Below are 144179 nucleotides of genomic sequence, written 5' to 3'. Positions count from 1 at the left end.
AGAGAGCCTGTCTGGTTGTAAGAGTGGACAAGTTTAGGCTGCCCTTTTTCTTGGCCTGTGTTCTATTTTGCATGCCACACACCTCAATGTGAGGATCGTGCCGTGCTTAATATAGTTTAGCTGAACTGTGTTTGTGCAAAGGCCTGTGTGTGTTCGTTGTCCTCATATAAACCCTGGATGGATCCCAGGAAAGGGTTATGTTAGGACCCTTTTGCCTTCCTGTCCCACCTAAAACAATGTGCATTCCAGGTCCTTGTGTGCAAAGAAAACAAATATTCAGCACGTTCTGTGAATTCTGTGAATGAACGAAAATGAACAAATCAATCTGCAATGATTGAATAATTCATTTGTGAATCTTTCTGATCTGTTCTCAACTCATTGACTCTCGCAGCAGTTCTCACACTGATTCACTATGAGCAAAATGATTCAACTTATTGAAAGATTTCAGAGATTTGTAGTATTGTTTACTGTAAATCTGGCCTGTAACCACCATAGACATTGACAAGTCTCCCACAAAAATTAGAAATGGCCAAACTGTCCCACCCAATATTTGAAATTCTTGCACTGCACTTTATTACGCAGCGCTCTATATGTTAGGATGACAAAAAAGGTTTAAAAGTTACATTTTTATTCTGGTCTGCCTTAGGTCTAAATGTGCTCATCAATGTCAAAATAATTGAGATGGCCAATCAAATCAAAGTAGGCGGGGTTTACCTTCTCTTTTGACTCGTGCAGAGTCTTCACACAGACAAGCGTGCAGATGCCGTTGCAGGGACTCTGGTAAAATTCTCTGGTTCTTTCTGGTAAAATCACGAAACAAAATGCATACATGACAAAATGCAGAAAAAAAACTATATGAGGGTAGCCTAGAAATCTAGACGCACCCTAGTGGCAGCAAATTTAATTTGCCCGCAAGTGTCGTCTAGGAACTCTCAATACCCTTCTGAGCTGTATTCCTCACAATCTGGACGGCCCAATCACATCGTGTATAGAGTCGGCGGGCGGGGCCATAATGACAATGGCCGAGTTGCGTTTGCGTGGTTCTAGTAAACACAGAAACTGGCGAACGGTGGCGGTCTTTCGAATCAGCTCTGACCGCGACTCTGGAAGACTTGGAGTTAAGCTTTTCTCTGAGAAAAGAACAAAGAACGGCACTGAAGTTCTTAAAAAAGGAAGATGTGTTCGGAGTTTAGCCGACCGGATACAGCGAATGTTTAATCAGTCAGCGAGCTCTGCTTCACCTTCATGTTGCTCTGGTTGGTGTAGCGCTGTCCTATCGCGTGCAGAGGGAGTTTGAAAGACAACCGTTTATCGCGCCCCTCGGATTGAGCCCTGTCTATGGTGAGTTTCCAGACCAAACATCTTGATGTGGGTCTGGCTTGTCAGGCTAATATGAGGGCAGATTAGAACCTGAAACCTTTGAGACTGTTTACAAAACTGTAGGACTACCAGACAAGCCCGATCTCACGAAAATGCGTATAAAAACTAAGAGTGTGCAATCTCGTGGAATGTATATGAGTTTTTGCGTGCATATGGTACGCACTTTTTTGTGTGCATATGATACGAACTTTATGGTGTATTATACGCTCAAACCACCCACCCCTCCACCCCATCTTATCCAAGAGCATGTCATATATATAAATGCGTATCATATGCTCGCATAAAACTGCGTAGCATATGCATGCCACGAGATTGCACTCTCGTACTATTGATACATATTCACATGTGATCGTATTAACCAGACCACAAAGGACTTCAATTATTAATAGTGGATCTATGTATTTATTCACTTACGGGAAGAATCTCGAGACTAACTATATATTTGATGCAAATGAATGCAAATCTAGAATATTATCTGCAAATAGTCCCTAAATGATTATTTCCCAATTAGAATTAGACCGAGAATTTTGTTTACTGTTCTTAGCAGCTTTACAGTTTTAGGGTTAAATCCTAGCTGATAAACAAAGGCAAGAGGAAAAATCTCATCGTTTACTCTTCCTCATGTCATTCCAAACCTGTCTGATTTCTTTTCTCTTCTGTGACTTTCATTGAATGAACAGAACAGGTGAAATAAATCGATATCTTTTTTTTGTGTCTCGCAGAGTCATACAGGTTTGGAACGACGTCAGGGTGAGAAAATAAAATCTATTAAAATGATTACAGAATTTGTATTTTTGGGTAAACTATCCCTTTAAGAGTGTTTTTCTGCTTCATTCATCATTCACCCAGTGCAATGTGACGCCAGCCACGACGCAAGTGATTTTTGCTCGTTTCAGACTGACGCAGTAATCATTTTCACGTCCACGTTCTTTAAATAGCAAATGCACTTGCACCCATCTGTTCACCCATCTGTTCGCTGGTCTGAAAACGAGGTGTGTTTATGTGCATTGTTGGTGTGCTGCTGTTCTGAGGCAACTGAAAACAACTGCGCCATTGACCAAAACCTGGTCTAAAGTGAATAGCGCAGTATTTTTTTTATTTTATATAAAGGGCGCGTCAGTAATATGCTCCTATAAGCGGGTACACAACACACATACAATCTGCTTATTACACACAGGGATGTGCAGCAGCACACAAAGATTTCGTCTCTGGAGACCGGCTCAGTCTTCGTCATGTAAATATCGAATCCGCCATGGTGCAAGCGCAGCTGGCTTTTAAAGGGAATTGGTTTATTGCACGTTACATCCAGAACACACCCATGACTCATTAAGAGACTAGGTACCACCCTCTTGGACAATGCGCCTGGCATGCTGACCCTTTTTTTCCGTTGTTAAACTAGCAAAAGTGGATTCGGACACACCCTAAGTGCACCTGCGCCATGCACTTCAGATCATGCGCTCAGATCGTTAAAATGGGGCCCTAGATCATATATTTCCACACTTGTCTGTCCCTGTCTGTACAGGTTAATTGATAGTAGTGGAAAAACTGCAATCTAAGCAACATGACAGAAACATAATCATGTCTTGATATAGTTGTATTTTCAGCATGCAGGAAAAAAACCCGGTTGCGACAATCTATGGCATGAACATTAATCTCAATTGTAACGTCTGTGTAAAAACTGAACTGGATCACATAAAATACAATAAATAAAATGATTAATCCTACTTAATCATGATAAATAGTTAGATTTGCTGACACAGACATTTATTAAAACAAGTTTAAAGCATGTAAATGTAATGTGATACTGCTTTTTGAAGCAGTTTCTTGAAATTAACTCCTTAGAAAGATGTGGTTTGTGGAACAAACATTTCAAATATAAAGCTATACAGCTAGTAGCCTAAAAAAATATTGAATTACTGCTGATCGGTTTATACCAACTGGTTTGACCGTTTGAAAACTAGCAGCTCAAAAGAAAAAAATTCACTTTGCTTCACTATGGCATGTGAGCAAGTTAATCTCTAGTATATCTTGTTAATTGTAATAATTGTGAGAAATTTCAGGTCTTACAATTATTTGGTAATTCTTTGTTTTACCTCTGTTAAACAAGCCGTTTATCAATGTCCAGTTCAGCCAGAGTGAACTTTTTTCAGGTAGGCACCGCTCCCACAGGGGTAGAAAAAAACAACAAAGAAAGACAGAGTTCAAGGGGAGAAATCTTGAAGTGAACAGTCACAGGTCAGTGGACATGTGGAGTATCAGACTGAAAATGGCCCGAGTGCATTTCACAGCACAGACAGCCTTGCACACACACACACTTCACGCATGAGTGAACACACTCCTTTTGCCGAATGTAGATGTTTATTTATGAAGGGGTTCTTTTGAAAGGTCTGCTTTTGTCTCACGTCCTCTCCATCATAAGATCAGAGCGCTGTACTCAAGCGCTGTGTGTGTGTGTGTGTGTGTGTGTGTGTGTGTGTGTGTGTGTGTGTGTGTGTGTGTTACAGTCCCCAGTGAAATGTGAGATGGAGATGCCGTTTTCTATTTCAAGGTTGTAATCTCAGCCAGCACACTTAATTGTGTGCAAGAGAGAGATTTGGCCATGAAGTCTTAGTTACTTGGTGTACATTCCTGTTTTTTGTTCAACTGAGCCATGTGGTAAATTAGCATTTGACCTGACCTCCATCACTACTCCCGTTCTTTCTTTCTCCCTCTCTGTTTCTCCTTCACCACTCACCGGTTGACCTCTACACAACACTAAAAGCTTAACCTGCGACTGTCAGCGGTTGAACATTGTACAGGTCTGGCAAGTCGTAAGTGCAATGTACTGTCCATGTCTTTACCTTTTGAAAGTTAATGGGTCAGTGGACAGGCATTTTTACATTTAGATATTTTTTCTAAAATAGACAATTCAACGAGATGGTATAAAGTTCATGCTATGGTAAAAAAAACTGTGTATTGGTTAATGGTAAGTTCCCTTTACTATACAGTATGGTTAAAAACTACAATCGATCAAAAAGGACATTTCATGTATATTAGCTTTTATGTTACATCTTACGTTGATAAAGTAATGTTTATTGTGTTTAGTGAGATATGTGTGTCACCATCATGGTGTTTTGCATTTGTGTGAAAGAAACTGTGCACCTTCTATATATTTATATTTACCTCAGCTTGTGGAAAAGCTACTTGTGAGGACCTTTGCTTCATTGTGTGGCTTTCTCTTTTTTAACATGGTTATTAGTATATTATAAATGTACAGAAGAGAGTTTAGTTCTTTAATATATTAACATTATATTACCATTAATGAAATGTTTTAATTCATTACATTACATTCAATTCTTAAAAAGTTTTGTGTGCCATTTTTTTATTTACTGTACAGATTTGTGCGTGTGCGTGCGTGTGTGTGTGTGTGTGTGTGTGTGTGTGTGTGTGTGTGTGTGTGTGTGTGTGTGTGTGTGTGTGTGTGTGTGTGTGTGTGTGTGTGTGTGTGTGTGTGTGTGTGTGTGTGTAACCACCCAAATAATTGAATTCAGAGTTCCAATCATTTCCATGGCCAAAAGTATATAAAATCAAGCACTTATGCTTGCAGCCACTTCTACAATCATTTGTGAAAGAATAGGTCGCTCTCAGGAGCCCAGTGAATTCAAGCCTGGTACCGTGATAGTCCATTTGTGAAATTTCCTTGCTACTAAATATTCTTCGGTCAACTGTTAGTGATAATATAACAAAATAGAAGCAATTGGACACAACAGCAACTCAGCCACAAAGTGGTAGGCCACGTAAAATCACAGAGTAGCCAGGAGAATGGACTGCAAGTATAAAGTTTCACGAGTTTGTGTGCCCATATAATCTTAGTGAAAGTGGTAAACAGATTTGGCTTGCTGTCTGCTATAGAGGGGCTCGGAGAGGATATTCTACCCGAGCTCCGATTGCCCCCCTATAACAGGCAAATTGAATGAATAAAATAATGAATGAATGAGTCATTTATATATCGCTTTCATAAGTACTACTGTACACCTAAAGCGCTTTACACTCATGTCAGGGATCTCTCCTCAACCACCACCAATGTGGTGTACAAAAGGAGGAGCAGGGGAGGAGGAGGGATGCTTCAGAAACCAAAAAGGGGAAGAGGTAAGCTGCTGGTTTTATACCTTGGTATTAATTGAAAGATTAGATGGGCGTACTCCTCCCGAAATTACGTTTATTAACTTCACTTCACGAGTTTGTGTGCCCATATAATCTTAGTGAAAGTGGTAAACAGATTTGGCTTGCTGTCTGCTATAGAGGGGCTCGGAGAGGATATTCTACCCGAGCTCCGATTGCCCCCCAAAAACATAATGCAGAAATAGACAGCAAGAAAGAATCATGGAAATTTGAACAGCTCATGATTACGGGAGGAGTCTGCATAATTATTCCAGAAGACCCCCCAAAATTGTTAAATAGACTGAATGGAAGATGGCACTGTAGCAGTACTGAGGTAGGTAACTGCTGTGGCAGTTTATGAAGTAGGTGAGGGGTTGCAGCAGCATCAAGCAGAGCACTGCAGCAACATTCTCGAATTGACGGGGCATTGCAGCAGCATCAAGCAAAGCGGTGCAGCAACATTCTCTAATTGACGGGGCACTGCAGCAGCATCAAGCAAAGCGCTGCAGCAACAGTCTCAAATTGGCGGGGCACTGCAGCAGCAGTCTCAAAAATGGTGGGGCACTGCAGCAGCTTTCCCAAATTGGCAGGGCACTGCAGCGGCAGTCTCAAAATGGCGGGGCACTGCAGCAGCATCCAACATTCTCGAATTGGTGGGGCACTGCAGCAGCTTTAAGCAGAGCACTGCAGCGGCAGTCTCAAACTGGCGGGGCACTGCAGCTGCCTCCAACATTCTCGAATTGGTGGGGCACTGCAGCAGCTTCAAGCAAAGCACTGCAGCAGCATTCTCAAAATGGCGGGGCACTGCAGCAGCATCGAGCAAAGCACTGCAGCAGCATTCTTAAACTGGCGGGGAACTGCAGCAGCCTCCAGCATTCTCAAATTGGTGGGGCACTGCAGCAGCTTCAAGCAAAGCACTGCAGCAGCATTCTCAAACTGGCGGGGAACTGCAGGAGCCTCCAGCATTCTTAAATTGGCGGGGCACTGGGGCGGCAGTCTCAAAATGGTGTGGCACTGCAGCGAGAGTCTCAAAATGTCGGGCCAATGCAGCAGCATTGAGCAAAACAGTCTCAAGATGGCAGGGCACTGCAGCGGCAGTCTCAAGATGGCGGGGCACTGCAGCGGCAGTCTCAAGATGGCGGGGCACTGCAGCGGCAGTCTCAAAATGGCGGGGCAATGCAGCAGCATTGAGCAAAACACTGCAGCGGCAGTCTCAAGATGGCGGGGCACTGCAGCGGCAGTCTCAAGATGGCGGGGCACTGCAGCGGCAGTCTCAAGATGGCAGGGCACTGCAGCGGCAGTCTCAAGATGGCAGGGCACTGCAGCGGCAGTCTCAAGATGGCAGGGCACTGCAGCGGCAGTCTCGAATTGGCGGGGCACTGCAGCGGCAGTCTCGAATTGGCGGGGCACTGCAGCGGCAGTCTCGAATTGGCGGGGCACTGCAGCGGCAGTCTCGAATTGGCGGGGCACTGCAGCGGCAGTCTCGAATTGGCAGGGCACTGTAGCATCGGTCTCAAATTAGTGGGGCACTGCAGCGGCAGTATCAAGCAAGCATGGCAATGGCAGTCACAAATAACGAAGCACTGCAGTGGCAGTATCAAATTGAGAAGCACTACAGCAGCTGCATCAAATTGGAGGAGCACTACAGTGGTAATATTAAATTGTGGAGCACTGGGCACTGCAGCGGCAGTATCAAGCAAAGGATTGCAGCGGAAGTCACGAATTAGCGAAGTACTGCAGTAGCAGCATCAAATAGGAGAAGCACTGCAGCATAAAATTGGCACAGCACTGCAGTGGCAGAATCAAATTGCGGAGCACTGCGGCATCGAACTGCGAAGCACTGCAGCGGCTGCATCAAATGGTGGAGCACTGCAGTGGCAGTATCAAATTGTGGAGCACTGGAGGGGCAGCATCAAAAACGGAGGAGCAGTGCAGCGGCAGCATAAAATTGGAGGAGCATTGCAGCGGCGGTATCGAATTGCGGCTCACTGCAGCATCGAAAAAGGAGGAGCACTGCAGTGGCAGCATCAAATAGGAGTAGCACAGCAGAGGCAGCATTAAATAGGAGGAACACTGCAGCGGCAGTATTAAATAGGAGGTGCACTGCAGTGGCAGTATTAAATAGGAGGTGCACTGCAGTGGCAGCATTAAACTGGAGGAGAACTGCAGCATCAAATTGGTGGAGCACTGCAGCAGCGTCAAATTGCGGAACATTGCAGCAGCAGCAGCATTAAAAAGGAGGAGCCCTGGAGTGGCAGCATGAAACTGGAGGAGCACTGTAGCGGCAGCATCAAATAGAAGGAGCACTGCAGCGACAGTGTCAAAAGGAGGAGCACTGTAGCATCAAAATAGGAGGAACACTGCAGCGGCAGCATCAAATAGGAGGAGAACTGCAGTGGCAGAAACAAATAGCAGGAAAACTGCAGCATCAATATAAGAGGAGAACTGCATTGGCAGTGTAAAAATGGCGGAGCACTGCAGCGGCAGTATCACAATGGCAGAGCACTTTAGCATCAAAATAGGAGGAACACTGCAGCGGCAGCATAAAATAGGAGGAGAACTGAAGTGGCAGAAACAAATAGGAGGAAAACTGCAGCATCAAATAGGAGGAGAACTGCAGTGGCAGTATTAAACTGGAGGAGCACTGCAGCAGCAGCATTAAAAGGGAGGAGCCCTGCAAGTGGCAGCATTAAACTGGAAGAGCACTATAGCGGCAGCATCAAATAAGAGGAGCACTGCAGCGGCAGTGTCAAAGTGGCGGAGCACTGTAGCATCAAAATAGGAGGAGCACTGCAGCGGCAGCATCAAACTGGAGGAGCAACGCAGCGGCAGCATCAAATAGGAGGAGCACTGCAGCAGCGGCAAAATGACAGATCACTGCAGTGGCAGCATTAAATAGTAGGGGCACTGCAGTGGCAGCATCAAAGTGGAGGAGCACTGCAGTGGCAGCATCAAAATTACGGAGCACTGCAGTGGCAGCATTAAATAGTAGGAGCACTGCAGTGGCAGCATTAAATAGTAAGGGCACTGCAGTGGCAGCATTAAACTGGAGGAGCACTGTAGCATCAAAATAGGAGGAGCACTGCAGAGGCAGCATCAAATAGGAGGAGCACTGCAGCAGCAGCATTAAACTGGAGGAGCAATGCAGTGGCAGCATCAAATAGGAGGAGCACTGCAGCGGCAGCGGCAAAAATGACGGATCACTGCAGTGGCAGCATTAAACTGGAGGAGCACTGTAGTGGCAAGCGAAGCCCTGGAGCATCAAGCGAGGGACTGTGGCATTAAGTGAAGGACTACAATGGTGATATCTAGTAAATCCAAATACTGCAGCAGCAGTATCAAATTGGCAGAGCACTGCAGCGTCAAGCGAAGATGGCTTGTTTGATGAGGCTGAGGTCCGAACAAAGTAAAATCGAAAGGCTTCTGAGGACCACCAACCCAATAGTTTAATTGATGGTGTGGCAGTCTTTTTTGGCCTGCGGTGGTGTCTGCTCCATTGCGGAAGAAGTGAGGTGAATATAAGTAAGCCTAATTACCAGAGTGGGTGGGGATCTGCTGAAGCTTTTTTTTTTTTTTTTTTTAATGAACTTCACTGCCTGGTGACAGGAAGGTTGTTCTCATCAGAAAACAGCGGGTCGAGAAGTGAGGAGATCAGCACCTCCCTGTGGCAAGGGAGAAGGAAAGATATTGATATTGCTGGATGGGTGTCGGGAGATTGAAGATAGGAATGAAAAGGCAGTTTTTTAAATTGATCCGTTTATTGCTTTTGATGAGGAAACGGATAGTGTTCTTGTTTAAAACTTAGAGATCATAGATGGTCGGATGGATGGTTGTAGATTAGAAATTTAAAGCAGCAGAGATAGACTTTGATGGTACTAGATTGGGTGGACATCTCGTATGACATCAAAAATTGAAAAAGAGGGAGAATTTGGGAAAACAAGTTGGTTGTAGGAATTGTTTGAAAAAGCTCTCCAAGTTGTCCAGTAGGATTGCAATGCTGGGGTTGGGACGGTGTCCACCTTCGGGCTAATGCTCTTAATATTTATGCCAAAATCTGGGAAATATAGAAATTAAGATAAAAACTCCACTCTTCTCCTGAAAAAGTCTGCTGGTTCCTCAGCGTCAAACAATTAACTAAGCTAAACTTATTTAAAACAAATACTTGAAATAAAATCATAGTGATAAAACTGCCTTAAAAGACAGAAAACATCTTGGAAAATATATAGTGTAATTTGATTGTTTAGTTCAACTCGTATCCATTAGAAACCACGGAGGGGCGGGGCTTATGAGCTATACTGGGAACAACCTCCTTGGGTGATTAAGGCACGGAGGCTTGGTGGAGACAGGTGATGGATCCATAGCAATGATGTAGTAGGAACTGTAAGAGCAATGCAGCTGAGAAGGAGGCAATAAACTGTAGAGGAAGCAGAAGCTGGATGGAATAAGGTTGGAGAATAGAAAGCTTGGGGAGCAACCCCATGCTTGGATCGGCTCCAATGGCGACGGAGAAAAGAAAAGAGAGGGAGGGGCATGACCATCTGCGGAGGCAGCCTCACGCTTTGGGTCTGCACATATAGCAGAGGAGAAATTAAGGGGGGGGGGGGGGGCAGGACCGTTTGCGGAGGCAGCCTCACGCTTTGGGTCTGCACCTATAGCAGAGAAGAAATTAAAGGGGGGGGAGGGGAAGGGCAGGACCGTTTGCGGAGGCAGCCTCACGCTTTGGGTCTGCACCTATAGCAGAGGAGAAATTAAGGGGGGGGGAGGGCAGGACCGTTTGCGGAGGCAGCCTCACGCTTTGGGTCTGCACCTATAGCAGAGAAGAAATTAAAGGGGGGGGGGGCAGGACCGTTTGCGGAGGCAGCCTCACGCTTTGGGTCTGCACCTATAGCAGAGAAGAAATTAAAGGGGGGGGGGGAGGGGAAGGGCAGGACCGTTTGCGGAGGCAGCCTCACGCTTTGGGTCTGCACCTATAGCAGAGGAGAAATTAAGGGGGGGGGGGGGGCAGGACCGTTTGCGGAGGCAGCCTCACGCTTTGGGTCTGCACCTATAGCAGAGAAGAAATTAAAGGGGGGGGGGGGGCAGGACCGTTTGCGGAGGCAGCCTCACGCTTTGGGTCTGCACCTATAGCAGAGAAGAAATTAAGGGAGGGGGGGCAGGACCGTTTGCGGAGGCAGCCTCACGCTTTGGGCCTGCTCCAATAGCAGAGGAGAAATGTATTATATAGCTTTTCTTGATTTAACAGAGAATAAAAGCCAGAAAGCACAGAAATATAGGAAGCGTGGAAAGAAGAACAGAAGAAGCTATACTTACCTGTGGGAGGGTGAAAGGTAACAGTCGAAGAGGCCGTGGAACTATTGCGAGCAGACGCGGAACTAATGTCTGCGGCCGCGATAGTGCCGGCCGAATTAAGGGGCGGACATGAAAGCGTCGGCAGCTGTGGCTGCCGGCTGAAACTGAAACGGACCGTATAGATCGTGCAGTTGTTTGTGTTGATGTTTGCGTGTTGCTGCGAGAACGCTGAATGCGGCGTGAGAGAGAGTTTTTGGTGAAAACACACGAGCAGATCGTGAAGTTGCGCTTTTGAATTCCTCTGGGTGAAATGGAAAACCCGCGCTGGATAACGCTTGAGCGCGTTGACGGACTCCTCAGCAGGAGGTACGAGGCTTAACGTTACTGCTGAAGAGGATGATGTTGATGATAATGAAGGCCTCGATGCATCGCGATGAGGATCGACCGAGCCCCGTTATGATTCTAGATGGAAGAAGAGAGAGGTTTTCTTGAGCGAGGTGTTATGTGGAGCGGAGAGACCGGTGGTCTGGAGATCAACAGGTGAAATGAGCAGCGCAGCCAGTCAAGCAGAGTTGGGCAGGCCAAATGCTTCAGAAACCAAAAAGGGGAAGAGGTAAGCTGCTGGTTTTATACCTTGGTATTAATTGAAAGATTAGATGGGCGTACTCCTCCCGAAATTACGTTTATTAACTTCACTTGTTGGAGAGACGATTATGGTGTGGAATTGTTTTTCAGGGGTTGGGCTTGGCCCCTTAGTTCCAGTGAAAGAATCTCTTAATCCTTCAGCATACTAAAAGCCCCTTTCCCACTGCGATTCCGGCAAATACACGGATAATGCGACCCGGCGTTTGTTCCCGGGCCGCTAGATTTGGTCCATTCACACTGCCAGCGAAATACCGCAATATGTGCGCTTTCACACACAAACCGTAACGGCCCCGGATTGAGTTGACACGTGACATCCTGATGTGACATATAATGTATGAGTCGAAAAAGATTGGCGCCAAAGAATAAGGAAAGGCAAAACGGAAGTGTTCTCATTGCTTTGTAAACATGGCTGTTGACCAGCAACTAGCGGCATTGTTGTTTATGCTAAATACTCAAATTACTTCATGTTTTTCCATATTGACTTCTTTCCGGAGAGTTAATGAGATAACGCGTACGCTGGAAGCAAAGCTGGCTGAGAGTAGGAAACAATGTGAAGCAGCGAGACTTAGAGCACAGAGGCCCAATCGGATGCTAAAAGCTACCACTCTGTGTACTCGGCTCATGCAACTGGGTGTTTCTGATAAAAGAATGTGGATGCTACGAAGACCTCAAGGTGCTGTATTTTGCATCACGTATCGTTCCACTGAGCTGGCGAACGATCTCAGCTTCAGCGCGGATAGTAAGGAGCTCCGTGGTCTCGACTTGTGTCCAGTTTGCGCACATTTCTGCTTGTTTAATTTTTGTTTCTTTTGTATACGAACACTCTCTGCGTTTAAAACACAGACTAGCTCTTCTGGCACTGCAGGGTTGTATTATTGAAAAAACAAGCTCAAGGAGTCGCACGATAACTACGTACACGTTGCGGCATTAGTTTTAGCTTTTGTTCACACAGCGCTCGTCCCGGGTCGAATCCCGCAATGTTACTAGATCCCCGACCCGGGTTCAATTCGGTAATCAATCCCGGGACGTGGTTGCTTTCACACAGAAGGCGACCCGGCAATGTTCCGGGAATATTGCGGGGCCGACGTGCAGTGTGAAAGGGGCTTAATAGTTTCATGCTCTCAAATTTGTGGAAAGAGTTTGAGGACAGCCACTTCATTTTCCAACATGACTACACTCCAGTGCACAAAGCAAGGTCCATAAAGACATGGATGAGCAAGTTTGGGGTGGAGGAACATGACTGGCCTGCATAAAGTCCTGACCTCAACCCAATAAAACACCTTTGGGATAAATTAGAGCAGAGACTGGGAGTCAGGCCTTCTCATCCAATATCAGTGTCTGACCTAACAAACGCTCTTCATACACTGTAAAAAATTATTTAGAAAAAAAGTTACCTGGTTGCCTTAAAATTTTGAGTTCATTGAAATTGAAATTTTGAGTTAAAACAATGAACATTTTTTGAGATTCGACAACCTTTATTAAAATATTATTAAAAGTTTTTTTAAGCATATTGGGTAATTGTGTGTGTTTTATTTCTGATGATGCAGTGAAACATGCCAAATAGTGCTATTTTCATGATTTATCAAGTTTTTTATGTGGTTCAGATACAATAATATTTTGAGTTTCTATTTATTAAAGAAATTTCCTTCATTGTATCAACTCCAATTTTTAATTTCAATAAACTCAAAATTTTAAGGCAACCAGGTTACTTACTTTTTTAAGTTAAACCAACAAAAAACAACCAAATTTTTTTACAGTGTAGAAGAATGGTCAAAAATTCCCATGAACACTCACAAAGCTTGTGAAAAGCCTTCCCAGAAGAGTTGAAGCTGTTATAGCTGCAAAGGGTGGGTAAACTCCATATTAAACCCTACGGATTAAGAATGGGATGTCATTAAAGTTCATGTGCATGTAAAGGCAGGAGTCCCAAAACCTTTTGGCAATAAAGTATATATCCAAATTAGTAGTATGCCTATTTATAATTTACCAGACCTTGTTTGATTTTATCAGCATCAGAGAAATGCATATGCTTGGTTCATTCTGTGCTCTTTATAGACCTGAGTTAATGAGTGTTTGAGTAGTTACAGGTGAATAAATAATATTAACAAATAAAGTGCTCTCTCTATCTCTCTTCTGTTTTCTGTCATCTATTTATCCAGGCCATATCCAGACCACAGTCACCATAAAGAGATTTCAGCCTCTCATCAGCCCATACTTCTAATAGATTGTGTGTGTGTGTGTGTGTGTGTGTGTGTGTGTGTGTGTGTGTGTGTGTGTGTGTGTGTGTGTGTGTGTGTGTGTGTGTGTGTGTGAGCCTGTTTATGTGGTTTATGAGGACACAAATTTGTATAACTACATGGGTATTACACTGGTATTACACTATAAATGTGGTTTATGAGGACATATCAAATGTCCTCATAATTCAAATGGCCTTAAAAACATACTAAATGATGTTTTTTTGAGAAAGTAAAAATGCAGAATGTTTCCTGTGATGGGTAGGTTTAGGGGCAGGGGCAGTGTAAGGGGATAGAAAATACGGTTTGTACAGTATAAAAACCATTACGCCTATGGAGAGTCCCTGTAAACCACATAGACCAACATGTGTGTGTGTGTGTGTGTGTGTGTGTGTGTGTGTGTGTGTGTGTGTGTGTGTGTGTGTGTGTGTGTGTGTGTGTGTGTGTGTGTGTGTGTGTGTGTGTGTGTGTGTGAGATTAATCCCAGTATGACTGCATCCAGACCACAGGTGTAGTGTAGCAAAGCTCATATCAGTTTGCAGAGGTTACAGATCCGTTTCAGATAACACTCTCCACCCTGCCCATGACACGTGCACACATGTTGGGTTTTCATGTTTTATGGGGACATTCCATAATGATTGTATACTGTGCAAAGTACAAACTGTATATTTTATCCCCTAACCCTAAATCTACCATTACATTTTCAAAGAAAAACATTATTCTGTATAGTTTGGAAGCTGTTTTCCTCATGGGGACCAAAAATGGACATCAAGGACAAGGATTTAAGGTATTGCCATCTTTGTGGGAACATTTTGTGCAATCACAAACATATCTGTTGATTTCTTGAATGAAATGACCAATCAGAGGTGTTTAAATCCACTCTCTGATCAAAACCCTGAGTTTTCGTTCAGTGCTGAGTTCTGCAAAATCCTCACATTACATACAAAGTGTAGATGAGATGTAAATAAGTGACTCATTGTGCAGTGTAAGCAGCTTCATTGATTATAACGGTACTTTGTGAGATTGTGATGAACTAAAATGAGTGACAGCTTTTTTGTGATTATGAATTATATTATGCCATGCCAAATCATACATGCATGCCTCGTTTTTTTAATGACATACTCAGCACTCGTGAAACATCTCGTAGGAAGAAAAGCTGTTGCCACACGATGTAAATTCAAAGTTTAAGTAAAGCAGAACTGGCATATTTCCATTTTGTATCTTAAAATTATCATGTAATCTATAACTAGCTAATTCAGCAAATGCTAATTGGTAACCAGAGGCAGACAGTATAAGTATTTTTACTTTCCAAGTCATTTTGTTTTTCAAGTATATGTACTTTATCAGTGTTCTTTTTTGGAAAACTTTTACTTCACAACATTTCAAAACAAAATATTGTACATTTTACAGCAATACATTTCATATTGCATATCATTTAATACTTAATTACATTAAAAATGTTGTACTGTGTAAAGTAAAGTGTACTTTTACTCAAGTAAAAGTATTCAAAGTTTTACCTGAGTACAAGTAAGAAAGTACAACACATTTTATGTAATCAAGTATTAAAGGTAAGAAAACAACAACTTTTATTTATGAAAAGTAGTCCAGTAAAAAGTAAGAAAGTATATATTATGCTTTGGAATGCAGTGCTTTTTTAAAGAAAAACACTGATAAAGGATATACTTAAAAATTAGTATATGAGTACTTGAGTAGAAAGTAAAAATAGTCCACTACTGTCCGCCTCTGTTGGCAACACAATGCTTTTATAACATTAGCATAGCATAGCAATTGTTGAAAGTGCACAAAAATATAGAAATGTTAACACATATCTGTTCTCAAACCAAGCTTATACTCTACTTGTCACCCCCCCCCCCCCTCCAAAATAAAACTAAGAAAAAACATAACAGAAACGTTAGCATAGCAAAGAATTAAACACTTCTAAATCTCTCACTTAACATTAATCACGCAAAAAAAAAAAAAAAAAAAAAAAACGTATGTGACACTTCATTTTAGCTTTAATTTTCTAGTGCCATTCAAGCATGCTGAGAAATATCCCAGTTTAAGCCAAGTATTACCCCATTTTTTAAGATGTTGTGTGTCTTGAAACTGTCAGTTGCTAACAAGCGGCTAAGTGGGATTACAGAGGCTGTCCGGAACATTAAACGCCATCACGTCGAAGTGGTCAACTCAGTCAGCTTTTAGAGCCTTAAGGCTTGTTAGGGCCCAAGCACCATCTTCTCCGAAAACGATTGCATTGTTGAGGGCCTAAACATGCTCAAACTTGAACTCACGAAACTTTGCACACGTGTCAGAACTGCTGAAAATTTACATCTGATGGGTTTCACAATTGGGTGGGGTAAAATGGCTCGATAGCGCCACCTATAAAACTGGCAGAGTGGAATAACAAACTTGTAGCCAATCAGCAGGTAAGGGGTGTGTCTACTAATGATGGTGAGAAGAGTGTTCGCTCTCGCTCTGTGCACGTCATTATTCAAAACACACGAGTCACACATGACGGACATTAGCCGAGAGCTAGCCTAATATATGCTGGCTTTTGCTTGACTATGCTCGTGTGTCATGTTCGCTTGTTTGTCCATCTGGGATCATTTTGTCACTCACTTCCGCGATGATAAAGACCCGTTCATTTCCACACCTTATGGAGCATCTAAATCTCCTCACTGTGTGCTTCAAGCATCAGCTCACAAAATGTGTGCGACAAGTAAGATGCTATACTCTCAATATATGTTTGTTTACTCTTTTTATGATCTATATAACCCTTATCCGGTCATAATTGTAATATGTCGTTAGTTGGACTGTCCTGCTCGTGTACTATTGAGTTGTTCATGAAAATGGTTTGTGTTTTTGTGATAGAATTGATGACTTTTTCATTGAATATTCGACCTGGATTAGTTGCACACAGATTTTGCCATAGTCGTTGCCTGGGTTACCTATGTGTGGGGCGGAGCTATCAAAATAGGGGCGAGAGGGGCCTTTCTGGGGGTAGGGCCGTGTTTGTTTTGGTGATTTGAAATATCAACAACGGTTACCAGATATCATTTTTTCCCACCTTTAAAGTGCCAATACCTACAAAAAAGGAGCTTGGACCAAAGTCCTAAACGCAACAGAAAGTCAGCCATTTTGAATTTCCTCTTCGAATTTTGCACAGTTTTTGCGCAGTTTTTGCCAGTTTCAGACGTCGTACGTTAACAAAGTTTTTATCGGATCATCTTCAAATTTGGTGAGTGTAATCATAAGGCCTTTGCGACGCTAAATTGCGAAGATCTAGAGTTTTCATTATAGGGCGTGTCCCTATAGCCTGACAAATTTTGATGTTTCACCACAGAACAGGAAGTATCGTCTAGCAACTCTCAATACACATGTCTGAGCTGTAAAAACCAAACTCTGGTCAGGCCAATCACATCGTGTATAGAGTCGGTGGGCGGGGCTTCACATAATGACGGCCGAGTTGCGCTTGCGTGCTACTAGTAAACACAGAAGCTGGAGAACGGCGGTCTCTTGAATCAGCTTTGACCGCGACTCTGGAAGAACTTGGAGTTAAGCTTTTCTCTGAGAAAAGAACAAAGAACGGCACTGAAGTCATTCTTAAAAAGGGAAGATGTGTTCAATTGTGTGCAGAGGGAGTTTGAAAGACAACCGTTTATCCCGCCCCTCAGATTGAGCTGTCAATGGTGAGTTTCCAGACCAAACATCTCGATGTTGGTCTGGCTAGTCAGGCTAGGAAGTTCCTGTAACTCAGGTATGCAATGTTCAATTTGCTCCAAACATCAGATGTTTTATAAGATACTGTCTTGAACACGTACATGCCCATATTCAGTTACTGTCATAGCGCCACCTACTGTCAACAGGAACTGACAGGTTCAACACTTTTATGAATTTCTAACCATACATTAAGTGTGACAAAAAGTTTTAAACGGCTTTAAAGCAGCAGGAAATAACATGTTTAACACTTCAATACACTCATAGCAGCATACTGAAATATTACAGTGAGTGCTAAATATGCTAGAAATATGTTACAACAAGCTAGCAACACTTAGCTAAGTATTAATGCTTGCTATTAATGCCATGAGGAATTTGATTGAACTCAAACATGCAATGTCCAATCTGACCCAAACAACACATGCTTGATAAAAGTCCTGGCATGAAGATATCTAATACATGCCACAATTTAGAAACAGGCATAGCGCCACCAGCGGGCGGCAGCAAGCGTGGACAGTACACATGACAAATTTTCCTACTTAAATGCACATTATCCACCATGCTCTTTTTTCCAAGGTGCAGTTTGAGGGCCCTTCCATCGCTGCTTGCAGCTTTAATTACGTTTATAATTGTGCTCTTAGAAACTGTTCACATTTTTATTTTATTTGTTTAAAAAATGTAAAGAGTTGTCAGAACATTAGTGGTGGTGACGTTTAACTCGTAGGTCCATGGTGTAGTTAGTTTTTTACTTCTGGCGGCTGCATTTAGGCTTCATGAAAGTACAGTTCATCTGTGATCTTGATGGACAAAACTTGCCCTAGGGAAAAATCCACTTGGGATTTTGTCAAAAGTAATTTCATTTTAAGGACCAAATCAATTAAAGGGAAAAATTTGGGTATAGCAGTTTAGTTACTTTTAAATGTAATTTCTTAAAATACATAAATTAAATTAAATATATATTTTATAAAAGCATGTCAAGTTCCCCTGCTGTTTCTCTGTTTCCTTGTCCTGTTTATACAATCATTGTGGGGAAACCCATGAAGAGGGTTCCTGATCAGAACAAAGCTTTCACAGTGCTGGAATGATGCGCTGATGATATCAGTGAAGTTCAGTCAGGTGTCTTCCCTTTGCAGGAAAGTACAGCCTAAAACGTGGACTTTTTGAGGAACCACAATAACCAATAGTGGAGGAGGGTAGTGTTAGCTTTTCTTTACTTCTCTTTTCTTAAAGCTTACTGGATGTACACATTGCGCTGTCATTTAGGGTTGACCTCTAAACTTAACACGCTAAGTTCCAGACCGAGCGCTTCTGCTCAGGTTTGCCTCTCACTCTTGTGGCTAGCAGTTGTTCTGTAGGAGGTTGTGAGGGATTCCCAGCGAGATGTCGCTGCTCTCACCCGTCATGCTCTGTTGTCCCCTTACCACTGGGTGGTCGATTTCTTCTCTATTGTGGCTTTTTCCTCCTTCGTTCGACGGAGCTGTTTCTTCTCTTTCTGTAAGTTCATCTTCAGCGGTTTTCCCCCCAGTACTTCACTTTGTCTTTCTCTCTATTTCGCATATTATTTCCTTCTGTCTCTTGAGAAATGGCCTGTTGTTCTTCATTCCCACATGTGGCTTTGTGGCTACTAACCCAGACAAGGTTTAGAGATGGAGTCCTCGAGGGTTTGGTTTTTCAATGACCTTTTCTTTCTGCCCAACGGGAACTTGCATTATTGATTGAAAAAACAACACTTGCCTAGTTCAGATTTCTGAGCCATGTCTAAGCATTCACTGCTAAAATCATTCGCTATAAATGTTTTGTTTAGTTACTTCGGCACAGACGTACAGTATAAAAGCCACTGTGACAACTGGATCTAAGATTGGATTGCTGAATGCTATCCATTTTTACCAAAAAAATAAATAAATACATTTTTACATTTATGAAAATGTAGACATGATATAGCAAAAAATAGGCCAAAAATTATATGGTGTGTCTATTTACACTGTGCAAATAGCCCGCCTTGATGGCAGAGGTTATTTACACTAACTCCGCAAATTGACCCGAGTTTGAATCTGTCTTTTGTTGAACTCATTCTACTCCTTTTCCAATCACATATCAGATCAGAAAGGCATTTATTTTCATTTTATAAAAAATAAGAACATATTCGTAAAGTGGAAATAAAGTGTCTAAAGTGTATTAACAGTGTTTATCGGTTAGGGTAGGGAGGGCTTTATTGTCCCAATAAGGTGACATCCATTTAATAATTGTAATAAATATAATAATTTACACTCTTAATATTGTTGCATATTGTTTAATGTACAACAATACTGAGGTAGTAGTATCTGCCATTATTTATGTATGAATAGCATAACTATTTATTGCAAAGAAACTCTACTGTATTTTTAGATTGTGTAATATAATCGCTATTTTTAAACAACTCTATTGCTATTTAAACTTAGTGGAAATAGCAGCTATCACTATTTGAACATAGCATGTATCGCTAAGAAAATATGCTTTTTCTCACAGAGATTTTAGCGTTTTAAGGTTAGTGAATATATTTTACATGTTTTAAAACATACATATACATATTAACCTATAAGATCTATATGTTCATTAAAAAGTCTATGGTGTCAACTACCTCTAAATCATGTGTGACCTTGAGTACATCAATCCAGACTAAAATGATAAAGGTCTTTTTTTTTAATGACAAGAAACTAAAGTTAGACTTAATGGATTGACGGAGTAACATGGTAGTATTATACATAACCTAATTTTATACTGTAGAAAGGATGTGTGTAAAAGATAAAAAAAAATAGCATGTGGCTTAAACACTCTGGCACCTTCCGAATAGAAAAGAAAGAAAAGAGAAAAAAAGGTGATGCATGCGAGACCACAAAGCAGAATGCAGATGGATGTGTTTTTGTGCATTGGGAAAGACAAACTCCTCCATAGCACTAACCCACACTGTGCTCTTTCATGACATTTACACATTCAATGGCTTTTCTCTTTCGTTTCTTGTCTTTCTGTTGCACTCATTCTTCTGCGGTTGATGCACAAAAGGGGTCTACTCGTTCACACGAAGGGGAAGGTGATACACACAAGGTGCAAACAGTTTCACACATACAAGAGAACCTGAAGATCATTTCAAGAAATGCATCATTACTGGACACTGAAGTATGTGTTCATATAGTGGTGGTGCGTGCATGTTCTCCCAGACTGTACCGGGACAGAGAGGACGACAGTGTCAAATCTCACTTAAGCTCACAATACACTTTCCACATGTGCAGAGGGGTCCAAATCTGCTCCATACATGTGTGAGAGGAAATGTGTGCATGCGTTTGTATGTATGTGAAATCCCATTAGCAGAAGGATGTAACCTTTACCCATAACAACACTCTATACTGCACAACTCCCAGCTTTTCACATTTGTTTCGAATGTTGGAAGGACTATCAGCGGCCCTCTCTCTCACTTCCTCTGGTTCTGAGGAGTTAATCCCACTCTCCTCTCAGAACAACCCCTCCTTTCTTAACAAAACAAACCCATCAGGCACCTTGGAAATCCACCCATTTTCCCATTAAGGCCATGTGATGGAAAAGCTGTTGATTTTCCTGATTGGATTTAGCCCCATGAAACCGATCCTGGACCATGTGGCTCAGCGAGGAGAAAGTCTGAATGAAAGAGGAAATAGATGAATGAAAGGGAGGGGGGCAAGTGGAAACAGAAAGTGAAATCCACTTTATTCTCTATAGTCCAGTCTGAATGTGATTTGACAGTAATGGCGGCAGAACTGGACCTGTGCTGTGCAGTTGAAAGCAGGCAGGGTTTCTCAGCTGGATCTAATTGGGTTCAATACTGTATTTCTAAATCAAGGCATTTATTTTAAATCCTCTCCTTTCAGTTCCAAAAGGATGCCAGCAACATTATTCTGCATTCTTTGATACTAAGGTTAAAGTGCACGTGTCCTTCATAATTTTGGTTATGTCCCAGAATGCTTTGCGACAAGCTCACAACATAAACAGACAAATTAAACAGACCAAGAAAAAAACTTTAAAAAAAGTCAAACAAAGATAAATAGGTTAAGAGGAATGGTGACTAAAATTATACTACCAATCAAGAAAAGTTTCGACATTTTGTACAATGCAATAAAATCAAGAATCTGTGATTTGTTAGTTCTCTTTCAACTTTATTTAACTGACAGTACAAAGAAAATATTTCCAATGTTTTCAGAGTGATTGTTGCAGCTGACCTAATTATGCATTTCACAAGTTCACTAGCCTGACGTGGTCATACTCAATTCTAGTCAGAATATGAGTCTGAAACTGCTCCATTGGGCTGTGATTATGGGGCGTGTTTTAACCGAACCAGGAAAGACATCAATTGGATAGACCTACAACCAATCAGAGCAACGGAGCGACGCATTGTCAAATGTCAACATAGTTCAACTGCACTGTGTTGCCAAGTCCGCGTTTTTTTCCGCGGGTTGTTTTCTATGTCCGCGGGTTTAAGCGACTATTATGTGATATATAGACCCATGAGTGAGAATTTTAGCAGGCAACCGTGCCAAAATAACACACATTTTAACCAACACCAAACACCTTTTTTTTTTTTCTGAGAACCCCCCGAACCCCCCGACCTAAAAATGTTGTGGGCGGGGCTAAGTTCGGCTAGCATCCAGGCTACAAGTTCACACTTACATCAAATTAAATAGAGTAAAGATTATGCATTTTTTATGTGCTGTTCGGGAAGACTCCGGGCTCGGAATTTCAGAAGAGTTTAACTTGGATATTCCAGGCGAATATCACGAAAATGCGGATAAATAGTAAGAGTGTGCAATGTCCTGGAATGTATATGCCAAAATATACTGATATACAAAATTGAAAAAATATATTATGCTTTTTTTCGCCTGCAAATTATACGCACTTTATGGCATGCATATGAGACGCTCTTGGGCAGGATTAGGGTGGGGGGTGGGGGTAGGGGATTTGTCCATATAATACACCATAAAGTGCGTATAATATGCACATGAAAAACAGCATAGCATATGCACGGCAAAATGAGTTTTGGCATATACATTCCACGAGTCGTACTATTTATCCGCATTTTCGTGAGATCCGCCTGGAATATCCAAGTTAAACTCTTCTGAAATAATCCACAATAAGTAGGTGAATTGGTAATAAGGGAGGGTTTTGTGATTGAGTATAAAGGAGCATCTCATTCTTTGCCAGCAAAGATTTACGCTCATCACTTTGTGCCAAACATCGTTGAGAAAATTGTGAAACTGTTTAAAAAAATCACATTTCTCAAAGCAAGATTGCAAAGAATTTAGGTCTTTCACTATCTGTCATACATAATTTAGTAGCAATGTTAAAGGTTCAGTGAAGAAGGATGCAGGAACCGGCGAACATTCAGCATAACTTTAATCATAAAATAAATAACAAAATGAAAGTAAAGCATAAACAAAACGCAACGTAAAGTCCAGACCTGGTCCTCTCTGGTCTTGCATTGTCGTCACTCCTGTTTTTTATTATTACGAAGGGGACACTTACTAGCACTAGCAAAGTCGACCTGGCTCCGCTCCCGCTGCTCTCAGCCTCGCCCTGCTTGCCACAACAATATATCAGAATGTGTAGCATTATTTTGCCAAAATTTCGCTAATGTAACTGTACCTTTAGAGGCAAATTTACTAAACAGGGCAAATTAGTATGAGAGCGCAATTCCAAAAAAAAAAAAACATAGATGGGAGTGGAAAGTTCTGTGCATGATCTACGACAACACCCAAATTAAAGAACACAGATGCACCCGGATGATTTCCATAGTGAACAACGCAATCTACCAAGAGCAGCGCAAATTAGTGTCTGTTTAAAGACATGCTTTTTTGGGTGGTAAATAATGGCACAAATACCAATAAATGTATGCGTGCAAACCTTAGTAATTCACCTTGAATTATTTATTTAAATACTCTCCCCCCATAAATTTTGTGTCTCAGAAGGAAACTCCTATAAATGCATATGCAATAAAGTCAGCTGCAATCACTCTGTCCATCCTTTCAGTGCAAAGTTTTCATTGCATGTCTTTAGTAAATAATGAGATTTTTTTTTTAACATTAAAAGAGGGTTTGCGTTGACGCAAGCTGTTAGTAAATCTAGCCCTTTATTACGTTATTAGCTTAGCAAACATGCTAACATAGGAGCTGAATTTGCATTCCAGATTGAATTAATTTATGATGTTCCACGACTGTTATGTTGCTGTCTAAGAAGTCATTCACACTTGGTACTTTCTTTTAAACTACTTTTAAATTTGACACTTGATGTAAGATACTGAAAAACAGAGACCTGACGCAATCGTATGTTGCATGTGTACATAGACTAAACTCTATTTGCCATTGGATTTACCATTTTTAATTGTCCATATTTTACCCAAACATGGGTTGAAACAACCCAGCATTTTTGTGTAGAATTAAAAATGGAATGTCTGAAGGCGTTCTTTGTGAAGGAGGCTGCCTATATAAACAGCAAGGCAGGTTTTTAGACCAGAGCTATTGTCTACACCACACATTTTTGTTGAGTAATTTTTGTCCTCTTAGATCAAAGCTCACATTCACTTCGGTACTCATGCATTTGAACTAGTGCACTCTAAATCTTGCATCTGTCAGCATACCATTCAGATTAAAAAGCTGACACTTGTGATTTTATACCCACAGAGCTGTAATGCCACAAACGCACCCCATCTGGATATTAGATCTCAGAGAAACACATTACAGATGTGATTTTACGTTTTCTCCTCGCGCTCATGTGGGGGGAAGGGTCTGGGTGTTTTGATGGACAGCTGTAATCTCCAGTGAAAATATTTGATCAATGACGGCCAGTCAAAACATAAAGAGACACGGTCTGGTGTTTTGATCTGACACAGTTTCAAACCGCTCACCACAATATCCACTGGTACCTACAATCACCAGTGCTTGATAATATAGAAAACAAGTTAGATCAGCAGTTTTGAACTCTAGTTTGGCAGTTATGCCATGGTACGGTTTGGTTTTTTTGACCTGTATACAGCTATAAAATTGAACAATGTGTCCACTCAGCAAGCATAAACCACATGCGTCTGATGCACAAAACGAACCCTCTATTTATCATTTATTACTGACTTATATAACAGTGCACTTTGCTGACTTTCTCAGGCCATATTTGCTAAAGCGCTGTCTCGCTCCGTCTCTGGTAAGGCAGTATTCCTGATAAATCACAGGTTCAAGTGCCATGTTTAATCTATAAAATGCAACCACATGTGCATCTGTGCTTATGGGTGGGGATACGGGGAGGATTAGTTCATTATTCTCAAAGACGTCTCAGAATGGTGATAAGGAAGGGAAATGGAGACACAGGTATCTGGGTCAGATCTACCATAAAACCTCTCCAATAATAACAGCTTGGCCAAATTATACCCTTAGCTAATGTCACACACCTGCGCTAAAACCATGCTGAACACACAACCTGCTTCAGATTTTTTTTTTTTTTTTTAAGGGGTGATGAATTGAGAAATCAACTTTCCCTTGAGCTTTTGATATATAAAAGGTCATGGCAATATAAGAATATCCTCTAAGTTTCAGAGCTGAAAACTTCCTTGTTAGTCAAAGAAAAGCTTTTATAGACACCAGGCTCAGCAAATGGTCCCGTGCTTTATACTGACGTCAGTGCGCGACGAAACACGGCCTCTACAGCGCCTCTAATCCAGTAGCCCCGCTCATGGAGGGCTCGTGCTAGCTGGTCAACAACAATAAATATGCAGAGGAAGATTAAGATATTGCGCTATTCCTGGTTGTGGAAGAACACAGTCATAAGCTTCCTTCTGATCCTGATATTAGGAATGTGTGGTTGAACTTTATTTTTAAAGTTCCAGCTCACATGGGGAAGACATATTCACTTCAGTTCGACCAGTCTCTGGTCGATGCTGGATTTGGATCGGACAGGAATGGTGCAACACACTTATGTGAGTAAAACAAGTTTTTATATGTAATAGCATACTGCATTGTTATAGATCGTTTTGCTTATGTGTACGTGTCTAACAGAGCATACCTTTAGTACTCGGGACGTATGGGCCAGGGCTCGCAAAGCCCGGCAGGTCGATGAATCTTATAATATTCCGTTCTTGTTCTGCTAGTCTCTCTCTCTCTCAAGTTGACATCTGAAGGCGCCGCGCTGAACGTGTATGTATTCGCGCTTATATCGTCCGATCGTGCAATATAAAATTTTATTTTACTATGTGTAATATAAAAACAATAGTTCAATCAATCGCGGGTCGATGAGAAATAAAACATTGTGTAAATAATATTAAAAAATAATTGTATATTACTATGTGTAATATAAAAATAATAGTCCAATCAATCGCGGGTCGATGAGAAATAAAACATTGTGTTTGTTTGATAAAGACGTTTACGAGCCCTGTGATCGAGATAATCATTCTGGTTGCTGCTTCTCCGTCAATCTTTCTCCTCTCTCATGTCACTGAACTGACAGGGGAGCTGAAGCTCATTAAATAGGCAAATCTTATCCAATCCTAGCCATGGGTGTTTACTTCCAAGTCTCCAGTGCGTCTCGCCCATCAAAACCCAGCGTTTTGGAGAGAGCCTCAAAACCAGTGTAGAAAATAGCCTATTACTTATTAGTTATGATGTTTTTGAATGTAAAAACAACACGAATATCATTAGTTGACCTCAGACAACAGTATAAAAAAATAAAAAAGCCAGTTCATGGAACCTTTAAATCTTTGTGAAACTAGCGTAACAGGACTTATGTTTTAAAGGAATTTTTTCACTGAATTTTTTTCCTACATGGGTTCATGCCAGGAAATTTTTGGGAGAAAATTCTACACATCCTCCTTTTTTATGCTTAATAATAAAACAGTTAATGTAAAAAACAAATGTTAGCTAACAATGTACATACAATACTTTACATATAAAGTATTTACACCAGGTAAGTACACACTCTTTTAAATATAATCAAAAGATTTTCTCCCAAAATTGGTGCAGAGAAGCAATCCATTGAAAACACTGCAATTCGATCCCTCCATTACTGTCAAAAAATAAATATGCCACTACAACCCTGACTAAGTTCAATAGCTGTGTCCCAATTCAGAGGCTGAATGCATCACAGCCGCGTAACAAAGCCTGTACCAAGGCACCTTCATGTGGCATACAAATGTGTCCTTCGTTTCCCTACCCACAAAGAATAGAACAAGTGATTCCTTCGCAGAATTATATACAAGATTCATTGCGTGTCTGTGACAACTGGATTGTTTTGCCTTTAAATGTAAATACTGGGTTTCCACTTACTCAAATATCTAATGGCACAAAAGTAAAAATCAAAACTTCCAAGCGGTTCAATTGCTTACATACACTATGTTGCCAAAAGTAATGGGACACCCCTCCAAATAATTGAATTCAGGGTTCCAATCACTTCCATGGCCAAATGTGTATAAAATCAAGCACCTAGGCATGCAGACTGCTTCTACAAACATTTGGGAAAGAATGGGTCGCTCTCAGAAACTCAGTGAATTCAAGTCCAGTCATGAAAATGTCCTTACTACTAAATATTCTACAGTCAACTGTTAGTGGTATTATAACAGACTGGAAGCAATTGGGAACAACAGCAACTCAGCTACTCAACTAAGTGGTAGGCCACGTACAAAATCGTAGCGGGGTCAGGACATGCTGAGGCGCACAATGCGCAGAGTAAACAGACCTCCAAACTTTGTGTGGCCTTCACATTAGCTCAAAACATAGTTGTGTAGAGAGCTTCATGGAATGGGTTTCCCCATTCCTGGTTTCCTCAGTGGACGTAACCGCTGTCACTCCGGCCGATGGTGACGTCATGTGCATACCCTCTATTATGTGTTCAGTCTATAGGCGCATAGTTTCTTTACAAAGTGACAGCGCCACCTACTGGCCTGGCATGAATAATACAGTATTTTAGTGGGGGGTTTTTTTTGTTTTTTTTTGCGGCTCATGTGTGAACGGGGATTACTTTGATAACATAGTAGTCTGTATGCGAATAGCACAAAGAAAAAACTTTTCAGATTTTTTTGTATATTATTGTCATGGAAACATACTCTAAAACACGACGAGAACAGACGAATGATGAACAGAAAGAAAACCAGACATACCAATCAACGAAATGAATAACAGGTACGCAAATTAATCAAACCATGAAAAATCATAGGAACAAACTGAAAAACCCAGGTTTACATATAAGATATGTATTGATAATACCATACCTATTTCATTTACACATTTATATTCACTATTACATTAGTAATACATAATAATAATAATAATAATAATAATAATAATACATTTATGTAAAACACTATGAATATTGTTTTTTTTTTCTTCAGTACAATATAAAGTCAGTGCTCCAACATTGTTTTAAAAAGAGCTAATATGTATGTGTTTGCATTTAAGTGAGAGTACTTCAGGTATGTCCACACCATATTGGTTTGATCATCAACACTGAAACACCTCATTAACAACAGACATATCATTGTCTAAGGTCAGCTTCTCACCTCCTTAGCCCCTAGACACACTCTCTGAGGGAGATATAGATATGACATATTCCTACACACGCACCGAGTGGCAGAGATACGTGACCCCGCCAGTGTCTTTGATTAAGATATGCCGTCCCTCCAGTCAGAAAGTCTTGTGTTTGTCTCTGTTTGTATGCAGTGCTATGATGGGGATTCTTAAAGAAACAATATGCTACATTCATACACACTCACAAAGGCTGGTTATATTCTTCCTAGCAAACACCAGTGCTGTTCTACCACCCTCCTCCCAAGCAACCTAATGCATCTCATAGCATCTCAAGGGTTTGAAAATAAAAACCTTTTACAGTTCTTAAAGAAATAGTTCACTCAGAAATAAAAAATAGTTCCAACATTTACTCAACTCTCATGTTGTTCCAAACGTGTGTGACTTTCTGTCCTCTGTAGAATACATTGAAAGGGTTTGTTTTTTTGTCAATAAAATGAAAGCCTAATTTTGTTTTGGTCCCCATTGACTTTCATTGTAAAATCCTTCTTAAAAATATATTAGTTTGTGTTAAAACGGAAAAAGAAAGTCATAGGTTTGGAACAACTTGAGGGTGAGTAAATGATGACTATTTGTATTTATTTTTTTATTTTTTTATTGCTGAGTGAACTATCTCTTTAAACACGTTCTTTATCCATACAATGAAAGGGGTGAACTAGTATACAAGGCCAAACTTGTAAACATACACCTGTCAATAGAGGTCTTCAAAAAGGCTAATAAACGTTGGAATGTGCTGGCAATCAGTTTTTAGCCCATCTGAATCTAAACATGCCAAAATACTTATAAACAAACAGAAGGTTCATATTTCCGTTCCAACGAGGCAAAACCAGCTTGAACTTGGATGATATACAGTACTGTAGTGCTAAAACACGCTCGGCTCTCATAAAGCAATAGCAGTACTTGTGGGAGGATCTGTATTACCCTTTAACAAATAGACTTTAATGATCTGCAACGGTGCCAAGTAACTGATAACTGCCTCGTGAGAGAACACGCCTCTCTGAGACTGGCGGATCTGGTTTTGTTCTTTTGAGAGCATATTATTTTATGCAGCTGTACATCTTGTGCTTAACATCAATTTAGTTGTTCTTTACATCTCCACCCCCCTATTTATAAATATTTGAAATATGTCTGTAACTTTCTCTGTCTTCACACACTCTGAGGGAGTGAACGCCCTGCCACGAGAGAGTAAAAGCTGCACTGGGTATTGTTTGACCTTGAGTCTGGGTGGGGACGCTAAGCGTGCAAGAGCAAGAGATAGCTAGCACGAGAGATAAGTTTGTTGCGTTTCCCTCCTCTTTCTGCTTATGCATCTTTCTTTGTTTTTAAAGTGGGCCTGAAGTTCCTGGAAAACGAAACATCCCACCTCACCCCAAACTTCTGGAGTTCTGAGTTTGATAAGGTGGTATGAGTCATGAGCATGGGGGCTGTATAGATGTGGGAGAAAATATGCACAGCTCTGACATTTCACTATTCCACAATAAAACATTAATCTGCCTACAACTTTTCTTCTTTTTTTTAAACACCAAGTTATGGTCACCTTTGAACACTTCCTACTCCTTGACATTTTAAATAATTGGTGATAAATTTCAACAAAGCTTGGGTTAGGACATTTTGGCAATCATAATTAGCCTTTGCATTTAAACGTAATGAATTAGCACTAAGAGATAACAAGCTGCAAGTAAATCACTGTGCCGTGCGGGGGTAAAGAGCTTACAGAAGATGGAATGATATTTGTTACGGTCGTGACTTTTTCCCACTGTGGAGACATTTCTCTGGGGGGCGTTTAGCGAGTGCGAATCAACCTCATTGTATCTGGGATATTTTGGAAGTGCTCAAGGGCAAAAACTGTCACAGACATTCCATTCAAACTATCGGAGCTGTAAACCCTTCATTTTCTCCTTAAACCGGTCTGACTGACCTCGAAGCAACAGTAATTACTACAACAAAAGAGACAGGAAGACACTACAGTTGCTGTTGGAGTAGCAACATTGCTAGGTAGCATGACTGTAGTTCAGCTGTTTTAAGCAGTGCAGCATGATATATATATATATCAGGGCTCGACATTAACGCTTTTCCGCTTGTCTGGGACAAGTGGATTTTTTGAAGGGACAAGTGAAAAAGAATTTTACTTGCCCAACGGACAAGAGCCTGAAAACAAAAAACAACTAGCAAATCACCAAAATGCACGAATGATTGTGCATTAATTTAGTGTAAGTGGCGATCGATATTGGTGGATAACAAGGTCACGCTGTTGACACTCGTGCAGCCTGTTGAGGAGAAATTACAACACTAGAGCGTTTAAGCTGTTTCCTGAATACCATCACGACTGAAAATGACTGCTTTCATATGACAGTTTCATAAACAATTAATTAACATTCACTTACATTTACATTTACTTAAAGTCACTTACATTTTAGATGCAATATTGAGTGCTTTTGTTCGATTTCAGCAGCGAAAATCGTTCACACACAGCAGAACCGTAACGCATCTCACAGCAAGTGTGTTACTGACCGATTCTCCTGCTGCCACCTACTGGAGGTTTGGTTTCATGTTTAAACATACTTTCCAACATTTCTTATGTGTCTATTCAAAACTACAAATCTCAAAACATTATTTAATGCAGTTGAAATTTTTCAGTGTAAATTGTTGAATTTTATTGTTAACAGCTCTTATAGTGTCTTAATTTAATTTAATGTATTGATCAAATTTAACAATATAAAATTAAACCTGAAGCATAGCCTATATTTAATAAGATTAGCGGGAAAATCCTTTATAAAAAGTAAAAATATCACAAATTTGAAATGATTCAATAAACAAATTAATTATAAAAATTCACAAATATGCAGATTTCAATATGTCAAAGCTGATTGAACACTGGTGAGAATATTGCTTCAGAATAAATTATAGTAACAACATACACACACACACAAACTTTTTTTCCAGACAAGCACATTTTTTACTCGGACAAGTGAATGAACGATTTACATGCTTAATGTCAAGCCCTGTGTGTATATATATATATATATATATATATATATATATATATATATATATATATATATATATATATATATATATATATATATATATAGGACAAGTATTATTATATAAGACAAGTATTATGTTTCAGTTTGTTTAAATAAATGTTTTCTATCAGTTTATTACTAAAGGAAATCTTATTTAAAAAGAGCCCAACCTTATGATGCATAAAGGTCAAAAGTTTTGAGTTTCAAAAAAACTGAAAAAAGTTACATTTAAATATTGTATACAGGTGAAAGTTGGCAGTTAAAGGGGTACTTCAGCGCTGGAAAGATGAATCTGTATTTAAACTGGGTCATTAATGTAGTAGAAATGTGAAATTATTTTTGAATTTGGTGCCTTCTAGACTGAGAAAAGACAGAAAATGTATTTTTGTCTCATGGGGATGAAAGACTACAATTCCCAGAATGCTTCACTGCCCTGTGAGGCCATTCCCAAAGCCACCTACTGGATTACTGTGATTGAGTTGGAGAAGACACTACAATTAAAAACTGAACGTGTCTGTTCAATATAATGACTGAGTCACTGCACGAGTATCACAGCACTGAGCACTAACTGCAGGAGTTAGATAAATGAGCTGATGAGCTCTCGTGATGAGAGCTGAGGTAATCGCGACTACACTCGCGGCATACATTCACAACGCGAGTTCAGTCTGGCGCGTTTCAGTTCATGCCTTTGCAAGCTAAACTTTCATAGAAATTAATTTGAGAAGTTAAAAGACTTACATTGCTCACCATAGCTCCGTTTAAATGAGTGCCTGCAGCTGCGAGCTGTGCTGTGAGTGTGATCTCCATCCCCCATGCGCGGGTTCAAAACATGCGGAAATGGCTCCCTCTGCTGGCTGTAGTCTTTAGCCTTTGGCCAAACATTCCTCCTATGATGCAAATATCGTCAATTTGTGTCATTGGAGGAATTTTTCCAGAAATAAAATGCATAAATCTCTTGTCTCAGGGGGATATGAGGGGGGAAAGCACAATCATTTGAATATACTCCACGGTTTCTACTGATAAAAACCCATATGCTAATTGCTGAAGTAACCCTTTAACGCACTGGTAAAATCAATGCTTCTGCATAGACAGCATTTCATGGTGGGGCCAGGGCTTGAGGTTTGGGCCCTTAAAGGTGTCATGGTATGATACATTTTCCCTGGTCTTTTGACATATAAGTGGTCTTTAAACTGTGAAAACATCCTGTCCTCCTCATCATAAACAAAACATTTATTTAATCAAGCCCCAAAAAACAAGTTGTTTGGATATTGCGGGGTCTGTGATATCGCATGGGCAAATACATTGCATATGATTTGACTAATAGTTATACATCATTGCACCATAACCCCCTCCCACTGACATTCAGTCACTTAACGTCTGACATTTGCCTACATTGGATGTGAGCATTGTGTCAAAAAATAATCAGCGGAATCACACGCTGCTACACTAAATACAAGATACTGTCAAGATAACAAATGTAAGAGTAAAGTAAAGGAACGTTCATTGTCTATGTACATTGACCTGTTTAAACAGATTGTTTTCTCATTTCTGTAGAGACTTCTGAAGGATTCCAGCTTTGGAAACAAGTGGATGGTTTATTTTAATGGTTCCTGGATCACACTGGAGGATTAAAAATTGCCTCTGCCATGAAATGTTGGTTGGGTGTTGGAAAAAAAACTGTTGCTGGATTTGCCAATGTTTGCAAAGTTCAAGCCATTTTCTTGTAAAAGAGTTTTGCAAGATATGCAAAAATGGCTTATGCATTAAAGTCCACAAGAGTAACTGTTCATTGTATTGTTATCAGACTTGAAAGACTTGACTGTTATACTGAAATATTTCATCTGAATTAATCTGAACAAAAGTTTATTTTAGGGTTGTACGCATAAAGGCTCTTCAATAGTAAAATCGTATGCACTTTCACTTTGTTGCAAAATAAATGATACAAATCTTCTTCTTTTTTTCCCCTTAAATTTATGAAAGTTACCACATAAGAAAACATGTAAAAAGCAGGGCTTTAGTAAAAGCATTCAGGGGTCAAAGTCCACCAATAAGTCGGGAACTGTAATTGAACTAATTTAGCTACAGGTCAAAGTAGTTTCATCAACACTGGACAAAACATGAGGACAACTAAGAGCTGAAGGGAAAGAAACAAGAAAGTTAAGAGGTAGATGCATTTACAGAGGTGAAGTGAGTGAGAGCGGGTGAGGCTTTTGTGTCAAATTAATCCTAAAAGAGAGACAGAAATCCAGTGGATGGATCAGAAGTTGGCAGAAGATCTGCAGAGTAATATATGAAGGGATTTGTAACAAACAATACGCTTTTACTTTTTTTTGAAGCACTATAATAAAGTAAAGTGATGGGCTATTAAGAGAAACCAAGGTACAAATATTTCATGGGGGAGAATAGAAGGCATGTCCTCTGGTTGCTGTGGGTAAGATGCGTTGATAATTGCTGACTGAAGCTTTTAGGTTCTCAGGCCTCCCGCCCAACTAACGCTAAGATGATATTTCATAATCACTGTAAATATTGTCTATGTACACCAAAACATATTAAAGAAGACAAATATTGCTTTGAGGTCTGTACTTCAGCACAAATTTAAGGGGGGTTGGGATTAGGAAGATTATTTCAGTCTTCCTAATGTTGAAGTAGGAAGACTGAAATAATATTTTCTTGTAAAATCTATACCAATAAACTTTGAGAGAAAAAAATTGGTCAGGGAAAGTAGGTAAAATGAAGTATTGTGTTAATATGGAGGAATTTTTCATATTGATTTTTCACAGGCGTTTTACCCATATTTTGAATTATGCACTGCATTCTGTTGTGTTTTATTGTTAAATGAAATGTCTGCAAATTAAATAAAGTCCTGGGTGGTGATGAAGGTGATTATTTAAGATTAAATTAAGAATTAAGATTATTTTGCTTGGAAATGATTTTGCTTATTTTAAGCAAAATCTTTCTTCATTTTGAGATATTTTCTCCCAAAACAAGACAATAATGTTTACTTGTCCAGTAAATGTTTTTTGTTTTAAGAATTTTTAGATGTTTGTACTAGAAACAAGACAAAAATAATAAGTAAGAAAAGCATTTTTTTTGCAGTGTAAGAACGGGAAATAAAATGCGTATGTGCTCCAGTCTGAGCTGAACGCTTGCAGTAGGCAAATGGGTCTCATACCTGTATTTTTTTTTTTAACCATGTGAACTGGAGGAAGTGTGTTTGGTTTAGTTCTGCTCTGATGACAGTCATCCACTGCCTGTAATGAATCTGTTCGTGCTGCTTATTTGATCAGCTCATGGCTGTTTGTTTTCTTGCGCTTTTCTTTTCTACTTACAGACTCACTGACTGGCTCAGTGAAATCAAACAATAATTAACTCTAATTAAGAGTGCATAAGCACAGCAGTGTTCAGGGTTTGTGTTCCCTTGTGAAGTGGTGGATGAGTTTATTTGGGAATAACATTATAATCAGGTAGCAGCTCTTAGCAGTGCAAATGTTTTAGGGGTGAACATGGTATAAAAGACTGCAGATTTCCATCATGTTCCAGAGCTGTGGGAAACATACAGGAGGAGTGTTAAGCTGTTAAGAACAGATCCTTACAAAATAATACTGGCCATTGTAATGGTAATACCATGGTACTTAATAGATACTTAAATTTTTTAATGCCTTTAACCATGTCCAAAAAAAAAACAAAAAAACAAAAAAAAAACCATATATCACAGTACCTTCTTGTTAGTGAACTAAAGGTGAGGACATTTTTTTAAAGCCATCTTTTTTCAAACTTTCAATGTAATTAAATTCTAAAATGTACAAAATGTGAAAATAAAGTTAATTATTTAAAGGCACAATATGTAAGTTTTTTGGATTGAAATGTCCCAAAACCACTAGAACAATGTTCTATATTTTGTTGACCTACTTACATTATCCCAAATGTCTCCAAGAATGTTAAATTCCTAAGAAATAAGCAATTTAGCAGTGTAGCATTACAGCCTAACTTTTAACACATTCAAATAATGTATCTGATAAAACAGCACCCCGTTGCCCCACATCTAACGCCCGTTTCACACATACTCCGTCTGCAGTGCGTGTGTGGTGCATGCTGCGTTGCGTGTGCGTTGCAGGAGCCCCACACCCTGTAGTCCTTTCACATATGCTGCGTTTGCAGGCCGCAACTGATTCGCTTTTACATACCACAAACACAGCATTTATTAATGATTTTTTATTTAAAATCCAGAAGTTGTTACTGATCATGGCTCATCAGAATTGCAATTCTCTTTGTTTAATCTTTCTGAGTAGACAGGTTAACGTAGGCTACAAGCCTACATTTAAACAACATTTTTTCAATTCATTAATTTATATTTATATATAAATATACTTTAGATTTAGCTCACACAAAAGGCAAAACATTTAAACATAGGTTATAGCCTAAAATCATAAACATTTTAAATTAGAAACTTAGAATAGTCTATTCAAAAACAGCCGACCCTCGTCTTTTCTTTCGTTTTTAAACCCTTTGAAAAGAAATCCTGCAGGTCAAAAATAACTTTGCATTTCACCTCCAAGAAAGTACGAGTGCTCTCCATTATGGCACATTTTTTTACCTAAATGCCAGGTAAGGTGTCGTTTTGTTGCTTTACTTGAGAAAAAAAGCCATGTGTTGACTTTGAAACAAGAGTATATTTTAAATGATATGCATCCGTGTTGAAATTACTAGATTGTCACGTCAGTACATGTTTATTTTAATGCGAACAATGTTCTATCACTTTAATGCAGCAACGCAACGCAGCGCAGCGCAGCAAAAAATAGACTCGGTACGAAAATGATCCGTGCACTGCTGCAGACGCAACGCTCCTGGAACGGACTGACGGACCGCATCCGTGTGCAGTTTGAAAGCTGTCATCCGTTAACATGGGTACGGAAAAAAATACGCAACGCACACGCACTGCAGACGGAGTATGTGTGAAACGGGCGTAATGGTGTTCAAGTCATGTTATAAAGATCGTATTTTCTTTAAATACGGAATTCGATTTTTTTAAGCTCTGATCTGTACGAGTTGGGGGCTCGTCAGTGAGAAACATGGTGGAATAATGGATGCAACGTCTGTAGTTTAATGGGTAGTGACCCTGTCAGGCTTTGTCATTTACTAGCATTGTAATATAACAATTAGCCTAATATATAACGATAACGTTTACAGTGGCTTTGTGGAGTGCAGTAAGTGATGAGACAAGAGACGGAGATGCGTTGAGTCAGCTTTACTAACACTAAAACATAATTTTCCAAACGGTACAGCGAGCAATGTAAACAACTCTCACACAACGTGAAACCGGAACTTCTCTGCCGGAAAAACCCGCTCCCTTAAAGGGGCCGCGTCTGGGTGAATGTCTCACACCGTTTAACTTGTAGGTCACCACAGCTTCATAGATTAATTAAAAAAGTAAAAGATTAAATCTCACCTGATACGCATTCTTTGTTCTTCATTTTCGATAAGCAGAGTTAACAAACCTTGCTGTATTTTCGTGAAATTCATTAAAATATGGTACATCGCCATCTTGCTCTGACCAAAGTGACTTGAACACACATGATGTCATAAACACAACTTCTAACCTCATAAAAAGGAACATCCCAGGATGACTTCAACGCACCAATAGACCCACATACGTATGAGCAGAGGAAGCGGAAGCAATCTCGTGTTTGGCATTATAAAAACACTGCAAAATCTATATCATCATACTAAGCCTTCATTTTGAACAAGTGACCACTAGCGGCAAAAAATTACATATTGTGGCTTTAAATATAACAAGTTACAACATATGATGGTTTTTTTATTTTTAGTTGATGTATAAATGATTCATAATAATAGATAAAGATAACCTGTTTCTGTGTCTGGTGCTTGGTTGTACTTGTATGTTGTTGTTCCCTGTGCATTGTTTCTGTGTTCTTTTCTGTGTCCTGTTCCTGTCGAGTTTTTGTAGTTCTTTGTAGTTTTTCATGTTGATTAGTTTTCCCAGGTGTTTTACATTTACCACACAAACCTTTTTATCTTGTTGAGCTAGTCTTCCCTGTGTATTTATAGCCCTTGTTTTTTCTGGTTCTCTGTCGGTCGTTGTTTGGTGTTGCAGGTGTATGATGTTCCCTGTTTTTGATAGTTTGTTTTGTTCCTGAGTCATGTTTTGATTGTGTTTTTGTTATTAAATTCTCCTTGCATTTGGATCCTGCATCTCTGTCTGCTGCCTGTTATTTTCCGGTTTCCTGACAATTTTATGAAAAGTGTTTAAATGAAAAATATGTAGGCCTATTTATTTTTAAATATACACTTGCCTAAAGGATTATTAGGAACACCATACTAATACTGTGTTTGACCCCCTTTCGCCATCAGAACTGCCTTAATTCTACGTGGCATTGATTCAACAAGGTGCTGAAAGCTTTTTTTAGAAATGTTGGCCCATATTGATAGGATAGCATCTTGCAGTTGATGGAGATTTGTGGGATGCACATCCAGGGGACGAAGCTCCCATTGCACCACATCCCGAAGATGCTCTATTGGGTTGAGATCTGGTGACTGTGGGGGCCATTTTAGTACAGTGAACTCATTGTCATGTTCAAGAAACCAATATGAAATGATTTGAGCTTTGTGACATGGTGCATTATCCTGCTGGAAGTAGCCATCAGAGGATGGGTACATGGTGGTCATAAAGGGAAGGACATGGTCAGAAGCAATGCTCAGGTAGGCTGTGGCTTTTAAATGATGCCCATTTGGCACTAAGGGGCCTAAAGTGTGCCAAGAAAACACCCCCCTCACCATTACACCACCACCACCAGCCTGCACAGTGGTAACATGTATGGTATGATGGATCCATGCTCTCATTCTGTTTACGCAAAATTCTTACACTACCATCTGCATTTCTCAACAGAAATTGAGACTCATCAGACCAGGAAACATTTTTCCTGTCTTCAACTGTCCAATTTTGGTGAGCTTGTGCAAAATGTAGCCTCTTTTCCTATTGGGGGGGGGGGGGTCTTCTGCTGTTGTAGCCCATCCGCCTCAAGGTTTTGCGTGTTGTGGCTTCACAAATGCTTTGCTGCATACCTCGGTTGTAACGAGTGGTTATTTCAGTCAAAGTTGCTCTTCTATCAGCTTGAATCAGTCGGCCCATTCTCCTCTGACCTCTAGCATCAAAAAGGCATTTTCGCCCACAGGACTGCCGCATACTGGATGTTTTTCCTTTTTCACACCATTCTTTGTAAACCCCAGAAATGGTTGTGCGTGAAAATTCCAGTAACTGAGCAGATTGTGAAATACTCAGACCGGTCCGTCTGGCACCAACAACCATGCCACGCTCAAAATTGTTTAAATCACCTTTCTTTCCCATTCTGACATTCAGTTTGGAGTTCAGGAGATTGTCTTGACCAGGAACACACCCCTAAATGCATTGAAGCAACTGCCATGTGATTGGTTGATTAGATAATTGCATTAATGAGAAATTGAACAGGTGTTCCTAATAATCCTTTAGGTGAGTGTATATAAATGACTACATAAAATAGAAATTGTATATACTTAGCTGTTTATATTTAAAATGATACATTTTAACTTTAACATTAATTAAATACTTCAAATTATATTTTCAAGGAATATTTCAACCAAAAACCATAAGTTCCCTCATGTTGTTCCGAACCTGTATGACTTTTTGTCCTCTGTGGGACATTAAATAAAATGTTTGTTTCATTTTTATTCATACAATGAAATTTAATAAGGTCCAACATTGTATTTAAATTTTATGAAATAATATTATAAATAAACTGAATTATTCTGAAAGGTAATTATTTTTTTATTTTAATTTTTTGCCAGAACTATTTTCTAACTTGTTTCCTGAACACTCCCCCAGTCTGCCATTGATCAAAAAAGAGAGTCCTACCCCCAGAGACGGATTATGATCAAATTGTGGGTGGGTTCTGGGATGGCATCCTCCTCGGTTGAAATTGCGTTCCGAAATCGGTTGTTAATCTGTGGCTGCTTGCCCCGAACGCACATCATTGTTTGAGTAAATGCTGCTGTGTTTTGAAATTGAACAGATTCTCAGTGTTTCCCTCAAGGAAATCAATCAATACGTGTCTTACTTAAAGTTGTCTCTGCATATTATGATGCAATATGAGAACATTTACATATACTTTTTTTTAAATGTTTGTTCTTTCTTGGTCCATGGAAAGCCCTTTATTGTCTTCTGGGTTGAGTTTTAGATTTGTTTATTTTATAGACGCATCATCAACATCCTCAACCCACACAGCTGCAATAGTGCGGCCCACACCCACACAGTACCGTCCAAACTGCTCATCTGGCATTAGTCTTCAGGCTCAACAGAATCCAGGGGGTCTATTAGTAAGGACTTCTAGAACAGTGACTCGCTATCTGTGGGTGAGAGTGATTCATGACGCTGGCGCCGTAGAGAGGGTCACACTGAGAGGGACACAAGATTAGTACACTCCACATCACAGAGTAAACCAATATAAATGGAAACATAGGCTATTACAGACAGATGTGGTTGATTAATACATGGAAAGATGACCGACGGTTGGCAAAACTGTTTCCGCCTGTTCTTCCAGGGACCCAGGTTTGAATCTAGCCTACGTCATTTTCTCATCACATTCCTCTCTATCTCTCTGGACATTCCTGTCACTCCACACCACAGTTTTTAATAGAACCATCATACTGATTTACAAACCCGATTCCAAAAAAGTTGGGACACAGCATGCAATGATGTGGAAGTTTCACATTTCAATATTTTATTCAGAATACAACATAGATGACATATCAAATGTTTAAAATGAAAAAAATATATAATTTTAAGGGAAAAATAAGTTGATTTTAAATTTCATGGCATCAACACGTCTCAAAAAATTTGGGACAAGGCCATGTTTAGCACTCTGTGGCATCCCCTGCAAACGTCTGGGGAGTTGCTCAAGTTTAGGAATAGGAATGTTGTCCCAATCTTGTCTAATATAGGCTTCTAGTTGCTCAACTGTCTTTTGTTTTCTTTGTCGCATCTTCCTCTTTATGATTCGGCAAATGTTTTCTATAGGTAAAAGATCTGGACTATAGGCTGACCATTTCAGTACCCAGATCCTTCTTCTACACAGCCATGATGTTGTAATTGATGCAGTATGTGGTCTGACATTGCCATGTTGGAAAATGCAAGTTCTTCCCTGAAAGAGATAATGTCTGGTTGGGAGCATATGTTGTTCTAGAACTTGGATATACCTTTCAGCATTTATGGTGCCTTTCCAGATGTGTAAGCTGCCCATGCCACACACACTCATGCAACCCCATACCAGCAGAGATGCATCCAGTATTGTTTTCTGGCCTTGAACCTTACGCACAGAGATTTTTCCAGATGCTTGAATCTTTGGATTATATTATGCTTTGTAGATGATGATAACTTCAAACTCTTTGCAATTTTTCTCTGAGAAACTCCTTTCTGATATTGCTCCACTATTTTTCGCCGCAGCATTGGGGGAATTGGTGATCCTCTGCCCATCTTGACTTCTGAGAGACACTGCCACTCTGAGTCTCTTTTTATACCCAATCATTTTGTCAATTGGCCTAATAAGTTGCAAATTTGTCGTCTAGCTGTTCCTTATATGTATATTTAACTTTTCCAGCCTCTTATTGCTACCTGCCACAACTTTATTTGGAATGTGTAGCTCTTATGAAATCCAAAATGAGCCAATATTTGGCATGACATTTCAAAATGTCTCACTTTCAGTGTTGAATTGTTATTTATATTCTATTGTAAATAAAATATAAGTTTATGAGATTTGTAAATTATTGCATTGCTTTTTTATTCACAATTTGTACATTGTCCAAATGTTTTTGGAATCGGGTTTGAAATGTGTTCAGTCCATTGCACCGGTAAAGTGACAACATGAAACACCAATAAATCTACATATATGCAAAATCCTGACTGTTTCCCTGCATGCTAATGAGCATACTATCATCCTTATATGCCCTAAAAAGTATTGAATATTACTGATGTCACATACTATTTTAGATGGATAGTATGCACATTGAGATGCAGGCTTTGTTTCTATAGTTGAGATGCTGAGATTTTATTTCCTTCACCAATGATTATTTCTCAGAAGTGTACTTTAAAAACAGCGAAATATTCATTATGCTCATCAAATGAGAAGGTTAAAGAAAATATATGTATTTATTTTTGTTTGTTTTTTAAAAAGAAAATTATATTCAAATTAATATTACATAAAATAATATGTTAAGCTTAAGTGTTTGTATCGTAAAGTACAGTATATGAACTTTAATATTAATAATAATGAAATACTGAAGTTCTCTCAAAAATGTTGTCTTGTTTCGTATCGTTTTGTTTTGTTTGTCGGGTCCAAAATGCAAAGAACTGTAATTTTTCCATAAACTGCCCCTTTAAGAAACACAGTACATCAGTTTAGTTTCATCTTTGATTTTAATGTTAGACTTGCTCATGAAAGTGATTTTCACCTGCGCTTCAAAAGAAAGCTCTACTCTGCACTATCCAATCTCATAAAGAAGTCCATAAAAATAAATAAATAAATATGCTATTTCTGTATTATCGCTGAAGTTGACATTCTCTGACAGTTTTGAATAAGTAGGTTTGATTCTGTCAGCAAAACCATCAGGACCCCAAACCAATCTGGTGAAATGAGCCAGTGAGAGAAATAGAGCAACGAAAGAAATGGTAGATATTTTTTGATGGTCTGTGACGCGCTGTGGTTTTCACACTTAGCTGAGTCATCTGGCTGAAACACAATAAAGTCACGCCTCCTTCCCCCTCACCGGTCCCCTATATCCACACATCTGCATGTTCATACAAACCTCCAGCTGAGCACCGTAGCTCTTCTCACTGTTTTTATAATTACAGGCCAAAGGTCACGGGTCGAAGGCTAAATGAAAGCTCCCCTGAAATGCCCGCACATGACTCTCAGAGAAGGAGATGGAAGGAGAAAAAGAAACAAAAAGAAGATTGAGGAAAATAGAGACAGAAAGAGATGGCGGTTGAATGTTTGGAATTCCAGAAAAACAAGAAGGTCAAGATTGTCGCTCTTCGGATTGTCGCGTTGCGGTTGCCAAGCCGTCCAATGAATAGCGACCCCTCACTTCAGATCCAGATGAGGCCGAGTTCACATTGGTGGGGATTTTTAAGGTCTTTTTCTCAATTTTTGCTCTATTTAAAGGCACAATGAGAGTGTCTGTTGAGGCCACAGAGATCAAATGCTGCTCTGTTTCTTGTGAAAGGAATTCCCAACCACTTGAATGTGAAGCGGGTCGGGACAGAGACAGAATGAGAAGGGGGTGGGGGGAGAAGGGGGTGTAATTGGTTGTGATGAAAAATGTGCGTCCTTGACCCTGTCTACCTTAAGAGATAGCAGATACTTGGAGCATTAGCCAGAGTTGTCTCAGGCTCCATTAGCGGCTGATAGCAGCAGCTTTAAGGCTCTGTCAGGATCTCAACTCATTGGAAAAACGTGCCTGTGGTGACATTTCTGCTAAATGATATTACACTGCTTCTTATACGGTTTGTGACACTTTCAAAGCAGAATGTCCAGAAATTGGTACTAAAAGTGAGTTTAGTATTAACCAAAAAACAAATAAACAATTATGCTGGTTGTTGTACGTATAAGGCAATGCAGAAATTACATGTCGGTGAGTGCCGCTAAAAGGTTAATGCCTAAAAATAATGTACCACCTAAACTAAACTCTAACCTAACCAATAATGTTAAAAGCAAACTTTGAGCTCTTTTGTCATGACTCATGTTTCACAGGACTCGTACCGGAGCTCAAGATTCGTAGCCAAATGATCTCAAGTACAATGCTGTACCAGGTGAGCTACCGAGCAGGTTTATATGTTTGAAAAGCTCTACACATAGAGCTTCTTATGTGAAATGTCAATGTGCTATACAAAAAGCAGCAGCGTCTGATTCTGAGAGTGAGCACATTAGTTAGCAGTTGGAAACCAAGAGTCCCTCTTCATCTTCAAATGTGGTGTAATTACGTTTCTCTGTGCTAGAATTTTGTCCCAATGAAGCCTTGATTCCTGCTCTAGGTGCATTATAAAATTTGTATAGTATTTGCATGCGTCTTGACACAGTTTACCTTAAACAGCACTGGGAGATCGAGAGAGCGTGTTTGAATTTGCTGCAGTATTAATACGAATGTAGTATATCGTTATATAACAGCGTGGGAGTGACGGCAATTGTATAGTGGTTGCGTGTGTCTCGACAGTTGCAAATAAAGCTACAATAAGCTCATGAATAAAAGTTGTCAATCATCTTGATGGATGACGCAGAGGAAACACTGACCAATTAGAGCAAAGTTGTACTTGCATATGACTTGAGTAAATGCATTTTTGGTACACTTGGAAAGCGAAACAACCCAAGAAGAAAATGTAACAATGTAACAAATTAAATGCCTTTTTAACAAAGTTTGGGAGGAACACATTTAAATTATATATTCAATGGCCATGAGAGGAGGCATATATATATATATATACTCTGTGTATAAGACTACACTGTAAAAAAAGAAAAAAGTTTCCAGACGGAATGCGTAACATTACAGTAAAAAAACATTTCACAAAATTACGTGCAATAAACCGTAAAAATACAGAGAATATTTTACAGTCAAAATTTTACATTACAGTATATTGTTGTTAATAAACATTTATTACACTGTAGAAAAGCGGATAAATTATGTCAAATTACACATAAAACAACACATTTTCAAGTGAATCTCTGCAAATTTAAGGTTTTTATGATTTATTTTATAAATCTGCTCTGCCTATCTACAGTCATTTACTTTTAAAATACAGGTTTTCCATGTACAATAACTAAGATATGATTTATACAAATGCAGTTAGCACAAATACAAAAAAAAAATTTGTTTGCATGTTATTACATGTGTTTGCAGTATTAATCCTTATTTTTACAGAACCACTCACAACTTAAACCTCTAAATTAAGTAGACCTACTTGTACATAAATAGCAACCATTACAGCCAATTTGCTTGATTTGCAAAATATAGTACAGAATCTGCACAATTACAGTATTAGTCACTGTACATAACACATTATATGTCAAGTTACTTCAGTTATAGGAAATACAAGCTTAGTATATAATTTAGAATATGCAAAAACGCTAGTGTAGCAATTTTTATTTGTTAAACAGAAAAGAGCTAGATTTAATGGGTCAAGTGTTCACAAAGAGATGCATCTTTAGCAGTCTCCTGAAATGGCTGGAGTTAGTCAGGTTATTCCACCAGCATGGAACAGTCCAGGTAAAGGTCTGTGAAAGTGATTTTGTGCCTCTTAGCACCACAATGCGCCATTCGCCTTCAGAGCGCAAGTTTCTGGAGGACGTATAAATCTGAAGCAGTGAGAAGGTGCAGGGGTGCAGAACCAGTTGTTGTTCTGCAAACATCTATGCCAGTGGCTGGAACATGAGCTTGGATGAGTTGTGTAGCATGTTCCAATGCGAATGGCCTGATCATCTCAATGCTGTACAACAAGGCAAATCTGCAAGATCGGGCAGTTCTAGCAATGTGGTCTGTGAAGTTTAACTGATCAATTATTACACAATGGCAGGGCTGGCTGAAACCACGAGCACTTCTGTCTCGGCGAGGTTGAGTTGAAGGTAAAGGTCATCCAGGTGAAGGTCGGAAATTTCCATCAAGCAGGCTGAGATGCGAGCAGCTACCGGATGATCATCTGGCTGGAATGAAGGGTAGAGAGATGTGTCAGGATAGCAGTGATAAGAACAGCCATGTTTCTTAATGAGTCTAGTTACAATTACAACAAAAATACTTTAAAAAACAGCTGCATGATAAGATGCAAATTTGTTGAATAATAAGAACAGAGCACTTATTCCTCACCTGCATTGCAATGCTCATCTGCTGTAATCTCCAGTCTTTCCACATGACCTGAAATCACACAAAAAATACTAAAATAAAAAAATAATACAAATTAAAAATAGGATTATTACATTAATTCAAACAGCATATGTTTTACTGAGACACTGCAAAACCTCAACCTACTGTGCTCTGGAAGCAGAACTAAATGTACAGTATTTATAATTAAAGTAAAATTACTTTTTTTCTTTTTACTTTGACTTATCGGCATCATATTGATATCAAGGGGTGTAATGTTAACTCTCCAATCATCTGGATCGATGCAATTTTCATAACCAACTAACGTTATCCAATGCTTCTTATGAGTCAATAACTTATTCAATGATAGTTTCCTCAGGGCATCCCAAAAAAATATTTATTAATTAATTGAAAGATGAATATATGCAACCGTGCGGTTTTATAAGCAGATGCACTCAAAATATGATTTTATTAGGTTCGTATTTTAGTCTCATCTGCTTTCCTGTAAAGTTAGGCCCAATAGGTCATAGTTTCAAGACTGAGATAATGGCGGTAACGTTTACTAACGTTACTACATATAAATAACCTTTCAAACTTCATGAATAACGTCAGTTAATCTTTATGGTTTAAAACAGATGGAAAATTGAAAGAGGCCTGCTGCGATGTTCAGTGTTTCACTCTTAACGCCAGTTATGTGGCTGAACACCGATTTGAAATGCTATAGCTTTCAAACAATTTACAACACAAATGTGGAGCCACACGATGTAAATATCATAGAATGAGACTTATCTCAGCCAGTAATCAGTGATCGGTTGATATGATTGACGTTGACTCCTTGTCAAAAAGGTCTCTGTAGTTGACGACACATTCTCGCTGAAATGGTGCGTTATTTTTCCTCACACAGTTCCGAGTGTGTGTCCAATGCTGCTACTCATGGCTGCTCTTTATGATGATCCTTAGTTACAGTATCTCACGAGCATAGCCTAAAATAAATTAAACCGTACATATCGCTCCACAAACTGCTGTGGTATGACTAACGGTAAATTAACCGCCGCCAAATTTGAATCTTAGTCGCCAACTTGATTTGGAAAACCATACAATGTAGGCTACATGAATAATAGATATGGTTAGGAAATTTCGGTGAAAATGAATGAGAAAATATCAAAATGAGCATTTTTTTTTTTTTTGCAAGACAAGGTTAAAAGATTAGTACACGTTGATAGTCTAATAATACATAATACTGAATGTACATTTACTATTATTTAGCCTAGAAACTCACTTTGACCAGCACATTATCTTATAGTTAGAAAAAAAAAAAATTTGAATGACAGCTGATTTCTAGCTGAAAACGTTAGGCTCTCTACTGAAAACACTAGCTGTGGGCGCTTGATTGCTTTTGGCAGTGAACCATTTTCAGTTGAGACACGAATCTTTGCGGGTGTTATGAAATGAGGATCATACCATTTTGGCGATATGGGGGTGCTCAATATTTTAAAAGACGTGTCGCTGAGCTGAGCATCCGGTGTGCGACCCCTTTAAGGGCGCTGAGCTTCGCACCGCGCCTTTAAAATTCAAACACATTCAATTAGGGGTGTTCGATTCCAGGTTTTTTGGAGTCCACTCCGATTCCCGACTCCTACTGGGAGTCTATGGAATCGACTCCTCGACTCCATTTACTTCCCATCAATACAGGGTCAGAAATCAAACAAAATTGCTGTTGTTACACACTTAAATTATTTCCTCCCAACACAAAATCCTAAAATCCTCTTATTAAAACCGCACACTTTTAGCGTGGCCGTCCAAATTAGTCCAATTTAGTGATGACTTTCGTGGCTATCAACATTTCTGTATCTATAACATAGGAAAAGTGTCACATTACACACAAAGGAAAATGGTGCGAGGACTCAAGTGCAGAAAAATTATAATTTATTATAAAATAAAACATAAACTCAAAACAAAGCCCACAGAATAAAAAAATACAAACTAAAACAAACCAACAGCAATCACGGGGAACCAGGAGACATAGACAAGACAAGACAAGACAAGACAACACAACGATCCGACCAAGACTGACAAACACAAGGAGCTTATAAAGGGAAGAAATCAAAAGGGAATCAGGGAACACAGGTGGGGCCAATAAACACTAATCAGATAACAAGGGGGAGGGATCTGACAATCACAGGAGCACATGCTCGACATCACAAAACTCACATGTGCACACAAGACAGGACAGGCATGTGACAAGAAGTCACGAACAAAGATGTTGTCGAGTGATGGTGCTAAACGCACATGATCATTGTCTGAAAAGGTGAGTTAAAGATACTATAAAATAATGCACTCTATTGATGCGTTTTTTCTTGATATTTTTATGATTTATGGTTAGTTTAATAAACACATGGTTACCATGGGAAACCAAATCTATATTTATTGCGACACACTGCCTTAGTTTACAAACCATGCAAAGGTGTTTTAAGGCCATATCATGGTGTAGTGCAAATAACTCTGTAAAAATACTTTTTTATTCATTGATATTCTGCCCCTATATTCTGCCCTTGTAATCATAATTTGGGAACAGGAGCACACAGTTTGATGGTGTCTTAACACTGTAAAAAATATTTAGAAAAAGTAAAATTTTGAGTTAGTACAATGAAATTTTTTTTGAGATTCAACAACCTTTATTCAAATATTATTAAAAGATTTTGTAAGCATATTAGGTAATTGTGTGTTTTATTTGTGATGAAAATTTGTGAAAAAAAATTATGCGGTTCAGATACAATAATATTTTGAGTTTCTATTTATTAAACAAATGTCCTTCATTGTATTAACTCAAATTTTTAATTTCAATAAACTCAAAATTTTAAGGCAACCAGATTACTTACTTTTTTAAGTTAAACCAACAAAAACCAACACATTTTTTTTTTTTTTACAGTGTACCACTAGTGGTCATGTCAGCTGGAAACTGGAGTGCGTTTTTGAAGTTTTCCAAAAATGTAGGTAGCCTACGTTTTACTAATGAGCCCACATTGAACGATCTGTTCCCTGCAGGAACAGTCTGCTGAAGTCACACCCTAAAACACACCTCCTGCTACTGTACATCTCCACACCCTGAGAGCCTGTACTCTCACACCCCCACAAAACAACGCAGACGCCAGACAGATTAGTTTAGCTCATGGACAATAACAGCTTTGCATTATGGGATACACTGTACGTGGGTGATTAAGCTCTGAATGAAAACGAACAAGCGAAAGACAAATAAGGAAGAATCTATTAGGTGAAGGAGTTTAAACCTCACAGGATTTGAGATCAAAGAGAAGTGATGAGCACAAAGTCAGTCTGAGTGCTGTGGACAAAACAACGACACCAGTCATTGATGGGCCGCTCTTGGGTGGAGGTGTGGGAGGTTGAAATGGTGGGACAGAGAGAGCGATTTTGGCTCTTTTCCAGAGCATGTTAAGGCATTATAGGCATATGCAATGGCTGTTCCAAAAAGTATCCACACTGTAAAAAATTATTTAGAAAAAAACTTACCTGGTTGCCTTAAAATTTTGAGTTCATTGAAATTAAATTTTTGAGTTAATACAATGAACATTTGTTGAGATTCGACAACCTTTATTAAAATATTATTAAAAGATTTATGTGGTTCAGATACAATAATATTTGAGTTTATTAAACAAATGTCCTTCATTGTATCAACTCAAATTTTTAATTTCAATAAACTTAAAATTTTAAGGCAACCAAGTTACTTACTTTTTTAAGTTTAACCAACAAAAACCAACAATATTTTTTACAGTAAAGCAACATTTACACAAATTAATGTATTATTCACAGACCAGGTAATCACAGAATGTGGTAAGCATGGCGGACGAGTCAACTCTGATACATACAATAGATGCATCTCGAATATATCTAAAAACACATTTTCACCAAAGGAACTTTCCTTCTGGGGACTTTGGGGTGTGTTTCGACCACAGGAACCGGGGTCTAAATGAATATCCGGGTAAATATTCCCCCCTCAAAACAGTCCTGCTCGCGAGGTAGTACTTTTTCAAAGTTCAGGAAATTTCAGGCGTGGGACTTGGGCGCTGATTGGTTGAGTTCACGCAGCATTTTGATCAGCTGGCTCCATACTAAATTTTATTTCAACCACCATTTTTAAAAGTTTTAAGAGTTGTTTGCTATTTGAATCAACAATGACGTGTAAAAAAATATGACCGCTGGACGACAACGAGGTTCAGGCTTTATTAAGGTTATATGCGGAGGACGAAATCCAACGGGAACTGGAAAGTTGTGAGCATTCCTACATCACGGGACTAATCTTCACGGTACTTTAGACCGCGGTGGAAATGCAGACATCAACAGGCCAGGGGGAAAAAAGTTCCTGGGACAAATTGTTTTCATTCCATGTGTTCCTGGGAAATTAGCACAAAATATCTGTTTTAAGGTGCTTCAATTGGGGAAGCCACTGTGGCTCTTTATTCGTGACTCAGACCGCGTAGATGCATTTCTCTGTCATGTTATCTTGTGTTCAAATGCCTGGTGTTTGGGAACACAATCATGTGAACTTCAGGGAGGTAATTATATCCATATAACCATTCTGATGACAGACTTTTAGACACCTACTATAAAATAGGTACATTGAGGTACCTGAGGTCATAGGTAAATAGGTACATTACTTAGTTGTTGTTAGTTTAGCATTATGCTAATGTCAAACTCCTGTGCTCGTCATGTCAGGAGTGCTATTTGAGTTGAAAAACATTTTGAATGAGTCGTCCACAGGCTGTAAATCAGTTATGGTGTTTCCTTTTCAGGCAGGGTTAGCAGTAAACCTGTTGAATAAAGAAAAGAAAAGAAAAAATGTGTTTGTTTTGAAGCATGGCAGCTGGTTTGAGCTGGGGCCTGTTCTTCTTACGTGGCTAACTCAGTTAGCTGGATTTGATTGTTGACGATTTGGCATGATCTCGGATTGTTAGGTTCTTTGACACTCATCTTGGACTTGATGTCATAGCAACAGGTCTGTTAGCTTAAACCTGCTCTTGAGTATGTATGTCCATGTAAACAGGATTAGATTGCATCTTGAGGTGATACCAAGCTGCAATCCCGCAATCTCTCTTGAAGCCAATACAGAAGTAATGTAAACTGCAATTCCTAAACTGGCCACTAGAGACAGGCTCCAGAAGGTAGCAGAATCTCATTGAGCCCCATATTAAAATTCCCAACTTTACAGCAGAAAAAAAAACATGTTTACAGCCTGGTACAAATTGTGGTTTTGGTCTATATGGCTAATTTTGCCCTACATCACAAGTCTGAGGGGGGTAAATTCTTTTAGAACTCATTCGTTTACATTATATAAAACCTTAAAAGGTTACTTCAGCGATTAGCATATGGCTTTGTATCAGTAGAAACCCTGGAGTATATTCAAATGATTGTGCTTCCCCCCTCATATCCCCCTGAGACAAGAGATGTATGCATTTTATTTCTGACAACATTTGCGTCATGAGAGGAATTTTTCCAATTTGCGCCATCAGAGGAATTGTCGGCCAGAGGCTAAAGACTACAGCAAGTAAAGGCTTTTTTTTTTTTTTTTGAATTTGAATTTCCGCATGTTTTCAACTCGCGCATGGGGGATGGGAGATCACACTCACAGAACTCAGCTCGCAGCTGCAGCCTCAGGCATTCATGTTTAAACAGTGCGGCCAGCAAAAGTAAGTCATTTCAACTTCTCAAACTAATTCCTATGAAAGTTAAGCTTTCAAAGGCATGAACTGAAAATGCACCAGACTGAACATGCGCTAATCTATGCTGCGAACGCTTTTACCTCAGCTCTCATCACGAGCTCATCCATGACTGTCAATGTGACTCCTGCAGCGTTTTGGGCTGTGACACTCCCTCAGTGGCTGAATCACATTATATTGAACAGACACGTTCAGTTTTTAATTGTAGTGGTCTGTTCTTTAACTGAACTGATTTTATGAAAATGAACGTGGTCGCGGTGGGAAAGTGATCAGTGATTCATTGATATTCGGGCCAAACTCAGAGCTCGAAGCCCTCCCCCTGGACAGCACGCCACATACGCATTAAAACTCACTCTCCATAAATTATATGTAAGTACGAACTTGTGAAGTGTAAAAGGTGTATTATACTATAGACACAGTCACTTGATGGAGAGATTTATTTGTGATGGAATAATTACTTTATAGTTGTATTGGAGGTTTACACACGTTGTACAGTTAATCTGCATCGTAGACACTGATCTATGTTCAGTGGGCATGCATTAATTTGAGTGATGACGGATATTATGGGATGGCTAGATGCTGCGCAAGAGATGCAGTTAATTTGATCGTGACTGTTAAGAAATTTGAATTAATACTGTCACGTAACAAATCTGCTTCAAATTGAATAAAAATGTGATTACAATAAAAATGTAAGGGTATTCAAATCATATTCATGAATCATGTTCATCAAAACAGTGCAGATTTAATTTAACTTAACTTTTATGTTGGTTTGGTTGTTTCCTTACAAAGTTCCAGAAATTATTTTTATTTTTTATTTTTCAAGTTTTATTTTTCAAGTTTTTTGCCAGGTGGCTTTTTTTTATTTATATGATGTCATTACGTTGTCTTGACGCCAGCCAATCGTTGCATTGCTGATTGTGGTTTCGAGTATTGATGCATCTACCCTTTTCACTTAACACTAGAATATGCAGCAATCTTAGATAAATTAATCCAGATATTTTAATCCAATCCGCAAAATCGTTTGAAGAACCATATTAGCCAGAGATTCATTTTCAGGATTAGAAGATCTGGGATCTGTCAAATCATCTCAGATGTATTAAGCGAGGTACGAAGAATGGACCCCTGGTCCTTGAGCTGGTTTGAGCTGGTCAAGTGTTGGTCCTAAGAAACAAACTCCAGCTCATGACCTACTGAGGACCAGCATAAACCAGCTCAAACCAACTGCCATGCTTCAAAACATACCTAACCAGCATATGCTGGGGGGGTTTTCAACAGGGAACAACAAGGCAGCTTACTAGGTTAACAGAGCTTGGGGATGTGGGATGTGGTTTTCTGAGGGTGTTTTTTTTCTCAGTGTCTGTTAAGGTTAACACACCCATACCATACACTTCTGCAGATTTCTCTGAAACTGGCATCCCCTCCACTGACGAGCATGTGTTGTACACAAATACTAACCACACCTGAAAGTCACTCATGTGAAGCCTGTCTCTAATATAAAGTGGTCTGCTTGAGAGCCTGAAATGGGTTTCATGATCTGGATGAGATGTAATGATGAGTTGAATCAAGGGACACACAAATGATCATATGCAATCATAAATAACAACCAATAACAGCAACTTAAACAAGACTTAATTACAACCGTTATAGTAAAACATTTTACAGTTATAGTAACATTTAAAGATGTTGTTAAGGACGGGACACACTAAGCTGATGGTCGGCTGTTGGGCAGTGTCGGGGAGTTTTTGTGCATCGTTCTGCTTAGTGTGTTCCCCATTATTGGCTCTAGATGGACGCTTTTTTATTTTTTTTATGGTGGGGGTCTTTTCCATCATGTTCAATCTGCGTCAGGCCATCAGTGAAATAGGGAACTCTTATTGGCTGTTCAGCTTACCGAACGAGTCGTTTTCATTGACTTAAAACGCTGTCTGTGTGGACGGAAGGCCAAAACGAAGAGAAAAATATACGTTTTCAAATGAAAACGTATTAGTGTGAACATGGCCTAGAATAGAGTAAAAAAAAAATGTTTTACTTTTGTTTCTGGAAGTCAATTACTAGTTCAGCCTTCTCTACATAACGCATATCATTAAAGATAGCAAGCGATGATTGGTCAGGAAGCAATATACAGTCAGACATGTTTCTTGTTCACAACACAACAAGGATTTAGGAGTCAAAATCACATAATCTGAAACAGTGACTTTTGTAACAGAAAAAAAAATATTGTGTAGTCTAAACATAGCATTAATGCTTTTTTCAAGAAACAGAGATCATTGTCCTCAGGTTGAACTTTTAGTATATTATAACTTTAATATTAAACATAATAATTAATATTAAATAAAGAATATGTCATTAAAATGAATGGGAAGTATTTAATTAAAATGTATGGGTAGTATGAACTTTTAAAAATTTGTAAACAGGATTCTAATTTCAATCAAAAAATTACCAAAACCAATAACCAAAAATTGAAACCACTTAAATTGTGACATGGCCATATTTCATATTTTTGAGACTGTAGTCTAAACTAAAATGTATTTACCCAATTTATTATTAGTGAATGTATGTGCACACATTTTAGTGAATGACACCCACTATATTTACTGAGTTATTGGATACGAGTTGTGCGTTGACTGTTGGCTGATCCCAAAAGTCTGATCCAAGAACCGACAATGGCCTGTTATCTCTTATTACAGGCATGTTTTATACATTATAATGTCTACATATGAGTTGTGATCAAAGGCGTTCATAAGGATGAGACACCATGATCCAGGTGGTCTGTGCTGATGCTTTGGAGTAAAGACGACAGATAGCTGATAGCTTGTGTTTTTGTAACACTATGAAACACCAAAGCATCCAAAAATGAGGATTGTAGAGACACACTGGATGAAGATCAAGATAGAAAATAAATGATCCGAGCCATGACACTTTTCAGTATGACAAATTAATCAAGAGGTGTCATTTCATACACACAAAAGAAAACGGCTGCTTCCAATACGTCCGAACCTGGGATACCTGGCATTGACTTTATGGGCACAGAAGACCAGTCTGTCCTGACCCAGGTGGCAGTAATGAGAGGACAGGAACGGAGCGGCAGCGCCTTTGATCTCACGGCTGGTGTTATACCATACCAGTTAAAACAGAGTACACACACATCAAACGCAGTGTTATATCAGCACCGAGTCAATTTCAGGGTCACTCCTCTGTTGTGGTTTGGCAGAGACTGAAAGGAAAAAAGAGAGAGGTATGATAATGACGATACAACAATGAATAGGGTTGTGAAGAAAACATTCCAGCCTTACCCTTAAAACTTTTGACCTTTGAACTTAAACCTAGAGCTCTTACTCTCGTTTAGATAATGCAGTGCATGTTGTTTTCCTCATCGCATGCTTAGATGTCACAGTAAACCCCAACACTCAAATGCTTAACTGGTTTGAGTAGGGGGGGAATTAAACAAATTAGTTGTGTTAAATTAACTGTTATGAGTACTCAGAACTTTATTTTTCTTTTGAGTTCACAGCACTGACATATTTCAAGTAAATTGAACTGTTTCTTTGTTTTGAGTTGTATGAACTCGTTTCCTTCACCTTAGACTTAAGTTTAACTGAAACTGGGCTGGGATTTTACATTTCTCATCATGCCTTGCCCATGGCACTCGAAAGGGAGAGTAAATGCTAAAATTAAGTGTTATATAATGTTTTTTGTGCAAGATTAATGTTTTATGAGATTTAGTAGTTATTCATGTTTTGTTATGCTAATTTAGAAAGGTTGCTGTTAATGTGGGTTTTTGGAGAGTTATCATGGTGACAAGTGGCGCATACACTCTAAAAAATTCCGGGTAAAAAGCAACCCAATGTTGGGTCAAAAATGGACTCAATTGGGTTGTTTTAACCCAGCGATTGGGTTGTCTTAAGCAAATATTTAACCCAACCGCAGGATTAAAACAACCCAATTGCTGGGTTAGTCCATATTTGGCCCAACATTGGGTTAAAACAACCCAGCATGTTTTAAAGTGTACTTGGTTTGAGAGCAGGGAAGTTGTTTTTAGTTGTTTAAGTTGCTGTACTCATTCAGTTAGTGTTTTACCCTAACTATATAGTGTTATAGTTAGCTAACTCAGTACTTCAAATTAGGAGCAATTAACATGCATGAGTACTCCAAACTCCAAACTTGATAGTTCTGCTTGAAATTGAGAAAATCAAAACTTATTCTGGTTTACAGTTCACTCTGTCTCTGCTCTTTAGTCTTATTCTTGTAACATTTTCATTCTGGCACTAAATTATTGCTCTGCATGTTTGAAAAATGTTGTACAAAAATGTGTACTTGCATTTTTTTTTTTACTACTTGTATACAATGAAAGTTATTGGATATGAGTCGGAGGGGGGGGGGGGGGGGTCAGGAAACCTTTTTGAAAACAATAAGCAAATGCAGTTCTGTTCATTAGTGTTCAAAAAGTGTCCAAAACTTTATTTGGCTATTACATCCAACAATTCAGTCCAACATGCTCCGAGAAATACAGATTTTATGAATATATTTCATTCAATACTGAAAAATACTGAAAAAATAAGTTGGAACGTGCATTTAATGTGCACCTGTAGTGCACTTAATTTATTTCATTTTAAATCCTTTTGTTTTATTAATTTGATTTGTTGACTAAATCGCATGTAAAGAACAATTTTAATTTTACTATTATTTCATATTATTTACTGTATTTCAAATGTACTAAATTGCAACTTACTATATTTAGGCCTATACGTTTCAAAACAAATTAATATTTTAGTTTACCATAAATGTTTGACAGTATAGGCAGCACACTTTAACCATATTTCAAAGACAATAGAAGTACTTATGAAATTACATATAAAATTGTACTATTTAAGTGGGTCAAAACGCATTTAAAAGTTCTGCTAATTGCATTAAGTATACAGTATATTTAAAGGTCCCGTTCTTTGCGATTCCATCTTTCAAACTTTAGTTAGTGTGTAATGTTGCTGTTAGAGCATAAATTCAAAGCAGCGAATGGCCGGTTCGGACTACAGCAGGAAGTGCAGGGATGTAATGACGTCACTAGAACCGTTTGTTGAACCCTCCGCCCACAAGAACAAGCAAAAAAGGGGGCGTGGTCTTGTTGCTCTCCCACGTGGAAAAGAGCGCACATTCAGCGCTTGCATCTCCCCGTTATGGTAAGAGGCGGGACCTTTCCGGGCAATGTCAGCTAAGCTGCCATCCAATCACAACACGGGAAGCGCTGGCCCAATCAGAACTCGTTACGTGTTTCTGAAGGAGGGACTTCATAGAACAAGGAAATCATCAGGCCGTTTTTAGGACAGAGGAAACAGCGCTGTACAGATAAGTAAATTGTGTGAAAAATACTGTGTTTTTTTACATGCGAAACATGAACTCATGTTATATTGCACACTGTAAACATAATCAAAGCTTCAAAAACACACAAAGAATGGGACCTTTAAACTATAATACATTTAATTTAGTAAATAACATGTATTTAAATGTCTGAAAACATTACATTCATTTCAGACTTAAGTATGTTCAAGAATATTATTTCTGTAATAAATAGCCTAATGCTAATGTGTACTTCTGGTTGGATTATCTTTTTCCACCTTTAGACCTATTCTCGGCCATCACATACATTTTTTAAACAACACAGTCTCACCCCTACTCGTCAAATGTTGCCGAACGGTCAAGGGACCCTGACGTCAGCTGTTGACGCACAGGGTACCCCTAAATCGCCATTTTTCGACGTACTGGGTAATCCACTGATTTCAATGAGAAACCTAGGACGTCATAAACAGACGTGTTGGGCATGTGAATGTTATCGTTATGATGGAATATATTGGGTTATAATTTTTACATTATGACATGTTGGAGTGTGATTCTCAATTTAATCAGCCAGCACAATTGTATTTACATTTATTTATGCTATGATAGGCCTACACGTTTGAAACAGCAGTCAAATCCCACCCCGCCCTAAACCTACCCATTTGCGTATTATATGATATAAAACACAGACTGTAACAGACAACAGGCACACTTTATTGAAAAAGTCCAACTATTCCGAGGCCAAACGATTGAATTGTGTGAAGAAAAGACCCAAAAGCAATCACCGTCTCTATCCGCGCCGCGCGCCGCGCACCGCGCGCGCCCCGGCGTCACACTGAAGACGCCACAGGTAGACCCCTCGGCGTCACGCGATGGACGAACTGGGAACCCAATTGCTTTCAGTGGGAAACCTTTGGCGTCAACATTAGACGGCAATTCTATCGGTATGAAATCGCGCTGAAGAAGTCTCATTCAGAACACATCGCGATGTTTGGCATCAGCTCACGTGTGCCACATGTTGGTGAGTAGTCATACATATTATGTCCTAATATTTGATATAAAGTATTTTCTGCTTGTCGTTATCGATCATGTTCAGTCACTGCATTGTATCTGTCATCATCTCCACTGAGGCTTTGCATTTCTTTGCTTTCTAAATAAACACACCTTGCTAATAGGGTGATTAAACACTGTCACGTGACGTGCTAGACCTTTAAACATTTGTTAATATTTAATAATAATTACTAGTGTAGTTCCAACGTGGCATTTGTAGTAGAAGCACAATAAATAAAAAAAAAAAAAAAAAAACACTTGCCATGCGTTTACCACAGTATTGGTAGTTTTAATGTGATATTTGTTGTAAATAAACAGTAACCACAACAATTGGTAGTTTTAATGTGATATTTGTTGTAAATAAACAGTAGCCACAACAATTACCATGCTTTAAATGCATTTTAATGTAAAATCCAAATATTGTTATTTAAATAGTATACTTTATAATGCTATATATTATATATTATGACTTTTTTCTCTCTTTCTTTTTTTTTTTTTTTACCTGAAAAGACCAAAAGGGCCTCTCGGACTCAGTCAACCCATTCTTGTTTGTGGAAAAGTAACGGAGAAAACCAAAAGCTGCAACAGCAAATATTTGTAATGGTATGTATGTGTTGGTTTGAACCCTTTATCAAACATTTTATTTAGCATTTGTTGTTACTTATTCTTACAAATCCCATATCTCAATCAGTAAGAACATATTCCCGAAGTCTTAATAATTCACAAGATTTAACAAGTTGTCAAATTCGTATGATTCTCGTACATATAGCTCTGAAAAAAATGAAGAGACCACTTAACATGGATTTCTAAATGTTAAGTGGTCTCTTAATTTTTTTTCCAGAGCTGTATTTGTATATGAAGAGTTCAGATGCAAAAGCCTCAAAAAGCCACTTCGGTCACATGACATCAGATATTCAATTATTTTTTCTTAATCAGATCACTTGCACTGTTTATAACGTCCCGTTTGCATGTAAATAATTTATGTGATCACAAAATCAAGTGAGTTATCTACATTTTCAAACAAATTCTTATGATATAGCTTGCTATTACATACTTTTAACTGTCTTAATTTATATGTTTTAAAAACAATAGTATTTGCACAGAGTAAATGATACTTTCTTGTTTTACAGAAGAGAAGAAAGACCAGACCTTATATCGAAGCAAGCTAAGAAAATAAGTCCTTTGTTTAGGGTGAGGAGGGAAGATGGACATCTTGTGCCCGAAGAAGACAGAAAAGTGCGCAAGTCCATTGGTATGTCTTGTATTGAAGCAATGCTGTAATATGTAGTACAAAATTTGATGTTGATCTCTCAAAGGACTATTCATTTCAACAGTGATCATTCTTTCTACTCTGATAAAATACGTACCATTATTCATGTCTAAATATTTTAATAACTCCTAAAATAAGCAAATGAGGTTCTGTATCTTGGATTTATTTAAAATGGTAAATATTTGTTTTCCCTTTTTGATACAATTATTATTACACTTTTGGCCTTCAGTTCTTAAAAACTGCACCGTCTTTTTGTCTTAGATAAAAGTAGACAAGTGTGGGAAAAAGCATTTAGTTGTTATAAACTCCATGTATTTCTCCATTGTTTTGTAGACCATGGATGGTTCTGGGTAGCTTTAGAAGATAATGAGTTGGGACATATTAGGAATCAAATAGTAAATGTTCTTTGAAATATCTGGTTAGTTCTTTCTAAAAGATCTACTGTTTAAAAGGTTGCTGTTGATATGGGTAAATTAGTTTTTGTTCAGTACTTGGCTAATATTATGGGCTGAAATATTATACATAATGCTTCAATGTGTATATTATTTTATGTACTGACTGCTGCTTTGTAAATTTAAATCAGGAATTGGCATTTCTGCCCATTTTGAGGTGGAGAGTTTACTGAAGAACATAGGCTAACCTGACTGTACATTAAACTTAATCTGAATTGTGTTTGTTGTTTTACTTTTAGACCAGGACTGGAGAACGCCGGATTATACGACTTCTTCCTCTGGTTGAGAAAAGGCTACACAACATCAGTGATCACATCATCTGTACATTGATTATACTGTAGGGTACAAGTGGGCGAACTGTTTAGAAGAAGAAGAACATGAACATGATAGAGGGAAGAGACAGAAACCAGTCTAGTTGTAATAATGAATCATTATTTTCCAACACTATATCAAATCTGTTTTCTGTATCATAGTTGACTGGATGGGATTATGTGGCACTCATTTGTGTGGCTTCAGCAGCTGTGAATGGATTAATATGATGTTAATGTGTTTTTTAAAACCCATTTTTATTTATCTTAAATCTAATTTGACTTTATTCTACTTTATCAACTGTATACTGTATCCTCCAATAAAGTGTTGAGTGATAAAGTATGGTGAGTATTGTGTATGGTGTTTGGTACAGTAAGTACACATTCAACAAGTTTATTTAGGTTATCTAATTAATTACCAAGAATATTTTTACTTGAGAAGTAAACATTTTTTATCTGGTTATATTATATTTGGTACAATGCTCCAAAAAGTTGTATATACTTGCATGCTGTGACAAGTATGTCAGTTTTCAGTGAAATAAAGGGAAGGATTACAAACACTTCAAGCTTAACTGAAGATGATCCATGTTGATCATTCTGGTACATCTACTACTGCAATAAAAATTAAAGCATGCACATTTTCGATGCCAGGTACGTGAAGAGGGTGTAGATGAAATTGTGACAATGTCTCTTGTTATTTTACTTAATGGTGCATGGTCCTATATTTAATAGTAATAATGAAGTGTAAATAATATAAATAGTTTTTGTTTACTCTGGAAAGTGGATAATGGCAAGTTGTTGCAGGTTCATCCTTTATATTTATTAGTGTTTATCCATAAAATAAAAGAAAACTTAATAATTATTATTTTACAACATTTCTTTCAAATATTTCTGTATTTCATCAGATGGTCTTACAATATCAAAACCTATACACAAGCATGACGTTAGAATAGAAAAGACAAAATACTCTGATATTTAAATGTGACTCAAAGTTTGTTGTCCGTGATGAGGAGAATAGATCTGTGTATGTTGTACTGCCCTTACACCTCCAGGGACCCAGTAGTGGCCCCTGGAAGAGCAAAAAAAAAAGCATGTTTCAACTGCATATGCAATGTTTACTAAATAATGTTGGCCACAGTTTTCAGACATATATGGAAAGCTGCCATAAAGGTTTTTTTAAAAGTGCTCACAGTAAAATATACAATTTCAGCTTGGCCCTCATATATGTCATATAGGTTTACACAATGAACATATTTTAATATCCAGTTGTCCATTAAATATGTTATTTACTTAACATTTATTGTTTCATTATGAAACCTTTTAAACTACATTACCCATATATCTGTCATTGTATCAATGCAATGGGAAACATGGCGCTGTAGTTCATAGAAGTGTGCAGAAATGCTTAGGGTTAGGGTTGGGTTCTCAGTAAAGGAGTCATTTCTCAGAACATAGCGACACTTTATAGTTAGCTTAACGTATTACTGACGTAATAACACCAAAACATACTTTGTAACATGAAACGCCGTTTTATATGGGTTAAAACAGATAGTCCAATCACAGCGCGTTCTGCGATAAAGTCACAGTCAATGACAACCCAGCTGAACAGAGGCGTCACACTTACTTGTCCATTTATGGTAAATTATATCACATCTCATCCGGTTCAACTGAAGGGGTAGATTCCTTAAAGAATTAATATTTAGGCTAAATATTATATTTATTATAATAAATATTAAATATTATTTATTCTAAATATAGGCTAAATATTTATTTATTCTAATTAAATAATAAAACTCACATTTTAAAATGAAAGTCTTCTTTGTGTGGTTAAACTGATGCATAATAAATATATTTGAAAGAGAATCCTTTTTCTATGCAATGGTCTACAAGCATAAACTTCTTTAAGCCATCCTTTACAATCTGAACTCTTGGAATTAAAACAAATATAACAAAAGCACAATGAATGCACACAATTTTGTAAGCATATTCCAATATTTAATGTCAAACAGTTTAAATACAAATGTAGTGCCCATATATATATATATATATATATATATATATATATATATATATATATATATATATATATATATATATATATATATATATATATATATATATATATATATATATGCAAAAAAATAACATTTTACATTCTAAACTTTAATACTATATATTTGCGATTATTGTTCACTTTTATTGTAACTAAATTAAATGCCAATTAAAATAGTTGATGATTATTGTAAATGTTAACCATTTTCAGTAAGAAAATACTTCTATAAAGTACATTCATGTTACGGTTACATTAACAAGGTAGTGATATAATGATAGTGAAATAATGATAGAGGTAGTTATGGTAGACATGTACTTTAGTGACCATTGTAATAAAAGTTTTAATGAATAATTATTGATTTCAAAAGGTATTAACTCTCACTATCTTCATTTGTTCAAACAAACAACAAATGCAGAAATATACATTGGACTATAGCATCATGAAGTCAATGCATGACTAGAACTAGTGGATGGCAATAGATATGTCCTTCACTAAATCTCCTGATGATAAAGGCATAGGCAGACATCAAGAACAGTTTATGAATATTGGTTCTGCATATATCAAAGAGATCATAAGACTCCACAGACTCCACGTGAAGACTTTGAGACACTGTGACAGAGCAAAGGGTGCACTTCACTGGACATGTCCTATGCATGCCCAAACAACAACACCCAAAAACACTTATGAAGTGGACACCACCAGGAGGACGCACGAGACAGGGAAAACCAAGGAAGATATGAGACAGATGTTTCACGAAGACCTCAATGCCGGTGTTCCATGAGAAGATGTGAAAACGTGGCCACAGATCGAATATGTTGGAGGACACATGTTGCCCAATGTGCCCAGGACAGGACATGATGATGATGTTGTCAGTTTATACATAACTGTAGGATTTATTTCTGTAAAAAACGATGCATAATTAAATGTTAAATACATTTATGTAATAAGTTCACAGATATGTGTGCATTCCCATTATTAAAAGTATATAATAGCAAGCTATATCATATGAATTTGTTTGAAAATGTAGATAACGCACTTGATTTTGTGATCACATACATTATTTACATGCAAACGGGACGTTAATAATAATAAAAAATAATTGAATATCTGATGTCATGTGACCGAAGTGGCTTTTTGAGGCTTTTGCATCTGAACTCTTCATATACAAATACAGCTCTGGATATACTATACTATTTAAATAACAATATTTGGTTTTTACATTAAAATGCATTTAAAGCATGGTAATTGTTGTGGTTACTGTTTATTTACAACAAATATCACATTAAAACTACCAATACTGTGGTAAACGCATGGCAAGTGTTTTTTTATTTTATTTTTTTATTGTGCTTCTACTACAAATGCCACGTTGGAACTACACTAGTAATTATTATTAAATATTAACAAATGTTTAAAGGTCTAGCACGTCACGTGACAGTGTTTAATCACCCTATTAGCAAGGTGTGTTTATTTAGAAAGCAAAGAAATGCAAAGCCTCAGTGGAGATGATGACAGATACAATGCAGTGACTGAACATGATCGATAACGACAAGCAGAAAATACTTTATATCAAATATTAGGACATAATATGTATGACTACTCACCAACATGTGGCACACGTGAGCTGATGCCAAACATCGCGATGTGTTCTGAATGAGACTTCTTCAGCGCGATTTCATACCGATAGAATTGCCGTCTAATGCATGGTCTAATGTTGACGCCAAAGGTTTCCCACTGAAAGCAATTGGGTTCCCAGTTCGTCCATCGCGTGACGCCGAGGGGTCTACCTGTGGCGTCTTCAGTGTGACGCCGGGGCGCGCGCGGTGCGCGGCGCGCGGCGCGGATAGAGACGGTGATTGCTTTTGGGTCTTTTCTTCACACAATTCAATCGTTTGGCCTCGGAATAGTTGGACTTTTTCAATAAAGTGTGCCTGTTGTCTGTTACAGTCTGTGTTTTATATCATATAATACGCAAATGGGTAGGTTTAGGGCGGGGTGGGGTTTGACTGCTGTTTCAAACGTGTATCATAGCGTAAATAAATGTAAATACAATTGTGTTGGCTGATTAAATTGAGAATCACACTCCAACATGTCATAATGTAAAAATTATAACCCAATATATTCCATCATAACGATAACATTCACATGCCCAACACGTCTGTTTATGACGTCCTAGGTTTCTCATTGAAATCAGTGGATTACCCAGTACGTCGAAAAATGGCGATTTAGGGGTACCCTGTGCGTCAACAGCTGACGTCAGGGTCCCTTGACCGTTCGGCAACATTTGACGAGTAGGGGTGAGACTGTGTTGTTTTAAAATACAAATACAGCAGAATAGTGACTCAGCCACTGCAAAGTCAAGATGCTGCTCAGCCTTTCTAATAAAAACTGGCAGCGGTGCAAATGGCACACAATCTCTCTGAGCTCCTGACTACCTGTTTTGGACAAAAAAAAGCCTCCATCTGACTCATGCTGAGTGCTATTCATCATAGTGTGGACACCAGCCTATCATTAACGTACACTTACAGTTTTAAGTGAGGCAAAAAGCATGTGTGTCCTCCTCTACCTGCACCATTTTAGCACAGGACGGTGACTCTGAAATATCCCTTTTCTAGAAGCAAATGAGAGACAAGGCCTGGACGTGTGTCATTAAAGGAAGTCTCCTGCCCCAAGCCCATAAAGATAAATCAACATTGTAAAATCTCCACATCTTTTTGTCCTTTCTATCCTTCTCTCTCTCTCTCTCTCTCTCTCTCTCTCTCTCTCTCTCTCTCTCTCTCTCTCTCTCTCTTTCTCTTTCTCTTTCTCTCTCTCTCTCTCTTTCTCTCTTTCTCTCTTTCTCTTTTTCTCTTTCTCTTTCTCTTTCTCTTTCTCTTTCTCTTTCTCTCTCTCTCTCTCTCTCTCTCTCTCTCTTTCTCTTTCTCTTTCTCTTTCTCTTTCTCTTTCTCTTTCTCTCTCTCTCTCTCTCTCTCTCTCTCTCTCTCTCTCTCTCTCTCTCTCTCTCTCTCTCTCTCTCTCTCTCTCTCTCTCTAACACACACACACACACACACACACACACACACACACACACACACACACACACACACACACACACACACACATGCATTTATAGAAAACTCCTGTTGTCTTCACTTATCTCACCATCTGGAGCCTGAAGATTGGGAGGGAGGGAATAGTGAGGACGAATAAAGATAGAGATAGGAAGGTCTTGCTTTAGACAGCTGATTAACAGTTGCATATAACCTGCAATTTACCTAAACAGTTTTCTACATGTCCATCCAAAGAGAAAACGAGTAGAAAAAGCTGTTTCAGCAGGCAGAAAAGTCTTAGAAACAAGCACTTCCAATCAAAAGTTTGGAGTCGATACAATTGATTTTTTTTTATCCTTCTTGTGCATACACTGTAAAAAAAATTGTGGTGTTTTTTGTTGGTTTAACTTAAAAAAGTACGTAACCTGGTTGCCTTAAAATTTTGAGTTTATTGAAATTTAAAATTTGAGGTGATACAAAGAAGGAAATTTGTTTAATAAATAGAAACTCAAAATATTTTTGTATCTGAACCACATAAAAAATGTGATAAATCATGAAAATAGCACTAATTGGCATGTTTCACTGCATCATCAGAAATAAAACACACACATAATTACCCAATATGCTTACAAAATCTTTTAATAATCTTTTAATAAAGGTTGTCGAATCTCAAAAAATGTTCATTGTATTAACTCAAAATTTAAATTTCAATGAACTCAAAATTTTAAGGCAACCAGGTAACTTTTTTTCTAAATACTTTTTTACAGTGTACCAAGGCTGCAATTATTTGACCAAAAATGCACATTTTGAAATGTTATTAAATTTTTAAATAACAGCTTTCTATTTAGATATATATTGGAATGTAATTTATTCCTTCAGTGTCACATGATCCTTTAGAAATCATTCTAATATGCTGATTTGCTGCTCATACTAATATCAGTGTTGAATATTAGTCGATTTTTTTTTTTTTTTTTTTTCACAAAATTTATTTGAAATGTAAATCTTTTGTTACATTATAAAGTCACGTTGATCAATTCAATGCATCCTTGCTAAATAAAAGTTTTTTTTCTTTCTTTTACTTTTGAATGTTAGTGTAAAAAAACAAACTATGCATAAACATATTGCATTTTTTACATTTGCTAGAACATATCCTTTGTGTTATTTTATTTTAAATGTGTTTAAAATAATTTTAAAAACCTGTTGCGTCGCTAAAATGATGTATTTTGTACATTATGCAGAAATAAGAATAGTATGTTATGCTAGTATGAATATACCCAGAGAGAGTGATATCCGGCTATCATACTTACAAACTTGCAAACACAATCTCTCAAACACACATGCACTCACAATCCCTGAACATGCACATGTACTTCTGTTTTGTTGTTGTTTTGTCCAAACCCAAATGAACACACTTCCCTCACTGTTCCCATTCACTGATTCACTGATTCATAAAGCTTCACTGCAGATCAAATCTATCTGTTATCTGATCGCCCAGGGCTCCAACATGAGGGGAAGATGTTATCTAACATCATTTTAGCACAAAGGTATCACTGTGTTTCACGTACACGCCTTGGACATTTGCTGATTGACTTGTTATCTAAGGCTTGGTTTCCTGTTTAGCAAACTGCATTCATAAACTCATACGGCAACATAATGCTTGTAAAGCTACCAAAGACCATTCACTTTTCCAAAAAATGTTGAAGTTAAGTAATATTTTACATGGCCATCCCTTGTTAAAGAGAATTAAAGCTCGTTGTTAATTAATGTTGGTTAAAGCAATAACTAATGGAATCTTTTTGTTAAGTGTTTCCTCGTGTCTACATTTCTTGGTTTCGCCAGAAACAGTTAAAAGTTTGTTCTTCATGAACATTTTCAGTCAAGACGTGACTCTTTAAAGACCTATAATTAAATGGTTTAAATTATTGTCTCTATGTGTTTTTTCTTCATCACAGAATGCACTGCCATTGCAGGTCTCAGGTGAGGAGTTATTATACACACATTCTTTCAGCAGCACCTTTACCTTCACCACAAAGGCCGCTCTGTAGGGTGAGCGCAGGGATTCTAATGAGTGTGTCTGGATAATGAGAGGGACCTGCTGTTACTGGCAGGTCTAAACATGCTGGTATTAATGGCAACGGTCGCTCTAATCTCAGTAGGCCACATTAATAGAGCACTGTGAAACTAGAGAGTCCCAAAGGCCTTTTAAACATAAGCAACGCTGAAGGACCAGCATACACCTTGTGCCAGGTGTGTGTGTGCGTGTGTGTGTGTGTGCGTGTGTGTGTGCGTGTGTGTGTGCGTGTGTACGTGCGTGTGTGTGTGTGTGTTTTTGTGTGTGGCGGGGGGCATGTTTTTGTGAAATATCAGGACACAAATGTGTATAATGACATGGGTATGACACAGGTATTACAAGAAGAGTTTTTTTAGAAAGTAAAAATGCTGAATGTTTCCGGTGTAGGTTTAGTATAAGATAACAGTATAAAATTTCAGTATAAAAACCATTACGCATATGTCCCCACATTTCACAAAAACAAAGTGTGTGTGTGTGTGTGCGTGCGCGTGTGCGTGTGCGTGCGTGTGTGTACAGGTATAAGGACACATGCATATAATAGCCTGGTGATTACAACGTAAAGGTTGGTTATAAATACAACTCCTGTGTCCTCATAAACCAAATGGCCTAAAAACATATACTAAACTGTGTGTTTTTTTTGTTTTGTTTGTTTTAATTCAGAAAGTTTTGTGTGATGATTAGGTTTATGGGTAGGGTTAGTGTAGGGGTATAGCAGCTAGTGTAGGACTAAAGAGAAAAATATTTACAAAAAATTTAACATGGCAGATAAAAGCATGTCCTTGCAGTGCTTTACTGAAAATAAAATGTACAGTTCTTAAACGTATCTTAAACGTACTGTATTTTTTTTATTAAAAAAATTATGGAGAATGTTTGGGTACATTGGCTAACATGGGTTTGATTTTTTTGAAACCATGCAAGTTTGTGTGGTTGACTTGGACATGAAATGTGTGAAGCGCTCTATCATTGTAAAACAATAAATCTCCTGATTCTGTCCCCAAAAAAAAGGAAAAAGAAAAAGTGTTTGGAATCTTTAGAGGTCCTTTTCTCACATGACAGCCACCACTTAAAATTATAATTTCTTGAAAACCATTAGGTGAATATAATTACACCAGTCCAAAGTTTGTTTTTTAAGAAATCTCCATATGCTCACCAAATATTAAGCATAATATATATATATATATATATATATATATATATATATATATATATATATATATATATATATATATATATATATATATATATATATATATATATATATATATATAAAATGATGATGAAAATTCAGCTTTGCATTATTTCTTTCAAAAGATTTCTTTCAAGAATGTGCAAAAAAATGTTAATGATTCCAAACTTTTGATCGCTAGTATCATTAGAAAGTTGTAACCTTTCTAGAAAGTGCACTTGTTAATTTAGCGTGTTTCTGGGTCAAAATGATGGCAAAAGTCACATATGCATTTTCTTGGGATAATCCGTGCTCTAACAGAAAGTTCTCTTTTATATTTTATGAAATATGAAGCCAAGTTTTATTATTTTTATTGGATGAAAATCCAGGCTACACAAATTTGCCCTAATTCTAATGTAGATGTTGTAAATGTGAAGGTTTGTTGATGGGATTATGGCATGTGCCACATGTGCTACCGGCTTTGAAAAACACAGCAATCTAAAATACCTCCAAAACCCCCTCACCGGCTTAGCGGGGGTAACACATGGCGATGATGTCATTGAGGCATGACGGCAATAGCTGCAAGCAAGGTGGAATTGCATCCCAAACCCAGCTCTGAACATATACGACAGTAGGTCAGACTGAAATTCAGTAAGGGAGGGCGTCGGATGATTTACACGTAAGGTGCATGTGATAGGAATTAGGTCGCTCTCTGGTATGCTGGGAATCACCCTCGCAGGTTCAAACTCCTAAATTTAGACTGGGATCCACACTTACAGACACAGGGGAAATCCCACCTGTTCCTCCACCTTTCCACCAAATCCAAGATTGGTGTCAGTGGCATACACACTCAAAACCCATGAGATTTTGCCCGAGTGCTTAGGTGACAGTTCCAAAGTGTGTCAGATCCAAATAGCATTGGTATGTGGTCTAAAAATGTCCCCGCATTGCCAATAAAAAAAATTAAAAAAATACCAACATCATTATTGTGCTGTGAAAATGTGACGTTGATTTATGTACTTGCACGCTTTACAATAGACTCCAGATTCACTCTAAGGAGAGTGTGTGTGTGTGTGTGTGTGTGTGTGTTGTAAATCTGGTATGGAATGGCACGTTAAGAGGATTTTCATGTCTATTATTGAGCATGATTAATGTAATGAACCCCCGCACAGTAAAATGAGGCAGTGTTTATGTTTGTTGGGCTTTACTCCTCAGACAAAACCTGCCTTTGGGGAAATATGAGGATGTTCTCAAAAGTAAACATGATTCATAAAGTAAATACTGTTTTATTTTATTCTTAAAAATGCAGTTTCTTTAAAAAGTTAGGGTTATTCTGAATTAAATGTCATTTAATACAGTTTATAAACAATAAAAGTCTTTGATATGTTGTCATTTATGCCATTTTAACACTGTGAAGACAGCACCAAAAGCAGAATATATACTATATAAAAAATGCATTTACACAGTTGTATTTTTTTTTACAGAAAAATATTACAGTATGCATCTGTAAAAAAAAAATAATAATCTGTTGATTAACTGTAAGTTACCTTACCATTTATCATGTAATTTGTAATTTTACTGTGAAAACTATTACCTAATACTTACAATAGATTAAACATATGATTACTATACATTTTGTTAATAGCTTTGTTTCTTCTGATTTCAGTGGCAGCTCATGGATTTTAATATAGAGGAATATAAATATAATTTCACTCATTTCACTAGCCCATCTTGATTCAAATCTCCACCCTACTCTTCTTTTAAAAGTCTGCATTAAAAAAGCATAATGTAAAGAAGCATGCCCGTCATTCATTAATGATAAGCATTTCAATTAAAAAATAAATAAATAAATAGCATTTATATTTCTGTATTGTGTTATATTTTTGTTATTAAGTGGTGTTGCTGGTGGGTTTATGGTGAGGTGTGTTGAGGGTTGGGTGTGGTGGAGATCTGTGTCAGAAAGTCCAGGGCCACTTTTAGCACCAGTCCACCCCTGGGGTGAATTTCCCGTACAACGACATCGTTGAAGAAATCAACTAGCTATATTACTGTTTCCCGAAACCGTATTGTCGCAAATCCATGTCGTTCAACCACGTTGGTTAATGATGTAAAGCAGGTGGTGGAGCAATAACTGCTTTTAATTAATTATTTTGAGATCGAATGTATGCTAGATTTTTTGCTATAAATGATGGACATGGCACACTCCTTCTTATTTTTATCAGTTATTTTGCATTATTTCCAGATTGTTCTTACTACAGCATATAGCCTACGCGGATGCACACTCTTCAAAAAAGGTGCTTTAAATTTCTTGACAAACTAGAAGACATAAATGACATGTATTCGAAATAAAAGATATAGATTATACTAAATGTCAGCTTGCTTACTGTAAACCCCAATGTTGTCTTTACTTAAACAAATCAAGTAATCTTGACTTAATATTACTAGTTTAGACCTGAAACTCAAAAATACAAGTTAACTTATTAACCTACAAAATACATAAACTTAAGATTTCAAGTTGTATGAACTCTAAATCATAACTAATTAAAATAGCTCACTCTGGTCTTGCTTTGATGTGATTGGCCATGCAAGGAGTTCTGTCTTGAAGTAATTCACTGATTGGAGGACATTTACAAAAGGCGGTCCTTTTTGCCTCGTCTGTTGCTTGTTGCAAATTCAAGCAATTCAGCAAATTCAAGCAGATTCAAATTAAGATGGAGACGTTTTCATTGTGTGCTATCTTAAATTCGGTAAGTAAAAATTCGTAAGTTACTAAACCATATGTGAACTAACTTATAACTAACCAGATTGCCTTTATTTTTGTTTTAATGAAAATAATAGTTTTGTTGGAAGTCATCATGATGGAGATAAGTGTTTGCTTTAGTTGGGCTCTTGCAATATTAGTGGTTTTCTGGCTGCTTTGTGGTTGTGAGACGCATTTGTTATGGATCAAAAAGTCAAGAGAAGAAATCATCATGTAATGTTGTTAAATTTTTTGATGATGATAATAACATCATCATGTATTGATCTTATGCTGAGTCGAATGCTCTGGTTGTCAAAGCGGTTATTAATAGTTTTGAAGTATTTATAATAATAGCCGTGAAATCTTCACTGTTGTGTTAATTAATTATTATTATTTTTTTATGTGCACAAAATGTTTAAATCTATGGAATCCATTAGACACACACATCAAGAATCTGCATATGAATCTCTACAATGGTGACAATTGAGGGGGGGGGGGTCTGATAAACAGATCAACTCGGAACATAAAACAAGCTACAAAAACATCAGAACAAAAAACAAAAGTAAAAGCAAATAGTAAGAATGAAAAAAAAGTTAGTCACAATTCAGATGTATAATTTATTCATGCCGCAATCCATGTTGGGAACCATGGGGAAGTTTTGATTGGTAGTGCCCAGCATGGTGTACTGAATTGGTGTATCCAGTTTGGGGAACTTGACAATGCATTGAACGTGAGCATCAAGTTAAGTGAACTTAAATATACACGTTTTGTGAGACTCAATTGAATTGAGGGAATTGGTTTACTCAAATCAATTGAGTTAAATGGATTTATTAAGTCCACATGTCATGCAAACAAGAAAATATGCTTCTAACCACAGCTTGAGAGCTGTTGTTGCAACCACACAAGTTTGCAATACTGTTTGCAAAATGTTCATGGAAGTATGGTTTCGGGAAACTCCGACTGGTTAAACTAGGCTACGTTGATAACGGCGGAACTTGCAACCATAGATGGCTAGTGATGCTTCTGGGAAACACACCCCTGATCAGAAATTACCTTTAAACACTGCGCCGTTGTCTTCATTTGCCTGCATGAGGAGAAGTACTTTAGTTTCTATCTGCTCGATTTGACAAAAAAAATTGACGTCTGAGTGACAGGCATAAGGTGATGATAAAACAGAACACGTGTTTGCTCTTAAAAACAGGAGACGCGCAAAATAGCATCCAACTGCAGAGCCGCACCGCTGATGAATGGAAAAGAAGGCTGGGTCTCAAGCACAATACATTGAAAAAAGCTGTGAGGCGTGGCTCATCGGTTAAAGATGTACATCCCGCATACAATTATATAGAAAATGTATTTTTTTTAAAACAGCAGAGCTTACTGTAAACAGTGCAAAGTAGTCACGTCATCTCCATAAGAACTTTATGATTGGCCCAAAGCAGACTTCTTACATCAGAATGTTCAACAAAAAGTAATCTGATTATTTAACTTGCATTACTTGTAATGCGTTACCACCAACGCTGGTTGCAAAGTTACTTAAAGTATAATGTCTAAAAAGGGCCATAGATATAAAGTACCAAAGTCTGTTTTATTACAGTAGCCACAGAATGCTATAAACGCATACACGTGCACACGTGTGGAGATCCCCAGCTGAGGCTGTGCGCATTAATGAGCCCCATCAGTTATTCAGCAATCATTGTAATTACAGCCTTCCATTACAAGTCATTACAGCTTTCCCTTCCAAGTGTGTGTGTTTGTGTGTGAATGTGCATGTACGCGTATCTATTGTGTATTCTGAGAACTGAGTTGTATCTTCTAATATACCCATTTTTTAATGGCACTAAATAAAAGCATAATCGCATATTTTATGGAACTACTTTAGAAAAACGTGTAGTTCCTCGTGTTCTTTTCTCAACCTACAGTATGTTAGTGATTAGCATTCTTGTGTGTTATTCCTCGAAGCTTTTACACCATCTTGGCCCATTGTAGGGGTTCATGACACTGACATCTATTTGAAATAAAGTGGGTTCCAAAAGTCTTGAGAGACAGTCTGGGATTCTTTGAATATTTCTAAATGAAGTTTTAGAATGTGAGCAATTTAAAGTAAAGATGTACCATTCAAAAGATACATCCTTATTGTTCATCAAGGATGAATTAAATTGATTAAAAGGGACAGTGAAGAATTCAGAAAATGTTTTTACAAAAATAATACACAGCACAACTGTGTTCAACACTGATAATAAGCAAATCATCAGATTAGTATGATTTCTGAAAGGATCATGTGACACTGAAGACTGGAGAAATGATGCTGAAAATGTTAGCTTCGCATCACAGGATTAAAATACATTTCAAAAGATATTCAGATTGAAAACTTTGCTTGCTTGAGAATATTTCACAACATTACTGTTTTATTACTGTATTTTCGATCCAATAAATGCAGCCTTATTGAGCAGAAGAAACTTTTTTTAAAAACTTTTTTATTCTTACCGACACCAAACTTTTCAGCAGTGTTTCAGAATAAATCGCATATGACAGAGAAGCATTTGTGGTCTCAGACTTTTGAACTCCATTCATCATGGTTCCATCTTTTTCACATCTTTTTCATCCTCTGTTCTTCCCTTCTTCCTCTTGAAATGCTGGCATTGTTAGGAACTTTGCAGGACTGGTGGGAAAGGTTTTTGGCATAACAACATGCATCCATTCCCATCCTGCTCAACACAAGCCAGCACACTCATTCTTGCCCTTCACGTGCTGTATAACAACGTCCAATCAAACAAAGATTTTAAAAATAGAAGCAGAAAAGACAAGCCAACAACCAGGATTGACATTTAGCCTTGTGCAAAGGTTTCCTTGTTTTATGTTTTTTGTCCTCCTTTTCTTTTAGATGGTTGCAAATTTTCCAAAAATGTGTGTGGGTGTGTGTGGGGGGAGGGGGGGAGGGGGGCATGTTTTTGTGACATATGAGGACACAAATGTGTATAATGACATGTGTATGACACAGGTATTACAAGGAGAGGGTCAAATATGAGGACATTGGCCATGTCCCCACTTTTCAAAATGCTTATAAATCATACGGGATGAGTTTTTTTACCATGTAAAAATGCAGAATGTTTCCTGTGATGGGTAGGTTTAGGGGCAGGGGCAGGGGCAGGGGCAGTGTAAGAGGATAGAATATACAGGTTGAACAGTATAAAAAACATTACGCCTATGGAATGTCCCCATATGTCACAAAACAAACGTGTGTGTGTGTGAGAGAGAGAGAGCGAGAGAGCCCTAAATCAACTGAATCCTTGACCTTCAACTTTAAGTGTGAGACCGGTTATGGGCAAAAATGTGATGCGTTGGTTCGTGTCGTGATGGAATGACAAATTCCTCCTCAGATAAAAACTTCCCCAGACACTGTGAGTCATGTGTGTTTCCGATGGGAAAAGAGAATTGGAAAGGGAAAGACCCTTTGTTTGCCTAAAAAAAATGCCTAGAAGTTGTACAAATAAGCAGTTCAAATCTAAATACGCTAAAGTAGGTTTCGTGGTCAACTCCCTGAATTTCAATCGTCTACATGTTGCCCGTGGGACCTCATTCAAGGTAAAGAGCGAATATCTTACATATACACAGGTAGCTCTGCTATAACTTTCTTATGAAAATATACACTTAAATGCATTCAAAATATAGAAAATCTGAAGCAATTAAAGCATATGTTGAACTTAAACACACGCTGACCCCGGTTAAGTCATTTTTATGACATTTTCTATGATTCAGTGATTTCTAACGCTGGTTATATGCAAGTAGCTGAACTAAATGAGTGAGTAAGAAGCCAAGTCATAACAATCTGTTCCTGACAAACCTGGAAATGCTAACTGCAAAATTATATTTTACTGTAAATGTGTTATAACAATTGCAACTAACTGAAATGTTAAAGTTGAAATACAAATATGACTATAAACTAAAACTGGAATAAAGCAAAAATTATTATTATTTTTTTTTAAACAAATTTTAAATAAATAATAATAAAAATGACAATAACACCTAATACTTAATACATTATTAAAATACAATTATTACAATTAAATTTGAAACAAAAAATTGAATCTATATCAATAAATATAGTAATAAATTGTATGATCAATGAGTTATGACAACGTATGTTTTACATTGAAGAAATTGAAGAAATATTCATGTTTTTTTAACGTTATACAAAATTCAACTCCGTTTAAGTAATTTTTCCTTGAATTTATGTTTTTTACAGTGTATTTGTCACGTCACAGACAAGGGAAAATGGTGCGAGGACTCAAGTGCAGGAGAAAGATTATTTATTTACAAAAACAAAACATAAAACTCAAATCAACAACCCACGAGGGGGAAAAACACATAATAGACTAATAAAATATAAACTTAAACAAACCAACAGAATCACGGGGAGGACGGAAGACGCAGACATTACACAAGGATCCAACCCAGACTGACAAACACAAGGAGCTTATAAAGGGAAGAAATCAAGAGGGAACAGGTGGGAGAAATCAACACTAATCAGATAACAAGGGGGAGGGATCAGACAATGACAGGAGCACATGCAAGACATGACAAAACCCACATGTGCACACAAGACAGGACAGGCATGTGACATTACCCCCTCCTTAAGGAGCGGCTACCAGACGCTCCACTAGGGACGGGCGGGACAGACCAGGGGGGACGGGAGGGACACACCAGGGCGGGACGGGAGGGACAGACCAGGGCGGCACGGGAGGGACAGACCAGGGCGGCACGGGAGGGACAGACCAGGGGGGCACGGGAGGGACAGACCAGGGGGGCAAGGGAGGGACAGACCAGGGGGGCACGGGAGGGACAGACCAGGGGGGCACGGGAGGGACAGACCAAGGCAGGACGGGAGGGACAGACCAAGGCAGGACGGGAGGGACAGACCAGGGTGGGACGGGAGGGACAGACCAGGAAGGAACAGACAAGGGAGGGGTAAACAAGGGAAACAAAAAGTTCAGGAGGCCATGGTGGCCCACAAAGTTCGAATGGCCAGGGCGGCCCGCCGAGTTCGGGAGGCCCACCGAGTTCAAGCGGCCGGGGCGGCCCGGAGAGTTCAGGCAGCCAGGGCGGCGCGGGTAGAGCAGGGCGGGGAGGCGCGGGCAGAGCAGAACTCCTGGGTGGTGCGGCCAGTGCAGGGAGCGCCAGGGAGGTGCGGCGAGAGCAGGACGCCTCGGCGGCGCGGCGAGAGCAGGACGCCTCGGCGGCGCACGGAGAGCAGGGCGCCTCGGCGGCGCACGGAGAGCAGGGCGCCTCGGCGGCGCACGGAGAGCAGGGCGCCTCGGCGGCGCACGGAGAGCAGGGCGCCTCGGCGGCGCACGGAGAGCAGGGCGCCTCGGCGGCGCACGGAGAGCAGGGCGCCTCGGCGGCGCAGGGAGAGCAGGACGCCTCGGCGGCGCAGGGAGAGCAGGACGCCTCGGCGGCGCAGGCAGGGCGTTGGGGAAACTTCTCCAGTCCAGCAGTATCCACCAGCACTGGGACCACCGGAATACAATCTGCTGGCATTGGGACCACCGGAACATGATCTGCCGGAACTGGGACCACCGGAACACGATCCACCAGCACAGGGACCACCGGAACACAATCCACCGGCACAGGGACCACCGGAACACGATCCGCCGGAACTGGGACCACCGGAACTGCCTCCGGGGCTTCGGATAAAGCCCTGTGCTCCTTCCACGCATGCAGGACTGCCACCACAAAGCATCCCATCACAGCCCTCCAGGCCGTTTCCGGACTCGGGACCACCGGAACGGAGTCCACCGGCACAGGGACCACCGGAAAACGATCCACCGGCACAGGGACCACCGGAACACGATCCACCGGCACAGGGACCACCGGAACACGATCCACCGGCACAGGGACCATCGGAGCACGATCCACCGGCACAGGGACCACCGGAGCACGATCCACCGGCACAGGGACCACCGGAACACGATCCACCGGCACAGGGACCACCGGAACACGATCCACCGGCACTGGGACCACCGGAACACGATCCACCGGCACAGGGACCACCGGAACACGATCCACCGGAACACGATCCACCGGCACAGGGACCACCGGAACTGGGACCACCGGAACACGATCCACCGGAACTGGGACCACCGGAGTTGTGGATGACACCCTGTGCTTCTCCCAAGCATGCAGGACTGCCACCACAAAGCCTCCCATAACAGCCCTCCAGGCCATGTCTGGACTCGGGATTCCCGGACTCGGGACCCCCGGGACTGGCACCGAGGGAGAACTTCTCTGCTGAGTCCTCATTGTATGGTTGGATCCTTCTGTCACGTCACAGACAAGGGAAAATGGTGCGAGGACTCAAGTGCAGGAGAAAGATTATTTATTTACAAAAACAAAACATAAAACTCAAATCAACAACCCACGAGGGGGAAAAACACATAATAGACTAATAAAATATAAACTTAAACAAACCAACAGAATCACGGGGAGGACGGAAGACGCAGACATTACACAAGGATCCAACCCAGACTGACAAACACAAGGAGCTTATAAAGGGAAGAAATCAAGAGGGAACAGGTGGGAGAAATCAACACTAATCAGATAACAAGGGGGAGGGATCAGACAATGACAGGAGCACATGCAAGACATGACAAAACCCACATGTGCACACAAGACAGGACAGGCATGTGACAGTATTTTATATTGTATAGTATATAAATAATACCAAAATATCATATTTTTCTTGAAAATGACAGATCGTTTTACTAAATTAGACCCTATTCCTCAGCTGGGATCGTGCAGAGCCTCTTAAGCCCTATAAAGCACTTTGAAGCTGCATTGATTTGGACCTTCAGTCCATTGGTTGACATTAAAATACCTTATGGAGAAAAATCCTGGAATGTTTTCCTCAAAAAACATAATTTATTTTTTTTCTTCAGATGAGATGTGGGTGAGTAAATTATCAGGAAATTTTCATTTTTTTAGTGAACAAATCCTTTAACTATATCATTTCTCCTTTTCACGAAAACTCACATACTTTAGATCATGTGTAGATTTTTGTGTTAAGTGTTTTACATATACAAATGATTACTATTCCCTATTTCTAATATGTGGAACTCATTTCTAGATCACATTTCCACAGCTCAGTCTTATGTTCAAATAATAGAAATGTTCAGCTGTTAAACACTTTCCTCTGTGTTTTCCTGAATAATCTTACAAAAGAATTCTCCACTGGAAACACCACACCCTCTCTTATTCTCTCTCTTTGTGAAATTTGTGAGCTTCTTTTATCACCGTTTGCTTTATGATCTTGAATATAATTGATTGCTCCTCGTGAGCCTGCCCAAAATCACTCTGAGGACATAAACAACTAATAAAGTAAAACATGTGCTTTGCCTCTCCTGCTAAAACCGCACCAAACACTGCCATGTCATGTGACTCGATGGACACCGGCCAGGAAACGACACAAACATGCACACGTGCGGATGCCTGCAACACACAAACACTGCAGATGTGTGCAAATAAAAACACTTGTGAGTACTCAAGAGCAGAACCAAATGTTCTGTCTCAACCTCCTCATTCTCAAGCTTTTTCCATCCATCCTTAAGAGCGCGCACACACACACACACGCACATACACACACAGTGCCAGGAAGACCATGCTGTTTTCATTAGTACCCTGTGTTTTATTGCCCAAAGCGCTCTGCTGTGGTCAGGAACCTGATCCAAGCCCCAAACAGAAACCATAGCAACCCATTTTTGTGGGAATTCTTTTTGCATGCCCCCCGCACACACATCCACACACACACACAACTACTACAACTACTACTACACAGCACAAGGACTCACTCAATGATGTGACTTCATATATTTTCTCTGACCTTAAAAACGTATTGTCGGGCAAACAGCCACAATGACGAACTCGTTTTTGGGTGCCCGAGTACAGGACACACAAACTCACTCTTACATCATCCATTTTCATATGAAAAACCAATTGCACTGATTGGAACCTGACCCTGGAGATACACGATTTGTCGCTTATTAGTGATATTGTTGCTATGAATGGTCCAATCCATGTTTTTCAGGATCAAACTCAAAATTCAGCCACCTCTGCTTCAAAATAACTAATAGAATGTTGTCTTAGTTGCTGTCATATTCAAGATAATGTCATGATTTTTTTTTTACCAAATTGATCGCTCAGCCCTGACTTTACATGTCTGACCTTGAACCAGAGTAGAAATGTAATTGTAACGGAGTTCGTTGATGGAAGGAAGGAGGTGGGAACCGACGAACGTTCAACAAAGACTTATAAATAAACAAAACAAAAGTAACACGGGCAGCCCCTCACTGACGAATGCCCGCACCAACACAACAAAACGTAAACAAAACATAACATAAAGTCCAGGCCTGGTCCTCTCTCGTCTTCTGCTGCCTTCGCTCCTCCTTTTATGCTCCCGTCACTCGGCCATGAGACGAGACCGGTGTGTCGCGCAGCTGACACTCATTAGCACTCGTCACCGGCCCGCTCTCGCAGCCCCTCGCCCCGCTGCTTGCCACAGTAATATATTGTATGCAAAAACAGTATGGCAAAATAGTAGTATGTCTGAATATACACTATTGCCAAAAGTTTTCGGACTCCTGCCTTTACATGCACATGAACTTTAATGACATCCCATTCTTAATCCATAGGGACATCTCATTCTTAATCAGTAGGGTTTAATATGGAGTTTACCCACCCTTTGCAGCTATAACAGCTTCAACTCTTCTGGAAATGCTTTCCATAAGGTCTAGGTGTGTGTTTATGGCCAATTCTTTGACCATTCTTGTAGAAGCACATTTGTGAGGTCAGGCACTTATATTGGTCGAGAAGGCCTGGCTTCCAATCTCTGCTCTAATTCATCCCAAAGGTGTTCTATCAGGTTGATGTCAGGACTCTGTGCAGACCAGTCAAGTTTCTCCACACCAAACTTATCCATGTCTTTATGGACCTTGCTTTGTGCACTGGTCATTTTGGAACAGGAAGGGACCATACCCGAACTGTTCCCACACATTTGGGAGCATAAAATTGTCTAAAATGTTTTGCTATGCTGAAGCATTAAGAGTTTCTTTCACTGGAACTAAGGGGCCAAACCCTACCTCTGAAAAACAAATCCACACCACAGTCCCTCTTCCACCAAACTTTACCCTTGGCACAATGCAGTCAGGCAAGAACACGTCTCCACTGCTCTAGGGTCCAGTGATGGCAAGCTTTACACCACTGCATCCAACACTTTGCATTGCACTCGGTGACGTAAGCCTTGGATGCAGCTGCTCTTCCATGTAAACCCATTCCATAAGCTCTCTATGCACTGTTCTTGAGCTAATCTGAAGGCCACACAAAGTATAGAGGTCTGTAGCTATTGACTGCAGAAATGTGGCAACTTCTACGTGACTCAGCCTGCACTGATCCCTCTTTGTGTTTTTTTTTACTTAGCCTATCACTTCATGTGGTTGACTGTGGAATATTTAGTGGAGAGGAAATTTCACAAATGGACTTATTGCACAGGTGGCAACCTATCACAAACCACACTGAGCGACCCATTCATTCACAAAGCATCTGCATAGGTGCTTGATTTTATCCACCTGTGGCCGCAGAAGTGATTGGAACACCTGAATTAAATGATTTGGATTTATCCAATACTTTTGGCAATATAGTTAGGCATTCATAAAACAGGAGAGGGAAAATACCCAGATGATTGATGGTCATAAGATGGACACTTTACTTTCCATGAGGCCATGGAGAGGATTTATGAATGGCAGTGAAGCAACACAAACTGACGCTGGTAGGTGACATGACATATATATATGACATGACAATGATGACATGACATATAATATATATATATATATATATATACATATATATATATATATATATATATATGTATATATATATATATATATATATATATATATATATATATATATATATATATATATATATATATATATATATATACATATATATATATATATATATATATATATATGTATATATATATATATATATATATATATATATATATATATATATATATATATATATATATATATATACATGTATATATATATATATATATATATATATATATATATATATATATATATATATATATATATACATATATATATATATATATATATATATATATACATACATATATATATATATATATATATATATGTATATATATATATATATATATATATATATATATGTATATATATATATATATATATATATATATATATATATATATATATATATATATATATATATATATATATATATATATATATATACTGCTGCGTTTGCTGGTTTATTCATTAATTTCATTTAGTGTATTGAATCAGCCCTAAAGTGCCTCCAATCACTCTTTGTGCAGAACCAGTGGTGTTTTTCATTAAATATCCGCCTGCTTTTCTCTGTTCAGAAAATCTAGTCGTGATATATAATGAAGGGTGCATAATGAAGATCCTTTCCAGGCACTCTCGTCTCTCTCTGGAGCAGGACGTCTTTTTTTGCGCTAATGTTCCCGTTTGAAGTCTGTATTTAATGGCAGGGGTCTCTTTGTCATGATTATAGATGTGTGCCATTTGCGTTCAGCCTGAGAAATGGGTTGCGGTGGTGTGTGACGTATATATGTGTGTGTGCGGTCTGGGTAAGAAAGATTTTTTAATTTGTCATGACTACTTTCATTACTCAGGTTATATGCAATGGGCGGCTGATTTATTTTGGAAAAGTAATAAGCTTGAGACAGTAACAGCCAAAGAGCATTACACTCTTTGTGTGTGTGTGTGTGTGTGTGTGTGTGTGTGTGTGTGTGTGTGTGTGTGTGTGTGTGTGTGTGTGTGTGTGTGTGTGTGTGTGTGTGTGTGTGTGTGTGTGTGTGTGTGTGTGTGTGTGTGTGTGTGTGTGTGTGTGTGTGTGTGTGTGTGTGTGTGTGTGTGTGTGTGTGTGTGTGTGTGTGTGTTTTATGAGGACAAATTTGTATAACTACATGGGTATTACACTGGTATTACACTATAAATGTGGTTTAAGAGGACATTTCAAATGTCCTCATAATTCAAATAGCTTTAAAAACATACTAAATTATGTTTTTTTTTTTTTGAGAAAGTAAAAATGCAGAATGTTTCCTGTGATGGGTAGGTTTAGGGGCAGGGGCAGTGTAAGGGGATAGAAAATACGGTTTGTACAGTATAAAATCAATTACGCCTATGGAGAGTCCCTGTAAACCACATAAACCAACGTGTGTGTGTGTGTGTGTGTGTGTGTGTGTGTGTGTGTGTGTGTGTGTGTGTGTGTGTGTGTGTGTGTGTGTGTGTGTGTGTGTGTGTGTGTGTGTGCGTCTACGCGCTTAAGGAAGCGAGATGAATTGAAAAAGCTTGAGAATGAGGAGGTTGAGGTGTGTGTGTTTCATCAACACATAGTTGCACACTAAACACTATCATGATACATTATGATTTCTCAGCTCCACAGCTCTCGACTGTACCTGAAAAAGTAAAATATCTCCCATGATCAACCATAATTCTCACTGTGAGCAATCTCTCTCACTGTAGGTCTGATCATTTTCATGTTTTTGCATGGAGCTTTGCGTAGAATTTTCCAGAACACTTCAATTATGGGTGAAGCTCTGGACTTAAAGGGACAGCTCAGCCAAAAATGACAATTCTGTGATCATTTCCTCTCCCTCATGTAGTCCCAAAACCTACATGAATGACTTTCTTCTGTGGAAAACATTGAAGGATAATATATATTGAATATATTCATATAGTACAGTACATCCTTCATAAATATTGAAGGATGTACTGGCCTGTTGGAAGCATATAGTTAATAGGGATCCAAGCCAACAAGATGCTAAGATATGAGGATGAGTAAATGATGACAGTTAACAGTCCAGAGAGGGTGTATGTGTATCCAAAAGGTCACATGGCACATGAAAGAGTAAAATAGCATGAGAGGGAGAGTAATGAGACATATGGGGTGTTGTAAAGGTAGGGAGAGTAATGGAAGAAGAGGAGGGGGATTGAGTGCCTGCCGTGAAGAGCTCTTTGTTTTGAAGATCTGGAGACACCTGGCAAAGGCTGAGAGATTTTAAAAATTCAAATTCATGGATTATAATTCTTCTACAGACCAGATACGTGTGCCAAAAAATACCCTTTTGGGGATATATTTTAATGAATAATGGAATTTATTCCTATGATGATACAAATGAATTTTCAGCAGCCATTAAAGAGTTATGTTCTTACGGTATCATTTTCATATGCACGGCTCAAACTGACTACTTGTATGGTGCTTTTGTGCCCTTTTTTTGGGCTTGACAGACACCGGTCCCCATGCTTTTAGTGTATAAAGAGCAGTGAGAACATTCTTTAAAATTTCTCATTATACACTCTTAAATATAAAGGTCAGATGAGATGTGGCAGGGTGTTCTTTGTCCTTTGGCAGGGTGTATGGTTAAGAACATTTAATATCCAAAGAACCTTTCCATTGCACAAAAGGTTCTTTGTATACAAAAAGGTTCTTATAAAATAGTTAGGGAAAAAAATGGTTCTTTGGGGAACCAAAAATGGTTCTTCTATGGCATCACTGAAAACCTTTGGTTCTTTCTGGCACCTTTATGTTTAAGGGTGTATGATCTTCTGAAGAAAGAAAGTCATTCGGGTTTGTAATGACATGACAGAATTTTAACTTTGGGTGAACTGTATCTCTAATATCAAATTGATCATCCAATGAAGTTGCAAAATGCCCATTAATACTAAATAAGCAGCACATTTTCAGTGCCCTCTCTTGATTTTATTCTATGACCCTCATCATATTTGAAACATGAACTATCCAAAACTGTAACAGTGACCAAATTTCACTGCATGTGCAAACCTCTCAGCATGGATCACTGTAGGACAGAGCTCAACTGCACACTTTAGCACAGTATAGAGCTATAAACCCCAAAAACCTCTCATGAAGCAACTAGAGCTTCCCCCGAAAGAAAAGGTTTTAAAACCCACAAAAGCTGGATGAAGAAACCATATGGCTAATGAAAATGAAATTCCTCTTGACAAGCAGATGGAGTGATTTGTTACAGTCATTTTGGTGGTATTGAAATTCATAGGCATAAAGAAATATGACATGTGGGAGAGAACCTGCATATATCTCGCAAACGAGCATCACAATTTTCCCACCGCGTCCAAATAATTCTTCAAAACCCAAACCATGGCCTGTTATTTCTACCCAGGTCAAACTCATAAGAGCTGCAAGCGATTTGCCAGACAGGAATGAAAGAAAATGATCAAGGCCACCAAATATAATCACATTTGCACAAAGAAGACAGCCTGGGGCCTTTTTCACTGAACTGATCTGGAAATTACCAAACCTGATGTCTCTGAGGTCATGAGCAGGGTTTTTGAGGTCCCAGAGGGGCCAATGCAAACCCAGTTGGGCCAAATTGTTTTAGCATTATTTGCGTAAAAAAAAAAAAAAAGATTTTTAATTATGAATGCAGTTATGGCTAATATCTTTACTGAATCTATCCTTCTTACTATGCATTAACATTTCCATGATGATCAGTGTAATTTTAGTTTTTCTGCCGACTGTGCACTAATCCACAATCACCTTTTCAAGTGCTTGATACATTATTTCCCACAATTGTGATTAGTGGTTTAAAAGCACCTTTCGTGGTATAAATTACTGGCCATTTGGCTGGTAATGTTATTAGGAAGTGCAACATAATGCATGGTTTAAATTACATGAATGATATCTGACCCCTGCTGTTTTTACATAAGTGACGTGAGCGAATCAAATCAAAGACATGCAAGTGCACTGCTGATAACTGATCTAATAACAGTGCAAGCATTCGTGTTTCTCCTCTGATCTTTCTGAACATGAAGATTTTGTCTGCTCCTAAAGAAGTTTCAGATCAAACCTCTGAAACAAGTGCATAAGGGCCTTATAACAATGAATAATTAAAAAAAAATTTAGGGAATGACATTGTCATGTATATACTTTCAATTTGAAATGTCTGTGGAGGGGCTATGACCTCATATGTGGTACCATTTGAAAGCTTAGAGTCTCAACTCTAATCTAATCTTTCTCAAATTTGGCCTACCCAAATTGAAAAGCCTCCCAAACACACAGTGGTCTAAGTTCAAAATGTTGGTGTGATTTTACAGGAAACCCTTTAAAGTTCCATAAAACACTGCTAAAAGTGCCTTCAGAAATGTGTCAGAATGCACAGTGCATTGCAGCTTGTTGCGTATGTACCTGTATAGCCGCAGACCAGTCAGGGTGGCCATGCTGACCCCTTACCACCTACCTAAGCATTGTTACAGATCATCCCTTCAGACTCATTTGAATAAATCTTGCATACAGCATGACACAGACAAACTCCTTTTTTCCACTATTTTCTGTAATTTAGTGGAAACAGCCCAAACTGTCTGCAGGGTCCTAGAGCACACAGGGCCTGAGTTACACACTTGAAAGCGCCTACTTTTTGGGGGGTTATTTCTCCTTAGACAACATATACTTACATGTTTATGACTTTTAGCAGTGGTTTATGTATAAGTTTAAAGGGTTTCAGATAAAATGACACCAAATTTTGAACTTAGACCACTGTGTGTGCGTATGGGAAGCTTTTCAATTTGGGCCAAATCCAGGCGGAAATCCCACAAAATGGTCTTGGAGTTTACGTAGTTAAGGAGAGTTTAGTTTGATCACTCAAAAAATGTGTGTAACCTAAGTAAAAAGTAATAACACAATTTTCGTAATACAAAAAATAAATATGGATGGATGGATGGATGGATGGATGGATGGATGGATGGATGGATGGATGGATGGATGGATGGATGGATGGATGGATGGATGGATGGATGGATGGATGGATGGATGGATGGATGGATGGATGGATGGATGGATGGATGGATGGATGGACACTGAATATCAAACTTAATATTAGGTGTCTTTAACAACTTACTTACTGTTTTCATGTTGTATTGCAAAACAATTTTGCGCTATTGAGGTGTGACGCTGGTAGGTTAAGGTCTGGAGGGTTAAGGTGTCATGAGAAGGCTCAACAGTGTAATTAGAGATGTAATTACAGAAATTAATTACAGCTGTAATTACATGCAGGTAATTTTAAAAACATCAATACAATGTAACAACCTGTAAGTAAACGTTAAGTGCATTGAAGTGCACAAATTAATTAGTACATCGTTAAAGACACCTAATATAAAGAGGGACCAAAAATTAAATGGGTAAAATAATAATTCATTAATATCATTATGTTTTTAGGAGTCACACCATGTGACATTTTACAACCTGAACTAACCTTGCCATACAAAGTCAAATGATCTGATATTTTAAGACTTATTGATCTTGACGCAGTCATCAAAAGTTATTTTTTATATTATGACAAAATAAAATAAAAACTATTGGCAGAGGGAGCAAAAGAATGAGTAAAAAAGAAAAGAATGAGTATACAAAAAAGTTGAACCACCACAAGCACCGTTTGAAACAATTACGTTTTTTTTATGTATTAAAAAATAAGTATCATAAGACTGCATTTAATAAGTATCATAAGACTGCAAAATATAGTAAAATAAGTAATATTGTGAAATTGTTTAAAGTACAGTTTTTTAAAGATATTTTAAAATGTAATTTATTCCTATTCCTGGCAAGTCCTCAGTGTCACAGGATCCTTCAGAAATCATTCTAATATATATCAGTTATTATTGATACTCAATTATTATTGTTCTTATCAAATAGCTTTTACTGGATATTGTTTATGTGGAAATCATGATACATTTTTTAGAATTCAAAACCTGCTTCCCTGTTCTTTGTTCGTCAACTCCGGGCAGATAAACAGTAGGCTAGGTGGGAAGCGTGGAGAGGTCTTTAGGGAGCGGGCTCTCTGTTGTTGACTGATATGTGATACCAGCTGACATCTGGCACCCTGTCAGTTTGGCATCCCCACAGCACTGAAACACACACACTTTAAGAGCGTTACAACTCGCAGCTCACCACTAGATGCGTTCTCATAAGTGCAGGTCCCACTAGGCCCACAGTCTATGGCGTGCTGGCACCACACACACACACGCACACACACACACACACCTCGTCCCTCACGCAGAACTGGCTAGACAGTGGTTATTCTGGGAGAGTGGAGCGTCTAGTACCCCCTTAGGAGTTACACTATGGAGACCGTCCGTCTGACTCTCTTCTCTCTGTCTGTGTGTGTGTGTGTGTGTGTGTGTGTGTGTGTGTGTGTGTGTGTGTGTGTGTGTGTGTGTGTGTGTGTGTGTGTGTGTGTGTGTGTGTGTGTGTGTGCGGGCGTGCGTGCGTGCGTGCGTGCGTGTGTGTGTGTGTTCAGTGACGGGGAAGAATGTCTGTCACTCATATTATTCTGACACTTGCCATTGTGTTCTGGTATGTATGAGTTTGATCTGTAGAAGTGACTCCTCAACTCTTCTTCGTATGTGATATGCACATATGAAGTGTGTGAGCATGTGACTGTATCAAACCCCTCTTTAACCCCATCACAGCCCCCATTTCTCATGTGTCACTTTAACGGCGGGGCTGCTTTTTGTCGAAGGTCTCCTATTTCACGAATCAAATATAAGACACCGTATTTCAGTATCATGTGAACACACAGAAAATGACTATTACAGATTTAAAAGTAGGAGTGGGCAATATGAAATGTGTGTTGAATTCAGTCAAAAGGTCAATATGTGACATTTACATGCTCTGGTCAAATGTCTTTACGTGAATTCACAGGTCAGAGTTTATCAAATGTATACACAATGGAAGATAAAACATATTCGCATGAGCATTTCCGGTCTCCCACGTTTACCTGTGTATAAATAGAAGTAAATGGAGTGTGAAGTCTAGTGTGACCGCAGCTTAATGACTCTCCTAAAACTTCCAACGTCCCGTAGTGGATCACTTTATCCTTCAATATAGCTTATCCAGGAAGATCAACTTAATAATAAAGTGTTACCTAAATGTGTCATTTATCCAAACTCTCTTATTCAAAGTGACGTGTATAGGCTATACTCTTATTAGAGAGCCGTTGGGCTAACCTAGTATTAAATGTCCTGCTCAATATCACAAAGAACCACCCATGAGAAAACTCTTAGTTGCAACCAACTGCAAACCCTTAAAACCAAACCACCGTGATTCTTTACATAATGGCATAACAATATTTTACAGCCAATGTGGGCATTAAATGTCCAGAAAGCACTACTAGTGCTACTGAAGGTCCAAGGAACAGATAGCATTTGTTATTTCTTTGTTTATTTCACATAATAGCAATTGTCACAGGCATATTCAAGAAGTTTTTCATATAGCTACATCAATTTTACATCTTCAGTGGCTACTTTTCAGGTTTTGGGCCCCTCAACTGGAGGCCACTGACATTAGGCCGTATCCATCCTTGATGGTCCTGACCTGATTCATAATCCATCTTTGAATGTCACCATGTTAAAGATACTATGGGCCTTGTTTCACAGACTCACAGACAAGGCTGATTCTAAGATGTGGCTGATTCAAAGTTGTGGCTGTTGAATGTAGCGCAGGACACCTTTAATGCAGTGCTACTGCCATCTAGTGGTGTTTGTTCTCTGTTAAAAGCATAATTGAAAACTTTTGGAGGAAAAGATCTCTTTTGATGAGTTGAGGGTGGTGAGAGGGTAACGGACACTGCCATTGGCTCATCCGGCACGCATCCCGGAAACAGTTGCGCCGGAGACGTGGCACTATCAATCAAGCGCATGCCGTCTGCATTTTACTGGACAATGAGGGGAATCCCTGTCTGTTTTCATGACATTCTTCGGGAGGGAGGGAGAGAGAGGAAATCTGTCCTCTAATCTGAAGCAAAAGAGCATCTGGCCCTCGCCGTCGAGCCGCATAGCTTCCATGACCTTCACCCTGTTATACGAGCTGCAGTAACATCGGCCGAATAGTTGTGGTAACCTAAAACCCATGCCTGTCCCTGCGCTCTCATCACTAGCCCTATCACCTGCTTCTCTGAACCCAGGGCCAAAGCCGAGGAGAGCGCTTCCTGCTGGCAGCCTAGGAATGAGGATTGTGTGTCAATGATTTACTCAGCTAAGTGCCTGTGTGGGAAAAAAATTCAGCTTTTAATGGACAAACGGAATGCTTATGATAACAATGAAATCCTTCATGCCTCATTGACACCCAACATTGATGTTTGCCATCACAGTTTGATAACTCCTTGATGCTTTTTTGGGGTAGATCAGCAAGGTTTGAAAGTTCAACAACATACCAACAGGGCGGTTATGTTATTTGTCATCTAAATGCTTGATTGAGTAAACTTGTAAAATAAAACGCTGACCCTTTGCTGTAGCATGTATGAAATGTTTGAGCGATTCAATCAGAGATCTTATACTGCCCCCTATTGGATCTTATAAGTGGTGCAAGGCATTATCAGATTACTGTTTACAGTACTATTTTCGAGGTCATGTCAGGATACATGGATAGAACTGCTAATTTTACATGCGACTAATTAATCACCACATGAAAAATTCTTCCTACAGATTCTTGAGACATGATAGAACAGTGTCACAATTTGACTTGTCATTAGTTTTTAAAATAGCCGTTCCACTTTGATTAATCAGACAAAATCACTAGAAGCCTGAAATGACAAATTTACAGAAAATGGACCCTTCTGATATTTAAAAATAATAATACCACCCAAGTTGTGTGAGTGAGTACAGATCAGGCAGAACATTATGACAGGTGAAGTGAATAACCGATTATTTATTCATCGTGGCACCTGTTATTGGGTGGGATATATTATTACAGCAAGTTAACTTTTTTTTAAAGTTGATGTGTTAGAAGCTGTGAAGAAGATGTGTCTTCAAAACTGCAGCTCTTGTGGGGTGTTCCCAGTCTGCAGTGGTCAGTATCTATCAACCACCGGCCACGACTCATTGATGCATGTGGGGAGCGAAGTCTGGCCTATGTAGGATGAGATGAGCTACTGTAGTTAAAATTGCTCAAGAAGTTAATGCTGGTTCTGATAGAAATGTGTTAGAATGCACAGTGCATCACAGCTTGTTGCGTATGTGCCTGCATTGCCACAGACCAGTCAGGGTGGCCATGCTGACCCCTTACCACCAACCTAAGCATTGTTACAGATCATGTACATGTATGTTATGTATGTTTCATGGAAAGGGTATTCCCTGGTGGATAATGCAACCATGCCACAAAACAAGAATGGTTCAGGAATGGTTTGAGGTGAAGTTTGAGGTGTTGGCTTGGCCTCCAAATTCCCCTGATCTCAATCAAAACAAGCATCTGTGGGATGTGCTGAACAAACAAGTTCGATCCATTGAAGCCCTACCTCACAACCTACAGGACTAAAAGGATCTGCTTCCAACATCTTGGTGCCAAATACCATAGCACACCTTCAAGGGTCTAGTTGAGTCTATGACTCAATGGGACGAGGCTGTTTTTGCAGCAAAAAAGGGACCAACACAATATTAGGATATTATACCTGATCAGGGGATATGTATACTGTATTTACCAGACTATAAGTCGCTCCAGAGTATAAGTCGCATCAGTCAAAAAACGCACCATAAAGAGTAAAAAATACATCACACTGGACTATAAATCACATTTAACTAGAAATTGTATTTCCAAAATCAAAGACAAAGAAAATACTTTTAATCTGGTAAGGCAAGTTATTCAGCTACACAACAGCACACAGAACAACAGGCTGAATAGGTGTCCGGTTTGTATAATACATTAAGTTATTCAGCTACACAATAGCATAAAGAACATACCTGGGAGGCTGAATAGGCTAAATTAACATAAGTCAGGTGTGTTGTTTGTGTTCGGTCTTTCCCAGTTGTCTTTATAAGTTAATATTTCAGTTAACAGTTCAGTTTTTTTTTCAGGGGTAAGCTACAGGAGCAGCATAGCACCCTCTCGTGGCTGTAGACATAAATGTTGTTTTCTCTTGTCAGTCAGTACGAATTAATTTTAATTTATATTTCGCACCTGACTAAGTCACAGGACCAGCCAAACTATGAACAAAAGTGTGACTTATACTCCGGACAATGCGGTAATTTAAATTATTTATACACACACACACACACACACACACACACATAGAATTAATGTATATAATATAGTAATTATCCTTAAAGTCTGGGGTTTTTAAACTTTACGATGCCAAGGACCCCCCAAATATGATGCACCTTTATGGGGGACCCCCTTAAATCCATCTATATATTTTTATGTATGTATGAAAAAACATTTAAACTGTTAAATAGTAAGTGTGACATTTTAAATACAACATTGTTTCCAAATTTGAATTGGCTTTACTTGATGTTGGATGTATAAACCTGAAAAAGAACATGTTCAATTAAAAATTATTTGTATAAGTAACTTTCACAATAAATGTATGCAAGCATTAAGAACACTGCTCTACAAACCCAGTGAGCATGATAAAGGGGACTATAGTGAGAAAAACTCACTAGCAAGATACAAAGCAAACATATACTTTTCAGAATTGTATGTATATGTGAAACAAGGAGAGAAACGTTTAGAAATCGAACACATATTCTTTGGTAGACTATCCATTATTGCTTTGTCTTTTACCAGAAATTTTTCTGGTGACCCCTTAGAACCAGAGGACCCCTGGGGGTCCCCAGTCCCCAGTTTGAAAACCCTTGCTTTAAGACATGCAGGTTGCGAGTTGGAGCCTCCATGGATCAGAATTGTTTGTTCATCATATCCCTCTTTGGAAGCCAAGTCAACACCTCAAACCTTTCCTGAACCATTTTTACTTTGTGGCCGGGCACATTATCCTGCTGCAAGAGGCCACAGCCACCAGGGAATACCGTTTCCATGAAACGGACATGGTCTGCAACAATGCTTAGGTGGATTCATCAGACCAGACAACCTTCTTCCATTGCTCCATGGTCAAGTTCTGATGCTCACGTGCCCACTGTTGGCAGTGGACCGGGGTCAGCATGGACACCTCCTGACTGGTCTGCCGCCAAGCAACCCCATTCACAACAAACTGTGATGCACTGTGTATTCTGACACCTTTCAGAACCAGCATTAACTTCTTGAGCAATTTGAGCTTCAGTAGCTCGTACGTTTGATTGGACCACATGGACGAGCCTTCACTCCCCACGTGCATCAATGAGCCTTAGCCGCCCATGACCCTGTCGCCGATTAACCACCGTTCCTTCCTTAGACCACTTTTGATAGACTATCTATATCTACAATTAGAATAATATGTGTATACATAGTGTTTGTAAACAAAATAGCTTTAAAACAAACACAAATACTGCATATTATTCATAGATCTTGTCAGTACTTGAAAACACCAAATTTCTAGATTTAACTTTCCCCATTTTATCTAATAGCTATAACTGAGAACTCAATACCATCAAGAACATACAGTCAAGATACTGAAGATTTCATGGATTTCCTCATTCCATCTCTCAATGGTGTTAAAATTCATTTTTAGTGTCCAGCTTTGTGAAGCTCTCACATTACACATTTTTAGTTTTTCTATTTTTTATGAAATCTGATCTATGGTTAAAAGGCATTTGCAATACACCCATTCCAAACCAGTTTATTGCTCACTGGGTAGCCCACAGAAATCTAATTGATCTTAACTACTTATGCATACTACAGGTGAACCGTAAATATTCAAAACGATAGCTATTGAAAATAAAAACATCAGCCCAAATGAACATGTCAACATTTTTTTACAAAAGGTACAGTTTTATTGAAATTAAGGCACAATACAATAATTATATTGTATACAAGGATCTTATGATGCGTCACTTTATGAACTAACTTCTGAGGATTCCTCTCTGGTTAGTAGCAGGTTCTGTGAGAAGTGAGCCAAGTGAGAGAACACTACGTCAAGTGAACCAAAATATGATGTCGGTTAAGTGCCATTTCTACAGTATTACCCTCATTTATCAGTTATGGTTTAGCATAGCGAATGTATTTTTTCCCAGAAGGCACTTCTTTGAGGGTAAAACCACCTGGGAAAAGCTTGTTGGCCTCTTCGTCTGAGAGAGAAGGGATGACCATAACATCTTGACCAGGCTTAGAAAAACAAATAAATAAAAATTAATAAATATTTCAAACGAACATTGATGATCATGCAGGACAGTGAAGTTTAGTCCTGCAAAACTTGACCACATAAAAACACCACACGTGCTCTGCAATCATGTATAAATAAAAATAAACCTACTCAGGGACTACATTACATATGGTAGAGTATCAAAGAAAAGACTGCTTCTTACCTTCCAGTCCACAGGTGTGGCCACCTTCTTTGTTGCTGTCAACTGCAGTGAGTCTACAACACGGAGAATCTCGTCGAAATTGCGCCCCGTGGTGGCTGGATAGAGAATGGACAGCTTCAACCTCTTATCAGGGCCAACCACAAACACCTGAAACATAATAAACGTGGTACGGGTTGATACAAATAAAACACTTTAGCTTCATAACTAGTGCCCTGATAAAATGCCACATAAATCTTATTCAGAAACCATATAACAGTGAACACCATAATATATTTCTATGTACTAGTATTGATAAAATATGTCTTCTCTTGCCCAGTTCCACAGGGTTTTCTTGGTTTAGCAGCATAACAGCTCTGCAAAAGACTAGATATATGTGGGTACATGAGCAATGGAACTGTTGCATGAAGCAGAACGTCTGGTATATCAGTTTCACAAAGAAACTTTTCAGGCTGTGGTCATTATCAAGACAATAAATTAAGCTTGATTCTAATACAGTGGTACTCTTTTTGACTCCCAGGCTGCGTCTGAAATCGCATACTCCTGAGTAAGTACTCATTTTAAACAATTACTTAGTGACAGCTTAAAAAAATAAAATAAAATAAAAAGTATGTTCTATATAGTATGAATGTATTCTGGACATACTACATCTGCCAGGTTGTTGTTATCATGTTACCCAGTGTTTCTCAATCTTTTTCTGTCATTCCCCACTTGAGAGGTAGGGAAGGGCTCCGAGCCCCACCAGTCCCCAATAAAATGTTTATTAACTAGGCTTTAAGTTTGCCTGTTGCCATTTATTTTATCATCACATTTTAACTGTTTCGTGTGCACGGTTAAAATATTCTAGCTGACCCCTAGAGTACTTTTTTTACACCTTTTTTACCCGTGAACCGGTGTATAACCATCAAGTGAATATTAGTTTCTGTTCCTCTCAATTCTGATTTCGTTTTAACTCCTACGGTGGCCAATTTAGTCCAAGTAGTCCCTCTTTGGCTAAGGTACTTTCAAGATGGAGGGGCAACATGGCGACCAGCAGTCGAACCCCTCACCCGTATGTATTTTCAATGGCATATTATAAACTTGCGAGAATACTTTATTACTTGAAAGAAGTAAATATACATTAATGAGCACATTTTTGAAAGAACCAAGTGTTTTTAGCTAAGAATAAACTAAAAAAGTTATACAGTGTAGCTTTAAGAATGTTTCCCCTTATTGTTTCCATGGCGACGCAACCAAAATAGCACTATGACAGATGTATTGTGTTTTTTTTTTTATTCAAAATATTGACAAACTTGCTTACCATGTCATCAACTATCTAATAATTAAATTGTGGGTGCGTTTTGCCATTTAACAACCTTTATAAGTTATTTTGATTTTGATCCATGCGAGATGGGCGCCACCACATTTGAACAAATACACAGTTCAGAGCCCTGTCAATCGGATTTACGCAAGTGTAAGTGACCAGTGTTATAGGTGAAAACTACACCGCAACAAAAATAATAAAATGCTTTCTCAAAAAGGCAAAATAACATACGAGTTTCTTAAATAATGATCATTAAAAACCAACAGACTGATGAAAATGCGGGACATTTTCTCAATATGCGACGTGCAGGATGGGGTGAAAATCAAGGCAATTTGTTTATGAAACCTTGATTAAAATTAAGATAAAACGTATACAAAACAAAATTCATTTAAAGGAAAGGCTTAATAATAGAAAACTTAATGAAGTGGTCAAAATCACTACTTGGATTTCTTCATCTCTTCAAAATTTCATTGTCTTTGACACATTACACATCTCTACAGTTGTCATAATCAATATAGCCTAGGTGTTATTTATAAATAACATTATACTATTTAAACATAGATATTAAACAAAATACATTGTTTAATGGCTAGAACAGGTATAGTAGGCTACAGTACAGAGAAATGCCATGTCTTGAGCAAGATTTGAGCGAAAAAATTTAATCATCAGTGGATCGCGTCTGCATAGAGCGGATTGAGCTGAGTGTCTGTTTCACTGCTCAGCTGTGCTCCTTATAGGCTCGTCAGTCATCAGAACCCAAAATAAAATGTAGATTTTGGTCACACTGCACTGCTACTTACTGTATACAGTTAGCTACTGGAAAAGCTACACTGTTTTAAAACTAACTGAGCTACTGAAAAATGTAGTTAAGCTAGTAGTGTCGCTAATTGTACCTCGCTACTCCCCAAGACTGTCTGCCAGTTATGTCAAGTCACTAAACAAACGTTCTTAATCCCATATGTGGTACCATACTCTCAGGGGCACAGAAAATAAAAATCCCATGTGGGACCGCTCAAAAGGTTAATAGAGAGCCACAACATTTAAAAAAAAAAAAAAAAATCTTCCGGTTGTCATGTCTCTATTGCCCACCAGTGGGGCGCATCCCACACTTTGAGAAACGGTGATGTAACCAAACGGTGTCACATTCACAAACCCTCAACTCTGGTCTCAAGGATGGTAACGTGTCCATTGTATGCACACTCTCGCCAAAATTAGGGAGTCATCCGGGAACTTTTTTCCTACTCTTTTAGGAGTACTGTGAATTCAGACATACAGCTCTGAAAAAAATTAAAGAGTACCTTCAGCGATTAGCATATGGCTTTACAGCAGTAGAAACAGTGGAAAAATAGTTGAATGATCATATCCCCCTGAGACGAGAGATTTATACATTTTATTTCTGGAAAAATTACACCGATGACGCAAAGTTTTTGTAACTTTACTGACTCCTGCTGCGTTTGTGCTGTGACACTCGTGCGGCAACTCACTCATTATATTGAACAGACACGTTCAGTTTTTAAATTGCAGTGTCTGTTCTCTAACTGAACTGATTTTAAAATGAACACTGTGGGAAAGTGATCCAGTCACAGTGATCCAGTAGCGGTGGCTTTGGGAGTGGCCTTGTTGGGCAGCGAAGCATTCTGGGAATTGTTGTCTTTCATCCCCATGAGACAAAAATATATTTTCTGTCTTTTCTCAGTCTAGAAAGCAGCAAATTCAAAAATAATTTCACATTTCTACTACATTAATGACCCAATTTAAATACAGATTCATCTTCCCAGCGCTGAAGGACCCCTTTAAGAGACCACTTAACATTGAGAGCTCCATGTTAAGTGGTCTCTTGATTTTTTTCCAGAGCTGTACTACTTTTGTCGCATACTGTTTTTTTCCTACAATATAGTAGGGAAGTATGAGATTTTGAATGCAGCCCAAGGCCCACTTTGTCAGGGACAATATTTGAAGGTTCCGCCTAGGGCTGGGCCATAGGGGACAAAGAAATTGTTCAAAACAAGTTAACCATTTTGTTTAGATTTTCCCTACTGGGATTGGGTGTGGATTTTCCCCATTGGGATTAAAGTACAATCAGAAACAAAAAGACAATATGGCAGTCGATTTATCACCCAGGCCTGGTTTCGCCTACTATATAGTAGGGAAGTATGGAATTTTGAATGCAGCCCAAGGCCCTGTTTGTCTGTGACAATATTAAAAAGCCCTTATATCCAAACTGATATGAACCACTTTTAGTCATTATGTTGTGATTTTTATTTATTTTAAATGTTATGTCTAAATAGATTTTATAGCATTTTCATTTCAGTTTAATACAGCAAGTTAAAGGGGGGGGGGTGAAATGCGGTTTTATGCATACTGAGCTTTTTACACTGTTAAAGACTTGGATTCCCATCCTAAACATAGACAAAGTTTCAAAAACTAAATTGGACGTTTGATGAAGTATTTCTGTGTCAAAAATACTCCTTCCGGTTTCTCACAAGTTTCTGAGAGTTTTTTTCGAGTATGGGTCGGCTTGACGTCGATAGAGCGGAAGGTCCTTGTATGGGCCGTACAGGCTCTTCTCCCGGAAGGGTGCGTGCGCGCGTGACTAGAGTGAGAGAGGAAATGAAGTGTGTTTTTGTGGGAGCGGTCCCAGCGATAAAGGTTCGCGGTCCTGCTTTGAAAACAGGCGGTGAGTAAAACTGCTTCAAATATCCATGTTGTCAGTAAACAACACGATTGTGTATAACGTTGTGTACAATTTATCAATGAAGCATGCGATCTATGGTGTGTGTTTAAATACATTTGTTTAGCTGACCAATATAGGTGTCAGTTTGTTTATTGTAAAACCACCCAAACATAAACCTAGCGTTCTCACAAAGCGTGCTTCTTCATTCAAATGCGCTAACGGTTACTCCATTGTTGTTCTATGTAACGTTACACTAGTCTGACGTGCAAAACCATTTTGCTTGCTACTGCGAAGGTTTAGTCGCATACAATAGTCCATAAACCGAATCATGTCCTTATAAACGGCGAGTAAACACACAAATGTTGACAGGCCACTAAATACAGTGGTATTCCTGTTCAATTTATTTCAGCCTCCGGATCTGATTCTGGATCATATAATTATTAGTTGAATCTGATTGATAGCCATGGTTCGTCACCGCTTTGTGTGCGCTCGTCATTCTTTAGCTCCGTCCATACGATACGCCTTCAGGCGCTCGTTTTTTTCCGGAAAGACTCGGTACAGCCCATATTTCTTTTATAAATATAATAAAACTAAAGACTGTTCAGAGATATGAAGGATGCAATACTACTCTTTAGGTACTCAAGATTGACATGAGATTGACTGAAAGTGAGTGTTTCACCCCCCCTTTAAACTACATAATGAGAAATGTTGCCTTGGCAAGCAGCTGAAATAAGTTAATTAAAACAAAATAAACACCTCTGCCCAATATTTATAATTTTGACTTCAGTACCCATTTCAACCGCTAGCAGTCAATATTACACACTGCACCTTTAAATGTAGGTTTTTGTTAACAAAAATAAGTCTGCTGAGAACCATTGTCCTAAAGCATGTTTGTGATGGAAACTCACACAACGGGCAGTGAGGGGCATCCCGTCTTTATCCCTCTCATCAGGGTCCAGCATCCCCAGCAAGACCGATAACTCCCTCTTGTCATCCGCTATGATGGGGAATGGCACAGGGGAGCAGGTTGTGTCTTGGTTAAATGACATAATGTCCTTGAGAGAGAGCAAAAGACACATGAACATGGGGTTATTTTTACCATTTTTGCATATTTCCGTCAGTCATCCTTGTGTGAAGCCTTAAAGAATATTGTAATTTTTGTATTATAAAAAAAACGTACTTAACAAAAACAAGGCCATAAACACTGGAAAATATTGGTTTATTGCTTTGGTTTACTATTAAGAGCATTAAGGTATGCATACACATTTGGATATTTGGATATAATGAAGAGTGCTGTGGTAAAACAGTCAGAGCACACTATGACTGATACCAAACGAAGCACGGCCTTGTGTGAACCGAGTGTCTGCAGCATTCACATGAATTCAGCAAGAGTTCAGCCAAAGGTGTGTGTGGGTGTGTAAGTTTGCCTGCATGTCCGGTAAAAGCGTTAGCGTTAAAACAGACAGACCGTAAAGTAACAGCAGCAAAAGCTTGACAAATAGTGCATGTATGTGCCACAACTTTATACAAACTAGCATTGATGCATTTCCAAAAACATTATGAAACTCTTGGGCAATATCAGACACTTGATTTCTTGTAACAAGATATCGGTCCTGTTCAGGATCTTAGGGAGATTTTCAGAGAAAGCCAGCTGCACAAATTCTTTTCTTTTGGGATTACAGTAAGGTGATTTTGTCTGAACCAATCAGAGAAGTCCTCTATGTGTGTATCTAAGGGCTACAGGCCAGTGATTGGATACTCAGGCTACAAGAGTCTAAAAACAATGCAGCGTCTATGAATGTTAAGCAGCCAGGGAGGCCCATGTGACATCTGAAACATCTGTTTATGAGTATCATACAATCTTACATGAGTGTACACTACCGTTTAAAAGTTTGGGGTCAGTAAGATTTAGTCAGTAACAATAAGGTTTTTTTTAAAGAGTTCTCTTCTGCTCACAAAGGCTGCATTTATTTGATAAAAAAAAGAAACTAATATTACAATTTAAAATAACCATTTTCTATTTTAATATATATGTTATAATGCAATTTACTCCTGTGATGCTAAAGCTGCACTTTCATCAGCATCATTACTCCAGTCTTCATTGTCACATGATTTTTCAGAAATCATTCTAATATTACGATTTGCTGATACGATAACTATGTAATTAATGTTAATCAAATAAAATAAGGAGAAAAATCATTCACTGCTATTGAATAACATTTGTAACTTTAAAAAGAATTAATCTATATGAAGAATGTGTTTTTTAACTGCACAGATACAGCAATTACTACATTTCTGTATGTTAACCTGGTTTGGTAAACCATTTTACAAGTAAACAATATTAATCAGTAACATTGTATGTGTCATATCTGCACACCTCACTCCATTTACGGTGGTCCTCCACACTGTCAATGGACAGTGCGATCATCTTAACGCCGCGTTTCTTAAACTCATCGTGAAGCTTTGCAGCACGGGCTAGTTCAGTCGTACAAACTGGAGTGAAGTCACGTGGGTGAGAGAACAAGATACCCCATCTAAAAAGAGAAAGAAAAAAAAACAAGATGGAAGCCAAGATTTACATATTCTCAAAAGATATACAGTAAATGATAACTTTACCGATTTTCAACCAGCTTTGTATTGTTACGGAGTCTGTACTAGAAGCATCTGTAAATGAACAACGGTTACTCTTTCGGTGTTACCAGCAAAGAGATCTCATTTATTTGTAAGCAAAAGACTGTACAGAACTTTTTTTTTTTTTTTTTTTTTTTTTTTTTTTTTTTTTTTGGAACCCCTGCTCACAGACAGTCAGATCAAGCCCAGTGCATTATGGGTGTTGACATTTTTCAACAAGAAACAAGATGGGGAGATAAAATAGTCATTGATTACAAATTCACACTTGTTTTTCTACAAGGTAAAGAGTAACCACTGCCAGGTTGAACCATTATAGAACATTGCAGTCTGGATATCATCTAGTGTATAGACAATTCATTATACTGGGATTGTGGATTATGTCACATGTTTTTCAAGATTAAAGGAAAAGAATGACTCACTCCCTGCAGACGTGAATTTGAGCATGTTGGATAAGATTCTCTTTATCTATCTGGGAAGTTACTGGAATCTCCCATTAGCTATATAAATGTAATCTCCATTCGGCCAGAGAGATTTTCTGTATTGTTTTGTAGAAAAGCAAAGGCAGCACTTCTTATTCAAAGCCAACATCTGTTTTGACTGCTGTTAAAGAAACAGTGTCAGACTCTCTGGAGGTCATGTCACAATTACGTGATCATCACAATGAAAGGATATTCAAACTCCTGCAAAATCAGATTTGATGACCCATCTTAAAGGGATAGTTCAACCAAAACTGAAAATGTTCTCACCCTCAAGCCATCCTAGGTGACCTTCTTTCAGACGAATACAATCGAAATTATATTAAATGTCCTTGCTAATCCAAGCTTTATAATGGCAGCCCAAAATTAGAAGCCAATAAAAAGTGCATCTATCCATTACCATTATAAACGTGATCCACATGGCTCCAGGAGGTTAATAAAGGCCTTCTGAAGCGAATTAATGGATTTGTGTTAAAGTAAAATATTCAGCTTACAGCCTTCCATGTAGACAGCACGCAACCTTTATAATTACTAACAGCTGTCAGTAATTCAATAAATGCAATCTCAAAGTTCCACTATATTAATCAGTGAAGCTTGTATACGATAAATCTCTGGACAAACACTCGAGCTGTAAGTGGATTCCAAATTCAACACCTGTGATTGTCCAATTGCATTGTAGAAATCTATAAACATATCTGTGATTGGCTACATTACTCACCGAAGCGAAAACACGTAAATGTAATCATTTGATTAGTGCAAAAACAGATACACACTGGATCTTTTGCTAGCTCCTTTTCGCTAATAATACGCTATTATTACGAATTCTTACAGAGGATTGCATATCCTAGACAAGTTTTGGGGAGCTTTTCCCTCTAAAAGCAGAAGCAGCAGCATGTGGCAGTGGTTTGAGTGAGAAAATGACATGCTATCAGGGTTTTTCCTGGGTCAGAAATGGCCTTTGGTGGTGGCTGACCAGACATGGTCATCCACACACGCACACATGCGCTCACACAACAGCAGTAAAAGTACCTACCCGCATTATTCCAGTCTAAACTTTTTTTTCGGTAATTTTCTACACATTATCAATATAAATGCTCAAAATAAATACATGGAAATACTGTGGATTATTAAAACTAATTCTTACTAACCACTCTTGTTTAATGGGTTAAGCACACTTGCATGTGTTGTAAGTTAATGGTTACACACAGATTCATGAGTTCCATGTTGGACAGATCAGTTCATTTAAATGAACCGGTTCAAATGAGTCATTAGTTTGCAAATCGGACGCGTTATATGTGAACTCCGACCGTTAAAACAACGCCAAAGATTTTTCAACACAGAAAACACTTCATAGGGATACTTTTCAGTTTATTTGAAAGTATGGTTTATGTCAGCTGCGTGTGCAAAACGTATGTCAAAAGAAGTGCGTTTTCACATCCAGCAGGAATTCAGGGAAAATATGACATTGGCCGTAGTATAAATGATTTGAACTATGAGAGGCGTTAGACTTTCCTCGCAAGTTGAATACTGAAAGGGTTAGATATAAAACCCATCGATCACGTCACCTCAGTTCCAGCCACGTCCCTCCTCTTTTGCCCATTTTCTATTATACGGGAGTGACTGCCATGACAAGATGGCAATGGCCAGCTACACCCTACTTTACACTTCAAAACTTCTCTTCAGAATACTATGGGTGATGTCACTAACATTACTTCCATATTTTTTGCAGTCTATAGGTGACAGTTTAAAATGGTCAAAAACAGGAAGATTTTGAATGCTTACAAAACTTAAAATAGGGAAGTGCAGAACAAAGCGTTGCCAAACATTTTTAGCATCTTCTGCCCTCACTTCCCTAGGGCTGGACCTCTTAGAGGCGGATGTTTGGCTTGAAATGGGGTCCACAGACAGGCCCCCTTTTCTGTTAGATAATCCATTAAAGCGACAAATGAGAACAGTTACACAACCTGAATATAACAAATACAACATTTCAGGTCAGTTCATTGGCCTCAGCTTGCGGAACAAAACTCATACTGTTTATATGCAGATCCGTAAAGTTATACCATGTATCCAATACTGTCATTTGCACATGGGTTGTAGATGTGCATGTGCCATTATAAATTTCCATCATATGAGTTTAATATACACTAGATATCAACTTCTTTATAGTTTAAAATTATTGCAAGTTGTAAAGTATATGCTATTGTTGGCCAGCTCTGAATGTGATTAAACTATGACGATACCGAATTAGTCTTTTCATCCCATATGTGACATACGTATATCCAAGTGAAATGGCTTCTCGAACAAGAAAAAATAAAAAATGTGCGGTAGGATTTGATTTTGTCCATGGGGAACTGTTTGGATGATTGTGGTTTGCAATCGCTTGCTATGATGTCATGCAAGTGACAGGTTGTCCAACCCCTTTATTACAGTAAGCACAATGTCAATAGTCTCAGCCTCAGGGCCACTGGCTGAACGTCTGATTCATATGGCACTCTTAAGGATTTTCAAAGTCACCATCTGATTGGTTGAATTCTACAGCATTTCCAGGAGGAGTAGGGCACATTCTTGAACTGTAGTTTTCAAAAGTATGTGAAGTTCATGGCAAAGACTCTTTAAAATACGTCAAAGTTTTAGCATGTTATGTAGTGACAAGGTTACATTGCCACACCCCTAAACATGATGCAAAACAAAATTAACTGTGATATAGTCGCTTTACATGTCAGCCAGACGGCCTCTGGGTCGTGATTTGTCCGTTGATTTGTCCATTTTGATTTCATGGTGACATTAGGATATTGCAAGCAATGTTTTTCTTAAAGGCTAATTACAAACACAATTGAGCACTTTATATTTAAGTCATTTCAAATCTAAACTTTACAGCCACTTATTTTAATTACTATTAATGAAAAGAAAACAGTTTTGGCAGAATAGGGGGGGACTTCCAAACACTTCACACCCTTGCCAACATCTTAACAATACGCACATTCAGGGGTTGACATGAACACCCGCCAGCCCGCCCACCAAATGCGGTTAGATTTCAGCTGTGGCGGGTAAGGCAGCCACTCCCACTAGCCAGTTTGGTGGTTGAATATAATTTCAGCCTTCAGCAGACAGGTAGACCTACCTGTCTGTCTGTCTCCAACATGGAGTATCTCCCATGAACACAGTCGATTATGGCTTGAGTGTACACAAACAGGAGGGTCCATGCATTAAGCAGCCAGATTAAATACCTGTCTGTCATTAAAGGTTAATCAAACAACTAGAGATGTTAAAGGGATACGTCACCGCTTTTTATATTAAACTTTTATTCCCTTAACTAAGACGAGTTGATACGTACCTCTCGTCTCAGTGCGTGCACTTAATCGCTCTGACGTGCGGAGACATTCTGATAGCATATAGCTTAGCCCACTAAGCCCAGTTCATTCACTATGGTACCAAACAGAGATCAAGTTACAAGCGACCAAACACCTCCACATTTTCCCTATTCAAATAGTTACACTAACAGTTGAACGACCAAGTATTGTGACATAAAATAAAACTTGGCGCTTAAAAAAATAAAATAAAACAAATGGTGTTTGGGGGTAAAATGAGTGTTATTTTGGCAAGGTTGCCTGCTAAAATTCACACTCATGGGTCTATATATCACATAATAGTCGCTTCAACCCGCGGACATAAAACAGTGCAATTGAGCTCTGTTGACATTTGACAATGCGTCGATTCGTTGCTCTGATTGGTTGTTGGTCTATCCAATTGATGTCTTTTCTGGTTTGGTTGAAAAACACTCCATAATCACAGCCCAATGGAGCAGTTTCAGACTCATATTCTGGCTAAAAATGAGTATGACCACGTCAGGCTAGTAAATTTAAGCATGCCAAAGTCAACTTCATTAATAGAAAATGTCATTTCCAAACAGCAAAATTGTGGCCAGTGAAAATACTGAGTGGCTAAATTTGCCACTAGCCACAGTTCCTGGTGAGCAAAAAAGTTCTGTCATCATTTACTCAACCTCAAGTTGTTCCAAACCTGTATGAGTGTCTTTGTTCTGCTGAACACCAAAAAAATAAATAAAATTAAAAAAAAAAAAGATATTTTGAAGAATGTTTGTAACAAAGCAGAGAGAGTAACCATTGACTACCATAGTATTTTTTCCTGTTATGGTAGTCAATGGTTACTCTCTCTCTGCTTTGCTACAAACATTCTTTAAAATTTGTGTGTGTGTTCAGTAGAACAAAGAAACTACAGACTACAAACATACAGGTTTGGAACAATTTGAGGGCGAGTAAATTTCTCTAATTTTTGGGTGAACTATCCCTTTAATGTCAAGCCCTGCTCACATTGTTATGCCAACTCTTACAGCCAGTGACTAGGCACATTTTACAATCCCCCTTCGAAACATTTAGTACACAAAAGCAAATGGTTTAAAGAAAAATTCTGTCTGCAGAATTGCAGTTCTGACATAACTTTTGAGAAATGTGCTATTAATTGCAATGAAACATTGGCATATAAAAAAAAATAATCCGTCTGTAGCAACATTTATTAAAATTGAATTAATATAATATATTAGTTATGAATTGCACAATAGTGTTTGCTTTGTGCCATTATACGGAGTTCATACCTGTGCTACCGCATCATGAAATAAAACCAGGGTTTGCACTATCATAGTCAGATAAAAGGCTTCCTATAAACAGATTACTTATGTTTTAAATTTAACGTGAGACGTTTTGTAATTTACGCTCTTTTAAACCAGATGTCATAAAGACCATGTTGTCAGACCATGTTGTCATAAAGTTAAATAATAAATAAAGTTAAATAATATTAAATAAATAAAACAAATGACAGATTACTTGTAACGTTAGAGATATGATTTTAAATTATAACGCTGCATATAAAAAGTTTCAGTCTCCATATAAACCGTATTATTAATGTATCAGGTCATGTTTACAACGCACTTCAGTCACCTGATGGTCATGAGTGAGTGAAATAAAAGCACATTAAACGTGAATTACAGACGTTATCGAATCAGGCCTACTCGCTCTGAAACAAAAATGCAATTGAGCTAACGTTACTTACGAATTTCCCAAGAATTCATGAAATTTTATTTTGCCGATTGTAGTCTCTGCTTCAAAGTCAGGAAACACGTCTCCCAACAGAATTCCAGGCATGGCTTTTCTCCGCTGTACTGATCTCTCGACGACACATGTAACAGAATGGAGAGGTTTTATCAGGAAGACAGTGGGCGGACGACGATTCTGATTGGACGAAACACCGTCACGACTCGAGTCACATCCCTGAGTTCAAAGATTAAATTCAACCTTAAGGCTTCTATGTCAATTTAACAATCCCAAATAAACATATATCATTTAATTAAAATAGACAGCAACCCCGTATTCATTATTATAATGATTGTGTTATGAGAGATCAGTGGTGGTACTTATAGGGACCGATAGGGACAGTTCACCCAAAAAATTGTAATACTGTTACTCACCCTCAAGTTGAACACAGAAGAAGATATTTTGAAGAATAATGGTGGGGGGTAGGCTAAACAGTTGATGGACCCCACTGACTTCCATGGATGTCCATCAACTGTTTGGTTACCGACATTCTCCAAAATATATACTTTTGAGTTTTAAAAGCAAAACAAAGAAATTCATACAAGTTTGGAACAACTTGAGGATGAGCAAATGATGACAGCATTTTCATTTTGGGTGAACTATATTAACACAAGCTTTAGTTGTTTGCATTTTTTAATAATAATGTATTTATTCTAATATCACGTTAGGTATAACACAGACTCATCGCATCATAAAACACAAAGGATAAACAAATTATGCAGTGATCTGTCTTTAAAATGCTAACATGATGTGTTAAACATTCAATATTTCAGCCTGAGTTAAAAAACTAAAAAGTTTTATTGAAAGGTTTTTTTTTAGGCTATTGCTTTAAGTCCACTCGTTTGATCGCAGTTTTAAGCAATATAGAATAACTAAATTAATAATGAAAATGATTAAATTAACTAAATAATCAAATAAATTTGATTAAAATAATAAACTTATTAAAATAAATAACATTTCTAATATATATATATATATATATATATATATATATATATATATATATATATATATATATATATATATATATATATATATATATATATATATATATATGGGTGTTTCTGCAACTACGGGCACTTTTGACTATCCCAATTTTTAAAAAATCAACCTTTTTGAATTTACATTTTAACCATCATGGTCTGTAATACATATAACAATGTACACAAAATGTAATGTAGTCGTTAAGATTTTAATCTGGAACATGTTTATTTTTTATGTTTTTTGGGTCATCTTCTTAAAAAGTGTCCTTACCGCAACGTTACAATAACGTTCATTTCATACATTTTCCTTTATTTGTTTCAAAAAAAAAAAAACATATTTAAATAGCTTTTTCAAATTTTACGCAGTTTTGTAAATACTGATATAAAATAATAATATACAAAATAGGGAATTTCATGTTTTTTTCTATGCCATGTAAAAAAATTACAGAAACCTTAGATGTCAATTGTCTCCATACGCACAAAATTTAACATTTATTTTTTTTTGTAACAGATTTTGCAATTTCAATGTGTAAATCATGTCAGCTTAAGTGTTACAATATTTTTTTTGCAAATTAAAATGTGAAAAAAATAGAAATAGAGCAGTGCTGCGGTAATGACATCTTGTATCGGTAAGGACACAATGTTAAAGTGCCACGAAATCAAAAACAGGCTAAAGAACAACAGTAAAAGAAACAGGTATTGCATGCAAGATACTGCAAAACTGCTACTAAATAACTCTTTTAATTAACTCTTTTAACTGCTTTAAAAACATTTACATTTACATTTAATCATTTAGCAGACGCTTTTATCCAAAGCGACTTACAAAAAAGGGGAGAGCAATAGAAGCAACGAAACAAACAAGGGCAACAGCTTGTAAGAGCTGTAAGAAGTCTCAGTTAATAAGTACAGTACACTATTTTTTATTTTTTTTATTTTTTTTGGGACAAACAAACAAAAATTAATGGAAAGTTAAGTGCTAAAAACTGTCTCCTAAAGTTGATGCTGCACAAACCTTAGTAATAAAATAACACAAACCCATAGCACTAACAACATCTCACCACAAAAATGTTTCTCATTAATGTACACACAGCACCCCATAATGTCAGAAAAACACAGAATTGTTGAAATTTTTGCAGATTTATTAAAAAAGAAAAACTGAAATATCACATGGTCCTTAAGTATTCAGACCCTTTCCTCAGTATTTAGTAGAAGCACCCTTTTGTTCTAATACAGCCATGAGTCTTTTTGGGAAAGTTGTTCACACCTGGATTTGGGGATCCTCTGCCATTCCTCCTGCAGATCCTCTCCAGTTCTGTCAGGTTGGATGGTAAATGTTGGTGGACAGCCATTTTCAGGTCTCTCCAGAGATGCTCAATTGGGTTTAAGTCAGGGCTCTGGCTGGGCCATTCAAGAACATTTTAAGGGTCATTGTCTTGTTGGAAGGTGAACCTTCGGCTCAGTCTGAGGTCTTGAGCACCCTGGAGAAGGTTTTCGTCCAGGATATCCCTGTACTTGGGCGCATTCATCTTTCCCTCGAATGCGACCAGTCGTCCTGTCCCTGCAGCTGAAAAACACCCCACAGCATGATGCTGCCACCACCATGCTGGTGATATTTTTCTCCACACATACCACTTAGAATTAAGGCCAAATGTTCTATCTTGGTCTCATCAGACCAGAGAATCCTTATTTCTCACCATCTTGGAGTCCTTTAGGTGTTTTTTAAGCAAACTCCATGCAAACTGTCATGTGTCTTGCACTGAGGAGAGTCTTCCGTCGGGCCACTCTGCCATAAAGCCCTGACTGGTGGAGGGCTGCAGTGATGGTTGACTTTTACAACTTTCTCCCACCTCTGCATTTCTGGAGCTCAGCCACAGTGATCTTTGGGTTCTTCTTTACCTCTCTCACCAAGGCTCTTCTCCCCGATAGCTCAGTTTGGCCAGACGGCCATCTCTAGGAAGGATTCTGGTCATCCCAAACGTCTTGCATTTAAGGATTCTGGAGGCCACAGTGCCAAGTGGAGCAGAAATGTTTTTGTAACCATGGCCAGATCTGAGCCGTGCCACAATTCTGTCTCTGAGCTCTTCAGGCAGTTCCTTTGACCTCATGATTCTGAGCTGCTCTCATGATGTGAGCTGTAAGGTCTTATATAGACAGGTGTGTGGCTTTCCTAATTGAGTCCAATCAGTATAATCAAACACAGCTGGGCTCAAATGAAGGTGTAGAACCATCTCAAGGATGATCAGAAGAAATGGACAGCACCTGAGTTAAATATATGAGTGTCACAGCAAAGACTCTGAATACTTAGGACCATGTGATATTTCAGTTTTGATTTTTATAAAAATCTGCAAAAATGTCAACAATTCTGTGTTTTTCTGTCAATATGGGGTGCTGTGTGTACATTAATGAGAAAAAAAAAAACCTTAAATGATTTTAGCAAATGGCTGCAATATAACAAATACTTTCCGTACCTACTATAATATATGTATATATATATATATATATATATATATATATATATATATATATATATATATATATATATATATATATACTTCAGTACTAATACTGTCATTTAATTTAAAAAGAATGTAAAGTAAACCTTGAATTTGTCTCTACCGCAACACAAGGTCTTTACCGCAACACCTACATTTGCTGCGGTAAAGACATGTTGCGGTAATGACATTTTTGCTAATATTTTAGCTAATTGCAGCTAGCAAGGCCTACTACATTAGTTTTGACTCTTAGCATCTTAATATACAATAATTTAACAGTAATTTACATTTATTTTTTAAATGTAGTCCAAAATACACAGATATTAAGCTGAATGGTAAGGACGCACAATAAATACTAGAGCAGAAAAGATCATGTTTACCTTATTTTTTTGGCATCTTCTGAGTGAGGTAGTGTGGTGGCCCAGTCTGTCAGCAATGTGCTCAAGTGATAATTTCTGTTTCCATAAAAACTAGACTTGTTTGTGTTTAATGACATTTCATAATAAAAGTCTTTTTTCATTGTTGCGGTAAAGACTCAAAAGTGTGGGACAGGCACATTTAGGTTAAAAAATCATAAAAATGATCAGTAAATAATACAAAGAATTTTAAGATGATTTAAATGAATCTGTATATTAAACAAGTCCATTTGAAATAATATCAAATTTTAATTAAATTAGCTTATGTTATGTTTCTCAACATTGAGACCACAGGTGTGGGACACTAACAAAAATGGTGTTTTGAGCTATAAACGCTTCATAATATTATATTAAATCATATTACTCAGTAATTATATTTTTTGTCAAGGTGTGTAATGGCACTGTGAATATATTTATAAAGCATCATATGACAAATTTTAACATAAATCTAAAATTTCACTGCTGGGACTTAAAAGTGCCCGTAGTTGCAGAAACACCCATATATATATATATATATATATATATATATATATCATATTTGGGGTTAAATAATTGTTGTAATGTAAATACGTTAATTTATTTTGTATTTTAGTCACATGGTTGAATTATGGTACAATTTCTCCCAGTGTGCACTGCGCAGAGAGCTGTTGTTCAAAGATGGCGCTGCAGGGTAGTCCAGTCAGACGAGTTCTCTCTCAACTGTAAAACTATGACCTGAATAAAGACGCATCCGAACGCTATTTAATAAAACAGAAGACATTCCAGTAATCTCGGACTAGTCTGTCTTGGCATAAGTGAAGTAAAATGCCTTCTCCTAAAGCGCGGAGCGGCTCGGGGCGCAGCGGCAGCGTTCCGTGTGCCGGTGGAAACGGGCGCTACGAGTTCATTTCTCTGAGCCGAACTCCTCCGCCGCACCTGCTGCAGAGGCAGGGCTCCGATCCCACATCGGCTCGTCTTCGAGCATCCGAGAGCCCCAACCGACGACGCGGCTCGGGTTCGTCCACCTCTTCCACCGGCGGGCAGCAGTTACCGGAGGAAGACTGCATGAAATTAAACCCGTCTTTCATCGGGATAGCGCTCAGCTCTCTGCTGGCCATCGACCTGTGGCTGTCGAAGCGGCTCGGGGTGTGTGCCTGTGAGGACTCGTCCTGGGGCAGCGTGCGGCCGCTCATGAAGCTCATCGAGATCTCTGGACACGGGATCCCGTGGCTGGCCGGTGCCGCGTACTGCCTGTATAAAAGCGACAGTGCCGCCGGTCAGGAGGTCATGCTGAACCTGCTCATGGGTAATGCGCTCTTATTGTTACAAAGAAATGTATAGACCAGGGATTTTTGAATTTTTTTTAGATGCCAAAGGACCCCCAAAATATGATTATCCTCATTTGAGGGAGCCCCCCATCCTACAATGTAACTGGTAGTTATATATTTTTAAGCATAAAGACCCCCCAAAAAACAGTGTGCTAGTGCTGTGAACGATTTAAATAAAAATAGTACATGTTATTTTTGTTATTTAAATGTTTTGATTTATTTAAATCAAAATGTATGAAATCAATTTAATTTTAATAAAATGTCTATATAGTTAATTAGATTTGTTTTCTTTATTTGTGCTGTCAAATCAATTATATGCACACAAAATACAATTTCGTGTTTACATAATATGTGTGTGTGTGTGTATTTATAATAATTATACACATGTACACATATATTATGTAAACGCAAAATGTGATTTTTGGATGTGATTTTAATCGATTTGACAGCACTAATAGTATATTTTTATTCATGTTTTACGAACCTCTTTAGTTAGAACATTTCCACTGACCCCTAGTACTCTTGTGGCCCTGTGGGGTCCCTGGGCCCCCTTTTAAAAAAACCTTGCTATAAACTCGCTGATGAGTTTGTAAATCAACTGGAATTTAGAAACGTAGATGCTCTTGCAGTGGAAATCAATGGAGGAAGATGATCAGAGTGTTTAAAATTAGAAACGTGTAGCAGTTATTTTTTATTTATTTTTCTATAGAAAATGTTTGTAGAAAATGTTACTTGTGCTGTAAAGGCTAAATGGCCTTTGGGTGGTCTGATGTGAGTGGTGTTTCTTTTTTTTTTCTTTTTTCTTTTTAGTAAACCCTTTTCCTTGAATCCTTGTGTATATCATGCAAAAGTTACATATTCTGAATGATCTTTCATTTTGTGGAAAGAGTCAACATGATTTATCCACTTATCCTCAGAATATATATATATATATATATATATATATATATATATATATATATATTATTTATTTATTTATTTATTTATTTATTTATTTATTTTTAAATCATGGCATGATCATCCATACATCTGCATCTTCCCTTTTGTTTAGCCACAGCTGATATCCATCTAATAGTCTAGATTTTTTTTTGTTGGTTTCTTGCACTTCTGCATTCCCCACTCTTTCTGGTCCTTTTTCAGGCTCATTTTCTTCTCTGATGTAAGAAGCCAATCATAACCCACTTCCTCTCCTCCTGCTTTCCCAATGAAACATCCCTGATCTTTTCTTTTGGACCTCTCTTTCCTTCAAGTGTTTTCAGTGCCAGGGGGATCTGCAGGTGAGGCAGTTTTCCATTCATTCTGACTTTCCTTTATTGATGTGGCTTATTGGCAACCCATTTAAAATGTAAAAGGCTTCCTGCTTGTTGCTGCCAAGAGATCCAGATTTATTAATCATGATTCTCAGCAGTATTTCCAGAGGAAAAAAATGGAGCGATAATCACTCACTTACTGATCCCACGACGGCAATTATGTCATCCCACTGACACTCTTGTTGCTTTGACATCCCATTCACTAACATTGACAGGTTTTACGAATGAGCTGAATGGCCTACTCGGCTGGTTTTTCTGAAATACAGAGATATACACTCGTCCTGCAGCCATGCTTGATCTCTTTCCAGTGGTAATCTGTCACGGCTCTTTTTTTTTTTCGCCAAGCGATTCGCTCGGTTTAACATTTAATTCATCATGGTAATCACAAGCCTTGTGTTCAAAGGCAGCTGTAATCAATCAAAAAGTATTTTGAAAAGACCTTTCCACTCATTACTGTGGAAAAAATGTATTTCATGCTAAATCTGTGTAGATGACCATGATGAGTGAAATGGTTCCCATCAACAGACCCTACTGAAAATGGGTCTATATATAATCTCTGTTGTTACAAGAATACCTTTAAAAAAAATCTGCCAAACATGATTGATCAGCTTTAGAGCTTGCAACACAAATGATAAGCTTGATCTAAGAATCGGTTTGCATTCAAAGAAAGCGGGGTTATGATTACAATACATTTAAAAAATAATATTCAAAATGTCTGGGGATTATGACCTCTCAGAAGTGTCTCGCACCATTGTGTTCCCAAACACCAGGTGTCCGCCTCCTAGTGCAGAATAACAAGGCTTGCTCCAAGGCGCAAGTCATTTATAATGAATGAAAAACAAGCCACTGTGGCTTCTCCGATTGCTGAAACTTCCATATTTATCACAGCTATTATGTGCCAGTTTCCTAGGAAGTGACGAGTTTGTTTTGTTGAACACATGGGGTGGAAACCATGCTTTTTTCGCAAATGTTTTATGCAATATTCCAGTTTTGTGCACAGGTTAAATTCACAGCTTTGGAAACATTGGCTGGACGCATTTGGCTCTGAAACGAGCAAGCGAGTGTGCTGTGTTTAGAGAAAGGTGGTAAAAATGTATGTGTGTTGTTGGCAGATAAATCATATTAAGTGCTTGTTGCTGAAATTGCCATTGCTTCATTGGATTATCACTTTGCTTTTTATTGCCCATGTATATACAACTCTGCATGCAAAAATACCAGGATATCCAACAAATGTATTGCATTACTAGTGTTTATGGAAACAAAAAGCAGAAGCAGTTATAGTTGTGCATTTAAATTCACAGTCTGTAATGAATGTGATTCATTAAATATGGTGTACTGTAAAACTGATTTAAGAACAAATGACTCATGATGAGCCAGTTCTTTTATTTTTGTTTTTATGAAGAATACATTTAGTAAATAAAATAATTTATATCATAAAAAGAGAAATCTTCCCAAATTGTATGCCAGCACAATGACCATTATAACAGAAATATACCCAAATAAATCATAATTGAATTCAAATGAATATAGGAAATCTCTATTGCGTGGCCATTAAATTATCCATCTATTGCATTAGTTCCCAAATTTGTCAGCCAATCCCCTTACATTAAAATATGTATTTGAAGTTAATATTTCAATGATTTAACATGTGTTCAAAGTTTCCTTAAGTTGGCTAATGGTCACTATGCTAGTAGACTTTCCCATTGTTTCACAGGTTTAAGCCTAATCCCAGACTAAAATGCATGTTTGAACTGTTTTAACTAAAAGAAACTTGCACGTACATAATCTTAAAATATGCTATTGTTTTTTTTTTTTGTTTTTTTTTGTTTGTTTGTTTGTTTTATTAACACCATTAATGTTTTCTTCTAAGGTACATTTATAAAAGCTATTTAAATGTTATAATTGAACTAAGGCCTAATCCTGGCTTAAAGGGTTAGTTCACCCTAAAATGAAAATTATCCCATAATTTACTCATCCTCAAGTCATCCTAGGTATATATGCAGTGGTGGGCTGTCAGGGCCACCAGGGCCTTCTCTGCTGGCCCTGCCAAAATTGTGTGTGTGTGTGTGTGTGTGTGTGTGTGTGTGTGTGTGTGTGTGTGTGTGTGTGTGTGTGTTTGTGTGTTACGATTATATTTCCAGAAACTATGTATTTATTTTTTGTGAGGCTGAGCTGTATTTTCCATATGTCATCATCTAAACGCATCACTGCTCCGAGGACCAGCACTAGTGGAATAGCTAGCCTTCCATTGAAGCTGGTATTTTCCATTGGACCATAACTTTGACTGACGTGGGTCATCAGCCAATCAAATTTTGATGTGTAGTGATAGAACGGCCCAGAGGCCCAGCGATGTGTTGGCGCGCTACCCTCCGCTGATGTCATCAGCCATTTGAACTTTTCGCGGGTTGTGAGCGATCTATGTGAAATCAGCTATGGTCCCCGCGGATGGCTGACTGCGTTGGAATGATCGATCCTGATTGTCAAGCCGGTAATGATAGCTAACAAGCGGTGTTTTTTTCTGTTTATGTTGATGTTCTTGTTGGTCCTCGTTTTTGTTTGTTTAAGAGTATTTGTGCCAGTGAGCTGATTTTGATTCATTTCACCATTTGCCTAAACGGTGACACGTGAGTACAGTGGTAGGCTATCATCAATAAATAGTCAAATTGCTTATTTGTCTCACCGCATATACTTTTTGCTTGGCCCCTTCCCAACGAACACTTTGAAAGCGAGGTTCGTAACAGTTTTGCGTACAGTGTATTATTGTATTTGTAGTGTGTGTGTGTTGGTGGGGGGGGGGGGGGGGGTTGTTATGGCGACGGCGTGGGGTGAGTTGATCGTTAGTGAAGGCCCTGACTGAAACCCCACGGTACGCTACTGTATATATGACATTTTGCTTTTAGGAAAATAAAAGTGGAGTTCTATTATATAAGTTCTGGCTAATCCATGACACAGTGGCTTGCCACAATGCTGCACCACAATGGCAGTGATTGTTGCTTTGTTTTTGAAGTCTATAAAAATCTGTCTGCCAAATAACATGGTCCTCATGGCTCCGGGAGATTAGTAAATGTCTTCTGAAGTAAATTGATGCATTTGTGAAAGAAAAATATCCATATTTTAAACTTTATAAAGTAAAGTTTCGGCCGAGTGCATTCTGTATTAAGTTTATGTAAAAAGTGTTAAAAGTGCCTCTGTGTTTCAAAGGCTTTCGGGACCAGTTACGCTCGCATCTTGAACTCCGAGAAGGCACTTTCAACACTTTTCCATGGAAGGCAATCGGCCAGAACTTTACTTTAAAAAGTTTGAAATATGGATATTTTTCTTATACAAATGTATATGTATTCACTTCAGAAGGCCTATATTAACCACCCGGAGCTGTGTGGAGCACGCTATTTGATTTACAGATGCATTTTTATGGACCTCAAAAACAGAGAAACAATCCCTGACATTATAAAGCTTGGATTAGCCAGGATTTTTATAATATAACTCCACTTATATACTTCTGAAAGAAGAATGTCATATACACTTAGGATGACTTGAGGGGGAGTAAATCATGGGCTAAGTTCTTTTGAACTGTCTCTATTTTTAGTAAGTGTTTTATTTTGACGTCAAAATAAATAAAATAAAAACGTAATTATATATATATATACACACAGATATTGAAAACTGCATTTAAACTCAAACAGGTCGTTCATCAGCTGATCAAAAGTTTAAGACCATAGCCCAAAATAAACGCACAACAGTACTAAACGTGTCAAAAAAGGACTCAGTAGTGAGTAGCCCCACCGTTCTTGTTGATCACTTCAAAAACTCGTTTCGGCATGCTTGATGCGACTGTTTCCAGGAGGCTGTTGGGAACGTTCCTCCATGTGGTGAAGATGGCTTCACGAAGGGCATCCATGGTCTGGAACTGACGTCCATTTTTGTTACCTTCCCTTGCCATCCATCCAGAAATGTTCTCAATGAGATTTAGATCACGGTAACACGTAGGATGGTCTAAAAGAGCAACGTTATTCTCCTGGAAGAAGTCCTTCATCAGGCGGGTGACGATGAATTGCAGCGTTGTCCTGTTGAAAGACCCAGTCATTACCGCACAGGCGGGGGCCCTCGGTCAAGAGGGATGCCCGCTGCAACAGATCCACATAGCCAGTCGCCGTTTGACGCCCCTGCACAACCTGAAGCTCCATTTTCCCATTGAAGGAAAAAGCACCCCAGATCATGATGGAGCCTCCTCCACTGTGCCGCGTAGAAAACATCTCGGGTGGGATCTCCTTGTCATGCCAGTAACGTTGGAAGCCATCAGGACTGTCCAGGTTAAAAAAATTCTCGTCAGAGAACAAAACTTTCTTCCACTTTTCAATGTCCCATGTTTGGTGCTCTCTTGCAAATTCTAAACGGGCAAGTTTGTGTCATGGGAGGAGACGTGGCCTTTATAAGACGTTTTTTGTTCTTGAAGCCCTTCTCTGGCAGATGACGTCTTATGGTTATTGGGCTGCAGTCAGCATCAGTAAGGGCTTTAATTTGGGTTGAGCATTGACCTGTGTCTTCACGGACAACCTGTTGGATACTGCGGTTCAGTGCAGGTGAAATCTTTTTGGGTCTACCACTTGACTTTTTTGTCCCATAACTCTCAGGATTTTTAAAGAAATGTAAAATCACTGTCTTACTGCGTCCAACCTCAGCATCGATGGAGCGTTGCGAAAGGCCTTGCTTGTGCAGCTCAACAATCCTGCCACGTTCAAAGAGAGAAAGCCTTTTGCCTTTGCCATCAGGAGATCTTGACAATATGACTGCTTGAAGGACAATGACATGAAAGCCATATTTTTGTGCAGATTTGACATTTTTATGGCTATAGTCTTAAACTTTTGATCAGCTGATGAAAGGCATGTTTCAGTTTAAATGCAGTTTTCAATAAATTGCCTACTCTCTATTTTTTGTCTCTTGCTCCTGTTTCTTCTTTTGGCATTTTGAGGCAGCACTTACAACCCCGTTATGATCCACAAGTGCAAAATGTGTAAAACTTGCAATGAATGTTTGCAGGAGGGATTTTTGCCCACTTCTCCACACAGATCTTCTCTAGATCAGTCAGGTTTCTGGCCTGTCGCTGAGAGAAACAGAGTTTGAGCTCCCTCCAAAGATTCTCTATTGAGTTTAGGTCAGGAGACAGGCTAGGCCACGCCAGAACCTTGATATGCTTCTTACAGAGCCACTCCTTGGTTATCCTGGCTGTGTGCTTTGGGTCATTGTCATGTTGGAAGACCCAGCCTCGACCCATCTTCAATGCTCTAACTGAGGGAAGGAGTTGTTCCCCAAAATCTTGCAATACATGGCCCCGGTCCTCTCGTTAATACAGTGCAGTCGTCCTGTCCCATGTGCAGAAAAACACCCCCAAAGTATGATGCTACCACCCGCATCATTCTTCTTCCTTCAAACACGTTTAGTGGAATTATGACCAAAAAGTTCTATTTTGGTCTCATCTGACCACATGACTTCCTCTCATGACTCCTCTGGATCATCCAAATGGTCATTGGCACACTTAAGACGGGCCAGGACATGTGCTGGTTTAAGCAGGGGAACCTTCTGTGCCATGCATGATTTCAAACCATGACGTCTTGGTGTATTACCAACAGTAACCTTGGAAACGCTGGTCCCAGCTCTTTTCAGGTCATTGACCAGTTCCTCCTGTGTAGTTCTGGGCTGATTTATTTTATTTTTTTACCTTTCCATTTTTTTAACCTTTTTTCCATTTTTTAATGATTGCTCCAACAGTGGACCTTTTTTCCCCAAGCTGCTTGGCATTTCCCCGTAGCCCTTTCCAGCCTTGTGGAAGTTTACAATTTTGTCTCTAGTATCTTTGGACAGCTCTTTGGTCTTGGCCATGTTAGTAGTTGGATTCTTACTGGTTGTATGGGGTGGACGGGTGTCTTTATGCAGCTAACGACCTCAAACGGTTGCATCTAATTTAGGATAATAAATGGAGTGGTGGTGGACATTTTAAAGGCAGACTAACAGGTCTTTGAGGGTCAGAATTCTAGCTGATAGACAGGTGTTCAAATACTTATTTGCAGCTGTATCAAACAAATAAATAGTTTTAAAAAATCATATGTTGCGATTTCTGGATTTTTTTAATTTTTAGATTGACATGCCCCTACGATGGCAATTTCAGTGCCCTCCATGATTTCTAAGTGGGAGAATTTGCAAAATAGCAGGGTTTTCATATACTTATTTTCGTGTGTGTGTGTGTATGTGTGTGTGTATGTGTATGTGTATGTATATATATATATATATATATATATATATGTGTATGTGTATGTGTATATATATATATATATATATATATATATAATATATAAGGAAATCTATAATATTTAGATTGGATATGGGTTTATCAGACTTCAGTCCAATCTAACAATTTCCCAGTTGTCCATTTTTCTTTCATGTTTCTCTTTTCTTTTTCAGCCTTGGTACTGGACCTAGTCCTGGTCGGCGTGGTGAAGGCTGTAGTGCGGCGCCGACGTCCTGCCCATAACCGCATGGACATGTTTGCCACGTTCTCTGTGGACCGCTATTCCTTCCCATCAGGCCATGCCACACGTGCTGCAATGTGTGCCCGCTTTCTGTTGGCCCACCTGGTGTTGGCGGCCCCGCTCCGCGTTCTTGTCCTTCTCTGGGCCACTTTAGTTGGTTTTTCTAGGGTTCTCCTTGGACGCCATAATGTAACGGATGTCATGTTTGGTTTCTTCATGGGCTACTGGCAATACAATTTGGTTGAGGTTCTCTGGTTGTCTCCAGTCATGTTGCAAAGCACGATTGGACAGCTTCACTGAGAAGTTAAGACTGGGGGAAGGGAGCGTTATTTGGAGGATCTAGACAATAATTCCATAGTGTCTGTCAAGTTGCTTTATGCAAGTTTACCAGGTATTGTGTGTCTGCTAAATTGAATTTAAAAAATACTCTCAGATCATCTGCCAGTGATGTCCAGGTTCATATTAGATTCTACTAAACAGATAAATGAGTTGAATTTGGAGTGTTAGGTGAAACCGTCTTATTTTTCACCCATTGAAGTTGTTTTTGCCTCATGCTCTCTTTCTCTAAATCTTTTGTGTCAATGCTCTAAAACTAGATAGATTATGACAGTTTTTATGGGATGATGAATGTAGCAATCTTTGGCTTTTGACGTCAATATTCTTGTTTACAGAATAAGACCTCATCTTTGTGGTACTACATATGTATAGAACCTAAAACAATAGGCATCATCCTGAAGATTTTGCCTCAGTTTTAATCAAAAACCAGCCTGATCTCTAATTAATATGAAAAGCTTTTCATTAATGAATGTTTAATTAGGCGAGGGGGAGGATTTGAAGCACTAGCTCTAATACCTTTAGGGTATGCGGCGTCCTCAATTTATATTCACAGAAGAGTAATTCTGTTATCTCTGAAGGGTTATATGGGTTTGCTCATTGCACTGATATCTATCTTCTGAAAAAGTATCTTCTGCGTGTTTATAAACTCTATTCGGTGTTTGTCTCGCAAAAGAGTAAACTAGTTTGTTTTCAGTTCTTATTCTCTTTTAATTGTGACTGTGCTAGCCACTGATACATTTTATTGCACTTTTTGATGCAATTTTAGTGGTATATGAAGTAGGAGGTTTCATTATATTTTGCTGGATTTAAATTGGGTTAAAGCCACAACTGTGATTATAGAGCCATAAATCACATTTTATTGCTGCAAATTGTTGCCATATATAACAGGGAAATCTATCATAATGACAATTTGGTAGCATTAAAGGGTTCAAAAAATACTGGCATTAATTATTCACCTTCATGTCTTTCCAAACCTGTAAGACCTTCGTTCATCTTGAAAAGACAAATGTAGATATTTTGATTAAATCCAAGAGGATTCTATATAGTTAAAATAGTCCATGTGACTACAGTGGTCCAACCTTAATGTTATAAAGCGATGAGAATATTTTGTGCAAAAACATACAACAATCTTTTCTGTTTAACATCATTCTCCTATGCTATTCACGCAGTAAACACAGTGCAGCGCTTTCAGGTTCTGCGTCACAATGCCGGCTCATTATTGGTTAGCTCCTGTGTCAGCATCACATACATGGGTCACATAGACTGTCAAAAGATATGGACGTAGTGTCCGTGATGTCACTCATAGGATTCCAATAAGCCGTTCTGAAGCTTAAAGTAGGGGCGAGCTGGGCGTTGCCATCTTGTGAACGCGTCATTATGTCTCACTCCCGGATAACAGAAAATGGGCAAAAAGGCGGGATGTGGGCAGAGCTTAGCTGACGCAGTGACTATAGACGGCGGATAAATAATGATCCACCTGTCACTCAAAGTAACCACACCCTTAATTATGCAGAACTTTAAGGCTTTATATAACGTTAACAATTGAGTTATACAAAAAAATCATCCCCTCACAGTTGTCATGAAGGGCAAAATTAGCCGTATAGGCCAAAACCACAATTTGTACCAGGCTGTAAATGTTTTTTTTTTTCCTGCTGTAAAGATGTGAATTTTAACATGGGGCTCAATAAGATTCTGGTCCCTTCTGGAGCCTGTCCCTAGTGGTCAGTCGATGAATTGCAGTTTTTTCATTACTTCTGTATTGGCTTCAAGAGAGATCACGAGAGGTTGCCGCTTGATAGGTCATGGTGCTCACGTGAACGGCGTCGGCCAAAAATGAGCCGGCGTTCTGACGTAGAACTTGGTAGCACTGCACTGTCTTTATTATGTGAGCCACACAGGAGAATAAAATATAATTTGTGTTCTGAAGATGAACGAAGGTCTTGTGGGTTTGGAATGAGATGAGGGTGAGTAATTAATGACAGAATTTTAATTTGCACATGCAGGTTTAAATTGCACCATGTTGGCATTAATAGTGACTAAAGGACCACCTGTTCAAAATAAGTAGTTAGTCGGTACTGTGGTATTATATGGTAATCATGTCACTTTGATATGCCATTTTACTAAGTGATTGCATATTTATTTACTGGGGTTTATACATTGTACTTATGCATAAGTCTGAATATAATGGTGTCAGCATGGTTTTTTTAAAAGCCATGGTATTACCATAATGCTAATGACAAAAACACTTGTTTTCCAACATTTATTTCCCCAATTATTGAAGTAAAATGTGAATGGGGAGGGGTTTTGGGGTTTGGACTTTCTCTTTGCCCTTTTTGTGACTAGGCATTTTTATAACCAAGTTTGGCTGAAGACATAAAGTGAAGACGGATCTTAGTACAACACATAAAATGCCATAGAAAAAGCTTTGCTTCCAGTGTTGCTGCAACAGTTTAGGGAAATGTGTCATTGCATAAATTACCAGAATAGCCAAGTATATTAATTAGAAGGGGGTGTCCACAAATTTAAGCCATGCAGTGTATCTTGTTACATTCCAATTGTTAACTGGTTATTAGTAATGCACAGGATGGATCTCATTGGTTCTAGTAATTGGTAACTTTATTTTAATGTGTCTTCACCCATGTAACACTGTAAACCCGAATAAATTGGCAAAACTCAAGTAATCACTTTAGATAATCAGTTACTTTTTAAAAAATTAAGAAATTCAAAGTTTAGGTAAGCAGAAGAGGCCGGTTTATGTTTTTTTACTTGTATATTTTTAAAATTGCTCTTAACTTTTTAAGTATTTGAGTAAGCTAACTCGGACATTCAACTTAAAATTATCATGTAATCTCAATTTAAATAGTTTTAAAGGTGGAAACTTGAATAAATTTAACTAGCCAATTCAGTAAATACTAATTTGCTAATTGGAAACATTGATAGCTTTGAAAGCATTAAGCATAGCAGTTGCTGAATGAGTGTAAGCAGTATAGAATATTCATTGTACCGGTGCTGTGCTCAAACCAAGATTATGCTTTATCATGATGGTATAACCCCCCCCCAAAACCCAACAGAAACTCTTCTAAATTAGCATAGCTAAATATGAAACACTAATAATGTCCCACTTAACATTGATATAAAAAAATCAACACAATTTTTTAAAATAATTTTAGCATTTAATCTCACTGAGAGTGCCATGGCAAAAGATGCAGGGAAATGGACGTCCCAGCCCAGTTACAGTTACATTTAATTTTGTCTAAATTAAAATAAACAAGTTTATAAAACTCAAAACAATGAAACGATTAAGATTACTTAAAATGTGTCAGTTTTGTGAACTCTAAAGTAAAAGAAAGTTCTAAATAATCATACAAGTTAATTTAATTGAACTAATTGGTTTTAAGTTTTACTTCATCCGTTTACTTATTTTGAGCTTTGGGGTTTACAGTGATACGTGTTGTTCTAATTATAATATTGTTGTAATAATAATAATTGTGTAATTTTTATTTCATTTCAGTTCAGTCCTAAATATTTTTCTCCTCAGTCTCCTAATGATTGACACACTCCAATCAACCCATTTAAAGAGAACACACACACACACACACACATCTTACTGGCATACTTGAAATATTTTCAAGCTGTTTCACTGTCATAGGTCTTCCTTTTTCAAAGTACAGTGGCATCAAAGATATTTTTACACATCCACCCCGAAATCTAGAGATTTGCTTTACTAATTGTTTGGTGAAGGTTGTGGCCATTTTGACTGTTTCAAGAGAGCCATATGCACTTTTTTCCTTTGCAATAACCAAGTTCTTTCTTGAAAGTGCAATCGTTTGATCATTTGTGCAATATCATAATACAAGTGACTGATGGCACCAATAAATATAAAATGTTATTTTTAAATTGCAAAAACTTTGTGCTGTTTTGGTGATGTGTTTGTTTGCTAAGGACCATGTATACTAATTTTTTTTTTCTTTTGGAGAGGGAATATGGAAGTTATTTTTATTTGATATTTCAGGTGTTTCGAGTCATTTTCAATGGCTTCACCAGCTATTTCAAAATCTGACATTTGATTGTTGTCTAGTCTTCAGTGAAAAGTGGTAATGTTCATTCACCAAAGTAAAAACTAAGGGATTCATAAGCTTAATGTGCCTGCTTTGACTGTTCATTGTATTTGATGTAAAATATACTCTACATTGATCATATTGTGATTGTATTTTCTAAATAAATATGACACCTTCATAGCTTTGTCTTGGAATAGTTTTTTCTCCAAATAATGTACAGCAAAACTGTAAGCCAAGAAAGTCCTTGATCTTTTCTTCAGCATTAGAACTGTTTTACAGTGAGTTCTAAAAATGAGAAGCCCAATATCTTGCAGCACTTTTGTTGCACTAAGATGGATGCCTCCAGTTGAAGATGTGGGATGGTTAAAAATCCATGAAAATCAAATTTGCTCATGTTTCAGTATAAGCTCTTAACTCCTTTGAGACTTTGTTCCAGCTTGTACCAAAATATTTGTTTTCTGCCCATGTATTTTGGTGCTTACATAATTTTTTGACAGGTCCCATATCATGTATCACAATGTGTTCATGGGAAACAGAGCATTGTAAATGCTTGACTACACTTAAAAATAAAGTTGTATTTTTTATTGGTATCGATTGTTCTGTGAAGACATCCGTGGGACCTTTCTATTGCACAAAAGTTTATTTGGAAAAAGGTTCTTTAAATAATTAAAATTGTATTTTGCATAGAAAAACATAGTTCCTTTAAGAGCTTCACTGAAAGGTTCTTAACTCAAAAGGGTGGTTCTATGTCATCACTGTGAAATTCCCCGAAGTGTTATTTTCTCGCATGCTTTTATCGTATGCTTGAAAACAATTATAAGAATTTCAGAAGTTTTAAAGGCTTTTATTGACAAAACATTCAGTATATACAGAGTCAATATTTACAGCGGTGACCCTTCTTCTTTTAGCCTGACAAGCCAGACTCACATCAAGATCACAGGGCTCAATCCGAGGGGCGGGATAAACGGTTGTCTTTTAAACTCCCTCTGCACGTGATGGGATAGCGCTACACTAACCAGAGCAACGAAGGTGAAGCGGAGTCCGTTGATAGATTAAACATTCGCCGTATCCGGTCAGCAAAACTCCGAACACATCTTCCCTTCTTAAGAATGACTTCAGTGCCGTTCTTTTCTCAGAGAAAAGCTTATCTCCAAGTCTTCCAGAGTTGCGGTCAAAGCTGATTCGAAAGACAACCGTTCGCCAGTTTCTGTGTTTACTAGAAGCACACAAACGCAACTCGGCCGTCATTATGTTAAGGCCCGCCCACCGATTCTATACACGATGTGATTGGCCCAACCAGAGTTTGGCGTTTACAGCTCAGATGTGTATTGAGAGTTGCTAGACGACACTCGCGACAGATTAGATTTGGTGCATCTAGATTTCAAGGCTATTCTTCTTTATTACCTCTGCAATTCACTCTGGCATGCTGGATATCAGCCTCAGGGCCAAATCCTGACTGGCATTCCTTTTTGCCTCATCAGTGCTCAGGAGATCACAGTTTTTTGGGCTTCTGCTTAAAAGGATTGACCACAGGCTCTGTATGGGATTAAGATCCGAGAAATTGCCTGGCCACATAACTGGAATTTCAATGTAATGATCTTCAAGCCACTTCATAGGATTAGGGTGGTGGGGGGTTCGTATGTATAATACGCCATAAAGTGCGTATCATATGCACGCGAAAAACAGCGTAGCACGCAAAAATGAGTTTTGGCGTATACATTCTACGACATTGCACACTCTTACTATTTATACGCATTTTCATGAGATCTGTCTGGGTGAATGGTTCTGTCAGGTGCAATATTCTTTGCGGAAATTACCTTGCATATGAAGCCCTGGTGCAAAACGATGATGGCTGCACGTCATTCTTTGGTGGTATAACCATTGCTAACAATTGGAAGCCGGAAGCATGCAATTTTACCTGCTCTACTACTTGTTCACACTTTCCCAAGTGCTGATGATATAATTTGTAAAATTATGTTGGCTGGTCATTTTGTGCCAGGGCCAAAAAACAGTGAAATTAGTTTTTTTGTGAGAAAGTAAAACTTTTTTTTTGTCCAATTAAGTATTTAAAAGGCATCTGATCACTCTGCACAATATACTAGAATCAATGTAAAATCAACATCATCATAATACAAGATTGCCACGGCTGTTTTTTTTGTCTTTTTTCAGTTCCGCAATTAGTTGTTTCTTCACACCAGATTTCAAATTCTTGTTCATTTAAATTGCACGTGTCTTGGTACATGTGCAAAAGAGTAAGCACAATTTTCTATTTGCACAATAAAGACCCTGATATACTTCAAGCTCAGTCGAAGAATGAACTGGTGTGCTGTCAAAATGGTGTTTGTTTGGAATTTGTTCCTAGTGTTTGAAACGGCTTGCCAAAGTTTCTAGAACAGTTTGTTCCAACTGGTAAACACTTTCAAACTACCATTGATCCAAGTCGATTATGTAATAATATGTGTGTGTGGCTCTGAGGCTCCGCCTTCTTTGAATGTGAAATCGTCTCCGGTTCATTTATTCTGTTCAGTCCAGGTCAGAGGCAAGTAAAAACATGAACACAATGGAGAACCATTTTATACTAGAAATGTAAACTAATACAGTAATACTATATAGTAGTAATTCTAATTAAAGGTGACGTGGACAGTTTTTTGTATAAAATACATAAACGTGACGTGACGTGACGTGACTAGTGTGCCAAATTGCAGAGCATGGTGCAAGCATATCCACATTGTTATGATCAGATGCTTTCTTAAAGGGTTATTTTCACCCTAAAATGAAAATCATTTCATCATTCACTGATACAACCGAGAATCATCTTGATGGTTGCCATGAACTTTCAGAAAAGTTTTGTAAACAGATTAAAGCAATCTATTGAAAAGAGCAGACTAAGAACGATTCTTTGACATAATCGTTGCTGGTATCGGCCCACTTTAAATGAGAACGCTGAGCATGAGTCTGCTGCAGTTGAGTACATGAGGAAAAGACTGATAAAATGATCAGCAAGTGTTAATATTTGCTAGTTCATATATTGATCATTGGATAATTGATCAATATATTGCATAATTGTGTTACGAACTGTAAACCACTGATGATTCAGGTGGAAGACCCACCCGCACCCAGGGCTGGACTGGTAATCTGGCATACCGGGCATTTGCCCGGTGGGCCGACGCACTTTTGGGGCCGGTATAGTGTTTAAATTTTTTTTTTTTTTTACCACTGACAACATGCAGCGACAGCGGCCCATTGGTTTGTCTTCTGAATTGACAAGCCGAAGCGAGAGAGACCTCCCCTCCATATTAGGCGCTTTTTTCTATTTATTTATTTATTATTTGAGCGCATGGAACTGCAAAAGGCGAATATCCGCACAGCACAGCCGCTGACGAACGTACGCTGCGTTTAAATACTGCTCTATGAACGGCACTTTGACTTATTTAGTTTTATACAATCGTGTGATATGGAAACATTACAGTTCTGTGGTGAATCAGCTGAAAACAGCCGCGAGCATACGTAGCCTATTCATGACGAGGTAAAGTGGAAAATGGCAATACACACAAACGTTTCACTTTAGCACAACCACAACTTACTCTGCAGCTACTAACAGCGAAGAAATATGGTGTTTAGGAAGAAACATTTATTAAAAATGTTGCTATATTACATAAATTAATATTGCAGAATATAAATCACTTTTATAGAGGCTGTTTTCGTATTTTCTACAGGTGTTTACATTTTTTTACTTACAAATAAGTTTATTATATATGTTTTATATAGTTTTGGAAACAATATAGCCATATAATGAGGAGCAAGGTTTGTACAGTCTGTTTTTTACCCTGTGACTACAATGATCTTACATTTAAATGAAACTGGTCTATAGTTAAACTAGTCTATAAAACAGCTTTAAGTCTAGATCCCATAAAAAAAAAGGACAAAGCTTTTTTTTTCCGGTTTAAAAGTTTTAATAACTTTTTTTAATAGATTTAATGAAATGTAATAGCCTCATGAAAGATAGATATCAGTGTCTTACTTAAATGATGTGCTAACTCTTGAAAAATATGATTGTTCAACCCCAAAATGTGATCATTTACTCACCCTAATGTCACTCCAAACCTAAATGAATTTATTTCTGTGTAGCATAAAATAAAATAATTTGAGTGTGTTTTTTTGTTCATACAATATTCAAATGGTAGCCTAACCAAAATGGCTTGGTTGCCAACATTCTTCAAAACATCTTATTTTGTGTTTCACAGAAGTCATGCAGGTTTTAAATGACACGAGAGTCAGTAAATGATGACAGCATTTAAAAGCAGTAAATGTACTTTACTGCATCCTAGCTCAAAATCATCAGTGCTTTACTGCTAAGGGCATTTCTGTCTGACCAAAAAAGCAATATTAAGTTTATCTGCATTTGCAGCAAATTCGATAATATCTATCATTATTTGTCCTAGTTTTATTTATATAAGCCAATTTAAGGCCCCAACCCCAGCAAAAACATTCACGGGAAACTCATGGGCCGGATGTGCTGGGTATGCCAGAGCCGAATTTTAGCCCCAGTCCAGCCCTGCCCGCACCCTTAAAAATAAAGGTGCCAGGAAGAACCAAACATGGGTTTTCACAGTGATGCCATAGAAGAAGAATTTTTGGTTCCCCAAAGAACTGTTTTGTGAAAGGTTCTTTAAAGAACCATTTTTCTAACCATTTTATAGTCTAAATTAAAGGTTCTTCATGGAACCATATACCCTGCCAAAGAACCATTTAAGAACCTTTTTTTAAAAGTGTGCTGTGGTTGGCCACCAAAAAGATGGCCTCCTCATTAAGAAGTGTACAGCTCATCAGTTAGAGGGTGTTGAGGTGCAACCTAAATCTACAATGGCTTTGTTCCTCAATCATAGTGGCAAAGCCATTGTTGATTTAGGTTGGACCTCAATACCCTCTAACTGACACTTCTTGATGAGGTGGCCAACCATTGATGGTCCAATTCGAGGAACCTGAACAGTAAAAAATAATCCTCCACCACTGTTCCTCCAACAATACCTGCAAGAAGTAGAAGGACAAAGATTGAAAAAACGTGCGCCGTGCAAGTTACCTGTCCAGAAAATGTCGAGCTGGATGAAGAGAAAAGAGAAACCAAATGCAGAGAAAAAAAATCCAAGGTGCAACTCCACCTCTATATATCAAAGGCAAAACCGGCATGGATCGACAAACACAACAGGTTCAATAATGCACAGAACCTAGAGGATTGGTTTGTCTGTCTGCCTCTGTTCAAAGTGAAATTTAGTAGAATGTGACTTTTTCCACCTGTAGCTTCATAAGTTCACCACTAGATGTCCTACCTAGCAATAGTCTTCTAAGTGACATTCTATTTGCTGTGGTTCTGAAAATGTACACCTTGTAAAGATGGTACCATTACATATCATTGTATGTTTTGTTGGAAAATGTAATAAAATAAAACATTTTTTTTTAAAGATGGTACCAAAAAGAATGCTGTGGTGACCTCTGCTGGTAAATTATAAGGATTACACAAATTTGTAATGATTTCCAATTTCTGTTAAATTGTTATATGGTTTTCCAGTTTAATGGGCAAAAAAGTGACTTTTTATTTCCTTTTTTATTTGTTGAATACGTTTAAGTGTTGGTTCACCCAAAAATGAATATTCTGTCATAATTTATTCACCCTCATGCCATTCCAAACCAGTAGGACTTGCTTCTTCATAAAAGCCCGATCAAACCGTTTTTGTGACCACTGAATTTATTTACACACACAAAACAGCACAGAGGCATTTCTCAAAATATCTTCATTTTTTAAACAGAAAAAAAGAAAGTCATACCGGTTTGACATGCGTGTAAGTAAATGCAGAATTTTCATTTTTGGGGAATTAACTGTTTAAAAAGCTATGTTTAAAAGCTATTACAAAAATTGTAATATTACATGTTTTTGGTGAGTTTATAATGTAATACATTTCTCATAATGTTAAAATTGTTATTAGTTGGCACATGCAATGTGGTTAGTTGGCACATATGCTATAGTCACAAAGAATGAGGTGCAAATATGAGCATATACTTATAATACACTAATATAGTTATCTTTATAATTAACGTTCTTAGTGTGAACAGGCCTTAATAGTGTTACTTCACGGGATGGCCAATTTCACATGTATTTTTTGTGTGTTTTCATAATACAAAATACTGTATTTGTATTTTAATACATTTTTACACAGTATTTTGTAGTCCTATTTTTATTTTAAATACATTTTGATGTATTTATGCCCATCTCTGTCCGCTGGTTTGGATTGTCTGCTAGTTTTTGCTATAGTTATCGTTATTGTTATGTTGGTGTGAACGGCCACACCAGATCACGCCACCCTCTAAAAGCTTATTCGTCGTGTGCTTTCAGCTTTAGTTCAGGTTCTCATGTGTGTAAAACATGTGATGTGTGTCATTATTAGCCTTCCCCAAATGTTGAAAATTCTAAAAGAAATGCATTTGATTGGTATTTTATAGGAGACCTCTGCATGTTTAAAATGTCTGTTTTATTAAACTTTAGACTATTGCGAAACCCTTTGAACTGATCTTTTGGTTTATGATAACAAAAGATAAAAACTCGCAAGTCTGTGATACCTGGACATTCAAGGACAGAACATTCCTGATAGCCCTCGACACTTGTTGTTGTTTTCTTTTACTCTATTAACTATTCATTCCAGTTTGATCCAACTTAATCTAGTGCCAGCTGAGCTCACTCTCCTCTTTGAGACTTTAGATTCGCTCATTTGGTTACTGATTTCAATGAGATGGTTGCAATGAAATCTTGCCCTTAACTATTAAGAGCAGATAAACATTAGCAGGGCTTTTTTAACTCTGAGGGCTTGAGACCATCTTCATTTGAAAGGTAAGATTTATCTTTGTGCCATAAATGTCCAGTTTGCAGCGCATGTTTAGATTGTTGTCTGTCTTTGTGTCATCTGCTGGCATATGTTTCTTAATGAATAAATGCAGCACATTCATCCCAAATGTTTGAATGATTCCTGGAAAAGTTTATTTAATATGCAAATCACAAATGATGTGGAGAACCAGTGTAATATTTTGTTTGTTTTTTAATAATGTGCACATTTGCTTTTTATTTTTATTTCTATGCAGACTGACAGCATGGTCAAGCGTGTGGCTGTGATTGGAGCGGGCAGCTCTGGGCTGACCTCCATCAAATGCTGTCTGGATGAAGGGCTGGAGCCGGTGTGTTTTGAGAGCAGTGATGGTATTGGAGGACTCTGGAGGTTTAAGGTTGAAATAATTATTATTATTTTTTTGAAATGTAAACAGCTTAACAAAGAAAAAAAGCACACATCAGCTGTGGAATATATAAAGCCCTTAAAGGGATAGTTTACCCAAAACTGAAAATTCTGTCATCATTTACTCAGCCTAAATGATGTGGGTGGTATTATTTTTCCTACTATGGTAGTGAATGGTTGTTCTATCTGCTTGGTTACACACATTCTTCCAAATATCTTATTTTGTGTTCAGCAGAACAAAGAAACAACTTGAGGGTGAGTAAATGATGAATTTTCATTTTTGGGTGAACTATCTCTTTAAAGGGACGTGGTGAAGGAAAACAAATATAAAATGGGACAAATATTTTCCAAAGTAAATTCCAAAGAAACTTTGCATTTACAAAAATATTGCATCCCACTCTACCCATTCTGAGCAGGATTCGAGTCTCTAAGTTGAGTGTCAGTCACTATGAGCCAGTAAAGTGAAATTTAAACGCACAGCTTTTACTAGCTTTCCTCTATTACACACACACACACACACACACACACACACACACACACACACATACATACATGTGTATATATTGATCTTCAAAGACATATCCTAATGTCTTCTTCAAAAAACAATGTTAAAGTTAAACCTGCCTCCTGATTTAATTTAATCAGTTTAATTTAAGACTCAATTTAATCCTAAAAAAGTAGCTCTAGTCTCCCTCCAGGAAATCTGTTTATTAAACTCTGGATTAGACGAATTCTAGGGCTGTTTAAAACCATGACAGAGAAAGCAGATTTCTGTTCATCTGGTTTAAAAGGCCATTTTAGTCCAGAACTAGCCTTAATCTCTGTCCAGGAAACCACCACATAGAGTTTTAGCTGGAAATGGCAAATGGCATGGTGGATTGGGTTCACGACAATGTTTTCTGGAAGTATTCCTGAGCCCATGTTGTGATTTTCATTACAGTAGCATACTAGCATTCCTGTATGTGATGCAGTGCCGATCACGGAGATCACGGGCATCCAGTATGGTTTTCCGGCCTTGACCCTTACGCACATAGATTGTTCCAGATTCTCTGAATCTTTGGATGATATTATGCTCTGTAGATGATGATAAATTCAAACTCTGAGAAACTCCTTTCTGATATTGCTCCACTATTTTTCGCCGCAGCATTGGAGCTGAATTGGTGATCCTCTGCCCATCTTGACTTCTGAGAGACACTGCCACTCTGAGAGGCTCTTTTTATACCCAATCATGTTGCCAGTTGACATAATAAGTTGCAAATTGGTCCTCCAGCTGTTGCTTATATGTACATTTAACTTTTCAGGCCTTTTTTGGAACGTGTACCTCTCATGAAATCAAAAAAGAGCCAATATTTTGCATGAAATTTAAAAATGTCTCACTTTCAACATTTGATATCTATCTTTGTTATCCATAATCTTTTGTGAATAAAAAGTTTATGAGATTTTAAATTATTGCACTCCTTTTTTATTCACAATTTAGTACTTTTTTGGAATTCCATCCGCTAGAGGGCACCTATTCAAAACAAAGGTGTAGTTTGATGACGTCAGGTTTGAGCGCAGAATCTCGGTACATGTGGTCTTCACCTCACAGCCGGTGAAAAAGAATCGGGACTCAGACATCCTGTTAATGCGATTATCAACGTTACTGTAGTATGAAGCAGAGCAGACCGAGTGTTGTGGAGCTGAGCAAGGCAGCTTTTATTAGAGCAGCGGGACTTTTACTATGAAGGGACACAGTCTCCGGCGCCATTTCCGCTTTTTCTGTCCTGAGTATGAGGTAATGCAGCTCTGTTTATCATAATTAAATACATTTCAGTGTGTTTAAAATTAGAGGTCAACCGAGTCATTGGTTGAACAATCGTTATCGTCAAAAATCGATAGTTTTTCCGGTTTGCGTCTGTTGCGGGACCCACTGAGAAGGCTGCTGTCATTACACAGTAGCCACGAGAGCTCTGAGAAGGGTCTGCTGGCATTATATAGTACAAGAGCGGCCTCTAGAGGCCAAATAAAAAACCATCACTGTGAGGACACGTGAGGCTGCGCGCTTCACCGAACGCTGCACAGAGTGCGCTGACACATCTGACGCGCGTTTAAACCACCGAAAGGGAAACGGTATGAATACAGTACATGTTGCCAAATCATTATAAATAAAAAATTTTGGTGATTAGATGCTTTAGCAGCGAAAGAACAGCAGTATGTATGTACTTTACTTTGTCGTCGAGGCTGAGACGACGCTAACATTAGCAGTAACATTTACCTCAAGCAGTTAAAGCGATGTAACAACTTACTAGGTGATTTAAGAAACCAAACTGCATCCGACAGAAATATAAACACATCAGAAACGCATTAGATATCAATACATATTTTGTTATTTTGATAAGAAAACTGTCGTGTTCTAAAAAAGCAAACTGTTTGGATTTATATGAAATAACACTTAATATAATACAGTAATCCATTATAATACATTATATCCAATATGACATTTGTAACATTATTAAGGTTAATAAATGCTGTAGAAGTATTATTCATTGCTAGTTTTATCTGTTTACCTTTTTTATGCACTATACTAACATGAATGATTAAGATACAAATATTGCTCAACTATTATTACACAATGTAAAATGTATATTGCATATTATTCATGTAAGCTAGCTAAATATGCTAATAAATTCTTCTTAACAAATGGGACTTGCAGTCTGTTACCTGACATTTACATACATGTTTCTAGGTTATAGCTAAAGAAACATTTATTTGTAAAATTTTAATGTTTTAGTTATTTTCTGTAAAAAAAAAAAAATCTGTTAGAACTTGTCATTTTAATATATTCATATTTACATATGCAATTTAGACCATTTTCATGGTTCAGTACTGTTTTTTTTTCTTGTAATAAAGTTCAGCACTGTTTTGTGTTTTTTATTTTATTTGTTATTATTATTATTATTATTATTATTATTATTATTATTATTATCATTATTATTATTATTTTAATCTAGTATCTTTTTAAAAACTATCGGTCGATTAATCGGTTATCGCCAAGCGTGGTCCAACCTAGCTATCGGTATCGGTAAAATCCACTATTGGTCGACCTCTAAATGTATGACGTTACTCTGTGTGTACACTCAGCAGCTGCTAAGACACTTGTTGCACACTACAGTGAGAGTAAAGCGCTTCTGCCAAATAAAACTAAAACCGAGGGTAACGCAGATATGACGCAATTGACAGACTACTCCCTCAGATGTCCCGGCTTCTAGGTTAAAATAGCAATTTTATCACAATTTACAAATAATTGGAACATTTGGGATATTGTAAGAACTGGTTTTTGGATAAAATACACTGGTTTTTGGATATTTTACTACAAAAATCATACATTTACTTTAACTGCATTGGTCAACAAACAGATAGCCCCACCTCAAAACACTTTTGATGGCAATAATAGTTCAAATGGCTTACTTATAGTTATGCTTATTAAGATGTAATTAAAGGTGAAGTGCACAATATTCCGGAATATTACGGAATATAATGCATAACATTCTCCTATCCGACAGTATTTTTTATTAAACAATATTGCGCACTTCACCTTCATTTAAAATGTTCAATTCATTGAACGTGTCCTCCTGTTCATTCACAGGACAAACCTGAGGCAGGACATTCCAGCGTTTATCGTTCTCTCATAACGAACACCTCTAAAGAGATGATGTGCTATAGTGATTTCCCTATGCCGGATCATTACCCAAACTTCATGCACAACACTCTGATGGTGCAGTACTACAAGCTCTATGCTGAGCACTTCAATCTGCTCAAACACATTCACTTTCAGGTAATTAGCAACACAATGACATCACATCCACTGATATTTTAGAAAGATATGTTTCTTGATAAAATATGTTTCCATCCAAATTAGTCTTGGAATAACATTCAAAAGATTTTAAGGATTGACAAAGCTGTTCTAAGAACACATCCTACTTCTCACATTATTGCAAGTGTGTGTTTATAAGAAGCATTACTTCTATAAAGATTACATGTAGCATTTAATTTATGTGGTTTTGTATATTTCAGACAACAGTTCGGAGTGTGAGGCAGAGGCCTGATTTCTCTGACTCAGGGCAGTGGGACGTGGTGACCGCAAACAGAGACGGACAAGAGGAGAAACATGTGTTTGATGGGGTGCTTGTGTGTGCAGGACACTTCACACAACCCCAGAAACCCTTCTCAGACTTCCCAGGTGATCTGTTCATATGATTACAGATCAATGATAATACTAATACTATTATCTAATACTAATTCACTGTATGGCTCTATACAAGAAGCATCAATATATTTAGTAATAATGCTTTATTTCAGTTCTACTAACTAAGTAACTTTGGACCTATAAGTTAAATACCAGTCATTAGAGTCATTCGACTGTCTGCTATATGCTTATGCTAGGTGTTTATCTGCAAATATTTTGATGCTCCTCCATCTGACATTCTACTGATTATAAGTAACTACATGTCAACTAACCCAAACCTAAACCTAACCTAACAGTCCACTAATACTCTAACAACATTTAGTTGCTCTTGTAATTGCAAAGTTACTTATTATGTCTAAAGTAGACCATCAAAACAATTTTAACCATATATGGTATAAACCTATATTTACTCTAATTGTGTTACTACAGGTATTGATTCATTCCCAGGGACAGTAATTCACAGTTGGGAATATAAGGACCCTGGTCCTTACTTTGGGAAGAGAGTTGTGATCGTTGGGATTGGGAATTCTGGTGGAGACATTGCCGTGGAGCTTAGCCGAGTGTGTGAGAAGGTGTCGAATATATTTAATTTTTTTTACTGATATTTTCCATAGTTTTAGATTCTCAGCAGGGTCAAAACCATACACTTATATATTATTTATAATATTATGAATTTAGAATTTTAGATTAGTTTAAAAAAATAGAGCTTTATAAAACATTATGTATAAATCTTAAAGTTTTTAAATCTATGAATACGAATGAAGATTTATACAGAATATTTTTTGTTTAATTTATAATATGAATACTATGTAAGGATTGTTCAATTCTATTTGATGGAATTAATTTTACTATTAATTAAAATGGGTAAATCTTGGAAAAAACTGCTTAACATTTTTTTTGTGTATGTAATGTGTTATTTTTATGACCCAACTGACTCTTTTCACATGAAATAATAAATATTATTGCAATGTTCCAACAGCAAAAAAAAATATATATATATATATTTAATAGAGGAAAAATTTATAAAGAGCGATGGATTAAATAAGGGATATAACCAAACACTAAATTTAATGTCAAAATCAGGATATATTAACATTTATCAATATGACTACTGACTGACTTATTTGGCAAATTAGCTTGTAACGTTTAATGTAAGTTACAAAAAATAATAATAATAACCTGGAAAATTGTGGAACAAAGGAACAGAAACACAAGCAAACAGGCAACCATTACAATCAAAAATTGACAAAGCAACAAGAGAAACACAAGGGCTAATTGCTGCATTCACGTGATATTCTACTTGGAGCGGTTCATGCTCTCGGACTGGCCATTATGAATTTTTATGGCAACACTATCAATGCCTAAATGAATCTGCAGTGTTCAGGTGTAACAGTGGCTGCATCTAAAAACGTAGGCAGCTGACTTATTGCCTTTCTGCCTTATGACCGCATAGGATTGTGGGATATCAAATGCTATGAACAATACATCTTTGCTGCCTTCAGAAATCAATCAGATAAAGTTATCACAGGAGACAGAATGTTAAAGCCCCACTTGGCTACTTTTGCTCTCGGGGTCCCCCTACAGTTTGGAAAATATAATGTCCTCAACTACTGTCGTAAGAGCTGTCATCCTACAACAGGGGATGCCATCGCGCGTGCATTTGTTGACATGACAACCCTGATAGCCCTGAACTAGTGATGCGTGAGTCGTCTCATAACCCGCGGACCCCGTATGTCTATTTAATGGTCGCGGGTGCGCCGCGGGTTGTAAAAATATATACAGTGGTGCGGTGCGGGCCAAATAACTTCATAAAATCGTCCCGCGGGTCGGTGCAGCACTAACAGTTCCCCTGAACACTGCAAGAGGAGTTCTTCTGGCGGCGCGTGTGAAATGTCTTCATCCCAGGTAACGTTACAGTCAGTGGCATATGTTTCAGCATGTCATATGAATATAATTTCATGGGTTTTATTTTTTCAAACGCCAAATAATCACGATGCTCACGTTTACAAGCCAGCGTCATTATAGTAGTCTATTGGTTACCGTTTTACAGAATCTATATGATACTTCAGTTCAATGTTTGAGTGGTAGCTCACCGTAACAAGCAGGACAGCATCGGTCGGGCACGCCTCCTTCAGCTCACGCCGACGAGCAAACGCTGGTCACATGTTGATCCTCGTCCTGGCTTTAATCCCATCACTTTTTCATTTCCTCTTATTGCTTTCCTCCAACAAAACCTTTTCTTTCTTATTTGTCTGTGCTGCTTCGGACATGACTATATTATCCGACGAACAAAGTTGGGCTCGCACGTCCGAATGTAAGGAAGTGTGGGTGTTGGTGGAAGTGACGTATATGCCGTAAAGCAGTCGAATTTTGTAGTTCTTTTTTTTTTTCTCGGGTTACTACCCGAAACCCGAAGTTTAAAAGTACGATTAAAAACGATACAGACCCCATCAGGCTATGGCAGACGTGTTATTCAACCTATTGTAAGTCGATTTATCATCACAAGAGTCTTAAAAAATATATTATGAAGGTTGAAAAGTTACGTAGTGCTGATTTAAAGGGTTAGTTTTCAAAACAAACGGTTTCAAACGGTTATGAATCAGCGTATTGATTCATGATTCAGATCGTGTGTCAAACCGCCAAACTGCTGAAATCACGTGACTTTGGCGATCCGAATCATGAATTGATACACTGATTTTAACCATTCGAAAGTTTGTTTTTAAATTAGCTCATCACTATATGTCGTTATTTAGTTTTTAGGGTTTTTTTTCACACAAAATCTATTCTCGTCGCTTCATAAAATTATTGTTGAGCCAATGTAGTGAGATGGGCTTTGTAACGACGTCTTTAGTGGCTTTTACACTCTGCCGTGGTCTTCCAGCCCTTGGACTCCTCTGGGCTCCATCATCCCTCCAGATCATCCTCAGTCTATCTTCACTCAGCTTCCGTCACGGACTTCCAGGATCTACAGCTGCACCTCGACACTCTACCCCAGCTCTGTCACGCATTGGTTCTGACTCGGCATTCTGCCTAAGCTCCACCCTGACTACACCCACCATCAGCTCCACCGATGTCTATCTCCACTGAATCCTCCTCTTCCCTGCCCTTACTCTCCTCCAAAGCCCCCTCTCTTCCTCCTCAGGTGTAATGGTTATGGCATCCGAATCCTGGAAAATGCTGCCTTCGGAAGACACATTTCAAGGCAGGAAGATATCAAGCCACGTCCGAATCTAATGATTGCTTCACTTCCTGTCTCCTGAGATACCTTCATCTTATCAATTTTTGAAGGCTGCATACATGTATCCTTCGCTGCTTTTGATATCCCACAATCCTGTGCGTTCCATTCTGTGACAGTTAAGCTCAGGAAAAAAAGATGCTGTCCGAAAGTTGTGTTTGAGGGTCAGTTTGTCCGTAAATCTACCAACAATTTCCACTTCAGATGTCATTTCTAGCGAGAAATTACTAATGTAGTAATTAAATATTTGTTTAGTTCTTACCAAAGCTCTCTTTATTTTGCTGTAGATCATTGAACTGTTACACTGCCTTAGAAGTCTGTCTGAAATTAGTTTTGTGAGGTGCCTTCATGCACAAAACATGTTTAAAACATGAGTCAGCTGCCTAGGTTTTCGGACGCAGCCCTCAACTGTCACTGAATGGAAAGCACAGGATTGTGGGATATCAAAGACAGCGAAGGATAAGCCTTCAAAAATCGATCAGATGAAGGTATCTCGGGAGACAGGAAGTGAAGCAAACATTAGATTCAGACGTGGCTTGATACTTTCCTGCCTTGAAATGTGTCCTCCAAAGGCAGCTTTTTCCGAGTTTCAGACGCAGCCTCTGTCTGTTATCGTCGATCTATACATGGTTGTGTTTCTCCGAGTTATTCTCCTGTGTATTGCGTTGATTATTAGATTTAAAACTGTTGAAGTCGTGCGCTTCACTACAGCCGCCATTCTGTGACATCATGTGGTACAGCTATCACATGGTATTAGTAGGAGGCCTCAGAAAATTCCAAGCTTGCAAGTTATATTTACATGCTTTACGAGGACGTGAATGCTTTTTACAAGTTGAAATCTAGTAATTATGGGAATTATGACAGGGTGTGATCACACCTACACTACAGTGTATACATAGAGGCTACATCCGAAATTGCATACTTCCCTAATAGTAGGTGAAAAACAGTATGTGAAAAAATAAGCATGTCTGAATTCACAGTACTCATAAAAGAGTAGCATAAAGTATCCGGATGACCTACTAATGACCTAAATCAATCTTTAAACTTGTGAAAATGTCACAAGATCATTACATTTAACCCTCACAATTCTGAATATGTATCACTCTCTTAGTTCTCATTTATATTTTATGTCAATAGGTTCAAATGCACTCTTGTCTATTCACTAATTCAATTTTCCTTTTTTACCCTACTTTGGTCTCCCTGTTCCTATTCACTTAGACGTTCCTGAGCACCCGTAAAGGGACGTGGGTCTTAGGTCGCATGGTCAGTAAAGGGCTTCCTCTAGACATCATGATGATTAGACGAGTTCAAGATCTGATTTACTGCCTCCTGCCTAGATATCTTCTCAACTGGATTGTCGAGAGAATCCTCAATCAGAGATATGACCACAAGCTGTATGGACTACAGCCTACACACAGGTGAAGGGCCAAAACTTTATCATTGGTGATTAAATTAAAGCCCTGTGAATTTATTCACAATGACCTTTGCCCATATTTAGCATTTCTAGAATCCTTGACCAGCATGTTATTATCAACGATGACCTCCCAGGGCGCATTCTGGTAGGAGAATTGGTGATGAAACCAAATATGCAGAAGTTCCAAGGCTCGACGGTTTTCTTCGATGATGGGACTGTTGAAGAGAAGATTGATGCAGTGATCTTCTGCACCGGATATAATTATACATTTCCCTTCCTCCCTGCCTCCTTAAACTCTGGTGCTGATGGAGATCTGAAACTCTACAAAAGAGTCTTTCCTCCAGCTCTAGAGCATCCAACACTGGCCATCCTGGGCTTGCTACAGACCAGAGGGTCGATCATGACAGCTGTAGAACTGCAGGCTCGCTGGGCCACCAGGGTCATCGCAGGTATTGAGCAAACATGACAAGTCCTGAAAAATTATGTTGACAGTTACTTTTGAAAGTAATGCATTACAGTATTGCGTTACTCACTTTAATGGAAGCATATGGGTAGCAATATGCAATTTGTTTGAAATGTAATTTACAAAATGGCAATGTATTTCTGTATTTAAATTTACATTCTCTATACCAAATGTGCAAAGTTTGAAGCAAAATGCTAATTCAAATTCAATAATATAATTTAAATGAGCTATTTCCTACACTAGTTTTTAACTCCTCATTAGAATTTTTTTACATTCATAGCGTGAAATTTTATGAAATTGCAATTGTCTAAACTGTGAGTGTAAATGCAATAAAGAAAAATAACATTTACATTTAACATTTAATCATTTAGCAGACGCTTTTATCCAAAGCGACTTACAAAAAGGGGAGAGCAATAGAAGCAACGAAACAAACAAGGGCAACAACCTGCAAGTGCTATAAGAAGTCTCAGTTAATCGAGCACAGTACACAAACTCCCCCCCCCCCCCCCCAAACAAAAAAAAAAACAGAAAATTTAATTGGCTCATTAAGTGCTAGTCTTTATTGGTCAGGTGCAGTTGGAAAATATGTGTCTTAATAGGGCTGTGTTGAAAAAATCGATTCACCAATTCTGAATCGATTTTCATATTAATTTCTAAAGATCGATCCATAACTCAGAGGATCGATTTAATAATAGGCCTACATTTTCCCTGTGAATTTTAATTTGCTGCGTCATTGAATTCACGCATGCGTGCGAGGTGGAAGGACATTAAAACAACGAAGATGGCAGCTTTGAAAACTCCAGAACCGCTGCGGACAAAGAATACTAGAGTAGGTAAACAAACTCCAGCCGAAGCTCTCGTCACTATACCGCCGCCGCCGCCGTGCTGAAGAAGCGCCGTGGACAGTTTTCCATCACTCTTCCTCTTCTCTCGTTACCGCGGCAGACAGAGAATACTAGAGTAAGGTGGTATAGACGAGTAAACTCGGGCTGCTGGGTATGTCGATACATATCTAATCTGGAATACATTCATTTTAATTTTGCGACTTTAAATATTTGTTTTAATTATTTGTTAAAACGAAAAAATTGCATTTTCCTCCAAACGTTGCACATTTGGTATGGAAAGTATTTCATATTTAAATACAGAAATCCATTGCCATTACATTTCAAATTGAATATTACCCGTATGCTTCTATACTTTAAAGTAATTGTGTTACTTAGTTAGTAAGTAATGCGCTACATTACTTTTACATCACCTAGGCTGGGCTTGTTTATTTTTTTAATAACTAAAAAGTTCTATATGTGGCAAATGTAAAAGCCCTTTCACACCAAAAGTGAAATGAATAAACCTCCTGTACTGTAGAGGGCACAGCTAAAAAAAATTTTTTACAATTTTTTTATTGATGCTGCTTCTTTTCAGAGGCTGTATGACTATGAACTTAGTGACTGATTGCTCCTTATTTGTATACTTATTATCTCATGCTGCTTTGTCATAATATATTTTTGACTTGTGCACTTACATTATCCCAGATCTTTCCAAGAATGTTTAAATCCAAAAAAATAAGCAATTTTAATCAGGACACGGACTGTGTCTGTGCGTCTCCTATCAGCAAAGTCATACATGCTGTACCCTCTATGGTTTTATTTTAAAGAAACCATAGAAACACCAAAGATGCTTTAATATATTATGTTTTATTAGACACCTGGGAACAACTGTTTGGATATATTTATAGACAGAAAACTAACTATTGTTATATAGTTCAACACATTTAGTCTTATTGTTTAAAGGTGTCATGAACTGGCTTTTTAATTTTTTTAATACATTTGTGTGGTTTTTACATTCAAAAACATCATAACTAATAATTAATAGGCTATTTTCTACACTTGTTTTGAGACTGTCTTCTGAAAGCTGGGTTCTGATGGGCGTGCAGCACTGAAGACTTGGAAGTAAACGCCCACGGCTAGGATTGGATAATATTTGCAAATTTAATGAACTTCAGCTCCCCTGTCAGTTCAGTGACAGGAGGGAGATTGAGGGAGAAACAAAAACCAGAATGATTTTCTCGATCACAGGGCTCGTAAACGTCTTTATCAAACAAACACAATGTTTTATTTCTCATCGACCCGCAATTGATTGGACTATTATTTTTATATTACACATAGCCCGCAAGATCGTACGATATAAGCGCGAACCGCGCGCACACACGGCGTGCGTGCAGCCCTTCAGATGTCAACAAGAGAGAGAAAGAGAGAATAGCAGAACAAGAACAGAATATAATGAGATTGATCGACCTGCCAGGCTTTGCGAGTCCAGCGTACTAAAGGTATGCTCTGTTAGACACGTACACATAAGCAAAATGATCTATAACAATGCAATACTATTACATATAAAAACACGTTTTACTCACATAAGTGTGTTGCACCATTCCTGTCGGATCCAAATCCAGCATCGACCGGAGATTTGTTTACAAACGATCCCGCAGTGAACTGAAATTAATATGTGATCCCCATGTGAGCTGGAACTTCATTAAAAATTAAGTTCAACCACTCATTCCTAATATTAGGATCAGAAGAAAGCTTATGCAGTGACTGTGTACTTCCACAACCAGGAATAGCGCAATATCTTAATCTTCCTCCGCATGTTTATTTTGTTGTTGACCAGCTAGCACGAGCCCTCCATGAGTCGGTGGGCGGGGCTACTGGATTAGACGCGCTGTAGATTCTGTAGAGACCGTTGTGCATTGACGTCAGTATGTTGCTGAGCCTGGTGTCTATAAAAGCTTTTCTTTGACTAACAAGAACATTTTCAGCTTTGAAATTTAGAGGATATTCTTATATTACCATGACCTTTTATATATCAAAAGCTCAAGGGAAAGTTGATTCCTCAGTTCATCACCCCTTTAAATTTAATTTTCTTGACTCTACAAATATGCATGTTTTCGCCATGCCTCAGAGAAAAACTATATTTTGGCTACCATAGCATAATCAGATGCAGCTTAATTTTTAGTAACGGTAATGCAGTTTCTTTGGCGTACAATGTTTTGCATGCCATTAAGTAACACAAGCCGTCCAGCTTTTATTAATGGGTTCAATTCAAATTTCGATCTAGCTTACTGCAGTGTTGGGAAGGTTACTTTGGAAATGTAATATGTTACAGATTACAAGTTACCCTATTTAAAATGTAATAAGTAGCGTAATTATTTCAGTTACTTCATTAGCAACTAATTCGTTTTTGATTATTTTTCTAATTTCCAGCACTGAAACACAAAATTTGAAACACAAATTTCTATCACTTGCCATGGTTATAAATATATATCTGGCCTAAACCAGGGGTCCCCAGTCTCGGTCCTGGAGGGCCACTGTCCTGCATTTTTCTTTTAAATTGTTTAAAGGGGTACTTCAGCGCTGGAAAGATGAATCTGTATTTAAACTGGGTCATCAATGTAGTAGAAATGTGAAATTATTTTTGAATTTGGTGCCTTCTAGACTGAGAAAAGACAGAAAATGTATTTTTGTCTCATGGGGATGAAAGACTACAATTCCCAGAATGCTTCGCTGCCCTGTGAGGCCATTCCCAAAGCCACCACTACTGGATTACTGTGACTGAGTTGGAGAAGACACTACAATTAAAAACTGAACGTGTCTGTTCAATATAAGGAGTGAGTCACTGCGCGATTATCACAGCACTGAGCACTAACTGCAGGAGTGAGATAAATGAACTGATGAGCTCTCGTGATGAGAGCTGAGGTAATCGCGACTACACTCGCGGCATACATTCAAAACGCGAGTTCAGTCTGGCGTGTTTCAGTTCATGCCTTTGCAAGCTTAACTTTCATAGAAATGAATTTGAGAAGTTAAAAGACTTACATTGCTCACCATAGCTCCGTTTAAATGAGTGCCTGCAGCTGCGAGCTGTGCTGTGAGTGTGATCTCCATCCCCCATGTGCGGGTTCAAAACATGCGGAAATGGCTCCCTATGCTGGCTGTAGTCTTTAGCCTTTGGGCAAACATTCCTCCTATGATCATAGGAGGAATTTTTCCAGAAATAAAATGCATAAATCTCTTGTCTCAGGGGGATATGAGGGGGGAAAGCACAATCATTTAAATATACTCCAGGGTTTCTACTGATACAAAGCCATATGCTAATCACTGAAGTAACCCTTTAACCTATTGTATTTATGTATGTTTGAATACTATTTATGTTCTATATAGTACGCTGCTGGACCTGAGTACATGTTATGTTCATGTAACAATGAACAAAGATTAATTAAGTACTGTAGAAATGTATTGCAAATTGTTAAAGTTATGGAACCTTATTGTAAATGCTCTCTCTCTCTCTCTCTCTCTCTCTCTCTCTCTCTCTCTCTCATATATATATATATATATATATATATATATATATATATAATTTTGAAAGCATGGTAAATGTTTTCAAGACAGTTTTTACATGACCTTCCTATATAATTTAAACTTTGTGTATTAATTCTCCTTCTCTTCTTCAAGGACTGAACCGTCTTCCTCCAGCTGATAAAATGGATAAAATAATTGAGAAGGACATTCAAGCAAATTTAAAGCGGTAATTGTTAATTTACCTTGATGGTAATTCCAAATATATTTTGGTAATTTGTCAGTTAATCTATGCTTGTTTCGAACTTTCTATACAGTTACCTCTGCCCTAAGCAAGCTGTCCTTCAAGTGGACTACATCCCTTACCTAGACACCATAGCAAAAGAAGTGGGCGTCCGTCCAAACATTGCTTGGCTGCTCCTGAGAGACCCTGCTGTGGGACTGAGGGTTTTCTTCGGCCCCTGTACTCCCTACCAGTTTAGGCTAAGCGGACCAGGGCATTGGAGAGGTGCCCGTCAGGCAATTCTTACCCAATGGGAGCGTGTGGTCAAACCCATTAAGACACGGCCCATTCCAGAACCTTCCTCCTCCCGTTTGTTGGTTTGGCTGGGCCTGTCAGGAGGGGCTGCAGTGATTTTTGCCGTTATGGCAATGCAAAAGAAGATCCCACTCTTCCTGAGAATCAAATCTGTTTCTTGTATCCCATAGACATCCCATATTTGATTTTTGGGTAGCTATGTTTTCCATTTGCACTTTAATTGTATTATTCCTTTATCTGATTATTGGAATGAATTCTTCTTTATAATACAAGTTATATTTTAAATCGATTAACATTTGAAGGAAACTCAAAAAGACTCAAAAAGTATTTTTCTTGTATCTGTGTTGTAGAGCTGCTTGATTAATTATTAAAGGATTGCAGTCTCAATTTTAAACTCCCATCCATTTCTAAATGACAATAATTCTCCTGTGTATATTAAACCAAAAGAACACTGTGTCCGGAACAGTCAGATCGGCATGTGGCACTGCCACTGAGCAAGAGAGAAAATATTTTTTTTAAGAGCAGATGTCTGAAACAGCTTTTAAAAAAGTATTTCAACCACACAGTAGGCCTAATATTAAGTCTTACAAATATTAATATTATCACAGAAGAACTGGGATAAAAATGTATAGTTCGTATATATTCACTGATGCGTATGGTTGTG

At 38.3% G+C, this 144179-nt stretch overlaps 3 protein-coding genes across 3 annotated transcripts; 2 read left to right on the top strand and 1 right to left on the bottom strand.

The window, feature by feature from the left end:
• Positions 1-91848: 91848 nt before the first annotated feature.
• prdx6 (peroxiredoxin 6) lies at positions 91849-104710 on the bottom strand. The gene is made up of 5 exons (XM_067417203.1): positions 104551-104710; positions 98754-98910; positions 97285-97431; positions 92403-92549; positions 91849-92202 (listed from the first exon to the last, which is right to left on the bottom strand). Exons 1-5 carry the CDS (start codon positions 104640-104642, stop codon positions 92077-92079), a joined length of 669 nt encoding a protein of 222 aa, XP_067273304.1. The 5' UTR covers positions 104643-104710; the 3' UTR covers positions 91849-92076.
• Positions 104711-109026: 4316 nt separating this feature from the next.
• plpp6 (phospholipid phosphatase 6) lies at positions 109027-122197 on the top strand. Its single transcript, XM_067417202.1, has 2 exons — positions 109027-109767; positions 117556-122197. Exons 1-2 carry the CDS (start codon positions 109287-109289, stop codon positions 117921-117923), a joined length of 849 nt encoding a protein of 282 aa, XP_067273303.1. The 5' UTR covers positions 109027-109286; the 3' UTR covers positions 117924-122197.
• Positions 122198-128653: 6456 nt separating this feature from the next.
• On the top strand, positions 128654-143909 carry si:dkey-239i20.4. The gene is made up of 9 exons (XM_067417201.1): positions 128654-128897; positions 129146-129286; positions 132920-133108; positions 133348-133513; positions 133949-134091; positions 137973-138172; positions 138253-138617; positions 143134-143206; positions 143295-143909. The coding sequence occupies exons 2-9, from the start codon at positions 129155-129157 to the stop codon at positions 143683-143685; spliced, it is 1659 nt and encodes a 552-aa protein (XP_067273302.1). The 5' UTR covers positions 128654-128897; positions 129146-129154; the 3' UTR covers positions 143686-143909.
• The last annotated feature ends 270 nt before the right edge of the window (positions 143910-144179 follow it).

Source organism: Pseudorasbora parva, chromosome 15 (assembly GCF_024679245.1).
Source record: "Pseudorasbora parva isolate DD20220531a chromosome 15, ASM2467924v1, whole genome shotgun sequence".
In the NCBI taxonomy this organism is placed as follows: Eukaryota; Metazoa; Chordata; class Actinopteri; order Cypriniformes; family Gobionidae; genus Pseudorasbora; species Pseudorasbora parva.
Note: the sequence above shows the minus strand (reverse complement) of the source record. Positions and strands in the feature narration are given on the sequence as shown.

What these genes read in the sequence shown, in the direction of transcription:
- prdx6 (XM_067417203.1), bottom strand. Translation starts at nt 104,642, where the DNA reads ATGCCTGGAATTCTGTTGGGAGACGTGTTTCCTGACTTTGAAGCAGAG. An exon ending in ACCACCGTAAATGGAGTGAG is followed by an intron (nt 97,432 to 98,753) that starts GTGTGCAGATAT and finishes CTCTCTCTCAAG; the next exon opens with GACATTATGTCATTTAACCA. An exon ending in TGCCCCTCACTGCCCGTTGT is followed by an intron (nt 92,550 to 97,284) that starts GTGAGTTTCCAT and finishes ATTATGTTTCAG; the next exon opens with GTGTTTGTGGTTGGCCCTGA.
- plpp6 (XM_067417202.1), top strand. Translation starts at nt 109,287, where the DNA reads ATGCCTTCTCCTAAAGCGCGGAGCGGCTCGGGGCGCAGCGGCAGCGTT. An exon ending in CATGCTGAACCTGCTCATGG is followed by an intron (nt 109,768 to 117,555) that starts GTAATGCGCTCT and finishes TTTCTTTTTCAG; the next exon opens with CCTTGGTACTGGACCTAGTC.
- si:dkey-239i20.4 (XM_067417201.1), top strand. Translation starts at nt 129,155, where the DNA reads ATGGTCAAGCGTGTGGCTGTGATTGGAGCGGGCAGCTCTGGGCTGACC. An exon ending in TTAGCCGAGTGTGTGAGAAG is followed by an intron (nt 134,092 to 137,972) that starts GTGTCGAATATA and finishes CTATTCACTTAG; the next exon opens with ACGTTCCTGAGCACCCGTAA. An exon ending in GGCCACCAGGGTCATCGCAG is followed by an intron (nt 138,618 to 143,133) that starts GTATTGAGCAAA and finishes CTCTTCTTCAAG; the next exon opens with GACTGAACCGTCTTCCTCCA.